Below are 143790 nucleotides of genomic sequence, written 5' to 3'. Positions count from 1 at the left end.
AGACATTGTAAATCTTCCTCCCTCTGGTGGTAATGAAAGGTAAATGATATCAATGTGCCCTCATATAAAAAGAATTAACACTAGGCCAAGGTACTACACTGCATTTTAAACAAGCCAAGTGGTGAAGAGTTTTGGAAGACATGTTGGAATGGTAAATACCTTCATGATTGACAGTTTGTTAGAGATGTAAGAGTCCTCTTTAATGAAATTTATGGTTGTTTGAGAAGTGACAATGCACAACAGCAGCTACCTTTTTCATGCTCTTCCTTAGCAGTTCTCTATAACCCAGCAGTAAATCTGGTCTTGTATTGCACTGGATGGCTCAAGTTGTCAGATATCACACAGTGACAACCCTTTTTACCATCATTGTCCTGACAGAAATATGATATGAGGAACTGCGGTGTCACATCACTTAGCGTGATTTACCCCACGTCGCCAGACGCCATTTTAATCAATCAAACGTGTCACTTTTTTACTGTAATGATCTTAAGGCAGAGGGAACCAGCGTTAAGTGGATGAAGAAAGGCTTATCTGCAACTTGATTTATGATGGTGCTCCCCAAATGTAGCCGAGGTTCCATCTTCTACCTAGAAACAGCAACTCTATCACACTGGCTAATAAGTAATGCAGGAAGTCCTTCAGGCCAGGGGGGAGGGGACACTTTTCTCCTTGAGTGATTAATCATCAAACCTATAGGCTTATATAAAACCTTACTGAAAATCACTTCAGTGGCAGATCCAGTTAGCACATACTCATACTCTTATTTATTTATTTATTTAGACATAAAAACCCTATTATATGTAGCTTTTACTTACTGTTCACTTTTACTTTGCCTTTGCTTTTTTGCCCGAGTTTAACTGATTTTCCTGCTTGTTGGGTTTTGTTTTGCACTACAAAAGTTATTGAGTCTATCATTATTACTGTAACTAAAACAGTAACTGGGGCCACAACCAGTAGACTAAAATTTCCCCTCAGCTCCACCATGCGCATGGCTTTTGCTGCTTCATGTCTTATTTACTTCTAAGTCTTCAGAGCCTCACAGTGCAAATGTATGTGGTTTATTTACACCGTCTTTACAGAGACAACAAACATGGTCATTTTTTGGTCACACATTAAACAGTATGCATATCTAACAACATTATCTCAGTACATTTATGTACAAGAAACAACGGAAGATATACTTGGGCACCAAATGTAGAAAGTTGAATACTCTTTTCTCTCTGACCTTTCTTTGAACATTTGAGGCCATTTTGAAACATTTAGACAGCAACTCATGCCAAATAATAGTTTTAAGTTTCAGTGTACATATTACAACTAAGTGTTAAATATAAATGGTAAATATAGAGTAAATGTTAAATATAAATGTAAATACTAAATATAACTATAAATGTAGACCTTAAATGTTTTGTTCATATGCTAATTCACCCTCGGAGTGTGCATCATGGAAAAACATAGCGCTGGTAGGGTTGCCAGGTTTACACCATATTGTGCTAGTTTTGGAACAAGGTTGAGGCTGTAAAAAGCATTTTGAGCCGATTTAAAACCAGACCATGGCCGCCAAGATCTTTTCGTGAAGCAGATAATCAGAATCAAATCAAACTAATTTCTACAAATATGTGGCAAAGGGAAAATTTTATATATAGACAGTGTAGATGTATCTACACTGTACAGAACCATTTATGTTTTCTACATTAATCCAGAAAGGGCATGAGTCTTTTTTTTTTTGCGATCCTAAGATGACCAAAGTTGTTTTCTCAAGATCACAACTTGTTTTTCTCATGATGTCAAAATGCACAATTAGACACATACGCTGTACAGCATGGATGAGTGTGTACATTTTTATTTTAATCAGCAATGAGACAGTGATGCTACTCACTATATGACCCAACCATACCACATGACCAAGCTTATTTACTACCACTCTACTAGAAGAAGGTAAAAGTAGCTAGTCTCCACTTCTGCATGTCTGTATTTTCATAGCAGTGACTAATATAATAATTTAATGTTTGGACTGATGACAGACACTCGGGGTCCCGTGTGGCCTAGCGGCTAAGCATCCCATGCTCTCACTGTCGTGGCCAGTTTGATTCCCAGGCAGGGAACCAATCCAGCCACTGGGAGTATACTCTCAGTGCTGGTCCCAAGCCTGGATAAAATGGGAGGGTTGCATCAGAAAGGGCATCCAGTGTAAAACCTGCACCAACTCAAACATGTGGACCAATGATCCAATGTGGTGACCCCTAACAGGAGCAGCCGAAAGAACAACAACTGACAACATCGTGATCCCAAACACTGACACCCACGAACTTACTTTTTCCACCTGCTACATTGTTCACTGGGGCAGTGGTTAAGGCTCTGGGTTACAGATCTGAAGGTTGGGGGTTCAAGCCCCAGTGCTGCCAAGCTACCACTGTTGGGCCCTTGAGCAAGGCCCTGTATATCTGCTCCAGGGGTGTTGTATCATAGCTGACCCTAACAAGCTGGGACATGTGAAGAAAAGAATTTCACTGCTGTAATGTATATGTGACAAATAAAGGCTGCTGCTGCTGCTTGTTCCTTATCTAGCACAGTGTGGTGTAAATCTGGCAACCCTACTGCCACCATGTTTTATCAGTGAAGCACACTCAGAGAGGCTGGGGTCAATTACCATATGAACAAAACAGTTTAATTCTACATTTATATTTACATTAACATTTATATTTTTACTTAACATTTATATTTACATTTAACATTTAGTTTTAATTTAGTTTTAAAAATTTAGATTTAAGATTACAATCTAGATCATGAAAACATAGATGTAAATCTTAAATAAATATCATAAATCTAAATATAAATCTTAAATATAAATGTAAATATTAAATAGAAGTCTTAAATGTAAATTTAAATGTAGATCTTAACTGTAGAACTTAAATATCAGCTAGGAAAATAGTACCCAAATATTCGTACCCATTTTGAAGCGAAATGTGTGTATTTAATTCAACAGTAAAGTAAGAATTTAATAAAATATACACATTTCCCTTCATAATTTGGTGAATAAATTATGAGTAAGAATCATAAATCATCATTTACAATGCATATGGTCAACCATGAACATAACTATGTACAAAAATATAAAAAATCTGTGTTCTGTGATGATAAAATGCAAACACAAAACATGAAAATAACCTTTTACTCACATGAATCAAACGTAGAGCAGACTTATGGAAAACCCAATACAAAGCCCAGATTCTCATAAAATACTTAATGAACTTTGTATTACATGAAAAGGTCACAGTATGTTTATGCCCCACTGGTCTTTGTATTCACAGCTTCATTTGTGGCTGGATAGAGTTATTATGCTTTTATCCCCATGGAGAGAGTATTGGAATTTTCTGAAAGAGCAAACCCATAGGTTACCTATTACAGAACTATACACAATCAATAGCTAATTTCTCTGCATTGATTACCACCTGGACATTTAACATGCACCCCCTGGCCTGCGTGTGTGTGTATGTGCATGGTCTGTGTGTGTGTGAGATGTTCCACATTGGCCCCTGTGAGGATTACATTCATTGATCTCACATAGAGGCCCAAAAACATCAAATTGTTCATTAATCTTCATAAAGACTGCTACTGACCACAGCTGGGTCTATCTCTCTTTCTCTCTTTAGCAAAGATGTAAGAACAAACATGGTTTATCAATATGTGTGTTTATGGTTCCAAGAGATTTAACACTACTATAAATTTGTCTTTAATAATGTGGGGCAATGTATTAATATTATGCGATGACTATCACATGGGCTACTTTTAATTTTAGCATTTTGCTACAGTACACATGGTTATTGTCACATCTTAAGATTTTAAGCCATACACAAAGACTCTGTTCAATGTTTACATAGGTCAATGAGTTCTAAATTGGCTACGCAAATTAAATACATACACTTTATCACAAGATAAATCTTGTAAATTGAAATAGCTAGTTTTCTGCAGTAATGTTAAATACTCAAAATTTAGTTTATATCCAGCATAATTAATTACACTAGTTAGGCTATGCTTAGCTTGATAGCAATCGTTAGCAGATAACAGCCAAAATAAGAATAGGAATTTAATAAGAATTTAGCTATTTCAGTAGAACAAAAACTTTAGATACACTTATCTCATTACGGTTCACATTTTCCATTTTGACTCCAAATTACATCACTTTACTTCAGTTCGCATCATTTACTGTCCCTGGTGGTCTAGCAGCTAAAGACCCCGTGCTCTCAATGACAACTCCCGGGCAGGGAACCAACCCAGCCACTGGGTGCACCAGTGACCAGTGTACTCTCAGTGCTGGTCCCAAGCCCAGATAAAATGAGAGGGTTGTGTCAAGAAGGGCATCCAACGTAAAACCTGTGCCAAATCAAACATGATATGACCTGCTGTGTCATCCCCTTTGTGGAGCCCTGGTATGAGATCAGAACAAATCAACAAGCTGGAACTGAGAGTGGTATAGCTGGCCCTCAAGTTCCACTTACCTGTTCAGAGACATTGCCATATGCAGGTCCATTCGGACAATATTTAGACAGTCAGACACATCCACCACTAGGAGTGCCTGCCCAGGGTTAGCTTCAATGAGAGAAACTCACCTACCAGTACTGCACAACGATGCAGCAGGAGACTGGCATCTGCACACAGAAGTGGTGTTCCGGATGTGGGAAAGGTTTAGCAAGGCGCAGGCGGACTCACTTTCCATATATAATAAAGTTGTACGTCATGGCCATTGTAGCCATCTGTTACCTGGACATCACCATGGCCCTTCAGGATTAACATCACCCCTCCCAGTGGCATGAGTGATGTGGTCATTTCCGTACACCTTTCCATTCAGCTCTAAGCTATGTCGATTCCTCAGGACATTGGTGCATATATTATCAAGGTGATTCTTACTGCCCCTGGTGGTTAGGATGGGTGAAATATGATGTTAGTTACATATATAACTATGTTAGTATGAACATCCTGTCATATGACATTCATAACCAGCACCAATTTCGTGGACACTCTGCAAGAAGGGAAACAGTGGCTGTATGACAATAGTATTTATATCAAATACTACATCCTATGGTCACTTAGTGACTTTGCTTGAAGGTCTCAACATGCATGTGGATGCATACAAGAAGGTGTCCATGGAATTATCCTGTGGTCATAGAACCACAATTACATGCATATCTAGCTCTATGTAGCCACTAGATGGAGACACTGTCCCAGCATCCAGTCCCACAACATCTGCAGCTTATCTTCTATAATGAACTTTTGAACTCACTGAAAACACACACCCGGTTTTCTGTCTGCTGTTTAGAAAGCATTTCTGTTTATCTGTGAAATGATGCAAACAGAAAGGAATATCAACCATGCTCAAATAAAGAGCAAGACCTGAACTGAGAACAGTCTAAACACATTGTGATACTTTCGAAAACCTCATAGCCCAGTGTCATGTATATTAATAATTATATTACTGAATATTCCAAATCCACAACTTACAGTATCAAACCAATGATCTCTGTAGTTGCCATTATCTGTTTGCTGCTAACATGCTGAAAAGTATATGTCAAAAAAATGTCAGCGATGGCTATAATCCACTATCACAACAAAGGAGCTTAACTTATTTAACACACCTAACCCTATACTGTATTAAACTCAAATTGCTGAGCTGAAAAACAGTTAAGCTGTAAACAGTCAGACCTATCAATACTTTCACACAACATCATTTCTTTCTGGATCAGTGGTGTTTGCAAATTATAGGTAACCCTGGTAGTTATCCAGTGTTCACAGAACAACAGTTACTTCCATAACTAACATTTCAGCCCTTCTAAGTGCCAGGAGGAGTGTGTGTAACACCAGAATACCCCTTGCTACAAGGTCATGAGAAATCAATTGACCAATGGCCAACTGGGAAGATGTTCAGAGATGAAGAGACGGCTATGGTCATGCCTTTATGTTGACCTTATAGAATCTGGAGAAGTTTCATGGTGACAAATTGCTGCCATGTATTTTAAATAGTACCATAAGACACATACTGGACACAGCAGGGAACATTATGCAGATTATCATTCGTAGTCACAAATTTGAGTGAAATAACCTTAGGTAATAACCTCGGGTTCAGTCATAAGGTCATCCTGGAATCATCCGGCCAGCAGCGCATGCAGGGCAAGTTTATCGCAAAGACATGCAGTTCTCCCACCCTTGCTGAGGTGATCCCCACCAAAAAGGCTGTCTTCAGTGACACTATTTCAGATCAGCATCCTGTATGGGTTGGTACAGGAAGGTCTTAAGGGACTCCACAATATTTAAAGACTCCAGCATTAATGATAGTTTCCTGGGCTGACACAAGACAGTCAGCAAGCTACCAACTGCTTTAAGGGGCCAAACCAACAGGCACAGACAGTCTGGCCAGGGGTACCACATAGCATCTGCTGCCTGTTTGTGAATACACTGGAAAAGATTTAGTGTAAGGCGAAGATCATTTTTCAAACTTGTGATTTATGTAACTGACCATCACTCCAAACTGTTCAAATGGATCAGTACGTGACAGTGTCTCAGAACAAGTAGGGACAACCTGAGGTACAGCCAGGCCACCCTCTAGCAAGTTAATATGTTTTGACCTTGCAATGCAGGTCCATACACCTCCCTGTTACTGTATGACACCACACTACACACTATGGTACTTCCATTTAGGAAAGTGTCTGTGGTGACCATCTCTCTCCAATGAGAAACTGCTCCTAGATGTACACCTTTAGTGAGAAAGGCTTTGCATCTCCAGAAGGACAGAGTCCTCTTTTGCTGAAAGATGCGTCTTTGTTGATTGGGCCTGGGGCTCAGCCCAATAGGCAGTAGGCACACAGCTGGTCCTTGAGATTCAAACAGTGGCTGCACAAGCGCAATTCCATGACAGTTCGGGCTGAACTGGAATGGTCCACTGGAATAGTTAGCTGCAGAGCCAAGGGCAGAGCTTGAGCTTTTTTTAGAGTTGCTAAGCCAAGAATTTGGCATGGTAAGATCGAAAAGAGGCATGCATACGCTTCTGACTCTGTGAATACCGACAACACCAGCTAATTACAGGCCCACTAGCCAGCAGGGGGCTGTGAAAATCTGCTGTCAACAAGTAAGCAATTTGGCTAGGGTGCAGTCTGCAGCGCCAAGGAGGGACACGCATGCTCTGGACATGTCTAACATTGATACTTCCAGAGGATGAGAGGCAGACAGAGGGACATTCTATCCTGTGATTCAGAGCAAGAGTAAGAGCAGAGTGTAAGTTAAAAAGCTAAGCTAGCAAGAAGAGAAACTAAGCTAGCAAGTGACAGACTCAGTGCTCCTACAGCTATTGAAATGGATGCACTCACTGCAGTGGAGAGAAAAAAAACAGTATAAAAACATGAATCTATCACAGCTTTAGAGGAGAGAAAAACTGTTGTTCTGACTATACGCATAAGCTGCACAGAATAGCGCCAAGACCTACACGTGGTCAGACAGCATGTGCACAATTGCTAGTAGAGAAAAGGGAAAAACGTGACATGGCATGAAGGTATTTATAGCTGAATACTATGTCACTAATACTAAGTTTGTCACTTTGTTAATGGGCGTGGTATGTGTGCATATGTACTGTACATGAGAGACTATCCAGATGTTATACACCACCCTGGCAGTTAGAAGGGATGAAATAGAATCACATTTACCTAGGAAGGTTTTAGACATCTTTAAACAAACTAAATAAAAACATTTCTACATAATTTTGGTGAAATACTGTATATTTATGCTTTCTTGAAGTTGAAGTGTCAAAGCATAACAACCAATTTTAGCCAAAACCAGATGTTTCATCTTTGTTTGGCTGTTTGCCAAAATTCAGCCACATTGATGAGTGGTCCCAGACTGCCAGATATAACTAGCTGCTAATGGGATATAACTGCTTTTCAATGGGATCAGCTCCTGTTTTCTAAATGTTTTTTACCTACAGTTTTGTTCTGTTTTACCTAGAAAGTAATTCTTGTACAAATAGCAATGTCAAAATATTTTGGACTTCCTTATGAGCAGATCCCAGGTGGTGAAAATCGGTGACTGGTGACTCCTCCACACAGGAGCTCCACAGGGATGCATTCTAAACCCCCTCCTGTCTACCCTGTTCACTCACGACTATGTCGCCAAACACAGCTCCAGTATCATTTTCAAGTTTTCTGATGACACTACCACCTTGGGCCTCATCACAGACGGACATGAGACAGCCTACAGAGATGAGGTCAGAGTGTTATCAGAGTGGGGCGAACAAAAGTAACCTCTGCCTCAACATCAGCACTAGATGATGATTGCGGACTCGGTGTGCACCTCTCCGACGACCTGACCTGGTCCCTTCACACAAATACAGTGGTGAAATCTGCTCATCAAGGATTCTACTTCCTGCGGAGGCTCAGGAAGTTTGGTCTCCACCCCAACTTCCTGATCAACGTCTACAAATGCACCACAGAGTGGGTGCATGACTGTCTGGTTTGGCAGCTGCTGCCTCCGTGACCGCAAGACCCTCCAGAGACTCGTGAGAACATCTGAATTCATCATCTTCCATACACAATGTCTGAAGAAGGCTCACAAAGTCACAACAGACCACAAACACCCAGCACACAGACTGTTTACCAGACTGCCATTAGGCAGAGGGTACTGTAGCATTCAATCCAGAACCAGCATGCTGAACAGTTTCTACCTGCAGGCCATCAGAATTCTGAATAAACTGTAATCCAGTCATTACTCCTTCTCCCATTGCCTCAACTGGCACCCACACCCTTACTCCCACACACTGGTCACCTCACATGGACACTCATGGACTGTCTCTTCACATGTTTGTGTTATTTTTGGGCAAGTTGCATTATTTCAAGGGGCACTATTACCACTTTACTGCCACTAAGGGGTCAGTCCAGGCTCCGTGCAATATGTTGATCATATTTATTACACGCTATTGTACATCTACTACATCTAATTTATTGTAAATTTTTTAATGCTACTTTGTGCGGCTGCATCATCTGCTTATTATACTCGTCTATGGCTATAGATGACTGCTCAGACACTACACACTGCAAACAGCTACTACTTATTTTACTACCTTTTGCACTCTTGTTCACATACAGTGACTGCACATATTCCAGTGTCTAAAGTTAGGATCTGCACTTTACCTACATACTTATTAGGCATGCCTGCATACCAGTTTTGCATATACGCTGCTCAAAAAAAAAAAAGGAACACTTTTTAATCAGAGTATAGCATCAAGTCAGTTAAACTCCTGGGATATTGATCTGGTCAGTTAAGTAGCAGAGGAGGGTGTTAATCAGTTTCAGCTGCTTTGGTGTTAATGAAATTAACAACAGATGCATTAGTTGGGCAACAATGAGACGACCCCCAAAACAGGAATGGTTTTACAGGTGGAGGCCACGGACATTTTTTTCCCTACTCATCATTTCTGACTGTTTTTCACTAGTTTTGCATTTGGCTAGGGTCAGTGTCACTACTGGTAGCATGAGGCGATACCTGGACCCTACAGAGGTTGCACAGGCAGTCCAACTCCTCCAGGATGGCACATCAATATGTGCCATTGCCAGAATGTTTGCTGTGTCTCCCAGCACAGTCTCAAGAGCATGGAGGAGATTCCAGGAGACAGGCAGTTAGTCTAGGAGAGCTGGACAGGGCCGTAGAAGGTCCTTAACCCATCAGCAGGACCGGTATCTGCTCCTTTGTGCAAGGAGGAACAGGATGAGCACTGCCAGAGCCCTACAAAATGACCTCCAGCAGGCCACTGGTGTGAATGTCTCTGACCAAACAATCAGAAACAGACTTCATGAGGGTGGCCTGAGGGCCCGATGTCCTCTAGTGGGCCCTGCGCTCACTGCCCGGCACCGTGGAGTTTCAAAGTGTTCCTTTAATTTTTTTGAGCAGTGTATATTGTATATACTTATCAGGCATACATACCAAATTTTGTATATATATTGTATTTGTACATAATCTTTTTCCTCCCTATTTCTTCTTCTCGTTTCCCCTTATCTTCTTATGTATATATTTTTATTGCTGTACCTGAGCCTCACAACAAGCATTTCGATATACTGTCCCTGGCATTTTATAAATGACAAATAAACCTGAAACCAGATAAACCTGTAACTTTTACTGTACCTGCTTGGTTGTTAGCAGGTTTGCTATAATAACTGACAATAACTGAGCTAACTTTGATGCTTGTTAGCATATTGTCATATGAAGACTTACAACCTTCATTGCTAACACTATTTGGGTAGCTAGCATGAGCTAGCCTGACAGGTTAGTGCTAATGTTCATAGTCCGCCATGTCCTAGCCAGCTGGCTAACCAGAGGTAACCTGAGGGAATTTATTTATTAAGTCATAATCATAAACCCTTACTAGGCAGCTCCCTAATATGAGCTTATAGAGCTGATTGCTGAGATTATTCGGATTAATGTTCATACAATGTTAACTATCACAATTTTATGAATCCTCTCATATTTAGTTAGCTGACTAGCATTAGAATTCCAATTAAGACTTGTGAATATATCCTAAAATATTGTTAATTTGTTAGTAGTATATATTTAAAAAGAGAGTAAATTAGTTTCTTGTGAATAAGGCTGGAGCAACTATTTCTTGGTTTGGTTGCACAGCACCAGGCTGTTTTGCCTGGTGAAGCCGCACTAAATGTGAATCATGGCTGCATGTATATGCAGGTCAGCTCTGATTTACAGCAGAAGAGATGACACTAGTTTATAAGTGTTAGCGCTACATAACACAACACAATCGCTGGGTTGTCATTGAAACATTCTTAATTCTTTCACTGAAATTTGATAACAACCCAACATTTGGTTCAGTTTTGCTTCTGCAGCATCACTGGATAGAACAATTCTCTGCTCACAGGGGAAAAACAAAGAGTAGAGAGAAAAGCACCTTATTTCACATTTTGTGCTTTGTGTGTGTGTGTGTGTTTTATGTATTTATTTAATGTGTGGCACAAGTTGGGCCAAATATGGAAAGCTAATGTTATGTGCAATGAAAATAATGTACCATCAGCTAATTAACATTAGTCAATCAGTCTGTTTTTTTGTTTTCTAATAGCAGTGTTTAGCTAGGCAGGTTAATTGTTTTCTGACTTTTTATAGCAATGAACATTGATTTCATGTTATTTTTTAAACTAACAATGTTAATTGATAATGTTAATTTACTTGAGTTTGGTATCTAATGTTAGCTAGCTGGCATCAAAATTTAGATCTTGTTTACCAAACTCCAAAGTTATTTGCCAAAAGATATTTAGCTATAACCTGATAAATACAAAAACAAAGCTAATTTTAGCAGCTAAAATAACAAAATTAAAACACAAGCTTGCTGAACTGATAGCCACAAGCTCAGTGCTAAGACTTCCAATACTTGTTTCCAATCAATATTATACACATGAGCCAATTCTGATTAAATTGTCAGTTTGGTGTGCTGGGCTAGATAAAAACATTTTTAAGTGTATTTAAGCATTTTTAAGTGTAGGATTTCATGTCAAAATTGGCGGGCAATTTGTACTCATATTTTATATGCTACATGTCAGCTGACACCTTCTAATTTTTGGCATAAAGGAGGCCTGACTACACAGTGACAGACAAAAGTCAGCAGCCAATCAGAAGAAAGAGTCTGATATTATACTGTAAGGAAAATGTATTCAGTACATTTTTCTTGCTAAACAGGTAAGAGATAGGTTTGTTATTTGTTTTTATTTGCTTAGTTATTTAAGTGTAATATATTTACTCTCACCGTCCGCTTTATTAATAACACCTGTACACTTGCACATTCACACAGTTATCTAATAAGCCGAATCAAGTGGCAGCAGCACAATGCAAAAAATCATGCAGATACAGGTCAAGAACTTCAGTTAATCTGAGGCTACCATGGGCACAGGCTCATCGAAACTAGACAGTTGAAGATTAGAACAAAAAAAATCATCTGGTCTTATTCCAGTCTTCAACTGTCCAGTTTGGGTGAGTCTGTGCCCATGATAGCCTCAGATTCTTGTTCTTGGCTGACAGGAGTGGAACCTGATGTTCCAAACCTCATGGTTTGATGTGTTATGTGTTATGAGATGCTCTTCTGCTCACCACGGTTGTAAAGTGTGTTTATTTGAGTTACCATAGATTTCCTGTCAGCTCAGACCAGTCCGGTAAGTCTTCTCTCATCAACAAGGTGTTTCAATCTGTAGACCCTCCACTCACAGGATTTTTTTTTTTTTTTTTTTTTTTTTTGCACCATTCTTTGTAAACTCTAGAGACTGTTGTATGTGAAAATCACAGAAGATCTGAAGTATCTGAAATACTCAAACCAGCCTATCTGGCAAAAACAACCATACTACAATCAATGATGTGAACATTACCTGAAGCTCTTGACCCGTATCTGAATGATTTTATGCTGCTGCCACATGATTGGCTAATTGGAAAACTGCATAAATGAGTGTACTAACACTATCTGGCTTATGTCCAACATGCTTGACAGGCTGGAGAACAAAACAGACAGATCAGAAGCAACCCGAGGTGAGTACAGTTCTCTACACTGCATTTAAGATACCTAGCCAGTTGGAGGGCTAACTTGTGTCTATCAACGTAGAAAATACTTGGAGCTTCAGATAAATTGGCTACAAAACAGTGGTGGCAGATTATATTCTTACAGTGACGAATAAGTGGGCTGCATTTTTACATAATATGGTAGTAGTTTGCCGTGCCATTTTACTGCCTGAGAGTGTGAAACAAAATCTTACATCTTGAAGGATTATTTTGTGTACTTAAGCAAGCAGGGCAATAAGAGGCAACTACTGAAAATGATAGATTGTTCTTTTAATAGAGCAGATGAGCAAGGCAACACAGGTGCTATACATAATTAAAATGGTAGCTACATAGTCTTTTCATTAAGTTAAAAAGTTATTAATTTTCAAAGTGATTGCATTTGAACCACAAAGTTTCTCAGAACTGTTAGAACTAAGTAACTAAAAAGTGCAAATGAAATCTTAAATGTGATATATCAGAATATATATTACTAAAAATTTTAAATTCTAATTTAAAAATATTATTTTTTTTATTATATTAATTTACATTAATTTTTAACTGTACAACACAAATGACAAACAGTTAATGTGTATAAAAACATAATCTAGAACATTTTAGAGATTCTGGTTATGGTGTTTATGGTGGCTCTGGCCTTCCTCATGGTAATGATAATTATGACAATGACTTTTACAGAGATGAAAATATCCATAGTTCAGTGGTGTCAAACTCAGTTTCTGCCTGGTCCACACTGGCATAATTGCGAGCTTCCGAAGGACCAAATCCAGATGCGTTTCTGATGAGTTTTTAGCAGATACACATCTATTTCCACAAGAGCTCTGTGAGACACACATAAACCACAAGCCCACACATCCTGTTGTGTTTGTTTCATGCTCATGCTTACGTCTATTAGTATACAAACTGCTTGACAATGATACTTACGGGTAATCAGAGTAAACACAAATATGTGGTTTATTCACAATCACACTGTCTTGTGTCTGATTTTTAAGTAAACTGGCTTATACATACAGCTGGCACAATGTCAGTCCCCATCCCTTATGTTTCATGGACACTGTTGGACACTGTCAGGCATTTCTCTCTTTATAAAAATCAAGTGTGCTGTTGTGCCGCTGGTATGGATGGAACGTGCAATGCAGATTGGATGGATGGTCACTATACACTTACATCATGTGTCCAGTGTGATTTAATATAGCTTCAGTGTGAAAATAGTGCTTCATTAAAATGACCAAAAATTAGTGTATACAATAAAAATGACAAACTATGACTCAAATTTGAAAGCAAGCAAAATGGATGCAGAAACATTATATTAGTGTTTTGCAGTTGACAACGTATTCTGCAGATTTGAACAAGATTGAAAACATGTGGTCCACATACAAAAGCTAAGAATATACAGGATATAGAATGTTCTGCATGGAGGACTGGTCCAAGATCCCTTTCTACCATTGTTAGTCTTTATTGAAAAAGGATTACTGCTGTTATTCTGGCCAGGGGAAACTTCAACAAATATGAACTGTGGGTGTGCTGTTATTGTTAAGTATTTTGCAGGAGAAAAAAAAAAACACTATTTAAAAAGTGACTTAATTAAAATTAACTTAATCTGTACAGTGTCCCATATATTTAAGTTCAAAATATGATGCACTGCATGTGATTTACATGGAGTGCCAATAATTATGGAGCTGAGATAGTGAGGATAAGTTACGACATTTTTTAGGGTTAGATAACATCAGACAACAAATTGGTATTTAAACTTAATTAATAATCTATGATGAAAAAATGAAGACTACTGTCAAGATAACTAATGGCCATTCTAAAATTTTCCTGAAAAGAAAGAGTTAGAACTACCATGAATATTAAACAATAGTTATCCTTTTGCTAAAATGTCCTGATCACAGTTTAAGTGAAGTGGAATAAAGGAGGAGGGGTGACTAGAAAGAACACTGCTGAGATTCTCTCTTTGGCCTCCACCATTTGCGGTATGTGCTGCTTCCTGACACACCATGGGCCTTAAACATGCTGTGAGAACACAACTTCAGGGAGCATTATAAGATGAACTTGTTGTAATAATGTGTATGTACATAAATTCACATTTCCCACATTATATCACTGAGACAGATCACAGAAATGAGATTTCAGGCAGATCTGTGTATCATATAATCACATATCATGGGATCAGAAAATGTTCTACACTTCTAACAAGCACTAAAAACAACTGCTATGTCCCAGATGTCAATGACCCACGTGTTGATGTATGAACAGGCGCAACAAGAATCCCCCACCCAAATTTTCATGACCTTTAGATTAATCACCTTCAGAAAGGACAGCAATTAATCAAATGCATTAAACCAAGTTTTGCTTTGAAGATAATATACAAATAATTATGAGACACTTAAAGCCTCAGGAGATAAATCGTTTATAAGATAGACAAACATGATGAGCTCAGAGAACACATCCAGGATGTGGAGATGGTGCAGCTGCACAGCAGATAAGTGGAGAAGAAATGGAAAGTTAGCTTTAGTCATGCTTTTTTGCTTTTTTCTATAAAACTCAAATCATTTAAGCTTACTGAACTCCAACTTTGCATAGACATTTCCAAGCTAACCTAAGCCTCGAGCAACTCTGTCTTGATTGAGTACAGATTGGACGGCTCTCTCAGGAATGAGACGGTTTTGGTGATTTTGAATGATGGCCAACAGTATCTGAACATCAGAGAACACACAATATGAGTCAACACTTAGTGGTATCTGCGCATTCAGCAGTAAGAGGCGATTGGAAAAAACTTTGTGAGTTAAGAAATAGAGCAGGTTAGCTCAGGTCACCTCATAAAAGGTTTGCTGTGAATAAAGCACAAATATGAAACCCTGTAAACAAACTAGAGATAAAACTCCAAAAATGAAATTCTCTACCTATATCACATCAGTACAGTGTAGTACCATGCAGTCCTCAAATGGACAAATGTTTCCACGAGATGGCAGGAATCCACTTCTCTCACACTTCCAGATACTCATTATTTAGTATCTATTCATAATTAATATCATTGTTGACTGCTTGATTACAGTAGCATGTTTCGATGTACAGCTGGATCTTTCTAACCCTTACCATACACAAAAAGGACACTGTATAGAAACAAAAACACCACCACAAAGTACAACTTGCAAGCAAGAGGGTACATTTGTATCTGCTGCTGCACTGCACACTTCTCGAAAATGCCTATAACTAGGAGCCATAGGAATCACCAGAGAGAAACTGGATATTACACCATGCACTATTCTGTTGACAAGTTGGCAGTTTCTTCATTAAGTAACAACCAGCGGTCCCTGGAGGGCTAGTGTTAGGCCACGGCACTTTCACCACCACGGCTCAGGTTCAATTTCTGCCCAGGAAGAATTAACGAGGAGTTGCTATGTGAGGAGTCACTGGGATTTATTTTTATAAGTGTTCCTGAATACCCAATTTAGCTGTTTTTACTGAATAATCAATGGAGAGAAATTTGCAGACATACAGAGTAGGCTACAGTCAAGTTTTTACTTTACTTTACTTTTTAGAAGTTACTCTACTAATTTAACTAATTAACGTTAGTTATCTACGTTTACATACACATCAATATTCTGATATTATTTGGAATTTGGCAATATTCTAATTAGTACTGCTTCATGTAAACGCGGCAATCTGATTGCCCGATTCAGATTAAGACAATATTCTGATTCCCCAAATTCTGATTCCCACCCCGGAATATGTCTGTTTTAATAAGAAATGTGTTGCACATAAACCCTTTTCAGAAAATCCACTGAAAGGAGATATATGCACACGCTCAGCCCACAAGGAATTGTGGGTGCTAACAGATGCCTAGCTGTATTTAGGAATGGCAACTCAGGCATACTTACAACAACCATGTATATGTAGCACACGCTATACAGTCTGAGTGTAAAACACTTTGCAGATGAAACTCACTGACGCCAATTACAAAGAAAATACACTTCTTACCACCTCGGATCAGATCAGAAGTCTATGTTCGCTCGTGAGCCGGTGCTGCAGCGAGACAAGGGAAATAATCACCAAGACAGGATTATAATTGAAAAGGTGAGTATATTTCTTATACACCTGAGATTCAGGTAAGTAAGTAAGTAAGTAAGTAAGTAAGGAAGGAAGGAAGGAAGGAAATAAATAAATAAATATGACAGCATCTATAATGACAATAACTCTCAGGTAAGATATCCAATGACACACCAAATCAATCTCAATCAACTGTCCTTGATGGAACTGACTGAATAAAACAGGAACTTAGCTCAGTTCAGTATCCACCGTACTCCTGTTGCGTTGCTCAGGCATAGAACGCAGATATGCGAATCAGATAGTGGAAAATGTAGTTCTTGTCCACAGTTGTGACAACATCCAAAAAAAAAAAAAAAAAAAAAAAAAAAAAAAAGAATAATTGTATATGTGTGGTCCTACCACTTCAATGGTTATGAGTTGTTGTCCAAGTTCAGGAAAACAAGGTTGGCTCACCAGTTTCCACTCTTCACTGACTGCAGAAACAGCTCTACACCACAACTTCAAGAAACCCCTCAGGCAGAACCAAGAAGGTCTCAAGGAACAGGAGCAACAAAATAGAAAAGAGGGGAAAAGGGGGGAAAGGGGAGAAGGGGGAAAAACCCAACCTTGCAAAGACTAGGTGAAATTCACAATTAATTACAATAAATTCCTATTTAACATCCTTAACATTTCAAATGATCATTTTCAACATAATAAAGCCTTTTTTCCCCCAAAAATACACCAATACACATTTACAAGCACTTATTTCCCTCTTTAACACATTTCCTTAACAGAAATATAACGAAAATAATGAAGAATAACTTCTTTAATTAACCCGCGTGCACTCGATTAGCATATAGCGCCTAGCACGAGACTGCACGTGAGCTACAATACACACATTACACTCACTAACTTACGAACATACAAACACTTTTAAACACTAACTCAACCCTTAATAGTGATGTTAACATAATGTTAATATTTCAAACCCATGACTTTCACTTATTAAACTGGTTTCTCTTACTCATTCTCTTACTTTAGGACTGTATTTGATGTACGTCACTGCTCCGGAAGCCATTTCCCTCTTTTCCCCGAGATGACGCTGCTCACCTCTACTAGCGCTTGTGATGACGCAACCCAATAAAGGCGGAGCTAATTCCAATTATTTAATTTAATTTTATTTTTTATTTTTATTTATTTTTTGTTACATCTACTGTCATTTCTTCAGCAATATTACATTTCTTGACCATTAAAATAAACAGTAAAATGTTTATATGTGTATATCTTAGTACTTATTTTCCTTTTACCACAGGTTCAATATGGGCATAGTAACCTAGGTTACATATGCAGGAGTATTCCCATGCCTGTATGCATATAAATATCATATTCAGAATATGGCTGCAACCTGAATATAGACCTTAACCGGAAATTGATGTGTATGTACACGTAGCCAATGCTAGTGCAGGAACTAGTGACCCTGTTAAACTCACTTCTACATGTCTTTTACAATCATTTAACCCACCATGTGAAACTGACAAAATCGCTGTTGCAAACTGTGCAATGAGCGAAACTGTCCTTATTTTTCACTGCTACTAGGCAGGGCTATATACTTTACTATAATCACAGGAGAAGCACATGTTGTATTTAGGGGGCCAAGCACCGAAGCTGCATTTGTACCCTATAGTGACTGTATGTTTTCTTCTTCTTCATATTATTATTGTTATTATTATTATTATTATTATTATTGTTGTTGTTGTTGTTGTTGTTGTTTTTATTATTATTATTATACTTCCACATGGGAGTCTATTGCAGCGGATAGAACATTTGTTTGCTTTTTATGAAATTTGGCACAGTGATAGAGAACCCTTTCAGCTACTTCCACAGATATAGAAACACAATTCCACTTTATTCTGATTCTTTGGGTCAAGATGAGAGACTCAAGAGAATTTTTTTTCTTCTTCTCCTACAAACTTTGTCCAATCATCACCAAATTTGAATCACAGCATCATGAGACCATATATAGATATTTGTGATGGTTCATCCATAACATGCAAATGAATGTGCCGGTGACAGCACCAAACAGGAAGTGAAGGCATATGTCAGCAAGGAAGTGACATATTGAAGGAAAATTGAAGGACTTTATCCTAAAGGACTCCAAAAACTGTGGTCTAAATTCACCTGTAGGTGGTTCTATTTGTTAAAAAAAAAAAGTGTAACTTTTGAACCACTCAACCTCAACTCGGCATGCAGCATGGTGAGACCAGACAGAAAAATAGTTGTTTCTCAGATTTTTGATTTGCGGGACAATTTGTCTGTAACACACAAACAAATCCACCAAACAGCAAGTAAGGGCATATCTCAGCAACCGTGTGACGTATTTTGACCAAAGTGAAGGTATAGATATAAGAAGATATAATTCACCTCTAGCTGATGCTACACTTTGCAAATTTTAGTGACATCAGTCAGTGGGCTGGTGATGTCCAAAAAAATTAGGTACAAACCTCCGATAATACCCAGCCATCTCCAGAAACTGCCTCACACCCTTTTTGGTCTTGGACAGGCTGCAGTCGCAGCTGTTGTATCAATTTGGGGAAGCACCTGCCCATGGCCCACGTGGAAGCTCAGATAATGTACATCCACTTGTCCAGGACAACTCTCAGATGTTCTAAATAAGCAGTGGCATATGCACTGTGCAGGCAGAGTATTCAGTCCATGAGGCAATGAAACATTGCTAGGGCTCTAACCAACCCAAATAGAAGGGTGACAAATTGGTGTAACCCTAATGGTGTGGAAAAGGCCATTTTTCTCAAGATATTGTAGTCAGGAGATTCTGCCAATACCCCTTGGTTAAGCCGCACCTAACTGATCAAGCAGTTCATCAATGTATGGCATTGGGTATGCATCAAATTTAGACATCGTGCTGACTTTCCTAAAGTCCACACAAAAATGGACCTTAGGCACCATCGGCCTTGGGCACCAAGACCACCAGACTGCTCCACTGAGGGACTCCTTCGATTACACCCAAGCCTTGCGTATAGCCGTGAGTTCTTCCTGAACCACATTTTTTGCTTTCAGGTAACTGAAGAAGACCCTAAAGTTGCTGCAAAAGTTACAGCACAACACAATACTGCTGGTAAGCATTTCCTCTTACTGAGGCATGACTGGTCTTGTGGAAACTGTGTGGACAAATGTCCTCTGTGCACCAGAAAAGTAAGCAATAGTCAAGCTTTGTACATTAAATCTGTTTTCACTGGAAAATGGCCTAGCTATTTCAGAAGCAGAAGAGCTAGCAAGCTACATGAGCACAATGTGATCACCATCAGAACCTTCAACTGCTATAATGTAAGTGTTTGGAAACTTACTGACACTGCACTGACACTGAGTCCTGACTCCTTCCGTAAATGTTAAATGAACTTCTCCTAACATAAAACTTCACCATGTCAATGCAATTCTTTATGATATAATGCCATGTTTTTTTAATCGGATTGTTTTAATCTGTCATACACATTCCTGTTAATGAGCTGTTATACTAATGTATTATATTAATATATTAGCGTATATGTAATGTTATTATTAATGTATAATATAGTAATATATTAGAACAGATGCATTAAGATAAACACCAGTATAAAACATCTTCCTGCATCCCTAAGGTAAAGGTAACACGAAGAAAGTCTTCGTCAAATGTGTTTACATAGATGGTGCAAGAAATAAAATGACATGAAAAATCAAATTCTTTGTTTTTGTTTGTTTTTTTATTCAGTTTTTATTCATTTATTCAGTTTTTCACAGGAAAGAGAAATTATGACTTAACTGATAGCAGGTTCTTATTCCAAAAGTAAAACAAGAAATATCTTGATCTAAGATTCCTGGAAAAGGGATCTGATGATAAAACTAGGTAACACTGAAATAAATATAAAAATTTTGGTAGAATATGTATTTTAACCTAATTTATATATGGCTAGGCGTTGATAGCAGGGGTAAAGCCCACCTAGAAAGGGTTAGGGATTGGTGTGATCCGAGATACTTGTAAAGTTGTAAAATTTAATAAGATATTAAAAAACTTGTAAAATTTAATAAGATATTTAGGGGAAAGAAGTGAAGTGACTTGTGGCCAAGTATGGTGACCCATACTCGGAATTTGTGTTCTGCATTTAACCCATCCAAGTGCACACACACACACACACACACACACACACAGTAGTGAATACACACCCGGAGCAGTGGGCAAGCGCATGCCCAGTCATGGTATTGAGGGTGGAAGAGAGCGCTGGTCATTCACTCCCCCCACCTACAATCCCTGCAGGACCCGACGCTCGAACCCACAACCTTCAGGTTCACCTTCGGGTTGCAAGTCCGACTCTCTATCCATTAGGCCACAACTTCCCCCTCTGACTTCTCTGTATGGCTTATCCTACACAGGGCCACGGGGAGCCAGGAGCCTATCCCAGGGGACTCGGGGCACAAGGCGAGGGACACCTTGGTTGGGGTGCCAACACATTGCAGGGCAAAATCGCACACACACTCACACACCATGGACAATTTGGAGATGCCAGTCAGCCTATAACGCATGTCTTTGGGAAAAAAAAATCTAGAAATAGGTTTAATAATCTTATATTTGGTATTTAATGCAATCTTATACGAAATATAAAATAAATTGGACTATTCAAGATATTTTCACATACTAAGATTTCATTTTTTGCAATGAGTACAGTTTATCAGCATTTCACTAATTGTAATTGTTATATACTGTTAAGCGTAATTAATGGTGCATGAAATGTGAATTGATTTGTAAATGCATGTCCCAGTCCAAAAAGGCTCACCACCGTAGGGTGTAATAATTGACCTGCTCTAGAAGAAGTGCTTAATAAATAGACATCAACAGAATTCTGGTCAGTGTGGAATCTGGCATGTTTTTGAAGAGTTAAGGTAGCCCATTTAAAAAAAAAAAGAATTACTGTAGCTCATTTTAACTAAAGAGTTACTCCTATTTATTTAACTAAAAGTTACTCTTGGTCGTTTTTATCTAAGTGTGCCTAAAATGTTCTTTGTGCAATTAGTTGTCACAGTGCTGACTATTTCATTTTTAGCACAAACAACCTTCACATATGATCTTCAGGATACAATTAAGAAGCTTAGAGGTGAAAATGCATACCTGCAACATCGACTGGAAAACCTCACCCAAGCACTGCGTGAGCTGAGAAAACTCCTGGATCACTCACAAGGTGAGCACCAGTTGTCCTTAAAATAATTTCATGCTACCATCATTGTACTCTTAGGCATACAAATGAAAATATTATAATGAAGTTTATTCTATGGTTGTCTGGGTGACTAACAAAATGATACTTATAAGAGGAAAAGTGATGGTGTCTTTCTGTTGCTGTTAATTTCAGATCATGAATTTTCCGAGATCAGTGTAGATCATAACAGTGACCAGTTGGATGCCTGGAATGAGTGGATTCATAATGGTAAAAAAAAAAGTTGTAAAAAAGTTGCTTTACTTGTTTTTGTTTGTTTTATTTGTTTTGTATTTCTCAGATATTACGAAACCCTAATGTGTACCTGAGCTTCCACAATGAAACACTTAACACTGGCTGAAACACATATTGCATTGCATCTTTGTGTATATCTTTTATATTGATCTCATTAAACCTCTGATAAAATCTTGCATGTTGTTTTTACAGGTATTAGTGCTGAGACACATCACCTGATTGAGCAAGCATTCTGTTCATCTGATCATGATTTGGCCAGCGCATTCCTTCCAGCAGATATCCTTATTCTTATGTCCTGTACCATCATGTGTAATTTCTTGTTGTTCTAGGCATTAAGAACATTCTGTTGATTTAAATAAAAATGTTTACTTCCAATTTACAATTAGGGTAACAGGGTTGCACTTACAAAGTCATCTTGTCAGTCAATATCATAATGCCCGTTAATATAAATTTGAAATAAAAGAATGAGAGAACTTACTTTTCTTCTTCCCATGAGCTTTAGGAAATTCGGATGATGCAACCTCCTGTTGTGGAATATTCCAAATATCTCATAGGGATGAATGTGTTCGGATAATAGGGTTGAGTGAATGTTGTGGGAGACTAAAATGTACATATTTAATAACCTTTAATGAATGACTCATGGAAAAGAATGTTTGCGAAAGTAATAGGATTTTTAAAGTATTTTAAAGATTATATTTCAAGTTAAAGTGTAGGTTGTGGCGAGGGACATTTATGTTTCAAATGATGTTTACCTTTACACACATGTAAATGTTGTATCAGTGGTACACAAAAGGGGACCCTAATTGTGAAATCATCCATGTAATTTGTGTAGTGCTTCTATAACACATCAGCAATTTAGCAAGACAACTGATCATGTTGAATCAGCATTTCGGTTTGCTCAGACTGTCTTGGAAATGAAGCAGAATAAACATGTCAGTATACTCAAACTGTAAGTAGGTTGCCAATAATCCGCATTTCACCTTTAAAAATTCCTGAGAAAATTAGTCTTCATGAATAAAGACATTACGTTGTTTTTTTTTGTGTGTGAACTTACTTACCTTAAAGTCCTTACTTTTCAGACTAAGCAAAATTTGTAGAGAAATGACTGCAGAACTATTTTGCTGCTTTCAACCACAAATATTATAACCACTTTAGTGCATGTATGTTTTCTGATTTGTGAATAAATAGTGTCATTTTTGTGATTTCTGCGTTCTCTCTTCATCCTGTGTCCACATGTGAAAAGGTGTGAGCATCTGACAGATAATTATTACAGCAACATAAAATGGCTCTGAATAATTTCTCTTTTGGTGAGTTTGTGTGTTTGATGTTCCACACTGCAAACATCACATTAGCTGGCAGAATTGGTCTTTGTTCAGTTAATTAAAATTGCAGTCTTGCATAGATTAGAAATCGGGCTATTTAATTTACATTTGATTGTGCTGAATTGGTAGGGCTAAAGAAGTCAATTTACATTTGCAAAGACTTCTACTGGCAGAATGAAAAAACAAGCATGGTGGCTGATCATGTTCTTGTTTTTTGAGTGTGATAAAAAATAAAGTGAGTGCAGACATGCAGTATTGTTTATTGTCTTTCAAATGCAACACCACACTTCTGGTGTAGAGCATTACCCTCTATAAGCTTTTATTATCTAATAAAAATGGCAGCATGTTTTGATTGAGTTAGAATGACATTTCTGTGAAATCAATGCTGGGAAACTGATTTTGCATTAAAGGGTACATGGGCTGGTTTTTACTGTGAAAGACATGGTCAGATGTGACTAGCATGGCTACAGGCTTTGGGCTGATAAGCAGAATGTGCAAAAGCTTTGGAAAAAGTCGAAACCTGTGCCTTTGATTATCCACATTTTCCCGCTCCCACTGTGTTCCTACCTCAGCCTGACTTTACTGAAGCAATGCTACTAGTCTGCCAATGCCACATCTATAGAACTAAATAGCTTAGTGACAAATACATCTTAGTTCTGAAATATGCACTATCCATATCCATAATTTCTTTCCTGATTTGCATATTAATTTTGACACCGTAATTGAAATATTCCTTCCTCTTTATTGTAAAAGTGGTGTGTTTAAGAAATGAGGCCCATCTTGAAAAGAATTTTAACTCAGGCTAACTTGAATGAATACTGCTATGAATTGTACCACTTGCATTCAGTCTGTGTTACTTGTAAGAGGAGTAAATGAGTGTTTCATTTGTGGACTTGCCATTTTGTGCAGCGTGGAAATCAGGCTTGAATACATGCATGAGTGCCGCTTTAGAGCTCTCATATTATTCCAAGCCTTTTGAGCGTCTCCATGCTGTGAGATGAACACATCTCCCTTGTGTTGTGTGCGTGTGTTTGTGTGTGAGTGTGTGTCTGTGTGTGCACCCGCCTGATGAGATCTAACCCTACGCACTCGTGAAGAGGAGAGTGAATGCAGAACAAGCTTGCTTGCAGAGATGCTGCACTGAAGCTGAACACCTTCTCATTTACAGGTAAGTACTCTTTATCTAATATTATATTCTCTTTATCTAATGCTATATGTCTAATACTATATGTAAATTTGCAGATCATTAAATTAGCATGATGAATTAAATATTGTTATTACACCATTGTGAAATAACATCATCGCTGTAGAGCGTTTTATGTGACTTTTGTGATGCATTACAATTTTTTAAAAATTGCTTGTCTAAATATCCAAAATCATTAGAAAAACCAAGTTTATAATTGTAGCACATTATGAAAAATGTCTGTTTTCAGTACTCATACACACATCCCATGTGTCAGGGGTATCATGTGTTAATCATTGTGTTTACTTATATCCAGTTATATCACCCCATAGCTCAGAACGAATGAACGAGTGAATGTATGAGTATATAAATAAATAGTAAAGTACAGCCTCTCTTTACTTATACACGTAGAACATTTTGCAGAATTTGACTGATTCAGATAAATTATCTTGACAACTATAGGCAGACACAACACACTTAAAACCAAGTTTGAAGGCCTTGAGTCTTGTCATGATCTGTACTAAGATAAAGAGATTTTACTAAGAGTTTTTTTTTTCATTAATTTTACTAAGAGCTGGCTTAGTGCTATTAAGGCACTAAGTTTGTTTCTTGCTGCAGCATTTGTGAAAGTGACCTTTGCTGTGCTAGCAATTTTGAACAAATGAAGTGTTAAAATTAGAAAAAAAAATTAGATAATGGCTCAATATTAAAAAGCTTTACATCACAGTGTGCATCCCCTGCAGATCAATGTGCATCTGGCTATTTGTAATTATGCACATACGCTGCACCACTCTACTACAAAGCAAATGCTAATATTACCATCTACAATTATCCAGATACTATAAATAGGAGACTGCAGATGGTGGCTATGAATCGGATCTGCTACCATTAGTAATATTAGCTTAATGTAGAGTTCTGGTAGCCATGGTAATAGTACTACTATTAAGCACTTATATTAAACATTGGCTCTGTTATTATTTAGGTCCATTTTGTTGCCATGGTTTGGATCAACTTGTCCTCTTAGAGAGAAGAATCACTGAAAATCATAACAAAGTTATTCACCAAATCTCAGTCCAGCTGAACACCTGTGGGAGATTTTGGATCGATGTGTTGAATCTATGCAATGGTGCATTGAAGCTGTTATGTTTTTGGGCTTTTCATAGCAGGTCAAAGATACTTTGGGCCAGATTTAAGTGGTTTGTGCCTGTTTTCAGGCGTAATTAAGCCCAAAAATGTTTGCTTGTTATGTATAAGACTGTCATATGAGCTTAACACAGTTTTGAAGCCTAAATACAATTGAAGCAACGTACACATTAACGACAGTCAGCCCATGATTTTGTTTGCCTCTCAAAACTAGGTGTAACTTAGCGCCATATGTTTTGGTCTGAGCTGTGTATGCAGTGTTGCCAGGTATGTGTGGTTTACCCTCAAACTGGGATGCTTTTAAAACGACAGTGCAGGGATTTTTTTTATGCATGTTTCCTTGTCATAGATATATATTTTAGATATTTTATATTTTATTTTATTCCTTCATGACTGCTGCTTCATGACTATTGCATTCATTTATCTGTTGGGGTGGTTCATCCTTTTGCACCATCTCCTCTAAGCATTCACGTCCCTCACCATCTAACTGACTAGCGGGCCTGTGCATACATGGGCTGGAGGTGGGTTCCATCCTTTTTCTCCTCAGGTCATGTCCTTACCAGCTCATAGTTTTGTTTTGTTTTTTTTTTTTACATTTCTTGGTACCTACCAACTGTCAGTAGTGTGGCTAAGGCTGCTAATGTGGTTTCCCTGGCTGTACCATGCACTGTTGGCTACGGAGTAACTGCTAACACAATGACACAGGGGTGGGAGTGGGTTTCCTTTATTTAGTCATTTTCTTCCTCTGCATTTTCTCCATACAGTGTTCTCTACATCTCCTGCTGTCTGCCCAACCAGCCTGTGGCTACATACTGCCAGCATATAACTCTTTAATCCTGAAACACTCATGATTGTGCTGTCTGACTATTCTGAAAGCTGAAAACAGGTTCCAACTATATGCTTACTGCCTCAGAATTGACTACCTGCGAGGCAGTGTTCAGCTCATACATCTACTTCCCTGACGACATGCCCAGCTGACCGATTTGGACCCTGATTCATTGACCCAAACTCCACAGCCTAAACAGTTTGCAATGGAATTCGCTATGGTACATGCATGCCCAAACTCAGTGGCACATGCTTAAGCTAGTAAGACGGTACATGATTATGTTGGTCTGGGTCACGTGCCTATCGTAACTATCTGCATCGCATCACTGGTGTTCTTACCAGACAAAGCTCTATGGCCAGATATCTTTAATCATTAGCCCATCACTGGAAAGATCTTTCAGTATCCCATGCACATACACTCAAGGATGAGTTTATTATTGTAGAACAGTTTCTTTAGTTGATGTAGTAGTATACAAAAGCCACTTCTAGTGCAATACTCCTAACAATTCTAACTGCTAAATTCAACTGTCAAAGTACTCAAACCCTACTGAATAGGCTATAATTGAACCTTTCCAGGATTGGTACCCTTTTCCTGAATGCTAAATTATATTTGTGAAGAGAGAACTTAATTATAACGTTAATGAACCGATGACAGCTTTCATTTAATGGGGTGTTGTGAGGCCAAAACAAACACACACACCCAGCTCTTGGCATTAAGTCCCATTAGCTCACCCACCCGCTGTCTCTGCTTCAGGCCAGATGAGTCATGGTTCTCAAGTACTCATTCATGACACTGCAGTCAACCATTACAGAGCTAAGCACTCACCACATACTGAGGGACTGCAAGACATTAATGAGTTTCCCATATAATAGTAATATAATCCCATAATGTAATGATAGAGTATAGTAAAGTAATAGTAATATAGTATAGTAATGGTGCGCCCACACACCTCAGACTTTAAATTCTTGGAAGAAAAATGTGTCGTTAGCTACATAATTTTTACAATGTGTTTGCTTCATTGACATATTGGACATTTGTGTACGATGGGAATATTCATCTTAAAGTGTTTTGTCCTCTAAATTTCATAAACTAAACTGTCATGGGAAATGCAAAAAAATGAATTAAAGCTAAAATGTAGCTTTAAATGGTCAGTACCAACTTAAAAATAAAGGTCCCAATGTACTGATGATCAAGGCCATTTTTTAAAATCTTATAGTCTTGCAAAAATTAATATCTAGCTTTACTCTACTTTAATCGATTAGTAGCATCTGGGATATGCAAAGCTATACAAATGTTTTAACCACTATACTTGTGCACTGTTTTTATCTTACTCTTATATAAACATGCTGAATGATGTTTCAAAGAAAAAGGCCTTGATGGATGAATGTATGGATAAATTGATATGTGAGTGGATGGACCAATGCATTATAATATGTAGATGTTAGAATGATTTAGCCAATCAACTTAATCAAACTGACACAAGAAGGATTGTAAAGTTTATTAGATATTAATAACAAGTGCATAGTACATATTTGGTCACTTCAGTGATTTTTTTTTTTTTTAAGTATGATGGGCACCTCTGCTCTAGGAATGGTCAAATTAGGTAATCATTAAGTGTGTGAGTACCTTACATGGACACACAGTTATGAAAGCCCACACGATCAGACAACAAGCGTTTCTTAACAGGCTCGCTAACTGATCCTCTGGGTACAAAGCAGGCCTGTTCTTTTCATGTCACAATCGGCGAGTGGAGGGGCTGCGGCTGCACGGCCTAAAGTGGCCAGTCCATTGAAGGCACTAAAGAGGCGTGTAGTGTACAAAGCATGGGTTGTGATAATGGTGCCTGTAACACACAACCAAAACAGGAATATTCAGTGAGCCAGAGAGGAGAGGCCAGCTGCTGGGAATATGTCATTCTGTGGAGGGATTTATCAGCCAAAAAGGCTGGAATCATGCAAAAGCTCCAGGATTCAATACAACATAGAAGTATATATGATTACATCTGGTTACCTATTAAATCTGTATAGGTAGATACAGTGGATATAAAAAGTCTACACACCATTGTTAAATTATCAGGTTTTTGTAAGTAAAAGAATCAAACTGATATAAATCATGTCAGATCTTTTTCCACCTTTAATGTGAAATTGCAAAGTATACAAATAAAGTGAAAAACAATCAGAAACTTTTTTAGGCAAAATAAGAAAAATAAAAAACTTAAATAACCTAGTTGCATAAGTGTGCACACCACAAAAAACTAATACTTTGTTTGACTTGGCGATATTTTCCCACACTTTCTTGCAAAAACATGCTAGATCCATCATTGATCGTAAGCGCATCTCTTGTGCACAGCTCACTTCAGGTCACCCCACAGATTTTTAGTTGGATTCAGGTCTGGGCTCTGGCTAGGTCATTCAAAACATTGATCTTCTTTTGGTTAAGCCGTTCCTTTGTTGATTTGGATGTATGCTTTGGGTCATTGTCATACTGAAATGTGAAATTCCTTTTCATCTTCAGCTTACTAGCAGACACCTGAAGGTTTTGCACTAAAAATGACTGGTATTTGTAGCTATTCATGATTCCTTCCACCTTGATAAAAGCCCCTGCTGAAGAAAAGCAGCCCTAAAGCATGATGCTGCCACCACCATGCTTCACTGTGGGTATGGTGTTCTTTTGGTGATGTGCTTTTTTTATTGCCAAACATACCTTTTGGAATTATGGAATTATTATAACTTTTGGAATTGGTCTCATCAGACCATAACATATTTTGCCACATGGTTTAGGGTGATTTAGTTGAGCTTGGATGTTTTTTTGATACAAAGGGTCTTAGCCTAGCCACTCTACCACCTACAGCCCAGACATGTGAAGAATACGAGAGATTGTTGTCACATGCAGAAAGTAATCAGTATTTGTCAGACATTCCTGCAGTTCTTTTACTGTTGCTGTTGGTCTCTTGGCAGCCTCCCTGGTAAGCTTTTGTCTTGTCCTCTTGTGATGTTGGTGATGTCACTGTTGTGCCCCATTTTCTCTATTTGTTGATGATGGCCTTCACAGTGTTCCATGGTACATCAAATGTTTTAGAAATTCTTTTATATCCTTCTCCTGATCGATATCTTTAAACAAGTGAGACACCATGTATGCTTTATAAACTCTTTGCAGACCATGGCTTCAGGAGTCAGATGAAACCAAGGAGATCCTACAGAAACAGCTGATCTTTATTTGGAGTTAATCAGAATCATTTCATTGATGACAGCTGTATGATAATTACTTTTGAACATGAGATTGAATGTGATTGGTTCATTCTGAACACAGCCACATCTCCAGTTATAAAGGGGTGTGCACACTCATACAACCAGGTTATTGTAACTTTTTATTTTTTCCTATTTTTCCCTAAAATGTTTCCGATTGTTTTTCACTTAATTTTTAAACGTTGTAATTTCACATCAAAGGTGGAAAAAGTTCGGACATCACAAAAACCTACCATTTTAACAGGGGTGTGTAGACTTTTTAGATCCATTGTATATGTTAACAAAATATTGCTTAAATGTTTTTTTTAAAAAAACTATAAAGTTAAAAAATAATTGTATCTTATTAAGGCTCAAAACTTTAAGGTTTAATGTCTTTGTCACATAATTGTAGGATAGATAGATAGACAAACACATACACACACACACACACACACACACACACACACAGAGTACCTACCCATAATACCTCAATTTAACAGATACCATAAGGGAAGTCGTATCATTATATAAAGTACAAGTAGTAAATAACTGCTAAATAAGTAATGAGAGAGATGCAATATTTTACATACAATAAATACAATCAGAGAAAGTAAATGAAATGTGGCTGTTGTGTTTTTTTGTTTTTTTTTTCAGAGCAGATACCACCATCCAGATGATGAGCTATGCTATGGATAAGTGTGTACAAGTGAAAGGCACAGAGGGAGAGGGCTAGCATGGTGTCTCCTCTCCACACTTCATCCCAGATGATCTGCCCAGTCTGGCTGCTTCTCTTCTCCTACTCTATCAGCATCACCCCGTCTCAATCTGAACTAGGTTTGTATGGTGAAAATAGCAAGAAACGCTATATTAAATACACTAACAAACTTATCCTGTCCAAATAAATATGGTGATCTGTTCAGTTTTGCAATACAGTTCTGACATGTAAGGTATCTAGTAATCAAATTCAGTGTGTTTGATTTTTAACAGATGCTCAATATGCCTCTTTGCACCTGTCTCTGGATTATGTCATTTTATTGTGAAAAAGAGAGGCACAAAATTTCAGATTGACAGAATCTAGAACTATAGAATCTGCATTTTATTAAGTAGTGGACACATTTGCACATCTGTCACTGTCATTTCTGAGAGTTTGATTTCATTTGTAATGATAAGGCCCTGCTAGCAGAATGTGTCGTATGCTAATTTCGCATTTGTTTGCCAAAACATGGTGTTGCTCTGACAGTAACCTAGCAACAGCAGACTTCAAACTACCTGTTTCTTCAGAGTGGGATGATGTGTTTTCACTGGGAGCTTTCACTTTAAGAATTACGTTTAATATTTATATTGAAAAAAGTATGAAAAATATACTTTTTAAATCATTTCTGAGCAATCACAGAATTAAAAAATGAAAAATCCTTTCTATGAGCCGGTATGTATTTATGTGTGTAGTGTATAGATAGTTTTTGGAATTTCTTATGCTTTATTACAGTTTAATTACTATTATTGTCACAGAACAAGCAAAATGATACCGAATAGCAATTCAGTAAGGAAACCTAAATCTAATCATATCCTAATGAGTGCTTTAAAAGCAGGTGGTCTTTGAGGATAAACATTAATAAAAGCTTATAGAGAAATCATACTACGTTCTAACCTTATTTGACTACCAGCAAGAATAAGGAGCCAACTGAACAAATGCAGCGGTAAAAACAGTCTCTCTAAATATATCTATATATTGCTAAGTGTGATTTCCTCAGACAGGGCCATATTGAGAGTTGATTTATATGTGCACAGTGAGGATTTAATACCAAAATTGTGCACATCGGTATTCAGACCTCTAACATAACTCTGGACTTCAGCTTAATATGTCACACAGAAATCTATGTTTTGTGCGGTAAACGCACTGGAGGTGTCAAAACTATGGAGTGGTATTTTATTACGTACACATATATGACACTATTAATTAATTAATAGTATTGTCTCTTTAATACAGATGAGAAGGGGTTTTCTTCATGTGGAAGACATCATCTCCTCATCAGAAACATTGCTTATCTCAAAGACCAGTTTTTTTGTATGGATAAATTTGTGAAATTAACTTAAAGTGGGCTGTAAGGGTACAACAGGAGAGCACATTGAATTAACCAAACATTATTTTACTCATTTGACACCTCAAAGTAGTCAATTAAAAGTGTGATAAAATAGATCCCTTTTGATCATTTAGTATACTGTCTTCATTAAGTTGTGTGCACAATATAGAACATAAATTAACAGAATGTGCTGCATCAAGTGCTATTTTATTAGCTGCCAAATAAAAGCGGAAGCCATATTGTTAAATTAAACCAGATTTTCAGTGATTGGTTATTATTAAACCCCCTCTCAGACATGTCTACTAAAACAAAATCTGGCAACCTCAGAGGCACGAACCAAGTGAATGTCATGTTTTGAGTTGGTTTTTGCATAGCTACATGCTATACATACCTTAGCGAAATGGACATAAACTTAATCAATTTTGTTTGTAATCAGATAACTGAATCTCAGACTAAACAGAGAGAAAATTGAGAAAACACTTGTTTATCTCAGTTTTAAAATATTTAAAATAAAAAATACTTAAATAGAATAAATAGAAATTCAACAGAACACAACTGACTGAATTAATCAGCAATGACAAGGCTCTTGTTTAAATGCCACAAGTCAGCGTGAGTCATTTCCAGCTGTGAATTAATAAATATTTAAAATTTGGCAGTAATATTGTTTTTCCATAAGTAGATTAGGTTATACATGTAGAGCTAGGCAGGGCATCTTTTAGTGGAAATGAAATGAAATGCAATTTTCTCTGTATTCACTTTTGAAAATTTTAAAATGCCAAAATTTCATTTCTGTTCAGGAAAACCTGTGGTTTTCAGGATTATATCCTAGAAAATGTCAGAATTTGACCATATGAAGGGGTTTTCCAGGCTGCCACACATATACAGTGTTTATAAAACCATGCACACTTAATCATAATAAATAAATCATATTAGGGTCATTCTACAGAAACGTCCACTTTTCTGTCCCCAGCGTTTACATAAAGCTTACACATAAAATGTACTGTATAGTAACAACTGAGTCACATATTTGAATTATAGAAAATGTTATTTGAACAGTTATACCATTGGAGCCATGAATTAGGTATTATTTATTTGTAAACAATTATATGCATTTCCAAGTACCATAAAAGTGCTTGTCCCCATGGTCATATCTGAAGGTTTATGGGCATATTTTGACTTTAAAAATGATTTTCTCCCTCATTTTAAATGCAATAATTTCTATGTTACTATCACATTTATGATGTGGATGATAGAAAAAACTAAATGCCAAGTAAATATTATAAATAATATTATGGAAATGGCTGTCCCCTCGAGTCCTGTCACTGGTGCAGAATAGATGCCTTTATTGTTGCCAAAAGTATAAGGTAACACCAGTGACAAAAAGATGGCATATACCTTCTTTAAATCAATGTACAAAAAAAAAAAAATCCAATGAGCTGCCATTTATGTGGTTTCCTAAAATCAAAGGGTTAACCAATATTGTAGCCTAAGTTTAAATGTTTAAAAATAAAATCAATTTTAAGACATATTGCTACTCCAAAAGTGGACATTTTTTTGTAGAATGACCCATTAATAAAACTCTAAAAATGGTAATTAATGTCTATTACCATTATGTAAATAATTTGTAATTATTTGTTAATGAAACAATTAATTAAATCATTTTCTACCTTTTAATATATGTGACTAATTTTTCCCTTTCCTTTAGTGTTGTCAATCCAACCGAAAGATGGTATTGGGGTTCTGAACAGGCCGCTGATGCTGCACTGTGCAGTGCATGACACAAGCCCACAGACAGCACTACCGGTGAAGTGGGAGAAAGAGAATGGAGGATTGGCAGCTGGAGTTCATCAGATGGCCAACGGCTCTCTATTCTTTTCTTCTCTTAAAGAGGAAGACCTAGGAGAATACATTTGCAGTGCTAGGAAGGGAAGCAAACAGATCAGAAGTGTTGCCACAGTCAGCAAAGCATGTATGTACCATCAACTAGCAATGCAGCCTGACTGGATTAATCTCTGGGGCTATACGGCTTGCACTAGAAAATATTGTTTATTTTCAGTTTGGTACAGTAAGTTGGGTCTGTAAAAACTCAGTTTTATCTGGCAGCCTTGTCAGTAACTTAAATGATGTTTTTCATATGTAGGAAGAAACTACATGGTACAATCTTCATCTATCAAATATGCTGTGTAACAAGTGTCAGTCTATACAATTGTGATGGTCTATGAAGTGTTTGGTCCCAGCTGAATTTTGGTTTTATGTCTCCTGCAGATCTGGAAAATGTGTTTTTCAGTCCTCAGTCTCAGAGTGTAATTAAGGGTCAGGACGTGTTTTTCCAGTGTGTGTCAGGGGACAGCTCTCCACCTGCCCACATCTCATGGCTGAAGAACAGCAGAGCTTTTATCAGAGGAACTCAAATACAGGTACTGCAAATTTCTCTGAACACACAGGGAGCCCGAATGATAGTCATTTGCAGGTTTCAGCATGTCTATAATTGCAATTCATTCCCAATCCATTAGATGTCACTATAAGATTTTATTACTTGGTCACAAAAAATACCATTAAAACTATGTAAATATGCTTATGATATGTGGATCACATTCTAATGTTATACAAAGTTGGATACATATATGTACTGGCTGGAGGTGAAATTTTTCTTTAAAGGGAATTAAGATTATGCACATTCTCCAACCTTTGTTATTGCCTCAAGAGGTAATCTTGAGATGGGCTGTAAAGCTGGGCTGTAAAGTCTGCATGGTTTATTTTATAGGGTCAGTATGGAGGGGGGAGTCAGAGAAAGACCTCAGGCACCCTGCACCTGCCCAACGCCACCAAGGCAGACCAAGGCCGTTATGTCTGTGTTACTCATAATCCTCTACTGAACATAAGCAAAGAGAGTGGCACAGCCACCCTAGTAGTTGGTGGTATGTGGTCATTTGTGCCTTCCAGTAAACTGGACAAAACCATTGCTTCCCTTTTTTGTAACAGTGATCTGTTGCGGGATTGTTGCTTAAGCATGTGTTTTGCTTTTTTTTACTTGCAGGGCATAGCATGAGTCTTGAGATCATGCAGGGTCCTGAGAATATCACAGTTGCTGTGGAAACGGAGACAGCCCTGCACTGTGTAGTCCATGGTTTCCCTACTCCTAAAGTGCAGTGGTTCAAAGATGACCAAATGTTACCCAATACGTCGAGGTGGGACCTGCATGATGATGGACAACTTCTTGTCTTTGAGTGAGATCATCACTTCCTTATTCATTAAACTTATACATCAGTTTAGAAGCCAGTGTATTTTATTACTTCGGTAGGTATATCCATTTGTTTAGTATAACATTATTTCTGATATAACTAAGCTAGAATGTAACTTCAAAAGTTTTCACTGAGAAACGTGGAACATTTGAGTGTGTAATGCTTGTATGAAAGTGACGAATGGAAAGATTCAGTTTCATTTGTCCCACAGGAGAGTTTTGCCAGAAGATGAAGGCTTCTATTACTGTGAGGCTGACAATGACAAGGAGAGACTCAGATCAGAGCCAGCCTACCTCCTTCCTGCAGGTACATCCATGTCTCCTTCTAAAGAATTTATGCGTGCATACAAACCATGTACACATAAATTAAGTACTCATTGTAGTATACAAGGGTGAATAGTATGCAGTACATAATCCTTAACTGGAGGTGACTGTTCGGGGTCAGGTTCTAGTGAACTGGATGTTTAAATATCATCCATGATGTTCCCGTTGACCAGCGGGACAACAGAAGCAGGTAAAAATAAGGTTTTCAATGCCCCAGAACCAGAAATGAAAAAATCAGTAGAAGTTGGCGAATCATAGAAATCTTGGGAGTTCTTTGACAGTTTTGGGCTGGGACCACTCCACTTTAATCTTGGTCTCATCCATACAAACTCCATAGGATGAAAGGATATACCCATCGAAAGGAGATGTCTGCTGTTAAATACAACTGATTTTCCTTCAGTCAGCTTAGCACATGACAAGCATGTTCCTAATCTATTCAAAATGATTAAATATTACAATAGATTAATCTACAATAGCTTGAAATGTCTTAAATGTAAGCAGTCACCCATTTATCTATTATCATGTCTTTTAAAGCCTTATTAATGTAGGCAGAAGTGCATTAGCTAGCCCATGTGGCATGACCTTGTATTCATATTGGAGCCAAGTAGTCACAAAAGCCATCTTTCACTATCTGATTATGACCAGTTTACAGTCAGGTCCATAAATATTGGGACATCGACACAATTCTAAAATTTTTGGCTCTATACACCACCACAATGGATTTCAAATGAAACAAACAAGATGTGCTTTAACTGCAGACTGTCAGCTTTAATTTGAGGGTATTTACATCCAAATCAGGTGAACGGTGTAGGAATTACAACAGTTTGCATATTTGCCTCCCACTTGTTAAGGGACCAAAAGTAATGGGACAGAATAATAATCATAAATCAAACTTTCACTTTTTAATACTTTGTTGCAAATCCTTTGCAGTCAATTACAGCCCGAAGTCTGGAACGCATAGACATCACCAGACGCTGGGTTTCATCCCTGGTGATGCTCTGCCAGGCCTCTACTGCAACTGTCTTCAGTTCCTGCTTGTTCTTGGGGCATTTTCCCTTCAGTTTTGTCTTCAGCAAGTGAAATGCATGCTCAATCGGATTCAGGTCAGGTGATTGACTTGGCCATTGCATAACAGTCCACTTCTTTCCCTTCAAAAACTCTTTGGTTGCTTTTGCAGTATGCTTTGGGTCATTGTCCATCTGCACTGTGAAGCGCCGTCCAATGAGTTCTGAAGCATTTGGCTGAATATGAGCAGATAATATTGCCCGAAACACTTCAGAATTCATCCTGCTGCTTTTGTCAGCAGTCACATAATCAATAAATACAAGAGAACCAGTTCCATTAGCAGCCATACATGCCCATGCCATGACACTACCACCACCATGCTTCTCTGATGAGGTGGTATGCTTAGGATCATGAGCAGTTCCGTTCCTTCTCCATACTCTTCTCTTCCCATCACTCTGGTACAAGTTGATCTTGGTCTCATCTGTCCATAGGATGTTGTTCCAGAATTGTGAAGGCTTTTTTAGATGTCGTTTGGCAAACTCTAATCTGGCCTTCCTGTTTTTGAGGCTCACCAATGGTTTACATCTTGTGGTGAACCCTCTGTATTCACTCTGGTGAAGTCTTCTCTTGATTGTTGCCTTTGACACACATACACCTACCTCCTGGAGAGTGTTCTTGATCTGGCCAACTGTTGTGAAGGGTGTTTTCTTCACCAGGGAAAGAATTCTTCGGTCATCGACCACAGTTGTTTTCCGTGGTCTTCCTGGTCTTTTGGTGTTGCTGAGCTCACCGGTGCGTTTCTTCTTTTTAAGAATGTTCCAAACAGTTGTTTTGGCCACGCCTAATGTTTTTGCTATCTCTCTGATGGGTTTGTTTTGTTTTTTCAGCCTAATGATGGCTTGCTTCACTGATAGTGACAGCTCTTTGGATCTCATCTTGAGAGTTGACAGCAACAGATTCCAAATGCAAATAGCACACTTGAAATTAACTCTGGACCTTTTATCTGCTCATTGTAATTGGGATAATGAGGGAATAACATACACCTGGCCATGGAACAGCTGAGAAGCCAATTGTCCCATCACTTTTGGTCCCTTAACAAGTGGGAGGCACATATGCAAACTGTTGTAATTCCTACACCGTTCACCTGATTTGGATGAAAAAACCCTCAAATTAAAGCTGACAGTCTGCAGTTAAAGCACATCTTGTTCGTTTCATTTGAAATCCATTGTGGTGGTGTATAGAGCCAAAAATGTTAGAATTGTGTCGATGTCCCAATATTTATGGACCTGACTGTATATGCACTATGCAAGGCAAGTTTGGTGAATATCTTAACTTCCCTTAACTGTTCTCTTTAACGTAGGCAGTAGCAGCAGGGATAATAGATAAGAATACTTTACTCTAAGTATAGTCAGGGCCTGAGACCACCCCAAATTTCTTTTGCATGAGGCAAAGTGAACTCCATTGCAATAGTTCTTCCCTTTTCCATGATGTAATAGGATCATTTGTCGACAGCTCTAGGATAATATTGTCCTTTATCACCTCATGATTGACTGAGACTGTTGGACTTGGCAGTTTGTTGATGAGTTCCTTTCTCATGACATTGTCCTCCCCCAGAGTCAGTCTGGGCTGAAACAGGAAAGGGGTCCTCAGTCCAGGAGATAAAAGAATGATTTTTATCTTGATTGCCAGAAGTAGTAATCCAGAGAGTGTCATCAAGCACAGGAGGAGTGTAGGTAGCCAGGATATCTGCAATACAAGCATATATTCTCTCTGATATGTCTTTTTTGTTCTTCTTCTGACAACCTTGTGTGATCAAGCTGCATCAGTTCTGGATGTGACATCTGCAGTAGTGACAGACAGCCACAGTCACAGTCATCTGCGTTCTCTGAGTGGGTTACTGAGAGAGACGGCTAACTGCATGTACTGGTTAGCATGAGAGTGGCCCAATGCTATTTCAGTCTGTAATTCTTGGATTAATCCCCTGCAATACATAGTAAATGCAGCTAGAGCCCAAAATTCAACAGCATATGATGAGGCAGAAGATATACTTTGATGAACATTGATCTCTGCAGGATCCATATCAAGGTGATATGGATAAGGTCTTCTGTAACATACAGGAAAGCAAGTTGGGTCGAGATGCAGAGTTTATTCAGGAAAATCAGTAGTAAAAGCCCAGGCAGAGATTCGGGAAAAAAACAATGAGCAGAAACAGAAGACAAAATCCAAAGGACATGACAAAACATTGAAAACCAGTAAACAGCCAAAGAATAAAACCAGGGAAGCAACGTAAATAAAGTATTCAACCAATCAGGAAGTGAACTAGTATTCAAGTGATTTGAAGTGCTATTGTCAGGTGAGCCTTTGACTCACCTAAGTACACATCCTAACGATTTTTGTTGTTATATTTTTCTACTGCATAGTCATGGACTGGAACTTTGTCCTCCAGCCTGGCAATAAAACAGTGAGGAAGGGCGACTCAGTGACTCTGTACTGCAGACCTCCACACAGCAGACCCCCTGCACAAGTGTCTTGGTTTAAAAACAACCGGCTTCTCCGGTCCAGGTCACACATCTCCATCCAGCCCACTGGAGACCTGCTCTTTCACAGGTGCTTGTGAACTTTGTTAAGGCTCAAAGTCTACATATGTTAAGTTTGTAGCTTTAATAATGTATGTCGTAAACCATTTCTCTTTAGCGTACAAGAGACAGACAGGGGATCTTATTTTTGTCGGGCTTCTAATTCCTTTCTACAAAGGGCTATAACCTCTAGAAAGATCTTCCTGGAAGTTCTAGGTATGGTATATTAAATAGTTTATGATCAATGTATTCATTGTATATTGTTGCATTACAATACAGTACATAAAAAGTTGCATACAGTTGAGTGCAAATGTTTGCAGTCCATTAAGATGAAATGAAGAATGCAAGTTTTATTTATAAAAGCAAAATATTTAGTGTGTTGACTTATTAACTCATGTTTTTTAGCTATTTCTGTCCTCAGAAGAACTTTTAGGGTTAACTTTTAGGCTTGCTTTTAGGATACATTGGAAAACATTTGTACATTTACTATATTACTACACCTACATTCTTTGTAGATAGATTTTAAAACAGAAGTATATTTAGCATTGGTCACCCATAAACTATGGAGGATGCAAAACTTTCCACTTTACTGTATTAACTATAAGCTTTTTGGCAGCATGTAATTATTTTTATTTCAGTGCAAGTCATTTGATTTCAAGCATGATTAATTTTTCTACTTTATTTCTCAACATGTATTATGCCAGCATTGTTTATAGTTCTTGTGATCCTTTGCTTTGACAGCTCCTCCATCCGTGACTATCTGGCCCCTGGCGGTGATTTCCACAGTGGGCGCAGAGGTGGTGATTCAGTGCCAGGTGTCAGGACACCCTGTTCCCTCTATTGAGTGGTTGAAACATGGCCAGTCTGTAAGAACAGGAGGCAAAATTACCAAGGGGTATACATTTGGATATTCCACGTAAATCAGTTGTTTTTTGTTACCATGGGGTATTTTTATATATAAAGTGTTACAAATCACTGTGATCATAGTGCTGCTTTATTCACAGGGTGAGAAATGCAACTCTTTACATCGCCTCAGTGAGAAACTATGATGAAGGTTTTTACACATGTGCAGCCTCCAATTCTGTTGGACAGGATGAGAAAACGACTAGTCTACGAATAGCTGGTAAATTACACCTAGTCAAAATATTCATATTGTACAGCCATGTAAGGTAATTCAGTGTGTTGAGAATTTGGTTCTTGATTGTGCTATATGTACCTTAAAATGCTTTTCAGCAAAGCCGGTCATTGTGTTATTTGCGGGATCAGTGAATGTGTCCAAGGGAGCCACTATCATTCTCCCGTGCCGAGCTGTTGGAAACCCACCACTGAAGTACAGTTGGCACAGAAGTGCTCTTCAGACACCTCTATCGCTTTCACCACGCATACGCATTGATGGCAAGAGATTCTAGAAATCTTTTTGTATTAACTATCTTCTTTTGAATGTGTTTTCATATTTCAAGAATGCTTTGCACTTTGAAGAGCTTTTTGCCCTGCAGATAATGAGACACTGCACATCTCTAATGCCCACCAGTCAGACGCAGGAGAGTATTACTGTACTGCTGAAAACAACATAGGTCAGGATAGAAGAAAGACCACCATAACAGTTTTCTCTGGTAAATGAACTTTGTTAGAGAAAATTTTGCACCAGCCATACACTTATAAATCGTTAAATAACTTGTATAGTGCTCTAATTGATTCAATCTTCTAACTTGAAGCTGATCCTGAAGAGGATTTATTATCTACAGTGAGTAGTATATGGAAGTCAGTCTTGTGATCTCATCCCATTGTAACCTCTTTGTTTGTCCTGTTCATATACTGTAAAAAGCACCACACACCATCATTAGGACATTTGGTGGTTCTGTGTACTCTACAATACTGAGGGATGAATTGTATTTCTGTTGAGTGAACACTCTAGGTTTGTTTTAATCACAAATATTTTAGATCCCAGAAATCAAGCCAGAAGAACCTACAAATCCTACCAACTACAAGAATTTAAAATCTTATAAAGGTAAAACGAATCCATTCAGCAGTCTATAACCACCACAGGTACTATGTGTCCAGTGTCTTTATTAAAGCGTGAGTTGTGAGTGAGTTTATTTTTTTTCCTTCTGTCTCACATCTATAGATACTTACCTGAAGAACTCACCAACACATTCTATCAGTGTTCCTACCCCATTTGCTTCCTATACTTCTTTCACTGATCATCACAGTATGGACACAGGAGAAAAACAGAAATACAAAGACCTCCTAAGAACACCAGGACCACAGTCTATCTTCCCTTCCTCCAAATCCCTAGAAACACGTACGCAAAAAAGACATGCACATGTTAAACCAACTAATCTAATCACCCAGCATGCAGATCAGCCAATGTTGCACCCAAGCTACATACAACCTGAGTCATTGTCTGTACACAACCAGACCTTCAAGCAAATTTCCCTTCGAGGACTTTCCAAACAGCACACAAGCTCACAGCAAGACCGCTCCTCTTCCAGCTCAGTGGCTCAGGCCCTTGAACTAACCCAGACCCCTGGGTTCACATCGTATAATATGAACAGTATCACCAGTACAACTCCTGTGGAGGTTCACCAGTACTGGAGTCAGCCTGCTGATCAGCTTACAGCCACCAAGGCATCACAGGCAAATAATACTGAATTTGTTGAAATGTTGAATAAAAACACCTCAAAGGCCCCAATGAGGACCACAGACAATAATGCCAGGTAGGACTTTATGTGGTATTCTGGGGTTTTTTGTTTGGTTTTTCTTTTCATTTTGAGGATTTTCCACAATCTGTTATCAGGGAGAAGAGGAAGTCACAGGGTTGGCTGCCTGTGCTTGAAAAACATGACATTCCAATTGTGGTAGGGGTGGGAGTTTCCTTGGCATTTATTTTCATCACCATGGCTTTCTATTCTTTATTTCGGAAAAATGACCCTGCAGCTATAACTACAGGACGAGCAGGTAAGACACCTTTGTAAAACATTATTAATATTTGAACAGACATTCTAAATTTTCTTTCTTATCTAATCTAAAATCAGTGTCCTACCAGTAACATTAAGTCGTTAATAAATTAAAATAGTACAAACCAAATCATGACACTCTTTTCCTGAAGCTCTCAGAGGCCTTGGCGGGCCCTGCAGGCACGGTGAACGTCTTGCAATTGAAAGGACATATGATAATAAGTGAGTTTGGTTAATACTATAATGCCAGTCTCAAGTCATCCTAAGCCACCTATCTGAAATTGTGTTTAAACAGCATTTTCTATACTGGTGTTTGCTGCAGAGCTTTTGAGGATGACAACATGGTTGCTGTTATTGAGCAAAGCCCAAACACATCTGAGATGAGAGCCCATCCCCCGGCTTCCAGTCCATCCACCTTGCTAATGGAACCGTGTTATGATGACACAAAAGAGGAAGTCCAGCCAAGCCAAGATATGCCGGTTATAGTGGAAACACACCCACAGCCCTCTGAGGAGGAGCAGGTCAGTGATGTTTCAGTTTATGATTACATGAGAAGGCAGTTGTACTTGTCCAAAATCACAGCTTAGATTTTTTATTTCAGGATTCAGCAAATGTTGGAAGTGTATCAGATGAATAATGCTATAACTTCTGTACCTCAGTTAGAGACCTCATTTGAGGAAGACAAAGTCACGCCCTCTCTCCCATCTGACATCCAGCTTCAGTGTATGGAGGATTGGAGGAGCCAGGATTTGGGACAGTGCCAAAGGGAGGCCCCTTCACCACCCCCTTCCAACCTTTTGGGCACTCAGGAAGAGGGACTCCGCTCTTCTCTGACCCTGCAGACCAGCGATTCCTCTTCCACCCCAGTACACCACAGCATCAGCCTCTCCCATGCCTCCTGTCCCCTCATGCTGTCCCACTGTGTCACCCTGGGCATGACCTCTGTGGCTGTTGATGTGCACTTCTACCCTTCCACTACTGCGCAATATGGGCCTCTAAGACCTCAGAGCAATTCCCGGCATGAGCACGATCAAAACGCTCTGTCTACTCACCATGGCAAATGAATAATGGGAAATAACATTCTGGCAGGGCTTATACCTACTTGAATGTTCATTAAAGATAAACAAAGACATGCCCTGCTCTGTTTCAGAGGGAACGATGTTATTAAGGTTTTTGTCTGATTTATAAGGTGCTGTCATTTTGCTTATTTTTTTTCTGCTTTTATAATTCTCCTGTTCTTCTTTCCTGGTTATAGTATAAGCATATAATTAATTCTTTTAAGAAAACAAACATAAAATAAATTACATCTATCAAATGCCAAGATTATGTTATTACTTAAAAAAATAAAGGCTGTGTATATGTAAGTGTGCTTTAGAAATGACAACAAATTATATGAATTAATAATGATTAATCAAATTATTGCAGCACTTTTACTTGATATTAGGATAGTAACAGATATCTCTTAGAGAATGAAACTAGCCATAAAACTAGCTGCATTGATTTGCAGTTAAACTGTTATAAATGAAAGGTGCATGAATGAATGATTTAGCTTTAGATGTAGATTTTTCTAGTGCAAATCAACATGACTGTTACATTTACATCACCAAAGGTTGTGCTACCTGACCACTGAACAAATCTGTTTTATGTTAATATCAGTATTACAGTTAAAATATTATAAAAATTCATGTTATATTGTGTTTTCATTTTGAATAGTTAAGACAACATTTAATAAAACTCTATGTTGATGTCATATTTGTTCATTTATTGGTTGCCAATTATAAACAGGCTTCTGAATGAAATTTCGAAGGTGGCAACTCCCAGAGGAAATAATTTTCACAAAGAAGTCTAAGTTATTCAAGAAAGATACATTTTATTAATAGAATTACCTATCAGTCTATCCATTTATTTCAGGAAAAGCCTTTCATTCTAAAAAAAAAAAAACACAATTGGGTACATGAGAAATAAGAATAGCAAACAAAAACAACAAATAAACAAACAAAAATCCAGAAACAAGTTATGCTGTCATAACCTGTTGATTTTCAATTCATATTCTCATTTTCAGTCCAATGATCACAAGTAGATCCTTATTCTTTATTCACAACTGCAGCAGTTAAAAATGATGAGTTTCTACAAATTATTATCTCTTATTAATTAATCTTAAACCAGTGCTTCAGAAAGATCATTTACTGTAATAAACATCCCACATCAAACAACACCTTTCAATATCCCACACCTTAGTACATTGACTGGGTGCTTTAGTGCATGACTGGGCAGAACACTGATTGCAAGTTACAGGACTCATTGATACAAATTCCGATAATAACGACATTATTTGCCAATACTGGGCATGAATCCAAAATTCCCCTTGTTAACATTCAAGACTGAGAACTGCTTGTTTTTTCTCTTTTCTCACACCCAGACAGTCTTCTGCTGTTGTAGCCTGTGTATATCTGCATGATTTTATGCATTGCTGCCACATGATTGAATAACTACATGTATGAGCAAGGGGTATGCCTATTAATGTGGCTGGTGAGTGTGTGACACAACTGACCACCACTACAAAGGAGTATAGATGATATTCTGCTGCTTCAGGGTAATATTCGCACCTTACAAAGATTGTATTGTGCTAGAGCATTAAGGATGCTGGTCCCAAGGTCATGTTCTTTTATGCCCAAGTGTCATTACGATACATTACATTGTGTCAGATATGTAAACATTTATCACTGTTCTGTTTTCTTTTGTGTAGTTACGCTGTGAGACATTCATTAATGTCCCAGGGAGTACAAAGAACGATATTTTAACATTTAGCTGTTGCTGACTAGCTGACTTTCTCTCACTCGGTTGCTCGGAGTCTATAAATATATAGTTTTGTCAGAGGAACAAGCAACATCAACCTTGTGATTGGTGATATTATAACTCATACTACTTATTTGTGCCCTTATTACCAACATTAACCTAATTACAATGCACGTTTAAGTTCCCTGGGGCTTTAAGAACATATAAAACACAGCCTTATTCAATGAGGTTGCTGCAAGTAAAGAGATACGCCTAATTCATATCATGATATTCAGCCCAGTGCACTAATTATAGCAGATATCAATACAGTAGTTAAATATAATTATGTCATTAATGTATTAAGTCAGCCGACTGTGTAAACACATATTTGGTGCAGCATTCCAGACAGTCTGGTTCTAGCCTCTCTAATTCTATCACATCTTTATTTTAGCTACAACTCAGCATGAGAGTCAACTGATTTTTTCTGCTGATAACCTGGTGGGGGAACATGGAAGGATACATATGGACACCACTTAGTATTCAGACAAACCAGTCTTTGCAGAGTAGCAGAGTTGACAATATCAAAGCCAGTTTGACCTCCAAACGTGCTGGGCTTCCAGTACTCGGGTGAACATATGGGGTTTCCCATAAGACCTTTTAAGGAAAATGGAGCCCCCATTTCTACCATGCTCTGTCCAAATATGGCACCAGGCCGTGTCTTCTCTAGCAACAAAGCCGGATAAAACTCCATAGCGTCAATGTCTCCATAGAGCTCTTCCAACTCGCGGGCGATCTCCTTATCAGCTAAAAAAGGAAGATAAAATGACTTGCCAACGCAAAGTAAAAATGGAGTGTAAGAGTGTAAAACTATCATGATTTGATATGATCCACACTGATATGGATATGATCCACATTTAAGGTATTTAGCAATTCAGCAAACTGAGATCTGGCTGATATCTCAATCTGAAATGCCATGTTCGGTAGTTACTTAGTTGCTTACTTACATCATTACTACTATATGGTTGTGCATTTATAAAAACAATATAACTGAATTTTAGCATGGAAATTTATGCTTTTATGTAGTATGCAACAAGGCAATTTCTTGTAAAAATGCAACAAACTGTGTCTTGTTTTTAAAAATCTGGCTAATATGCTTCATGGAGAATAGATTAAAAGAATTAAAAGGAAGTCACACCATCCACCTCTACCAAAAAATGAAGTATGTTGTGCTAGCTGGGACACCATAACAAAAGAATAGAACAATGGAAATGTCTGGCCTGCACTCACCTGAGCTCCTCAGATTACCTGAGGCATCTTTTTTCACAGCAGATACGTATTAAGTGAAACCATGTGGCAATATCAGTTATAGCATTAGAAATATTAAATGTTATTCTTCTGATATGAATTATAAGCACATGGGTGTATGCAAATACCTGCAAATTCGAAGAATGATTTGTATGGTTTCAGGTTAAATCTTTTGCGGTACTCATTAAATGGCTGGAGCCGAAGTTGCCTAGATTCTTTAATGACTCCTTCAGCTACTCCGGCCACTACGTGTGCTATATTACGTCCACCTCCAACCTGGGAAAACACACACACATATACACACACACATACACTTGTCAGTAACGAGTGTCACCTTTGCAATGTCAGAAACTACATGTCAGTAAGTGATAAGTCAACAGTTCTCTAACTTTGGTAAACAAATATCTCTTCCACAGGCTAAGCTTTGAATATATAAAACTATTTTCCCCAATGTTGTCTCTTGCCAGTTAGTAATAGCTCATTCAACTACAGTTACTTTTGACGACACAACCCGTTTGGCTACAAAGAATAGTCTGAGTTTAATAGGGGGAAGAAGACAAGCAAGTAGCACTTTGGGTTCACACACATTTCAAAAAGGCAAAAGACAACACTTCCTGTTCCACACCACCCAACATTGCACCAGGCACACTGAAACCAACCACAGTGCTGACACTAATCTACAGACTATGCTGTAGATAAAAGAATGGTAAATTCACTGTTAAAGATAAAACAACTTGTGACTAGATCATAACTGCTGTGTTAAAAGCGTATGTCTGTTCTAGTACAAAACCGACTGCTGACATAATTTTCATTTTTTTGTACAAAGTTGTCCATATAACTGAAACTCAGTCAACCTTCCTAAAATAAACAATAAATGTCACTCGTTCCTAAAATGTCACTCGTCTCACTGGCTGAGTTGAGAAAGCCTGTACCAATTTTCTTTACTCCCCAAGGTGGAGATATAATATCAAGGTGAAATATTGTGCTTATTGTGCTTATTGATATTGGTGCTGGCATTAATATCACACCTCACTTGGGACAATACTGTGCAAAAATATTCAAATTTGTGACGCTCGAGTGGTGTTCTCGTTATTGAACTGCATATTTGAATCCCGAGGATGCCATAGCCATCCGTGGCCAGGAGCCAAGGGAGCAAAACTGGCCATGCTCTCTGGGTAGGAGGGATGGCATGGTCTCTATCCCCTGTCAATCACAGCAACACTAGCCAATTGTGAGCCCAAGAATAAAGAAGAGGGGAGATAGCACTCCTGTTACACTGAAGGAAGCTTGTGATAGTCTTCATCCACCCCAGTTGGTAGTTATCGTATGATAGGGGAGAGCTGGCTGGGTGGGAATTAGCAGGTGACTAAACTGGGGAGAAACAAAACTATGAATCTATCAGGCTGTGTATCCTCAGTGTTCTCTCTTGCCAATTAGTAACAGCATATTAAACTATGATTACTTTTGACTACATAACCAGTTTGGCTGAAAAACTTTCTACTTTGGTTTATTTGATGATTTGAATTATTATTATAGCTGTATAGTGTAACAGTGGCTACTTTAAGCTGCTTATCACTGTTAGACCTATGTTAAAGCTGTTGTAATCCAGTTTTTAAGAATCCTTACACAAAACTGTGTTTACATTTTCATAGCTATTACTGTAATAGATGTTCAGTAATAAACTGGTCAGTCCTGGTAATCAGTAAATAAAAAATTCCACACATGTCAATCAAGAAATTTCTTTGCAAATACAATTAATAATATTCAGTTATTGCATACAGGAATGTTTGCAATATATATAACCATGCGCTTTAAATGTTTTGATGTAAAATATAAATAGTGATTTTAATATACTTGCAAATGAGTTTATATTTATTACTATATAGTTTCCCCACAAATACTTTTTATTACTGAACAATTCAATATACGTTATTTCCTAGTTTTGATGTCTTCACAATTATTTTAAAATGTTAAGAGTTGTTTAAACTTCCATAAATAGGTTTGCTCAAATGTTTGCCTAGCATTATGTGAAATTCTCTATAATTTCATGAGCAGCATGATTTCCCACGATCACTGAACAGGAAGATGGTGGTTATAAGATGAACAGCTGAATCTACAGTTTAGGAATGACATTACACGTAGCACTTTGATAAATAATAACACATTTCAAAAGACAGCACTTCCTTTTCCAGACCACCCAACATTACATAAGTTCCACTGAAACCACTCACGATGCTGATCATAATCCAGTGCATTCTTTTATCAGATAAAAGTATGGCTAAACCAATGCTTCAAAACATGACTCAGTCAAAAAACAAACACAGTCAGCCTTCCTAGAATGAAAAAAATAATGATGAAAGATTTGTTTCTTCGGGGTCAAAAGAGATGCAAATGTCACCTGTCCTGCTGGCTGAGTTGAGAAAGCCTGCACCAGTTTCTCCACTCCATAGTGAGTGAGCGTGGAGGTGTTGAACATGAAGTCAGAGTAGGAGATCTCGGTTCCGTCAATGAAGAAGCTGTTGGGCATGAGTGGATGCCAATGGTAAAGCTGATTAAACTCCACGGCAATGCGGTTCTGGTACTGGAACCGGGAACTGAAGAGCAGGGACGGGTCGAACTTCAGCTTTAGCTGGTAGCCACTTAGGTGCTGTACATAATCTTCGATCACTATCCGGATAGTCTCACCTAGAAAGCAAATTAAATGGACCAAATAAAGTATTGATATTATCTCTGGGCCTCTGAGGTTATGTGGTATTTCTGTGTGCAGCTCTCTCATCAGAAGGTTTCTGAGTAGTATTTAGACTGCCACATTTATATCAAGCACTTGTGGCTAAGCCCAAAAATACAGTGGGACAGAAAATGTGAACCGATAAATCAGATTGCTGTTTTACTGCAAGTTGCAGTACAATGTAACATAAAAGCAGTAAAAATCAACAGTGGCTCATGACCATAGATTTTGGGGCAGCAGGACAATATTAACAATGACATAACTATAATTAATTTGAGAGGCTATGATATACAGTCATCCTGCGTGCAATCTAACAGCTCGTTTTGAGCCGTTTTAGACATAGCTTTGTTCAACTGTGTTTGAGTATGTTTGAGTCAGGTGTGTTTACCATCACACACAGAGGAGCTAATATCATTAACCAGGACTGTCAGGTTTCAGCAAAATTTCCAGCCAAACTACATTTCAAAAACCACACAAAAGACCTGAAACTAGACCAAAAATCTGGGCACTGGAAAAGTAGAGACAAAGTTTTCTTTTTTTTGTTTTTTTGTTTTCTAAGCCTTTTGTGGGAACCAAAGGTCACCACAGAGCACATGGATTCTGACTTACGGACATTATCCACTTCATAATCCCCCTTTCCCTTAACCAATCTTTGCAATATGTCTTACAAGACAAATGGATCTGTACATCATAGACACACTGTCTGCCCTTACATTTTGTCTTTGTTTGCAGAAATGTTTAGATTTAATTCAGACTCTAACACAAGATCTTTGTGGCCATTGAGTATTTTTAACTAGTGCAATTTGGTGTAAATAATGTGACCCTGGCAACCCTGTCATTAGCTGTCCTGTCCGCTGCTCCTCCTTCACTTAAACTATTCATAAACCGACCACGGGTTGTGATTCCTTCCCCAATGGACCTCTATTAGCACTTGTTGCCATTCCTGTTTTTGAATACTAGAAGCACTAATAACTCCATGGAGCTAATGAGGGCAATGAACAGGTGGTGCCACTATTGAGCAACATCTAGAAAACCAAGCAAATCAGTGGAACATTGGCTTATATCTGTCACATAGCAACACTGATTTTTTTTTTTTTTTAAATCGGTTGTCACTCAAAGGATGTAATTAGTAATTTAATTGAATTTAAAATGTATCGAGTTGTGAATGAGGATTTTATGAGGATTAATAAATGGACACTGATCAAAAGAATACAGTTTAGACTAACAGGATAATATACAAATAAGAAGAATTTAAATATTTAATAGTAGATTCATATATTGTAAATATATTAAGGCTGATTAATCCTAGTCATGATTAATTTTCAATCATGGATAATTTGCCTAAATTTAACACGCACAGTAATTATTCCCAAGGTCCCAATAAGATTTATTTTATTTATTTACTTCTGTTTTTTTTTTTTTTTATTTTATTTTTTTTATTATTACTAACTGTGTGCATAATTTAATGTGACCAAGATACTAAATCATGGTCATGAAATTGAGGTAATGTCTCAGATGGTGTCTGCTCAGAGCCCCTGCATTAATTCCACAGTGTTCTATGAGTATTTACAGCCCAATCCTGATATCACAGTGAAATACTGCCGTTATTGTCACAGTGAAATACTGCGGTCTTAATATTGCTCCTCACCTGGGACAATATTGTTCAAGAAAACTTGATTTAATTTCAAAATCAATATTGTGCATAACTGAGACATGTCTGTGTTTTGGTCAAACTCTGCCCCATATGTGCAAATAGCGTGAAACTGCCTGAGCAGTGCTTACATCCGTGATTTGAGATCTAGATACTGAAATATGCAATTTCAATACTTACTCCACACTACATGCGCTTAACGCGTCTCTGACTATGACACTAACTTTGTAATTGCTATTTTCACAAAACATTACTATTCCATACTTTGAAAGCACTATAGCTTTTTACTTGTCATAGAAATCACTTTCTGGTTCTTGTTTGCTTCCAGTAGTACACATACCAAGTGCTGCTTAACAGAAAAACAGAAAAATTGTGGTGCAACTTCACCTATAATGATAAGTCTGGTGGTCTGAAAGAGTTGCTCATCTCCCCAGGTGGGATGCTCTTTCTTTAAGATGTCACATACACGGTTGTGTTCACGGAGCCACAGGGTGGCATACATGCTTAACCCTGGCAACAGGCCAAACACCTCATGGCCAATAGCCATTTGCTTTTCTGGTGGAACTAACGCAGGGTAGTGCATGTTCACGTTGGTCTCTGCCACTGTAGGTGGGTACATGTCTCCATTTATCATCTGTAAACACACAGGACATTAATAGTGAAAAAGCAGTGAAAATGCACCAATGAACTGATAACATAGCCGATTTTCCTTTTCTGCAAAGAGTGCTAGAATTTCAAGCAACCTTTTAAACATAATTCCTCCATTTTCCTCTGATACATGTATACAAACATACTAAACCTGGAAATGAACCTTTCCTAACTAGAGGAGGAAAAGGAAAGCATTAGACCGGTATAATAACCTTCCTTCATCCTTCTTATCTTTTGATTTGTTTGTGTGAGGTTATGCAACTTTAATCTCTAGACCTCAGAAGGAAGCATAACCATGCCTTCTGGCTCAACCAGCTGAAAGTGGGGCACAGCCCTGGAAAAAACCACTCTCTTGACGATAATTTCTACAAGATGTGGCTATATCAACTAAGCGTAGATGATAGACTAATAAGGAGCTGGAGTATAACAACAACAAATAATATATATAAAGCAGATTTAACAACATGCCAGACATTTCACAACGGTAGCGGTACCTGGTACTTCAGCTTCCCATCTTTGTGAAGTCTAAGACTCAGCTGCCGTGCAAGGTTATCTCCATAGATATGTCCAGCATCCACCTATTTATAAAATCACACATCAGAATGAGTTTTATAATCATTTTCAGTATAATTATGTGGGCAAGCCATTAGACTGTAAGGCAGTGTTTTTCCCAAAAATGGTATCCACATAAACTGATTATTAATGTTTTATAACCTGACCTAATATTCTCCCCGGACCTTTTGTAAGAACTCACCCCATGGCCTAGGCCTTTGGTAAAGCCAAGCCCCATCCGATTGTGTGTTTTGAAGAACTGGTGAGTGAAGTGCTGAGCGAAAAAACCAAACATTAAATTTGTACCCTGGGGGTCTGGCCTGAATTCCCGCCTCAATAAGAACTTCTCCACCAACAGCTTGGGATCAGGAAGCTCCACTTTTCCTGCAGATGGAAGAAACATTAGCTAGAACAGCTGGGGGAAAGAATTAAACTTGGACAGTACAGATTAAAGGTTTTAAAGTTACTTGGTCTTTTGGACTACCCTACCTTTGGTACCCATAGGTGTTGGACAGTCCAGTGGCACTGGAGGCAGGATTCGGGTGTAATAAGTGGTATTGGAATATGACTCCCAGTTTAGGTAGCCATACTTTGAGTTATAGGTAGGAGGGCTGGGAATCAGGTCTGATCGCACTGTGATAGGAGACAGATTATAACAATGAGAATGAGAATACAAACAATTAGAATACTGTCTAAAAAAGTCACAAATCTCTAACAATTTTCTGACTTATCTGAATTTTATTTACAAACCTCCTACTATATTTCAGCTGTATGATGCAATTGTTCTCTTGTTTTAATTAACCTTGGAGGGTTGAAGACTGTGTTTGCAGTGTATTTTGGATCTTGCCTTTAACAGATGTACAAGTTTCTTTCTTCGGGTTTTGCAATAAAACACTAGCAACAGTATCAACATAATGAACTATGGGTTTGTCTCATTTAATTTCTTGGACATTTCTTTTTATTTCTTCACACCTTACTTTTCATGCAGTAAGTCAGGCTCAGACATTTTGATTGGTGTAAGTTTTCAAAGTTTTTTGTGCATGTGTGTGTGATTTTGTGAGCAGACTCAAGACAGATGTGTACAGGCACTCACAGATGTAATCACTCACTTACTTTAATGACTTTTTTCACTGGGCTGGGTTGACATTACATATCTTCTGTGTACAGCTGTGAAAGGTTAGTGGAGGGTGAATGCATAAAGGCTTAAGTGCCAGAAACCCTTGGCAACAGCAGAGAGATGTGAGGAATTTGAAGACTTTCTGTGAATTACCATAGCAGCCGGGGCTCGAAAGACACTGGACTACAAAAGATCATTAAAGTATCAAGTAAAACATTCCATATTTTAAGCTTAACTCCAATACAAATTGCCATGCCATAGCATAAGAGACTGTGAAAATATTAATTCTCACACCATAACTGCATGTAAGCAGAAAAATGGTGCCACTCTTATTGGAGGGGAATTATTACAGGAAGTGATAAAGCAAGTTTTATTCTCAGACAGGGGCTGAGTAAATATTAGCAGGATGTTCTGTCTGTGGAGATTTTCTCAACAGATCTGTAGCACAGAACAAAGAATGAGTACTCTACTACCTAAATTCAAAGTAGCAAAAAAGAGAAAACTAAAGTAAACTGAGAAAACATAGCAGACATTTCATGCATACCGGCTTCCTGTGTAAACACAGGCCCCTCCATTATTGATGTTCAGTTATTCATCTCCTGAAAGTGAATTTGTGTGGTCTTTTACTTCACACTGTTCAGGCTGGGGAGCACTGATCATAGCTTCTAGACAGTTCTTCCTTTTTACACCCCCCAAATAATTTAAACTTACAGTGTCAGTGTCAGAGCACAAAATAAATGCTGCTTAATGCACAAATGGATTATCACAAAAAGCTGAAGCCGCATTTCTCAGTGTTAGTTTTTGGTTTCAGGTTTAGATTGCGTTAGATTGTGAACACAACTGTAAGTAGCTGCACACATGAGAAGTCACCACCCTTCAGTTATCTCAGCTCTTTTACACTTCAGTTATCTCAGCTCCTCCTCTTTTCGTGGTATGATTTTGTGGGCAATCATCACCTTGGTAAAATGTTTCCAAACAGTCTCAGCAAAAGATACTCAAATACAGTGATAAAGTGATTGTATTTCACTAAGCAAACCAGAAGGGATCTATACTCTATGGTCTTCTCAAGTATATATATCCACATTAATAAATGAAGCAAACAAGATTCTGAGTTACACAAATGAATCAGTAAGGAAGGATATGATTAAGCTCTGACTTTTGCAAATATTTATCTTGGGTCTTGCACTGAAGGCAGGACACGGAATGCTGCGACGCATCTGTCTACTGTAACTCAAATACCCTATAATCAGGATTTTTCTTATCAGTTATACATATTGATCTCGAAAAGGTTAAATAGCCTTCATCAAATTGGTTTTCACGTTAAATATGTTTGAGTATCTTCCTTTAATGACATCAGAATATCCTTGTACACCAGGAGTTGTAATCCATCTAAAAGAGTATACTGATTATTTCTTACAGAAGGAAAGAGAAGGAGGTCAATGGTTTTATGTTTTGGACAACTGACCTGTGAGGACCTTATACATGAGCCAGTCCCTCAGGAAGGTTTTATTGATAAGGCTCCATATCCAGTGAAAATGGGTCAGGATGTAGTGGATAACATCAGGACTTGGCTTCATGAGCTCACAGACTCTGGACCAGAACTCAGCTATAAGGATGACAAGAGAACAAAATAACACATCTGTTGAGATACACACAGGCTTGTAGTTTGGCAGTTAGTCTAGTACATAAGTAGTTGTATGTACTGTATTTTGTTTCAAATTGACTGTTGTTTTCAGAGCTATGAACTTTCATGTGAAAGCCTGAGATCTGAGTCCAGCTATGCCACAGCAGGAACATGTAAATAGAAGCTGGTGTTGCAAGTCATGTCTATGGGAAAAAGACTGAATAGTGTATACTATCATAGTAATGATCCTGTAATAATAACCCTCACAGCACAGTTGCCAATAAAATAGTAAAACTGCACAATGAAATACCAGTAATTTATTGTAACCATTATAGTATTATACAGTATTATAGTGGTACACAGTATTACAGTATCATACAATATGCTCAGTAAATAAATTACTGTACATAAACTCACTGGAATTTATAGTAAAATCTACATTGAAGTTTAATTTACAGTAAAATATATAGATGAAATGTACCACATTTGTCATTCCATTTCCATCACTGTTGATTACTTACATTATATACATATAAATTTTAATGTCAAGGCTTATTCTAATATTTTCCCTTATGTTAAAATTTCAACAGCTAAACATCCCAGCTAAAAATCAGATAAGGGCCAGCAGCTTCAAGTAATGTTTACATCAACCATTAGAAGGAGGAAAAAATGTGACCTCAGTGATTTTGACCGTGGCATGATTGTTGTTGCCAGAGGGGCTGGTTTAATAATTTCTATAACTGCTGAGCTCCAGGGATTTTCACACACAACAGTCTCTAGAGTTTACTCAGAATGGTGCAATAAAGAAAAACCATCCAGTGTGCGGCAGTTCTGAGGACGGAAACGCCTTGTTGATGAGAGAGGTCAATGAAGAATGGCCAGATTGGTTGGAGCTGACAGAAAGGCTACAGTAACTCAGATAACCACGCTGTAGAATTGTGTTGAGCAGAAAAGTATCTCAGAATGCACAACATGAAACTTGTTACAGTGGGCACAGGCTCACCAAAACCACAGCCTAGTCTGATGAATCTCAGTTTTTGCTGAGGCACACAGATGGTAAGGACGGAATGTGGCATCAACAGCATTGCCTTGTGTCAGCAGTCCAGGTTGGTGGAGGTGGTGTAATGGTGTGGTTTTCTTGGCACACTTTGGGCCCGTTAATACCAATCATCGTTTGAATGCCACAGCCTATGAGAGAATGTGCATCCCTTCATGGCCACAATTTACCCATCTTCTAACGGCTAATTTCAGCATGATAATGCATCATGTCACAAAGCAAAATTCATCTCAAACTGGTTATATGAACATGACTATGAGTTCAGTGTTCTTCAGTGGCCTTCTTAGTCACTGAAGTCAGATCTGAATCCTATAAAACACCTTTGGGATGTCGTAGAACAGGAGATTTGCAGCACTTGAAAAATGTGCAGGGATTGTGTGATGCAATCATGTTAACACAGACCAGAATCTCAAAGGAATGTTTCCAATATCTTGTGGAATCCATGCCATGAAGAATTGAGGCTGTTTTGAAAGCAAAGGGAGGGCCTACCCAGTATTAGTATAGTGTTCCTAATAAAGTGCTCAGTGAGTATATTTTGCATAGTGTTAAACACTGCAATATTAAAGAAACAAAACAGCAATTTATTGTTAAATATACCGGGGAAATTCAGTTAAAAAATGCATCCAGTCTGTGCTGTTTGCTCTTAATTTGAACAAATTATACTATAAAATTGAAATTTATATACTAGAAATTACTATAAAAGATGCACAATTTTATTTTCCTTATTTAACATTGATGTTTTTTCACTTATGAAGTATGTATATATAAGCTTTTACTTTTTCTGACCAAAAAACAGGAATATACTGATGAGTGCTGGCCTAAAATGGATCAGCATAGAATTGGACTTGACATATTTTTCGCTCAAGTCCACTGACATTTGATATGATGCATATTATGTCATGGGAATATATTTAATCATCATATTTAGCCTAAAAACCACTAAGTATTACCTTGCGTTCATTTTCATGCAAACACATAGCTGAGGGTGAAGACTGAAGAGTGCTATTTGAACTCAGCAAAGAAACAGGCACAGGGCACTTGTCACAAAGAAAACTATCCTGACAGTGCGCCACTTATTCACAGAATCACGAATGGCTACAGCAAGTGACCTTCTGTTATACTGATTGACACAGATATTACCTAACACTAACACCTAACACTAACACCTAACACTAACCCAAGCCCCAGGCCCCAAGCCTATAGGGATCATACTGCATGTAATAATAATGTAATAATGGATGTTTCACATAAATAACTTAAAACATTAATAAAAGCCTACAGTACTTAGAAAACATATTTTTTTTGTCCCAGCCCATTATAACTACACTTTACCTTGAAAGAAAATCATTAAAATACTTTATATTAAAAATTTGTTGTTTTTTTAATTATTGTATGAATCCATTTCCATGAACATCTCATGTTTGAAACATGGTTTTCCATTATGGGCTATGAAAAATGTACATTTACTGTCCTACAACATTTACTCCACCCTGAGTGAACGCGTTCACCCATATGAAATATTTGGAATATTCCCCAGGTCATATGTTCAACAGAAAGTTGCATCATATGAACTTCCTGAAGATCATGGGAAGAAGAAATATAAATTTTCTCATTCTTCTTTCATTATTAGGGCCCAAGCACTTCAAGTTCAGCACACATGTCAGAGTCGTCGGCCCTTAGGCCCGGGCAAAGGGTAGCACATGGGTGTTGGAGGGGGGGCTCTGCAGCGCCCCCTTTTACACGGTACATAAACTTGGTGCATATATCGTACACACTTGTACATATATGTACGAAACTCAGTAGGCACACTGTTCTCATCGACCCAGACAACTTTTGCACTGACCATCATTAGCTTCACCCGACAGGAAGCCGGCTATTTTGGATTTTGTGCATGTGGTGAACTTTTAAATACTCCTCCAAGGGGATTCATGTGATTGTCACCAAACTTGGTCAGCATTATGCCAAGACATTAAGGATGCTAGATTTCGAAGGGATTTTTGATATCTCGAGCAGTTTCCCCATGGCGGGGCAATAAATTAATGGTGAAAAAAGGGAAACAGGAAGTGTCTCATATCTTCTGAGTGCATTGAGTGATTTAGATGAAACTTAGGCTGCATGTGTGGTACTGGGGGCTGAGCACATGGACTACTGACTATTTTGACTCACAGTCATAGCGCCACCACCTGGCCGCAGGCAGTGTGTGACTTACAACAGGCTTTTAAATAGTCTTCTTATATTTACCCGAATCGCCTCAAACTTGGTCAGAATAATGTCAAGACATGGCTGTTGTAAAATTGTGAAAGGATTCTTGAGATCTTAAATAGTGTTGCCATGGTAACACATCAAACTTTAATACTCTTTTCAGGTGTTTTTCAGGCTCGTAGCATGCTTAAAATTTCATGAGTCAGCACACACGTCAGAGATGTAGGCCATAAGGCGCAGGCAAAACCTAAGACATGGGTATGGAGGGGGCTCTGTAGCGCCCCCTTTTGATGAAAGTGGTGGGGTCAGTTTTACCTACATTCACCAGATTCGGAACATATATTGCTCTCCTCAAGCCAGACAACTTTCAACCTGACCTTCATTAGCTCCGCCCAAAAGGAAGCAGGTCATTTTGGATTTAATGTGATTTTTTGGAAATTGCAGGCTCTGAAATTTTAAATACTTTTCCAAGAGGATTCATGTGATTGTCACCAAACTTTGTCAACATTATGCCAAGACACTGAAGATGGTAAATTGCAAGCGGATTTTTGATATCTTGAACGGTGTGGCCATGGCGAGGGATTAAATTAATGACAAAAAAGGAAAACAGGATGAGTCTCATATCTTCTAAGTGCATTGTGTGATTTCGATCAAATTGGTGTTGTATGATTGGTCATGGGGGCTATGTTGCACCCCCTTAAATGCATGTGCACACTACACATTACTTCACTACAGTCAATTAATATTTTTAAATTATACTGCAGTATTGACTGATGAGATCACAAATTGTAGATTAAAAGTACATTTTTAATTTAAAAAATAAATTGTGAGTAAATTTTTAGAATGTCCTTAATGTCTTCATGCCATTATATATGTATATGTATATATGTATATTGTATTTGCTAATTCTATACTAGAAAAAACTGCTGCTATGAAAGGGATCTCCGCATTAGGTGTACTGCACTGCCTTACCTTATACTTTTTTGAGTGAAAAACCTCCCCAGTTTTAACCTTTCTGGTATTGCCATTGCACTCTCGTTGCCATTATAGTTCAAGAGGAGCAATCTGCTATTGTTTTCTGGTTCATGATATGTGACAGTCACACAGCAAAGAGAAAAACCACACAGTCAGCCTTACCACTATTTAGTTACAACATTCAGTCACGACATTTTCTACCAATGTCTCTTCTATCTTGTTCTCTGTCTTTTGAACTAAGTGAAATTTCTTTTGCAACAAGAAGCAGCAAAGTAGCAAAGGTAATGTCATAGAACTGTATTTCTTAAGAAGCTTGAATCACTGAATCAAATCACTGTTAGTGTATTAAATTAAAACAAATTATTAGTAACTTACAAAACTCATTTTTTTTATTTAATCGTTTAATTTAATGGTTGGCTCTCAACCCCACAAATCACACCCCTCCTCCAGTGTAAGTAAAATCATGACTGTCTGAACCTAAACAACATCATCAGATTTTATTCCAATATTACATACATATACATATATATATATATATATATATATATATATATATATATATATATATATATATATACATATATTTATTTATTTATTTATTTATATATTGTCTATGGGCCCAGACTGCCAGACTGATACTGTTACCACTGTTCACTTATTGACCTGCACAGCCACAGCTGCTAGCTGCTATCTAGATCTTATCTCTTACGTACCTAGTCTGGAAATCTCACTCTGTGCACACTGTCTCACAAGAATTACAACTCATAACAAAAATGCTTAAAAATCCATTACCCAGCTTCTGAGCATGAACATACTGATCACTTAAAATGCATGTAACAGTAAAAAAGGAGAACAAAAATGCAGAGGGACTATGTAGCTAGTAGGTACTTTACACCATTGTCTTGACAATCTCTTTCAGAGGAAATATTTAGTATTTAAAAAACATTACAGACTTATCAACTGCTAGATAATAACTGCTGGAAGGTTTAGCATTCTAAAACAGTAAAAATGTTCAGTGCTCATTCATGAAACAAGAGCTGACTCAGTGTTGTACCCTGACAGGTCATCTAAGTGTACTCTATAGCCATTTCACATGCAGTTGTTCACATGCATTATGATTTTGTTTGCTACAGACACTGCCGTAACACCTAAAATAATCTATGTATTATGGGCCTAATATCTGTTCTTAATATTAAATATAATAAAGTATTTAAGGTGATATTAATGCTACCATATATTTTGAAAAGTAAGCACGTTGATTTCATACTATATAAAACTACACACAATACAGTAACTATTCAGCATTTTTGTTGAATGTTTTGTTTTTGAACACATGCAAATATTCTATGAGTTAATGCACCAAAAACAAGATCCAAAAAAGGCCAAAAACAGGAACAGAGTATACAGGAAATCAAAGGTTTACTTACGGGTAGTGCAATTTTCCCCATAGTACCCAGTTCTGGTGCAGTCACACTGGTAGCGGTCTAGTCCATATCTCATACAAATTCCCCGGTTCTGACAGGGGTAGTAGCAACAAGGATTCACTGTGAACAATAGAAATATAATTTTTTTTACAGTTTCTAACGGCAACCAGTATCCAAGGAGTCACATTTTAATTCAGGATTTAAAATATAAAAATGTATATAATGGACAGCTTCGTGGATTCAGTGTATTAAAAAAACATATACTACTGTCTCGGCATTGCCAGTTTAACATCTTGAAAATGGTAATATAAGCATAACTGAACCTGATAAAGTTATATGACCCACATGGATCACTCTCTTGTCACTGTTTTATGACTTCCTCTCTCTGCTTTAATGATTGGCATAACCCTAAAATAGCTTAAACTCTAAATGAAGTGTGGTTATATGCGTTACATAGGAGATAACCAGACTCTCCCTCAGTTCATCTAAGTAGTTCCTCTCACACATTGCCAGGATCTCCTCTTGCCAAATTATTCACAGGAACTCTGCTCTAGACATGTTCTTGGTGATAAGTGCTGCTAATTATTGCACAAAGTCTAGCACCTAGCCTTGTGAATGAATTAAGAAGAAGCAGTGGCGAATGTTTGGAAAAAAGCATGCATTAATATGACAAATGACTTAACAAACCTATAACACCTTTGTTACCTCTTTCCAACCTTAAACTGTTTGTGGCTTGGCTTGTGTGCACTGTGATCAATCTCCCTACTGGAATTTTTTTGGCCATTTGATTAATGTGCACAAAGCAGTAAGGTGTAGCACAGCCCAGGTTAGCACATGTTCTTCTGCAAGTCGCTTGCAGTATCACTTTTCTACCAGATTGGGCAAAATTCAAAAATCTTACATCCTGCAGCTTTAAAGCATATTACACATTAACAACTACAAATCACTTGCAAGTAGTTAGGAAAGTGAGGCTGGACGCTGGACCTGCTGACCCTCAAGACTTACGGGAGCCTCACATCAATTGATAGAAAGGTTGATAACCACTTTTACACAATTAGAACTTTCAAGCAGAAAGGTTTCCAAACTAGAACATTTTTAGGAAGCTAAGAACCCTTAACTATACAAAGAACCCCTTGAAGAAGCTTTTTTAAGTGTACAGGCATTCGTTCAACCCTGCAGGGGGTTTCCTGGGTGATCTGATATAGTAGAAGAAAGTAAGGAGACTAGACAGACACTGATCAGCTGAACCGGCCCACTCAAGACCAGACATGTTCTTTATGTCATGCATACCAGCAGAGGGTTAAGAATGAATTAGCTGTTGTTGTTTTTTTTTTTTGCTTTAAGACTGCACATGAGAGTTTCAGCCTTATAAGCACACAATAACATTTTCTGGACTGAATTAAAGCCTACATTGCTCTAATAAATAACTAGTAATAATGCTGTATAAGTGTTTTCCCAGTGCTAGGGATTTTTCTGTTTATGTGATTGTGCTTTTTTTTTTTCCTTCACTGAGTCCACTGTGAAATAGCCGTTTGAAAGATTAGATTAGACCACTGATGCAAACATGCTGTCCAGGTATATACAGTAGATTTGGAGGTATCTTGCCCTCGCACCGCTTACCACTTTTTGTTGGTGACGAGTTTTGTTCCTCAGCAGTGCATACTGACCATTCCTGCACCAGAGTGCACGACCACAGGACGAGAAGACTGCTCACTGCTGCGGACCAAACACACCGAGGTTATTACATAAAAACCATACACACAAAACCGGGCCAAATGCTCAGCACTTACCTTTCATTGTAGAGGAACAGGAGTAACAGTTTAAAAAATCCAACACCTGAAATTTTGCTCAGAAGTAGTGCAGTGGATGGAAGTCAAGTGGTGCGTAAGTACGCATGCGTTTGTTCTCAGCTGCGCGCTTTCACTGCACTTTTGCTGATAGTGAGATGCTCAACCGAGGGAAAGCACTGAACAAACCAGCTGCCAAAAGCCAAAGCTTCTTTACGAGCAGAGATAACGGAACTTCCTCCCGAGGGTGAGAACCGCAGTGCGCACAGCTCACGTTCATACTTACGCTGAACGCATCGCCAACTATTAAAGCGCCTGAGATGAGTGTCGGATTACAGGGGAGGCTCGAAATGAGAGCATTTTCAGCGCCACCATGCGCAGGGTCTTTGCCATTCCTTGCCCATGTTTTGTCCATGCATTACCTTCAGTCATTACTGCAAAAAAAAAAAAAAATGTGCAGTTAAACTTTGTGATGTGAGTCAGTCAATATTTCTTATCACTTATTGCTGCAAGCCCAATGCAGTCATTAACACATTAACCTGTTTAACATGTAAGCTAGATTTATGTTCCTTTTGGAATGTATGGTGAAGTTATAATACCACCATAAAAATTGTGTAGAATAAGCACAATCTATGTGTTATTTGTGGTACTGTGGTTACTATGTAACAGTTTTTGTTCTTGGGTATTATTATTTATTTTTTGGGTGTTATTTTCTAATTGCTTACACAGGAAAATAGCTGTTTCTGCTTTATTTTGAGTGCACAGAGTAAAATGTGTCAGTAGAGTGGGAGCACAACTGCAGAGTAACTGTGACTCCTCCCCTAACTGTCCTCCTTCCAAAGTTCCTTTTATCCGCCATTACTGTTAATCACGCCATCGACCGCTGCTGCTTTGGGTTTAGAAGAGAACGTGCGCTTCTGCTGGATGGTAAAGTAAGTAAAGTTGCAAAGTCAGTATTCATTTTCATAATATTCACCTCTGTTTTTAGCTCAGATCATTTTGCCACGTTTTTTGCATATTACAGGGATCGCTTTCTCATGTTAATTTGAGCACTAAGTTAGGCCAGGTTAGAACTACGTTAGACTAAATTATCTTTAAAGCAAATAGCTAACATATAAATTACAAACGTTAATTGACATCAGTCAGTAGTCTAGCAGCCTATTAAATGTTTGTCCACAAAAGTATTGTAACGAGCGGCTCCAGTTGTGCACCACATGTACCTGACTCGGTATAGAGTTAAGTTAACGTTAGCTGTAATTGGATTGCTGGAGGCCATTTTGGTGTGCATTATGCCTATTCGGAGGGTAATTGTGGGAACGTAAGGTATTTTCAGCATTTACAAGGGCTAGTCAGTGATTTTTTATTATTATTTTTTTTTTAATCTAGAATGTCGGTGCTTCAATTCAAAATTCACTGTTTGACTCCTTTTTGACCCCTGCGGAACACCGTACAATAACGTGTTTCTCCCCTAACTGTTCTCCTTCCAAAGTTTCTTTTATCCGCCATTACTGTTAATCACGCCATCGACCGCTGCTGCTTTGGGTTTAGAAGAGAACGTGCGCTTCTGCTGGATGGTAAAGTAAGTAAAGTTTCAAAGTCTTAGTATTCATTTTCATAATATTCACCTCTGTTTTTAGCTCAGATCATTTTGCCACGTTTTTTTTTGTATATTAGAGAGCGATTAGAGATCGCTTTCTCATGTTGACGTGATAACTAAGTTATCTTGAAAGCAAATAACGTTAGCTAGCATATAGATTACAAACGTTAATTGACACAAGTGAAACTAGCTAGCTGCTTATCAAATGTTTGTCCACAAAAGTATTGTGACGAGCGGCTCCAGTTGTGCACCACATGTACCTGACTCGGTATAGAGTTAAGTTAACGTTAGCTGTAATTGGATTGCTGGAGGCCATTTTGATGTGCATTATGCCTATTCGAGGGTAATTGTTTCTGATAGGAATGTAAGGTATTTTCATCATTTAACATTACTGGGGCTAGTCGGAGATTTTATTGCCCTCTAAATCTATAATGTTGGTGTTTCAACATTCACTGTTTGAATCCTTTTTGACCACTGCGGAACACAACTGTTGCTTCACTGTATTTGCATGCATTTGTAATATGTACACTTTTATTACTGAAATGCTGGGAAGTATTTACAAGAACAATATTTCATCACCGCTCCACCTCAGTGAAAGGAGAAAGAGGGAAATAAACAGGTAAACATTAGAATTGGGCCGTTAAAGCAATACAATGTTAATATAATTTAGCCTACAATTGGACTATATACATAAAAAAATATAAACCAAGCAACTTTATGTTTACCTTATGTAAATAAGAGGCTGCATTCTAACTTATTTCCACTAATTTTCATATTTTAAAAATGACATCCATCATTTTGAGTTAAAAAGAAATTCATTTCAATTGCGTGTCTATCTTCCTAGTTTTTAACAGATGTAAATAATCACTTAATAAATAGGATATTCATTTCCTATTAAATTAAATCTTATTAAATTAAAAATGAATTTATTTGTATTATTCCAAGAATAGCCTATTACATTATTACACGTGAGCAGTGCGTTCCCTGGTTCGTAGGATCATAGAACTCACTCCTCCTCCGTGAATAAATCACCATCTGAATGCATGAGATTCATCACTGAGTGTTATTGCTAGGGGTGTAACGATTCATTCATTTTCTCGATGCATCGATTGCAGATCCTGCCGATGCATATGCATCGATCTTGAAACATGGATTTTTGAATCGTGAATCGATTGTTTCTCTCAATAATCGATTTAAAATGAAATAATCGATTGAATCGCAATTATATAACGATTCACAATATTAAAAATAATTTTAAACCATAAATTAGTTGAGTCCGCGTAGTCACGTGCGCCCTCACTACAGTGGCGCGGTGGATTACATCACTACTCTCCAATTCATGCCCGTTTATTGTCATTTACACACACGCTGTACTATGGAGGGCAACGAAGGAGAAATTGTCAAGGCACCAGCCAATTTGAAGTCAAAGGTTTGGGAAAACTTTGGTTTTTACAAAAAAAATGGGAAGATTGACAAGTCCGTTGCAGTTTGCAGACATTGTAAATGTGAGTTAAAGTACTGCGGAAACACAACAAACCTTAGCAACCACCTCCGCAGACGCCATGCTATTAAGGTTGAAAAACCTTCCGAAGCTAGTATCTCAAGTTCAGGTTTGAGAACTCCTAACCTATTTGATGAGAGTCTTTCCGCGAACTCTCATCGTGCTAAAGCCATAACTGCATCTATCGCAAGATTTATGTGCAAAGATATGCGCCCCTATAGCATGGTGGAAAACACTGGTTTCTGAGAAATGATAAAAACTTTCGAACCAAGATACAAAATACCCAGCCGTCAGTTTTTCAGTGAAAAATATATCCCGGAGTTATATCAGTCTACGAAAGAGGAGCTGCAGCTCAAGCTTTCTCCGTCTGCCCATGTCGCCCTCACCACTGATTCTTGGACGTCCTGTTCGACAGAATCTTACGTGACAATCACCGCACATCTTATTTCCGTGAACTGGCAAATGCAGTGCTTCGTTCTTCAAATAAGGATTCTAAACGAAGCCCACACAGGCAAAAACATTGGAGAATTGCTGTATGATGCCTGCTCTGAGTGGACAATTGCAAACAAAAGCCCTGCTCTTGTTACAGACAACGCCCGCAATATGATTGCTGCAGGTAAAGCTGCTGGATTTACCCCCCACATCACTTGCTTTGCACACACGCTTAACTTGGTGTCTCAAAAGGCCGTGAAAGTGAACAATGCAGAGCGATTGTTGGGCAAAGTTAGACAGATTGTCTCTTATTTCCACCGAAGTTCCACTGCTACATGCACTTTAAAAGAGAAACAACAACTTCTCGGCTTACCGTTACACTAAACTTAAACAGGACGTTTGCACTAGGTGGAACAGTTCTGTGGAAATGCTTAAGCGTTTCTTAGAACAACAAACCGCAATCTTGGCAACGCTTATGTCAAAGAATTTGCGGAGGGGAACGGAAGTCCACACGCTCTCTGAAACGGACATCAGTAATGCTGAGGACATTGTGAAAGTGATGACACCCATTAAGATTGCTTCTACTATGATGTGTGAAGAAGAACAACCAACAGTGTCGGTGATTGCGCCTCTCCAGGCTAAACTACTGAAACATCTCGAGCCTTGCGAGGACGATACAGGCATGACTCGAGAAATGGAATCCGTGATGGCAGCAGACTTTTCGTATCGGTACACGAACTGCCGCGACGTTCTGCTTAAAGGTACGACATCTTTCTAACTGTCAATAGCAAATGCACTACAATCTTTGGATTTTTTCATCATTTTGAATTTTCTTCATTGTTGCTTATGTTAAAACTTTTAATAGCACAACATTGTTCATAGTTTTCATGTTTACTTGGTAACAACAACTAATAGTATTTCCTTTTTTTTTTCCTTCTTTTTTCCCCCCTAGCATCTGCTTTGGACCCCCGCTTCAAAGGGCTACCCTTCCTAGAAAACGAGGAGAAAAAATTGATCTTCATTAAACTTACTGTTGAGGCCTCAAACAGTGTATGTTTGCAACTTTGCAACCCTCATTTTCATGAACCAAATGCTGACTAATTAACTGTATTTTATTAAGGATTATAAGATTGTAATGTGATGATGGTACTAAATTGTACTTGGCTTGTTTTAGTGAAATTATAGCCCTGCTGTGTGCTAGTAAGACCTGACTGGTGGTAGTATTTTTATTTGATTTTATTACAGATTCACGTGGAACAGCAGGAGGATTCAGTTGAAGAGAAACCACCAGACCCAACTGAAGAAGGTATTTATTTTAATTTGTTAATAAAGACTAATCTGTTTAATTTAAAGGGTACGTATTCTGTAGTATAAAAGTTTAGGATCCATTTATGTATTTCAAAATGTATTTAAGGACAAGGAATGACATGTAAACAAACACAAACTTTATCATCATGCATTTCCATCTGTCTACTTAATTTTTCTTTTTCAGATGAGATACATCCTGCAAAAAAACTGAAAGCCATGGATTTGCTCTTCGGCAACAGCTTTCAGCAGATGCCAGAGACCTGTCCTCTATCCAGGTCTGCTAGTGAGGTCAGCAGAGAAGAGGTACTCAAATACAGATCCATGGCTCCTCTGCCACTGACTGAAAGTCCACTGGACTGGTGGAAGTCCCATGAGACAGAACTACCAATCCTTGCAAATCTGGCAAGAAGTTATCTTTGCATTCCTGCCACCAGTGTGGCCTCAGAAAGAGTTTTCAGCACTGCAGGAGACATAGTGTCTTCTCAGAGAAGTAGTTTACGGCCAGATTGTGTCAATCAGTTAATATTTTTGAAAAAAAATCTGAAGTAGATAGTGTTGAAAAAAGCATGTCATAGCCATTTGTTTGTTCCCCTCTCTCTTACTACACTAACTACCATGTTTTAATTGCACTATGTCTGGTATTACTGCCAGTTGCACTGGCACTTTTTTGTATTTCTGCACTTTGCATTTTCTAAATGTTCAACAAAAAGTATGCAATGTTTACAATAAAAAAAAACATGTATGGTGCATTGAATATATAGCAGTAGTAGTATTTTTCTTGCTTAAAATACATTAAGACAAAATTAAACTACTGAACTAAAGATCTGGATCAAGTTGCTGCAAATGTATTGAACTGAATGGTCATGAATTTCCCAAAAACTCAACTTATTTGCTCAAATGCAGATGCCTAAAATATACAGAATCGAATCGTTATAATCGAATCGAATCAAATTTCATTGTGAATCGAATCGAATTGAATCGTTCTGAATTTGCCAAAATCGTTTTTGAATCGAATCGAAAACCTGTGAATCATGAATCGAATTGATTCGCTGTCTACCCAAAGATTCACAGCCCTAGTTTTAATTCTTTCACAGACCGGTACCAGTATCCAAGGGCACTTGGATAGCATTGGAGAGAGCCTCCAGCCGTATCTACTTGCTGTTGGGCCGAAGAGAAGTAGGGTCCATTCTTGGTTTATTGTAATTGACCAACATGCTCTACCCTGTAAGGCTTCTAATTCACTGGCCTGTGTTGATGAGCTTTTCAAAGCTCACTTTGTCTTTGGCACCTCATACTGTCAGGAATTGACCAATGTGTATAGCTTTCTGCAAACCACTGTCTATGATATAGATGTTGAAACCACCAAGGTGAATCCCAGAGTGGCCGAGCTGAGAGCTAGAATCCTCCAGTGAGCAGATGATTTGTTTCATTTGTGAAAAGGGGCATGCTAATGCCAATGCCCTTATAAGGCACTTCAAGTTAGTTCATGACTTTTGTTGAGGAAAAAGTCTCAAGTTAAAATGTGCTCAAAGAGGTTGTTCACATGTTTACCATAGTTTTTCTGGATTACGAAAGCATCTCAGCAAGTGTTGTGCAATTGACCGTTCACACCTCGATTCTGGTGAAAGCTCATCCACCGCCAACTCCATTTCATTAGATAATGTAAGAGTTTTACCAAACCAAAATCCACCTTGTGAGTCTGCACTCCTGAAAACAAATATAGTAAACAGTTGTGCAACAGTGGTAGCTGAACTTAAAGTTGCTGGTGTCGCAGAGACAACTATTAACTATGTTGTTGGTGCTCTAGAAGAAGTGATTGGAGACATTCATAGTGAAACTCAAAAGAATCAGTGAAAAACAGCCTAACATTAGAGGAGCCCATAAAAAGTGTTGTTGAGTCTCAAATTGATCAGTGTTTTGAAAAAATGCAAAATCCTTTTGTGGCATTAAACACTGAGAGCAAGAGAATGCGGTACTTTTCAGACAAATGGGGAAAAATAGATCCTGTTGAATATGTTCTCGGAACAAGATTTGCGACACGGCCTAACAGAACAACTGGAACTTTTGCCCAAACTATTGTTAAGGATAAATTTGTATATATACCAATTCTTGAGACATTACAGTCCATTTATAAGCACCCTAACATTACAGATATGATGGCGAGAGATTCACAACAAAGACCAAATTGTCTTTATGACATACACGATGGAGAATTCTTTAAGAATCATGCACTCTTCTCAAAACAAAGACATGCCGTTCAGATCCAGCTTTTTTTTGATGAATTTGAATGCTGAAACCCCCTTGGATCAAAACGAGGAATACATAAGGTAGGAGCTATCTATTTTACCCTTAGAAATATTTCCCCTAAATACAACTCGAGTTTACTAAATATACATTTAGTCACTTTATTTCATGCACAAGATATCAAAACATATGGGTTTGATAAAATACTAGAGCATTTGTTTCCTGATAAGAACTTGTTGCCAAAGCATCATTTAATGGTGCATTACCCCAGTTGTATGCAGAAAATTGGACCACTGATACATTGTTGGTGTATGCGTTACGAAGCGAAGCATAACGTTTTTAAAAAGCAGCTGAAAAGCTGAAAACATTAGCAAAGAAACACCAGTGCCAAATGGCTTACATTTGGCAAACATTTGATCCAAATGCCATGAAATTTGTTCCTGGGAAAATGGTCTGATTGAATGAAATGGAGGTTGGCGCTGAGATGGCTGGGAAACTTAATGTGCCTATGTGGACTAAGGTCCTAAATGTGAAATGGGTCAAGCGCTGTGGAAACACTTATCGCTCAGGGTTGGCGGTTTGTGTTCAAGTTCAAAATGACATGCCTGTATTTCATGTAATCCAGAATATTGTTATTAAAGATGAGCACATCCTTTTAATAACAACTGCACTGAAAACGTTATGTTTAGATGAACATATCCACGCTTACAAAGTTGCACATACCATAGAAGCACCTCATGTTTTGGAGATTAAGGATATTTTGCACCACAAGTTGCTGGTGATTCTGATTTGTTTATTGTACCATATAGTTTCATGTAATTCTTTTTCATCTCCTCCATTGTATTATCGCTAATTTTTATTTTAGTACTGTTTTCATTTCATTTTTTTTTCTTTTTTCACAATCACAACATGATGACACATTCACGATGACAAGTGAATTAAGTGTAAGTGTAATGTTGTTTGAAGAGGAGCTTGAAAAATAAAATTGTGAGACATGAGTATACAGTTTGTTGTTGGTTTTATTTTAATACTGAAAAGCAAGTTCTTCATTTAAGGGCTTTTTGAGGGTAAAATATGAATGGTGTAATTCAGAGGAATAACTCTGGATAGAGTTAGTTATTCTTTGTAGTTCACTCATAATTGATGATAAACAACTCTGGAGGGGAAGTAAATTGTGGTAGAGCAAATTTGAAGTTCCTCTGAACAGAGTTAAAAAGCAGAGTCAATTTCGTGTAGCTCTGAACTGAGTAAAATAGTACAAGAGTTAATTTAAAAAAACACTAAATAGAGTCAAATATAACAGGAAAGAGTAAAATATTAACACTAAATTGAGCATAATTAACTCTGGAAAAACAACTCTGTCAAAAGAGTAACTTTTACTCTTTTCAGAGAGGGACCAAATGTTACCTGGGAGTAAAATTTTCTTCAATTTGAGTAAATTTTACTCAGGCAAATTTACTGTATATGTCTCAAAAGTGTAGAAAATGACTATTAATCCCCTCAGACTTTGCTTTTGTGACCAGGACATTGGTCTTTTGAAATGTACCTAATTTCATTCAGAAAACAGGCAAATTTGGGCCTTTTTGGTTCACATAAGGTCAGAAAAAAAAAACTGTTTTTTCAACTGCTTTGTGATGACAACCTGTATCCCAGGAAACAGGTTGTCATCATAAAGCAGAGCACACCATTTTCCTACCACCTCTGAACTTTTCCACTGAATGTTTGTTAGTGAAGAGTGTGTGGATTTCAACACAGATAATGACCACATCCATAGCTGAATTGACTCTTACTGAATAAACACTTACTTGATTAATATCCACAGTGCTGAACAAACTCTTTCAACTTTCATTTGCAGCTTTCAGGTAGTTTTCTATCAGGGCAACATGGTGGCGCAGAAGGTAGTGTTGGTGCGTCACTGCTCCAGGGTCAGGGGTTCTATCCTAAGCACTTTACTGTTTACTGTCTGCATGGAGTTTCACATGTTCTCAGCTTGTCCATATGGGTTTCCTCTAGGTATTCTGTTTGCCTTCTACTTCAGCAAAAGATGCTGCTAAATGGATTGTCTAATCTTAATTGACCCTAGGTGTGAATGAGTGTGTCAGTTCCCTGTGATGGACTGGCATCTTGTCCAAGATGTATTCCTGCCTTTGTGCTCAGTGTTCCTGGGATATTCTCTGGGACCCGTTGTCATTTCCTCTGACAGCCGAGATGGATGCCCCTACTTTGACCTCAGCTAACTGCAGAGGATTTTGTTGTGTTTTGGTTTGGCTGGTGCATAAATAATTACTTTTGACGTCTGTCGGTTAAGAGCATGAGACAGTTGATTACAGTTCTGCCATAATTAGGGCTGTTAATGAGGAATGGCTGGGATCTCAATATTAGTGGTCTGGTGAATATAGCAGGAGGTCTAGACAGCAGACACGCAGTAGGGGCCAGTCTGTTCTGCACGCAAATACTGTGTTTAAATTGGATACATTTCATCTTGTTCTGTCAGAAAGAAGTTAAACTGTGGCTTCTTTCTGCTACAATTAGACTGAACAGTGGTCTTTTCTAATTACAATTGCACTATTTCTCTGGGGTGCAGCTCATTCAAAGCAAATCCGAAGCCTTAACAAAGTTGTCTTTGAACACAACCAACTAAATGGGTTTTATATTTAAGATATCATTTCATTAAAAATGTAAAAACAATCTGTGATGTCAAAGTAGTATTACATGTGTTTACATTTTTTTTTATTATGCATAAACTAAAAAGAATTGTTTTCTGTGGACCAGGGACTGACAGATGATATTTCCTCAGGTCCAGCAGCATTATCACTGGTTATTGAGGGTTACTAACGGTTACTAACTGCTACTAACTAACTGCTAACTGCATTCTACATTTTCAGGAGGCTTGGCTCCATGTGCTGAAGGAGTGTACAGCAAAGGTCTGTACATGGCAATAGCACTTTGAAAAATACAAGGCCTAGAACATTGTCGAACACTAGGATTAACAGGACTGTAGCATGTACGGGGCTAATATGTGAAGTGAATGAAGTAACTACGACATGAACAAATGGAAACCTTTGTATCTTTGCCTTAGTATTCAGTGAGCAAAATACATAAATGTAAGATAATGAGAGATAATTACTGTAGTAAACACAAACTTTTATCATTATTTGTCATTTAACAGTAGTGCTTTTGCTAATACTGCTACATCAATATTATGATGTAATAAGTACAAGAAGTAGTGCTACTTTTTTCATTTATAAACCTTTCTCTGAATGTTCGGTCTGTGAAACAAATATGCGTACACACATGGGATTTGTTTCAATTTTCCAATACAAGCACAAAAAAGCTGGAAAATAAAGACCAGCCCAACAATCAGTAAAGAAAGACATTTCAAACTGTTCTTACTTTATATGATTAAAAACAAGAACAAAGAAAGATATAGAAGATAAAAAAAACACTTTGAAATTAATGAAGTAGTTTAATTTAAAGCTACAGTGAACAGGAATTTTTTTACAAAAAAGAGAAAGCAAAAGCATTACTGAATCAGGGGAGAAAAATATATTTTAAAACATGATGATCCTGAGCTGATGTGCATCACCCTGGCTATCTGGGGATATATTGCCATTTCAGAATTATTTACAGAGCTGTCAGGTATGAATTGGCTGGGAATTTTGAATGTAAACATCATATGCCAGCTCATATACACTATATGGCCAAAGGTTTGTGGACAGCTGACTATTATTTCCATATGTGGGCATTCCCCAAACTGTTGCCATAAAGTTAGAAGCACATAATTGTATAGAATGCCTTTTTATGCTGTAGGATTACAGTTTCTCTTCACTGGAACTAAGGGGCCCAAACCTGTTCTAGCATGACAATACCCCTGTGCACAAAGCAAGCTCCTTAAAGACATGGTTTGAGTGGAAGAACTTGAGTGGCCCGCAGAGAGCCCTGACCTTAACCACACTGAACACCTTTGGGATGAATTGGAATGCTGACTGCACAACTCAAAAGGGCTCTTTATGATTACTTTCGCTTTCCAGCACTTTTATCTTACTGTGCACACATACACACACACATGGCTCCATGCTGCTCAGCTCTCTCTCCCGTGGTGCTCGTCTCTCCCCACTTTATCCTTTCTGCTGCTCACTGAGACACAGAACATTCATTAGCCAAATTCCACACAGGTGTGTGATCCTTAACACTCACTTTCTCTGGCTCTGCCCTCTATTCACAAACCGGCGCTCGACCACGCGCCCGCTTCCACATACCCCCACCATCCAACACAAGCTAGGGAGCCGTCTGGCCGGCTGCTGACAACATGGCCCCCAACCCTCTGTCCAACACGTCCGTCTGCAAAACAAAGTGGAGCAAGATGTCAGGAGAATGGAAGAGTTGTCTGCCACAGAGTGTAGCTTTTACCTGAATAAAAGCCTGCTGGCACGGCTTCGTCCACTGGACAGAATCTAGCGCTCCCTTTTTAGTGAGATCAGTCAGCGGGCTGGTGATGTGGGTAATAATACAAGCACTTTATCTCCCTGTGAAAATTCCCGTACCTGAGTACCCCTGTTACACAGTTGGGACTGTCGTTCTTGGGTCTGATGCAATTGTGATTCAAGGTGTGGAGTTTTTTGCTTGTAGGACCTCTCGAACTGCAAATAACAGAGGCTTGAACCACTCATCCTAATTCTGAGCATCATCGTGAACAAACTTACGAATCACACTCTGAAGTGTTTGATTAAACTGTTCGACCAGCCCATCCATCTACATTGGTGCAAATCAGTTTAATCCCCAGAAATTCGTACAGTTTGCGAAGAGTGCATGACGTAAAGGCTGTGCCCTGGTCAGTCAAGATCTCTTTCGGGATCTCTTTCTTCAGGTAACGCTGAAGAGTGCCTCCACAACACTGCATGCTGAGATGAGGCACTGCTTCCAGGTATCGCATTGCGTAGTTACACTAAAAGTAACACAACGCAATGTCCTTGTGCAGTCTGTTCTAATGTTCCTACCGGTATACGGTACGTCCCAGCTCATTCGGGGACGGCCTCAGTCGCATTGGTTCTGGAAATGCCCAGGCTCAGCGCAATGCCAGCACACTGGCCCAGGCCTTACTTACACACCTGCAGCCCTGGAAAGAAAAGACAGACATGGGGAGAGGGAGGGGGAAGGAAAGCAGGGGTTTGGGGGAATGGTTCCAGGGGAAATGGCCCCCTTTTCCATGGTGCAGGGCTGGGGGGGAGGGGAGCTGATTAGATAACGGCATGAATGTGCAGTTGTACAGGTGTTCCTAATAAAGTGGAAGGTGAGTGTATATTATTTGCATCTCACAGCCCATGTTATGAAATGTTCTCCTGCAAGAAGCTTATAATAGCATTTTTCAAACCAGTACTAACAATACATTCTCAGTTTGAACTGAATTAAATCTGTAGAAATCATACAGCATAGTATATGCTCTTTAGTAACCCTCAGTTTGGTTTTGTTTATCTTTCACATAATCATAATATCAGAAGCTGAACATGAGGTAGCATTGTTGCCTCACAAGTCCAGGGTCTGGTCTCCGGTTTCCTCACACCGCCCAAAAACCTGCCAGTAGGTGGACTGGCTAAGTTAAATTGCTCTGTATTAAGGTAAATACCTGATGCTCAAGCTCCTTTTTTGTTACGTCCTGCAGGATCCAATTCCCAATGCACACACCTAGTGTTAACATGAAACTTCCTGGCAAGCTTTAAAAAAAAAAAAAAAAAAGAAAAAAAAAGTGCACCTACTGTTCATATCTGTTTTCACTGTATTCATCTACAACACATTATCTGTTTATCTGAATATTTATGTACAGTTACATCCCTAACTGGTACATTGTACATTGCAGAGTTAGGATTTTTTTTTACTGAAGGATTACTGAAACCTTCTCAAAGCACACACATCCTTTACTCATGAGCAGCTCCGTGTTTTGCAGGAATCTTACAAATATCAAGTTGCTGATATGATATTTGCTCTATTGGGTCATTTTCCCCTAATTAAATGCTATCCGTTGCTATTCTGATGCAGATACAGTCCACCTAAGACCATATCCCTGATGTCCAGGCTCTGCAAAGACATGACTGAACTGAACCATACACATAGAAATAAATTAATACCAACTTAATCATAACATGTATGCACATGTAAATGGGCCAGTCAAGGTAAGACTTTAAATGTCTAATGAAGTAGTTTTAAATTGCAAATCTGATTAATGTAACACTTTAATAGGCCAAGCCTATTAAGCAAGCATGCTGTAACGGACCAGACTTAGTCGAAGAGGATCCATGTGCAGAGGTTATTAAAACACAATCCTAGATCTTACAATGTTGTAATAGCAGTTTGGATCATACTTGCATAGGAATCACAATCATGAAATATTTCAGTCAGGATTTAGGTCTAATCACAGTAGAGACAGCACTGGTTAAAGTGGTAAATGACCTACTACTGACCTTTGATCAGGGAGTGTCTCTGTGCTTGTGTTTCTTGACCTTAGTGCAGCTTTTAATACCATATATCATAATATTCTTCTAGATAGACTAGAAAACGTTGTTGGATTTAGGAGAACAGCTCTTTCCTGGCTCAGGACTTATTTGTCTGATCTTTATAAATTTGTATATGTAAATGATGACTATGAATAGAAAAGTAAAGTTCGGTGTTCCACAAGGCTCTGTTCTAGGTCCACTGCTCTTTTGTCTATATATTCTACCTCTGGGTTTAATTATTTGTAAATATAGTTTTGGCTTCCACTACAATGCCAATGAATCCCAGCTATATGATTTAGCAAACCTAGATGTCAGACACTAGTTTAATAAGGCTGAGGAATATGTTAAAGACATTAGACACTGGATGTTGAGTAGCTTCCTCCTGCTTAATTCTGACAAGACAGAAATACTTCTACTAGGAACACAGTCAGGAAAGTAGAAGCTTTCTGATTGTGTAGCAACTCTGAAGCAATTATGTAGCAATAATCACTACTTGATGCAGAAAAGCTATTTCCTGCTTTTGTTACCTCTAGGTTGAATTATTGTAATGCCTTGCTGTCTGCATGTTCCAGCAGGTGCATAAACATTTGACTAAATACTCTTATGTGTGCAAACAAATCATACAGCAGCTTCTGACTTCTGGGGTGAAGGCAATAGAAAACAATATGTGTGGTCTGTGTGCTACAGAAACTCATACTGTATCTCCTCTTGATTCCCACCCAGTGCATTTAGTGTAATGCCACCAGTTCTTAGTTTTTTTGTTAGAAGAAAATAAAATAGTATTCTTCTAATAAAATAGTTTATTTTGAGATATGTTGTTGTGTATTTTGAACATGGAATGAACTGATGTGCCAAGTTGGAGAAAGAAGTGGAGAAAGAAGTATGTGGAGAAAGTATGAAGAGGTTTTTGTGTGTGAATTTGGTAGCGAATAATTTATGTTAGTATTTAAAAAAGCCTATACTACCCATTATTATCTAGTTCACAAATGATTTCCACACATGCCCTGATGCCTTACTGTGTCCTCAAGGTAAAACATGATTTCTGCATATAATTGGTAGTCTGCCAAACTGTTAGAAATTGTAACAAACTCCATATCTCAGCATGCCAAGCCAATAGCCTCTCCTGTCTCCTGGGTGTGGCAGTAAGCACACAGTACAAAGACCTGCTTCTTTCTCAATCAGTTAAAGATCCTATAAAACTCAAGTCCATTCTCAGTCTTCATGCTTGATTGTACCATCCCTGTGATCTTGTGCTGCTCATTCAAATTCCAAGTTGATATTTAGAATTTTTTGTTTATTTTCTGTTGGTATAATAAAGTTATCTTTGCCTGTTTCTCTGTCAGTTTTCTGAGTTAGTGTCAGTTAGTTATCGCTAGTCTCTCGACTGTGTGGTAGTATTTCTGTTTTCTTGGTTCACGTTTGAATGTCTGTGATTAGAATTATCATCCTACCTTTATATTATCGCTATTTTTATTATCATTTTTAAATAAAATCTTGCTCTAGTGTGTAACCCTGATCTAAGTCTTCTTTTGTTATATGAATATAAAAGAAATTACGATGTTACAACCTTTTGAGTTAGATAACTCTATTTTATTATTAACTCTATCTAATTTATTAGATAAAGCTAATAAATTAATTACAACTCTTTATCACACTCAGGTCTTGTGCATTGCACATGGAGAAAGTCAATTTAATCTATTTGCAGTGCATCAACAATATTAATGAAAAATGTGGGGAAAGAAGGTAAAAGTATCTGAATATGTTTGGATGCACTTTTATGTTGTAACCATTTGATCTTTAACTCATGAGCAGAAAATCATTAAGACATGGCCATGAGATTCTATGTTGTGCAACATTTTACTATTTTAAGGAAAGGTGAAAATGTCCTATTTCCATGAATTATGTATTTTAAGGGAATATCACCCATGCCTATTAGCTATAACATTATCAATAAATACTGATATCAGAAGGTGGCTACATTACGATATTAGGTTCAATATCTTTAAAATGTGTTCCTTGAGATACTAAGTTGTCCAAACAAGGTCTTCTGGTCAGGTCATGAATTTTACTATGTCTCCTGTTTCATACACATGGTGTCTCTTTCTGAAAAATTCCATCTGAAAAATTAGATGTTTCATTATTTTATCAGTTTAGATGTCATATAATGTGTCTTGAGGGCTAAGGTGTGTATGTAACAATTTTAACATGACACCACTCAAAGAACACAGCATGAGTGACTTACTTCCATTTCTAGTATTTTCCCCAATATGTCTTAAACCACATTTCTTTTGTCTTTAGGTAAGCAATATAGTTGGCTGCACATAACCACACCCACAACCACAGTGTGTGTGCAGGTCCAAGATGTACTTAACTTAATTTTTACTGGGTGTTGGACCTTCCTCCCAGTTTCGTTAATTATGTCCATAATAGAGTTTCTAACCACAAACTTAAAAATCATATATTTGAGCATTGCATTAAAGCACTCCTCTAATCCATCAATTTGGGGGAGGTAAACTCTGATTGAGATTGTTTTAATTCCAAGAAACTTACAGTCTCCATGGTATAAAGGATGTGCTCTTATCAATAAGGCTCTCTTATCTGCAGCACTACTGCCTTGGGATACCGTGTCCCATATTCATGAGAACTAAGACAAAGCAATACCCCCTACCCCCATGCTGACTGGTACAATGGTGCATTAGGGGTGGCTGATGGCGTCCAGTTATGGGATTATAATGAGCCACACTGAAAAGCATTTCCCTGTGGCTTTTTGGGACCATCAGTTGGGTTGCAGTTTTTTTGAGTGTTTAGACTCTCAGATAATGTACAGCTTGTCATTAATAATTGAAAAGAGAGAAAAGGTTAGCAAACCAACTTAAACATTTTGACAGTCAAGCAAAATATTGAGGGGTGCAAGAAGAAAGTGAGGGAATGCATCTGCCAAAGGTGGAGGTCCCATTGCCCAGCCCAGTAATGTAACATACCAGGATATCTATCTGGTGCCAAGGCTGCACACGCCGCACAGTGTCCTACTCTGCAGGGCAACCTAGTCCTAAGTCCACTGTTAACTAAACAAACCCTGGCCAAACCATTCCCAACATTATTGGGTGGGAAATGTGGGGACTAACTGCCACCTTTGTTTAATGTTTTTGGTCAATAAGATATCACACCAAAAGATATCTGTGCACACAGCCATGTATATACCACACCTTCATCTCCCAGCATCATTCCAGTTTATCTTCAATCAGGCTTTGGTGGATCAGGGTCTGTGTCCAGCCTAAATCTACCATGGAGACTTGATCCACCCCTCCACTTGGGGTCAGTTAGTAGGAATGGGGAGTGATTTGGGTTGGGCAGTGTGCAGCATATGTGGTCTCAGTACACCAAGGTTCCTTACAGGTCTCATATTCACTTCTCTTGTTGAGCAGCACTGCAGCGGCAAGGGTGTTGGTCAACAGAATGCCTTAGGTTGTGGCAGCTTCTTGTTGCTCAGTGCTGGGAAAAATAGATTTCTGAGGATGAGAGAACTATATGCAGGTTCCCTGGATCTGCAAATGCATACAGTATATGTGGACCTTGAGCAGCTCAATACCAATACTTAAACCAGAGTGTCGATTTGGTGACATTGGACCCTCTCCAAGGTACCACTCCAGCCCCAATCTCTAGCTGCTTTGGCATCAATTTGAATGGCCCTTCAACATCAATGGGTAAATTGCTGGCATTGCCCTTGGAATGGTAGTCAGACAATAGCACAAAACTTTGTTACAAAACAAATGACATTGCAGGTTTCTAGTTTGCTTGCTACATTCTGCTTGGCATTGGTTTTGTTCTGCTCATGGCCACATTCACATATGCTCAGCTCAATGCTCAGGGAAAAAGGAATAACAGATATACATGGGAAAACAGTTCTCAGGTGTGAAATGTTATTACCCTCTAGTTCTTCCCATAACGCCAGTGTAGACCCATGCTAAACCATGCCTGACCTGCTACAGTGAAACAAGAGAGACAAAAGTAGATAAAATGGTAGTTATCTTAGAAAACATTTTAAGACCAATACAAAATAATGCAAATCAGAATACACTGTACCATTTGTACATACAACTGCAATCACATTTAATGGCATTTCATATGACAACTTATTCTTACATCAACAGTTATTATCACTAATGTAACAGTTAAGTGGTGATAATTATACAATTATAGTAATGAAATAAATTGCACAATTATGGTGTTATAGGACAATTTAACTCTAACACATTTTTTTTTAAAATTTCCCATGTAGTCATGTTGCCTGCATTTTTCTTTCTGATTTCAGAGAAATAAAAGTACTAATTTTGCATCAATTATTCATTCATCTTCAGTAACCACTTTATTCGGGTCATGGGTTGTGGTGAATCTGGAGCCTATCCCAGGAACACTGGGCGCAAAGTGGGAACACACCCCAGCTGGGATTGCCAGTTCATTGAGGGCACCACGCACACACATTCACACCTAGGGGTAATTTAGAGTAGCCAATCCATGTACTGACATGTTAACATAGACATGGGGAGAATGTGAAACTCCACAGAGACAATACCCCGAGCTCAGGATCAAACCAGGGACCCAGGAGCTGTCCGGCGGCAATGCTGTGCCATGGTGCACCACCATGTGGCCATTTATGAATCAGATTATTTTATATAATGAGGTTAAAAAAAGGTTAGTTATTTCATCTTATAAAGATCACATTAAACAATGTGATCTTTATAAGATGAAATAACTAACCTTTTTATTGAAAAAAAAAACCCTTATTGGATTTTTTATGTTATATTATTTTATTTTTTGAAAAACAAGACTTGTCACTCCCCTTGTGAATTTCTACTGACATCTTTTACCATTAGTTTCTTGAAATTACACAAATATACAATTATTACACATAAAAACATTTATCCCTTAAAGTTTGGAGCCTACAGGCTTTTTTGACATATGATTAATGTGTATTTTTAAAAAAAAACACTGACAGGCTTATATGTTTGGAAGCATACTGAATTCGTAACCCCTTATTGGACCATGAGGCAGGTCTCAACACATCTACACAGGGCAACAAACAGTGTTATCCGTGTTGTCTGAATGATTGACGTGTTACGATGTTGTAAACAATTCTACCTGCCTGTACATATAATTGCTGTATACGAATAGACCATTTTGAGAGACTGCTAATGACTGAAAATTTCTTTGTGCAATTGAATCCTTGTGTTGTAAACATTTTTAAAACAATTCTTTGGTTCAGTTAGTTATATATAAATGAAAAGTGTGTTTATCTACTCCTTGTAGTATCCAGCTACTTCTGGCTGATTGAAAGGTTTTTATTTATCCATTAAATAATTTAATAGGTATTACACTATCAGTCTTTAACTAATGGTGTAAGTAAGTGGATCTCTGTGTTTCCAAGCAAGCAAAGTAACAGGAAAGCACACAACTAATTACATTTATTCTTTCACACTGATTTATTCATTCACTCCTATATACTTTGGTAATATAGTGTATATATATATATATATATATATATATATATATATATATATATATATATATATATATATATATATATATATATATACACACACACACACACACACACATATATATATATATATATATATATATATATATACATACATTTATTTAACATATTTCACACACAAGCAAATTCAAAGTGCTTTACAATTTGTTCATTATAATAATTTAAAGATAAAACAATTTAAATATAAAAGTTAATGTAAAATAGGCATAAAGTAGATCAAAGTGCAGTTTAAATGAGTAATAAATAAATAATAATATATTATTTAAGAAAGTTAAAAAAAAACAAGATAAATGATACAAAGGCAATGAAAAAAAAGTGCCACACTGTCCCTAAGCTTTATTTTAAATTGCTGTATTTATTCTCTCACAGCTCATCCTTTGGCAGACCTAACAGACAAATGTGTAAATTCAGACACAAGATTAATGCTGACAATAACAGGAACTCAGAAAGTCTTATTAAGCCCTCTTTGGGTTCTTAAGACCATATATACAGTATTTATATAACATATACTCAGACCATATATATACATAATATATACTCAGACTAGTGTATTGGTAACCAGTTGAACCTGCAGGGAAATATACACATTGTGACTTTTTGAGAAGCAGATTTATGATACACTTTTATTGTTTGTAGATTCTAAAATGTATGGTGTGTTATGTTATATTATTAGTATGATGTGTTACACTAAATCTCTCTAACCAGTTGGACTGTTGTTCCCCTACAGATGATGCTATGGCACAAGTATTGGATCATTCCTTACTTTCAACCAGGATTTAATTCCTCATTATTTTGCATTAGATAAAGTATCATAATACCATAAAATGGAATAATTCTCAACCTAACTTTTTTGTCAGCCTTTTTTCAGGGTCATTCATCATTGTCATGAATGGAGGCTGGAGACGGATGCAAGTGCAGTAAAAGTCTTTACTGAAGGCAGGCAGACAAATCCAGAAACAAAGAGCAAACACATAGGCAAAAACAGGGTCAGGCGATCAGCAAACAGGCATAACTAGGCATAGACGAGAATCACGAAACACGAGAACGAGAACAGGATCAAAACCAAGCAGCATGACCACTAAACAAAATGCTCAGTTTTGTGTCAAAACACTGATACAATACTTTGTGATATTACAGTGAAACATGAGGGTGTAAATAGACAAATTAATCAAGGGCAAATCAGGAACAGGTGATAATGATGACACCTTAGGAACACAACCAGTAACAAAACAATGGAGGAGACAAGACAGAAAACAAAAAAAAAAAACAAAAAAACAAAGCGTGTAAACAAAGCCACATGAACCCAGAAGTGCGATGTCACGCTACAGGTAGCCTGAGCAGGAAATCCCAGACAATCATTTTCAGCTCACTTGCTTGCAGTGACAGCTGGTCATGATAGGAGGTGTGAGGGCTGAAAGCTATCAACAGCTCGACAATAAAACTTTTAGAGTCAAGCAATGCATTGTATCATGAGGTTTCATCAATGGCATAATAAGAATGATGTGGGGCAAACATCAAAGACAGATATGCAACTGGATTCATGCCATGTTTCATCTGAATACCAAAAATAGAAGCCAGAAAAATTTTTGTTCAAACCATGAAAAACAAAACTTACAGTTCTTGATGTCTGTCCTTTGTACTTTGATTGGACATGTGTGCTTAGTACTAATAATCTGATGTGGAAACCTTATATTGATGTCTTTTTGATTTGGAAGCCTTGCTGGCACACCATGTACACCAGCCACCTCAGTGAGTAAAATAGATTAATCTATTTTACTTATCTAACTATTTTACTTATCTATTACTTATCTATTTTGCAGTGTTTATTCCCACCAGATTATATGAATCTCCTTGTTCACAGTACATTATATTTCAAGCTCCTTTATTGTCTTAGGTTTGTTCAAGTTGATTTGCCTCTTCAATTCAAACCACAGGATTTCAGTAGGGTTAAAATCTGAAAAGATGACTAATGCATCTTAGTTTTGGAACCATTCCTGTGTTGATTTGGATACATGTTTGTTGTTTATTATCTTCTTGAAAGATTGATCTATTTCCAGGTCTGAACCTCTGGAAAGAGGCAACCGGGTTTTGAGCTGATTTCAAACATCAGTACTCTACTGGTATATTTTTACAGTGGGTATCATGTCCTTTTCCTTGTATGAAGAGCCAATATTGTGCACAATATTTATACACATTTTTATACAAATATTGTGTTATTATCTGTTACCTGACACAATTCCAATTGAATTCTCATGAGACCTTCTCCTGGCAAATTCTTTCGATATTTTTGTTTCCTTCATGATACATACCTCATAAACACCGATCAGGTCCAATCATCACCGTCTGGTCTGATCCCACAGAAGAGCTACTGTAGCACAAATTGCAAAGGTTAATGCTGGCTATGATAGAAAGGTGTCAGAACACCAGTGTATCACAGCTTGCTAAGTATGAGGCTGCATAGCTGCAGACCGGTCAGAGTGCCCATACTGACCCCTGTCCACTGACGAAAGTGCCTACAATGGCCATGTGAGCATCAGAACTAGACTATGGAGCAATGGAAGAAGGTGGCCTGGTCTGACAAATCTCGTTTTCTTTTACATCCCAGCCGGGTGCATGTGCATCACTTACCTGGGGAAGAGATGGCACTAGGATGCACTATGGGAAGAAAGCATGCTGGTGGAGGCAGTGTGAAGCTCTGGGCAATGTTCTGCTGGGAAACCTTGGGTCCTGGCATTCATGTGGATGTTGACACGTACCACCTACCTAAACACTGTTGCAGACCAAGTACACCCCTTCATGGCAACAGTATTCCCTAATGGAAGTTGCCTCTTTCGGCAGGATAATGTGCCCTGCCACACTGCAAACATTGTTCAGGAATGGTTTGAGGAACATAACAAAGAATTCAAGGTGTTGACTTGGCCTCCAAATTCCCCAGTTTTGATCGAGCATCTGTGGGATGTGCTGGACAAACAAGTCCTATCCATGGAGGCCCCACCTCACAACTTACAGGACTTAAAGGATTTGCTGCTAACGTCTTAGTGCCAGATACCACAGCACACCTTCAGAGGTCTTGTGGAGTCCATGCCTTGATGGGTCAGAGCTGTTTTGGCAGCACAAGGAGGACCTGCACAATATTAAGCAGGTGGTTTTATTTTAAAGTTATGGCTATTGGTGTGTGTGTGTATATATATGTATATCAGAGAAGGAAGGAACATAAAGACTAAGCCATTTTTATTTAATTTTATTTTTAGGGGAGTCAGTAAATCTTGACAAATGTCAGAGAGCATTCTATCAGGGAAAAAAAATCATTGTGTGTAATATTTATTTCATACAATTAGTTTGCTCCATTTTTTTGATATGTGCCAATAATTCTGGCATGGAATTGATATAATCATTACTAATGAATGTTACCAGTTGAGTGTGCTATACTTTTTTTCACCCACATGATGGTGCTAACCCAATGTGCTGCAAATCTGCTGCTTACAGGGAGGAATGCAAGAAAGGAAAACAAGCCATTGTCACTACCTTCTGTCTTATACAAAAATATTTACAAAATAAAATCAGTTCCAGGCGCTTCACTCTATTTGATATTTGATATCTCTATTTGATATCATTCATTCAGCTTTAGCCTACTTATACATACTCTCCTGTCTGTGACTAAAGAGAAGTGTTACAGAGTCATATGCAGCATAATAGAGGATGGATTCAATTATCCAGACATCAATATGTTAGGTGGCCATTTTCTCAGGAGTTTTGCCTTTCTGTCCTTGGGGCATGCCTATTGTTCCAGCTTTGTCCTAGTTGGTGCCCCTTCCAGGGCCAACAGTTCTGTGGTTTCAGGTTCAAGTACGCTCTCTCAGTGGTGTCAATTTGTCTATAACTGGACTATTTCACCTAGGAGAACTAAGACGAAACTAACAGTGTGTTAAACAGGTTATGCAAGGCTGTCTAAATGGGGTTTCTGTAATTATAGTACATACGAAACTGACCAGACATTTAGTGTATGTAGACTCTGTAGTGATTACAGAGCAGAGATCTTTAGTTTCAGTTCTTTGGTGCCTTTGAGCAAAAACGAACAAATATCCATGATAGATATGTGTAGGTTGTTTGTATTATTTTATTTAGCATTGTGGCTTTTCAGATTTCAGAGAAGATTAAATGATCAATTTTGCTTGTGATTCCTTCTTAGTTCTTGAAGAACATAACAGAAACAGTTGTTCCTGTATGTTCACCAATTCTACATCAGTTGCTCCTTTCCAGTGCAGGTAATTTCATTCATGCATTCATTTAAGAGTTCTAGTCACTTAGTGATTTTCCTCTAATAAAACAAGCTTGCAGTTCATGTGCTTAAACTGTTTATTTGTTGTTGGAACATCTGTCATTGTTTTGGACTCAATTAGGGCATTGACAAGGGATGAACAATTGTTTTCTATAAATAATAAGATGTTTTGGAGTTTGCTCTAGTGTTCCAGTAACTGCAGTTAGACATTTTCCAAAAACTACAACTAGCATGCAAGCTGTGTTCTAATCTGATTGGCTAGCCACAGTGCATGCTAGCCAATCAGAATCCAGGAAGAGCTCTAGGACAAATGTCCTGCCTCACCTGAGCAACCAGAGTCATATAAACGACACCTGAACCAAGAGGATCTAAATCAAACACAGATTGTGTCCACAATTGGGAAAGCCTCGGTGTAAGTACAATACCTCATTCAATTTTCCTTTTTTTACAATTTGAACCCACTTTTATAGTTATAAACCTGCAATGTATAGTTCATTTATGTGAATTCTTATGTGTATGCAAAAGTGTTTACTTTTATCAAGGCAATACTAACAAAGGGTGCAGCATGCAAGCTATGGAGTAACTTGCATGGTGTATTTTAAAGATTTTTATTGCAGTATAGGTTTAATATGTGTCATGTATGTAGCTCCTAACTGTGCCATATTCATTTTTTCCAGTTACCTGACATACTGTGATACAGCCACCTTCTTTTGTCCATCACTGCCATCATGACCTCCAGCATCTCAGTGCATACATACTCTGCAGCCCGCCAGCCCTCTTTCTCAAGCTCTTCTTTGCGAGACGGAGGCATTCGGAGCCGCTCTAAAGCCCCTGTGCTCTCTTCAGCGAGCACACTCTCACTCTCCCGTTCCATGTCTGTGGGCAATGGCCTCAACAACCTGAGCAACCTATCTCTGAATGGGACCAGTGAGAAAGAGACGATGCAGGGTCTCAATGATCGACTGGCCAGCTATCTCAGCAAGGTGCGGACACTGGAGAAGTCCAATGCTGACCTGGAGCTGAAGATCAAGAAGCTCATGCTGGAGAGGATGCCTAAAGGTCATGACATAGAAGGCATGATCGCTCAAGCTCATGCTATTGGACAGGAGGTCTGGCCAGGTTTTCTTTTACTCCAAATTCCTGCTGTGTCTTTTAAAATGCATAGAGTAATGGTGGAGATTTATTAGTGTTTAGATTATGATCGTATATCAGTATGCACAAACGTTGCTTCTGTGCTGTTTAGGTAAGGAAAAAGACACTGGAGAATGCTCGCATTATGCTGGAAATTGACAACGCCAAGCTGGCTGCAGACGACTTCCGGATTAAGTAAGTTCTGCATAACTGAGTATAGAGACACTTAGGAAAAGTTCCTTATTAATGTTCATGTGCACGTGTGTAAAATTTGTTCTTCTGTATTTCCATTCATGTAGATGGGAGTCAGAGGCTGCTCTGTGTCAATCGGTGGAGAGGGACTGTGTTGCTCTGCGCAGGGCTAAACAAGAGCATGACCAGATCATCACAACGCTCCGAGGAGACCTGGAGAGTCTAAAAGAGGAGCTGTATTTCCTGAAGAAGAACCATGAAGAGGTGATTTTTCATATTATTAAATGATTGGATGGATGCTTACAATAATATTAGAAAATGAAAATGAGCCATAGTCATAAAAAGTCCACAAAGTTTACACACCTGCAGTGTGAAATAAACACAAGTCTATTATTTATTTTTGTATTAATTCCTAGATTGGTCAGTGTTATACCATTGTGAGTAGTTTGTGTGTAATGCATGTGCATGTGACAGCACGGGAGCTGTTGATGTCTATTGTAAATGGAAACACCCAATGTAACCATTGCTGCTAGAGTGACAAATACACACCCACATACACACACATATCCACAGTGAGATGAAACTCTGGACCTAAAGGGTGAGTGTGTTTAGACAGGTGGGTGTGGTGCCCTGCCAACTGCACACTTCATCCTGATTACAAACACGTAATATCAAAGGCAGCATTTAACACAACACATAATTATTTTTATTTTACACCATTATTTTATTTGTCTTGTATTTTAGTTTTTTTCTAGTCTATCTATCATTCCATCCATCCATTCTAATCTACTTTTTTCTCTATAGCACACCAGGAAGTTTGCTATTACAGTTATGGAATTATACAGTAATCAAGAAAAGTATTTTAAAAAATCAAAACTATTTAACCAGTATTCCTGATGAGGTTTTGCACCTTGGCATTTTCTCAACCAGCTTTATGAGGGAGCTTCTCTCATGAAGCTTTTCTTAAAGTTCCCAAATAGGTTGCTTCTCCTAAGTTCTAAATGAAGTTCTAAGTAAAAGCAACTGATTATAAAGACATTTTGATTCAGAAATAAATGTATCCAGTACCTAGGTATTAACTTCACTGTTTACCTTTGTATTAGAAACAAATTGAAATCCATAAGCTTTTATCAAAATATATTTAAGACTTGTGTTATAGTTTATCTATCTATCTACATTATCTACCTTTTCTCAGTTTACATTCTCACAGATATTAGGTAGTAAGTAGCTTGCAGGTATGTCTGTTGCAGGTTCTAGTAGTTAAAAACCACTCCCGTTCACATAATATTGACTGAGTACTATTGTTCTTAATCTTTAGTTTTGCACATTGATCTTGTCTGATATGGTTGTATGGTCTGTATGGTTGCGTTTTGTCTTGTATTTTGCACCTTGGTCCTAGAAGCACATAATCTTATTTCACTATATTGTGTATACGAATAGGGTGATAATAAAATTGGAGTTGACTAGTAAAGTACACCACTGTACAGAAGTAAAGACACTAAAATCCTCTTGACTTTCTGGACTCTGTGTAGGACGTGAGCACACTGAAGGCCCGTTTGGCCAACGAGCAGGTGAATGTGGAGGTGGACGCAGCACAGGGACCAGACTTAGGAGCTGTCATGGCTGAACTGAGGGCCCAGTATGAGGGCATTGCTAGCAAAAACAAGGAGGATGCTGAAATGTGGTACCTAAAGAAGGTTAGTAGGAATGAATAAACATTATTTTGGTCATCTAAACCTAAAGGTTACAGACATAAACCTCTCCTTCTTTCATGTTATTCAATCACAGTTTTGTTTGTATTTCAGCTGGAGACAGTGCAGTCGGAGGTGAAGGAGAGTAATGAAGCTCTAAGATGTGCTCAGAATGAGCTCAATGAGAGACGCCGCTTCCTGCAGGGGCTTGAGGTGGAGCTGGACAGCCTGCGCAAACAGGTGATTACCTCTACTGTAGAAACAGAACTGGTGATACATAAAAATCTAGGTCCAAAAAATGTTGCAGCTCTGGGCATTTGACTCACAAAATATCCAACTGTTATCTGAGTCCTTTTTTTCAGGGTTGTCAATCAGTCACACAATATGTCAAGACTATGTCTACACTTTATTTAGGGGCTCAGGAAGCAAGAGACTACTGCATCTGCTGTTTGCCTTGATGTGTACACAGAATGTAATTAACTGTGTTTACCACCACATGATGTATTACTAAACAAAGAATGATAGTGAATGATACTCACAGGTACTGACAGCTCATCTGATAGAAAAGCCTGATGGTTTGGTCATGTAGTGTATTATTCTTTGTCCATTTCCTTTAGTTAAATGAAACTTCAACTTCATTTTATGGAAGTAGCTTAAGCTTTAATAACTCCCATCACCATATTCATTTAATATCACACCTCCATTTAAATATGTCATATCTTACGGTCCTTTACAGGTTAGCGTTCTGGAGGGGAACCTTGGAGAGACAAGTCATAAATACACCCTCGAGATGGAGCACATGCAGGGAACACTGACGCAACTAGAGGAGGAACTCTCACAACTACGTCTCGACATGCAGCGCACCAAAACCGACTATGAACAGCTACTGCGGGTCAAGCAGAACCTGGAGCTGGAGATCGCCACCTACAGGAGACTGCTGGAGGGAGAGGAGGTGTAAGTACAGAAAAACAGATATTATTAGATTAATCTGAGGACAAATGGAGGTTACGCCAGGAGATGTTGGCAGCTGGAAAGGACTCACATTTGTTTTTGTGCATGTGTTTTAGGGTAAAAGAGACTCCAGCACCTAAAAGTAAGTCATCAAGCATTGGCATTTCTTAGAACACTGCAAAGAATTTAAATCAAGTTAGCTTTATTCATGTTCTTATGCCAGATTACATAAATAACACCAGCTTTTCTGTTCTTTTGAAGAAGAACCTGAGGTAAAGACACGCAAGATTGTAAAGGTAGTCACCCAGACTATGGTCAATGGCAAAGTGGTGGATGAATCAAGTGAGGTGGAGCAGTTCGAGGAGCGCAAGAAGTGAATCCTGCTTCTGCAGGGTTCACCATCATTACTGCTCCATCGTAATAGTGAGTCATCCCCCAAACACATTTGCATGGCAAAAAACACTGCATGGGAAAAAAAAATACTTGGCATATTAATCATTCCTAGCAAATGTTTCTGAAGATGATTTTAACATTTGAATTGGTAACACTATCTCTGGTCTTCTAAACACATGAGCTGAAGTGTGAAGTACAGTGGAACAGTGGATATTCGAGATACTGTGGCTAAATGTGGTCCAGGCTGATATCTGTGTAGTAAATAAAGTAAATAAATAAATACATGTGGAATTGTTGTCGTGTGTCCTTTGTCTCATTTTAAATATGAACTTTCCTGAAGAGTGAGATTTTTGTCTTGTCTGCAAAAATATAACCCATGGCAAGAGATATATTAAAAGTATCAGTTATGTTTTACAGTTTTAGTTACAATATATAGCCAAAAGTATGTGGATGCCTGACCATCACACCCATATGTGGTTCTTCCACAAACTTTTGCCACAAAGTAGGAAGCACATGGCTGTGTTAGTGTATGGTGTAGCATTACAATTTCCCTTCCTCAGAACTAAGAGGCCCAAACCTGTTCCAGCATGACAATGTCCCTGTGCACAAAGCGAGGTCCCTGAAGACATGATTTGCCAAGATTGGGGTGGAAGAATTCAAGTGGCCTGCACAAAGCCCTGAACTCAACTCACTGAACACCTTTGGGATGAACTGGAATACGACTGCACCCCAGACCTCCTCACCCAACATCAGTGCCTGACCTCACTAATGATCTTATGTCTGATTGAGCACAAATCCCCAAGCAACACTGCCAAATCTAGAGGAAGAAGAGTGGATGCTGTTATAGCAGCAAAGGGGAGGCCAACTTTGGAATGGGATGTTCAACAAGCACATATGAGTTTCAGCTGTCCTCATACTTTTAGCGATGTAAGTGTGCTTTTAATCTTTTCACAGATTCAATCCAAAATACAGTGAGTCAAACAAACAGCAGAAAGGCACAGGATTAAGTTTTCAGGATAAAACAATTAGATGACCTGTGCCATGTGGTTTTAAATTGCACTACTGTGTTGTGTTAGATTGAAAAACAGGCCCAGAAACCAGTCTGGTAAGAGACGGTAATGTATAGAAGTACCAGCAGAGAGATAACAAACCCCGGCAGCTCTGTGGGACCTCAGGGGAAGAACCAGCCTCACCACAAAAACAGAGTGGTTTCAAATGTCATTTCTTTGTTATGGTTTGTGTGTGAAATGCTCTCCCTTTCCTATTTCTGCAAAAGCTGTACTGCAAAAGCTTTTTACCTTACTATACAATAGTAATTTTTCTAATTTAGACTTCTACTGCTAGCTCTGATTCTTATTCCCAGCCTTCCCTGAAGAGGAAATAAAATAAAGGGAGATGTTAATGGCATGAATATTCCTGTGTGTTTCTGGGTCACCATGTTATTATGATTAAGATCATGTATCACACAGGGACCAGTACTTGACTGATTGTGTGTTAACAAAAGATCAGTTCTTTAAATCCTGCTAAGAGCCAGTAAGAGTAGTTTTTCCTCTTTTTTAGCTTCAGCACAGTGTATCAACATATAAGTGCTCCAAATATAAGCACGATAAGTGGTTACAGTATATAGAGAAAATTATATTTCGCTTGTGTATTATCTTGGCAAACTATTTTATGCTGAGATACAGTGGTTTGTCAATGCTTTAGAATTCTCTACATTCTTGCAGAACTTTGGCAAAATGTGACTATATGATCAGATATTTACCTATTCATCATAAATTAGAGAGGTCAGAGGAAAATATCCAGATTGGTTTGAGCTGCCAGAAAGTCTATAGTAACTCAAATAATCACTCTTTACAACCGTGGTGAGCAGAAAAGCATCTCAGCATGCACAAAATATTAAAGCTTGAGGTGGATGGGCTACAACAGCAGAAGTCCACATTGGGTTCCACTCCTGGCATCCAAGAACAGGAATCTGACTCTATAATGGGCACAGACTCACCCAAACTGGACAGTTGAAGATTAGAAAAAAATCACCTGGTCATTTTCCAGTCTTCAGCTTCAAGAGGTTCACAAACAATGTTGCATCAGTTTATGCATTGCGTACACCTGAATAACACTGAATAGTCTTGAGTATCCGAGTGAAGATGTTAAAACCAAAAAGTGAGCTAACTTAATTAGAAGTAATCAACAGCCTACTTCTGAGAGAGCCTCATAATTTACAAATTCAGTTGCTGAAATAACGCATTTCTGTTGAAGTGTCGCAGCTGGGTTTGGAGTGATGAATATGACGAATGCACATGAAGCAATTTCTGTCAGTCAATCTCAGTCTAATAGAAACTGATGGAGCAATATGCATGGTTAGCTGTACTGGATGCTACATTAGCTTTTCATAGTGTTACAATTGTACATGTGGTGAAACACAGCACTGCAAAATTTAGACAACCTTCAAGTTCAGAGCCAGGCAAAAAAAGGCCTACAATATTCATAAAGTTTTATTCTTTTATTTGTGTTTATTTATTTCATTTTATTTATTATTCTTATTCATATTCAGCAGGGCAACAAGTGAAGTTGGAAGATTCATGAACTTATAAATAGTTAACTTAGTAACTTAGTAACAATAAATAGATTGATATCATTTCAGTCATTATACTGTAAGGTGGTTTACAGGTGTGACATTCCACCACTGGAGAACCATTAAGGCATCAATGGTCTTCAAAAATGGGCTTGTCATTTTAGAGTTTTCTATTATGTGGCCAAAGAAAGGAGATGTTAAACCTTTATTTTCCCAAACTGGACTTGCCCAGCTCACACTGAAAAGGTATTTTATTTGTGCAATGTTTTATGTTGTGTGCTCTACTTGGTGCCATCGTCTTACCGGTATTAAGGGAACCCAGTGAGTTTCATTTAATTTGTTGTTTTAATTAAATTGATTATTACTGAGAGAGCAAAAGACCCATGTACATAAAATTCACATAAAGTTCTGATTTATTTTCTGTTTTTTTGTTTTGTTTATTTATTGATTGATTTGTTTGTTTGTTTGTTTAATGTTTTTTATTAAATCCTAGCTGTTTTCTGACATTTTGTATGTAATAATCCAATTAATCAAACTGGCATGGTGTTAAAAATAGACTGAATATGTTTGAGTGAAAGTGTTGTAGATTATTTTCATTAAAATTGTTAAGTGACAGGGTTGAAAGTAAGGTAAGAGGGAAGACTATATACATGATTTTGTTTGTCATCTTTACAATTTAGCCCTAACAATTATGATATACTGTAAATGTAACAAATCAATGCCAAGCACAATGACTTGCATTCAGTTTCTTTAGTAATATTAACTGTTCCTCTGTAATAATGGCAGGAATTATCCTCAAATACCTAAAAACATAACAGATTTGGCAATGTTAGGAGGGAAATCTAGCAAAGCCCAATAAAACTATAAAATGATGCAACAGAATCAAAAAGACAGTTTAGGTCCAACTCTCATGATGTTCCCAGCAGCTGCTACCTTTAATTTTCACAGATGGGAAATGACTGTACAATTACATCATTACTGTTATTATACATTAATATGAATTTGAATTATCAGTAATTTTATACTTATGACTTTCAACTTTTATTCACTACATTTCCTACATTTCTAATTTGACAATGCTGTGTAAAATTACAGAAAGCAAAGCTGGATGATGCCATGAAGTTATTATCACTTCTAAGGAACTATCACACTTATAAGTATTTAGTGATGCAGTGTAAATCCTAGATTTCAAAAATGTATAGATTTTTTTTGTCTTTTGAGCCTCTTGTTAAGCATGAAACTAGAAATGCAGTTAGATATATATATATTTTACCATGCTTTTGGTTCTGTGGACTTAGTACATCTAATAGTTTTACGTATATACACCAAAACATCGAAACCTGGCATTAAATTTATATTTATGGTTTATATTGAGCAAGTGTATTTTAGTCTTTTAGTCAAGTCTATTTTTGTATTAGGCAAATAGATAAAACAAACAATTTCTAATTCTAAAATAATTACTAATAATGCATATACATATACATATATGTACTGTATATAAAACCCATCACTTATTTTACATAGGGTTATTTCTGATTTTGCCATGTTTTTTTAACTTTGTGTTTAAATTTATAAATGTATTATTTTCACATTTCATTTAATGCTTTTGTCTCAACTGATTCTTTCTTTTTCTTTAATCTGTTATTACGCTATAAAACGTAAACTGTTTGTTTGTTCATACAGTATGTTTTTCTACACAATTTGCTTATACTGCTAATATCTGAGATGGCAATATGGTATTTGATGGTATTTGACAAATCTGTTTAGCATTTTTTATCAGCAGTAACTATTTTAGCTGATCTGCTCCTCACCACATCATTGGTCTTCGTGTGGTTCACTCAAGACTCCAGTTCCCCAGTGTTTTCCTGCTGACTGTCCCTGCGCTGCTGCTGCTGTGTCCTGGCCGTGTCACTCCCTGATCTCCCCGAGCAGCTAAATTTTTTTTTATGTCACAGGCTTTGCCAGCTATGACACTCTCAGGACAGCTGGTGGTAAACAATGATGATAACTGATTTAATCCCTAATAATTTGTACAGTTCGCAAAAAGAGTGTGAGATAAAAGTTGTGCTCTGGTCAGTCAGGATCTCTTTTGGGATCCTGATTTGGGAGATAACTCGGAAGAGTGCCTCCGCAACACTTCGTGCTGAGATGTTGTGAAGAGCCATGGCTTCCGGGTAGCCCGTTGCGTAGTCCACTAAAACTAGCACAAAGCATTGCCCTTGTGCAGTTTGTTCTAATGGCCGATAAGATCCATGCCAATTCTTTAGAAGGGGACCTTCATGAAATGGGGTGCAATGGCACTTTTGGGGTGGCCAGCAGATTCACCAGCTGACATTTGTGACATGCTGCACACCATGGCAACTTTGCCGTGAATGCCTGGCCAACAGAATGAGATAGTTTAGTGTTTTATCCTGCCCCAAATGACCAGCTATGGGATTATGATGTGCCGCATGGAATTTCCCTATGGCTGTTCATTACCAACAATTGGGTTGTCTCTTCCTTGTGTTGAGTGTCATGCGTCACTTAATATAACCCTTAATAACTGAAACGTATGGGCAAGATAGCACAACATTTGGCTGAGTTTGCTGACCCTCAAACACTCTCACTTAGTCAAAGGTGTGCCTCAAGGTCTTGTCACATGACTGCTCCAAGGGGGAAATATCCAGTTGAAATCCCCGCAAAGGATGGAGGAGCAGAGCCCTCCCCACCCTGAGTGTCCCCCGATGCTGAGCTGACGTTGGTGGCCCTGGCACCATCTCCCCAGCCAACACTGCACACATTCCACCCCATGCTTTACTACTTTAGGACCGATCCACAAACATTTCTCGTACTAATGCCCAAAACCCTGGCTCAATTTGTCCCAAGAATTAGTGGATGAGTGAGGCGAGGACTAACCGCAACCTCTACTTTTTTCTTTTGCCCATGGAATTTAATCATGGCACCAGTGGATACTTGTGAACATCCCAATGCATGCACCTCACCTTCACCAATTGTGCATTTCCCAATGCCCCGTATTGAATCACATGTGTACTTCTTTGTATACTCACTGACGTGGTACATTCCTGCTCGATAGGAGGAGGCCTGTGGCACGTAGGGGAGCCGAATCAGTGTTCCCACTTCCATGAGGGAATGCTGTCCTGGAAATGCCTGGCTTCCCCGCCATACCAGCAAATCTGCCTGGGCTTTGCCCCTGTCTTGGAGGGTGTGGAAGTTTCTACCTGTGTGGAGAGAGAGGGAGTTGGGGGGGGGGGGGGACATCAGAGAAGAAGGAAAAGGAGGGGAGAAAAAGCAGGGCAGAAACCAGGTTCAGGGGTACGGTTTCGGTGTCCTGGTACATAGGTCAGAGGGAGCTGGAACTGGAGGGGAGGAGAGAATCAGGAGGGGGAGAGACAAGAAAAGGAAAGAAAAAGGAGAGAAAAAAGGAGAGCCACCTGCCACCACAGACACCACCAGGTGATCCACCGCTAGCTGGATGGCTTTGTCCAGGGACAGTGGTCAGTAGCCCTGGATCCACTCCGGTGTTCCTGCCGGGAGCCGTGCGATGACCTGCTCCTGCACCACCAGATCAAGAATTCCCTCAGCATCCTGCTCCTCAGCCAGCATCCATTGCTGACAGGAGTCCTTGAGCTGCTGCGCAAAGACAAACAGGCAGTCGAACTCCGGGAGCTCCAGGACCCGGAAGCATTGTCGATGTTCCACTGGGGTCTGGCAGACCTGTTGCAGCACCTTCTTCTTCAAACTCTGGTATGCCAGCTGCACACGTGACAGCAGTTGGGACAGTAACTTCCCCCGACAGCAAGGGGAGGAAGCGCAGGGCCTACTCTTCCTCTGTCCATCCCCATGCAGCTGCCGAGCATTCAAGCTGCCATGCATTCAAAAGCTAGTTCACGCTCTGCAGGTGTGTGTGTGTCACAGGCTCCGCCAGCTACACCACTCTCTCTCTGGTATGAAAAGCGTATTGTGGTGATATTGCTAAACACTGCAATTGTAATGTGTTTTCCATTCAAAAACCCTATAAGGCTCTTAGCTTGGTATTGTAGTTTGTCACTTGAAGCAATGGTAGAGTATGTGTTTGATTGTAAATTTTGGTTATGGAAATCAAGTAAACAATACTGACTGTTTTGGGGAAGTAAACAATCTGATATGCTGATAGCTATTTCATTCATTCATCTTCAATAACCACTTTATCCCAGTCAGGGTTGTGGAGGATCAAGAGCCAATCCCGATAACAATGGGCATAAGACGGGACATTTCACCCTTGATGCTGGCAATTTAACATAGCCAATCTGCTTACCTGCATGTTTTTGGACAGTGTGAGGAAACCAGAGTACAGGGAGGAAACATGGGGAGAACATTGAAAACTCCACACAGATAGTAACCTGATCTCAGGATTGAACTCAGGAACCTGGAGCTATGCAAGAGAGCAGTGATACCTGCCCCTGTTACTAGTTAGCCTTTCAGTTAATAATATTCAGGAAAGCACTCTTCATTCAATCAAATATCTAAAAAGAACAGTACATAACATAATAATGTATATCAACAACATACCATATCTACCTCAGGGGAAGTCTGGGGTAAAAGGAACTGAGTGATATCACTTTGCTCTTTAGCCACTCAGGCATGATTTTCACTTGCCGTATACTCCATGTACACACAAACTGTACAGTTTGAGTTGTATTTAATGTAAGGGAGAGGACCGTATCCCATCAAACATTTAGACCTGCCTCTTGTGTTTCACGGGTGAGCTTCTCTGATATTTCTTTTGAAAATGGTCTGATTTTATTCACCATTATGTTTTTCTCACCAATGTTAAGACTTAACTTATGCATATGCTGTTAGTGAAGTCTTCTGTGTTGTTAAATAGCCTACTTTTAGCTGAACAGTGTGACTGCTGTGAAAGAAAAAAAATGCTGGGGCAGGGCCAGACTAATTCATCGCCTCCTAGACTGTGTTTTAATTGGACTAAATACCTGTCACTCACATGTATTTTTTCCAATAATGTCCCATTGTTGGGCCAATGTGGGTAAAATAAGTATTGGCCCAGTGTGGACTAGCTCACAATGGTCTCACTTTGGATTCATGTGTGCATGCCAAAGTGTGGGCTGCCCACAGAAAACCTGTACTGAGCCAATGTGGGATTTGTATGGGTTAGCTCTGGCCCACACTCCCCACAACTTTCCTGGAAAGGGCAATGTGGGCATGTTTGCTAAGAAATTGTCTGAGCTTCTGACCAATTAAAAAACAGAAGACATGGGACTTTCAGTAAGTAGCAGTCTAGTATAGTAACATTTAACAATATGCATAAATAAAGAACTATGCAAAGCAAGAATAATGTGTTGTAAATCCAGTCCAAACTATTTTTAAACAGAAAATGGGAAAAGTCAACCATAAGAAAGTAGCTTTTTCGTTTTTTTGAAAACCATGCAATAATCAGTTAAATACGCTGGAACAGATCAAATAAAATACAGGGTGTCTCAAAGGTCTCCATACATAGGGGACATATGTAACTTTATTTACAAAAATGTAACTTTATTTACAACACATCCTCTACATGATTGCCATGCATTGTAATAAAGCAAACAATAATTTACATAGTACCCATGATCTCCCATGGCTGCCTCATTAATATGATGTTTAATGTTTTTGTTTTTATTAGCATACCTATTTTAATGAAGTCTAATGGTTGTGGTGTTTGTGTTATTTGTGTTCATCATTCTGATCACGATTCTTCACTGACCCAGTTTTGTGGCTAATCACCAAGGCTATTCTTGCTTTGTAAGTTTGCCTATAAAAGACCAAGTGTATTGTTTTTACAGTGCACCTTGGTCAATCATTTTCCTCACTGATGCCACAGTATCATTAGAATAAAATATATACCCTACATATTTATTCTCTAAATCTTTACATTTTAAAACCTTACAATTTAATTGGCTAATTATAATTAACATACAATGCACCCTCAAACGATAGTGGCCCAACAGTAGGGGTTGTAAAAGCATGCATTAAACCCCATGTAGCCTGCAGTTAGATGTATGAATGAAGCAGTGTCTGCAGATTATTTTAAAATACAATTAATGTTGGCTGACTATTAAGACATGGACCAACTCCCAATCACCTTTTCTCCCCCCATAAAAACATTAATGACATTAATGCTATATGCTTACATAAATTTATCAAGCTTTTGTGTATATAGCGACATAAAAAAAAATCCCTTCAATCATGCTTGATTTTGCCAGAAACCAGGGACCCTGGTGCTGTGAAGTGGCAATGCTGCCCATTTGCTAGTGGCATGGTGGTGTTTTCCTCTGGGTTCCTCCCCGAATCATGATGGATTGGTGATTCTAAATTGCCCCTAGGTGTGTGTGTGTGTGTGTGTGTGTGCATGGTTTTCTGCAATGGACTGGCTTCCCATCCAGTGTTTACCTGGGATATGTTCCTGGCACTTACTTAAGATGAATGATTGTTGTAATGAAAGAATATAACTGTGAAATGTATCAATTCTTACTTAAAAGCTCCTATTCAGTTATTCATGTAAAATAAAAGGAATTTGTAATGGAGACAGTAATTTCTTTATCTTTATAGTTGGATATAGCCTGTGGCTCCACCTGGCTGAAATGATTCAATTATCCGATACCGCCCCCTGGTGCAAAATATGTGTAAGCTGAAAAAAAAATCAGTATTAATTATTTTTCTATATTATAGGCAAATATAATATTAATCTTATTATTTAGTAACATACTTTATTAATATAAAAGTTTACTATACTATTATTATTTTATTTTTAAGAGTGGAAATTATTTAAAGTTTTTTTTTTTACACCTCGCTTAAAATAAAAAAAAAAAAGACTAAAAAATTGAAACGCTTCCGCCTCCTAGCCCCGCCCACTTCCTTCGTCACGTGACTGCGCCAGTGGGTACTTCCTAAACTGCGTACTACGATACTGAATAGTATGTCAAAAAAGGACGCGACCCGTAGGTGGCGTATTTCCATTAACCGCACTATTTAGTATGTTAGTATGCGGTTTTGGACATAGCTGTTGTCTCAGGTATTAATCCGCCCATAACGGTTAGCTTGTTTTACTTTATTTCTCTGATATCGTGTCATCTCATATTGTTGTGTTTTTGTAGCTAGTTTCAGCGTTCTCTTGTAGCTTAGATGTGCACTTCCAGTGTTTATTTATCTGTGCAGGCTTTTATAAAACAGAGATAAAAGAGAGGCTCCTAGCTAGCTGACTGGCTAACAGTTAGCTAATGTAGCTACAGTATTGCGGAATGTTTTCTTGTTTTGTAGCTGATAAAGTGCTGTGGTTGGCTCCAGTAATGCTTTAGCGACACATTGGCGTAAACACATGTATTGTCGCTAGTTTGTTTCTTATCAGCTGCACAGTTTTAGGTTGTATTTGACTCGTATTTGGTTTTTAATCTCTGCTGTTTATCAGTATAGTTGTTAACCAACAGTGGAAATGTGATGTGAACGGCGTTTGTTGTGAAAATGGTCTCTCCACAATTACCTTAACACAGAGATTAACTGGATCTTGTAAAAGTTTATATATGGTGTAAATATATGGGCGGTTTTGAACTTTAAAATTATTGTTGTTCATATATCGTTTTTCCTACAAACACTTGTATGAGATGACAAAGAAGCACGTTGTCATTACTAATTTTCTGTAAAATGAAGTATTTCGACGCAAACAGTAGCATTCAAATGAGACAGTAGCCATATTTATGTGTTTTATGTAGATGGTGGAAAAAAATGGAGTGAAGTTAGTCTGTGAAAATGAAGCAGTCATTTAGAATAACCTGTGTTCATTTGGTTGAAGTATTACATTGCCTCAAACAAGTAGTAATGCTTGTGTTGCTTATCTTAGAGGACAAATACAATAAAGTCTTTTAACAAAGTAAGTGAATTGTAAATGAACTGATTATTTTGCTAACAGACATGCTGTTTTTTTAGGTAGCGCAGACAGCCATGGCACAGGACGGTGTTATTTTGCAATTCAGTTTCGCCACTTTTGGTGACTCCATGCTCCAGAAGATGGACGTGCTTCGAAAGGACAGACGTTTCTGCGATGTCATTGTGCACATCAATGACGTCGAGATTCCTGGTCATAAGGTTGTGTTTGCTGCTGGCTCTCCTTTCCTCAGAGACCAGTTTTTCCTTCAGGACTCACATGAAGTTGAGATATCGACACTGCAGGACGCAGAAGTTGGACGGAGACTTCTTCTCTCTTGCTACACAGGGACACTCGAGTTCCCGGAGCTGGAACTGGTCCACTATCTGACTGTAGCCAGTTTCTTACAGATGGGCCACATTGTGGAGCAATGCACAAAAGCCCTGAATAAGTTTATTAAGCCTCAGAAAGTTGAGGATTCCCATCGTTCTCATCAGACTTCCAACATTAACACACAGCAACGAGAGCCACCACATATTCAAACAGTGTTTGATGATGATGAAGAGGTGGACAATGTGATCGAGGACGATAATGACGATGATGTAATCATTGAACCAAGATCGCCTCCGATATTTCAGAGGAAATGCCAAGGAGAGGAGAGCCCCATCAATATCATTAAGGTGGAATCAGTGGACGATCGAATGCAGATGTCTCAAAATTTACAGAATGGTCCTGCTCGGTCCCCTGCGCTGTGCTCCCCAGAGCCCCAGCACTCACTCATTAACTCAACCGTAGAGACGCGGCCTGCTGAGGTGACCCCTAATGCCACTCTTGACTATGCGCTCTCCTCTCCCGGTCCCAGTGGCTTGGGGAAGGAGAATGTGTGGAGCTGCTCTCGGAATACTGACAAAGGCATGCAATGGTACCACCAGTGCCCAAAATGCGCCCGTGTCTTCCGCCAGTTGGAGAACTACGCCAACCACTTGAAGATGCACAAGCTGTTTATGTGCCTCCTCTGTGGCAAGACATTCACACAGAAAGGCAACCTGCACCGGCATATGCGCGTCCATGCCGGAATCAAGCCATTCCAGTGCAAAATTTGTGGCAAGACATTCACGCAAAAGTGCTCGCTGCTTGACCACTTGAACCTGCACAGCGGCGACAAACCGCACCGCTGCAACTACTGTGAAATGGTGTTCGCTCACAAACCTGTCCTGCGCAAACATCTGAAGCAGATCCACGGCAAGAACAGTTTTGACAATGCCAATGAAGGTAGCATGCTTGAAGGGTTTTAAATTTACTATGGCTTTCTACTATGGCTACTAAAGACTTGTGTAAAGATCTTTATGGATTTTAAAACCGAAATCATCCTGTATATATGGCAATGCCCTGTATGCACACTAATGGTTAATATGTACCCATCATATGAACTCCATTACTTATATGATTGTGTAGTTGGTCATTGTACTGTATTCAACAGCTGCTGTTTTGTAATCATTTTAAATGAATGGTTGGCCAAGTTCAAATCATGGTTACACTAAGTTGGGCCCTTAACCCTCAGCTGCTCAGTTGTAGCCTTTCTCAACTCGCTTTAATTAAAAGCGTCAGCTTTTCTGTCCTGGATAGATCCCAGCTATCCTTAACAAAGTGTTTTTAGTGGGACCGCTGCAAAATACGCATGAAACCTCAGTCATGATTTGTGTTGTTTCCTCGACTGTCCAAAAGTGTATATTCATACAGAAATAGAATGATTTTCTAATTCTACCTGTGAGGTTACTGGCAAACTTGTGATTCATTAAATATAGTGTCATAAATCAGTTTATTCATTTTAATTTTGATTATTTGGAAGAAAAGGATATTAGAATTGTGAAATATGCTGTCCTTTGCAGACTTAAAGGAAAAAAGTATCCTTTATCACCTAATCCTAATGAAATACAGTCTAATGCATCATTGTGTATGGGAGACCAGAGAAACACAAGAGTCAGAAATGTATGAACTTACCATTTACCCAAGACCTTTGTAGTTTTTTGTTTTTTTTTTTTCCATTTTTATTTACAACTACTAATCAGATTTGTTATGGTGATGTGGCTCTATCGTGGACACATAGCATGACGGCCTCCGTCTACTGGGAGATTCACACCTGTAATAAAGGTAGCAGCATCTGAGGCCAGGAAGGCAATTGCCTGAGCCACTTCCTCCACCTCACCAGGTCGGCCAAGGGCATGCGTGACTTTACACTTCTCAAGGAACTACAGCAACAGGAAGGGAAAAACAACACGCATACAAGAATAGTTAATTATTCAGGTCAGCAGGTTTGAAATAAGCCATAGAAAGGTAAGATATTATGAAGAGACCCTGTAAAGATCCACATCAGGCTTTACCTGTTTATACTGTTCTTCATCTAGACCTGCACGCTTGTGAACCTCTGTTATGATCACACCTGGCCTGTAAGAGAAAGATGTCAACATTGCAACAGTGAACAAGATTACAGCATTACAAGTCATGTAGCCTCACTACAACTCAAGCAACAGGACCAACGAACTTACCCAACAGAGTTGACTCGTACTTGCTTTGGTGCCAGCTCTGGAATATAATTTGAGAATAAAAATCACAATTGCATGTGCTACATCATAATTTAAACACAGAAAACTTCTAGGAAGATGAACAGGAATGACTTCCTTACCAAGAGCAACACAGCGTGTAAACTGGTCAATGGCAGACTTGGACATGCAGTATGCGAGCACTCCAGGAAACTGCAGGATGAGAAGAATCACTGTGTAAAATTGCTCACTGTAGAAGAAATTACAGAAACCAAAACATCTACTGCAACACATTTACAATTCTATACACAGTTCAGTAAAACACAATTCAATTTCTGCAAGAAAACAAACTCACTGATCGTTGGCCATTTACGCTGGACACATTTACAATGCAGCCTTTAGTTTGAATCAAGTGTGGCACACACAAGTGTGTAAGGTGATAAACTGATCTGAAACCCAAACACACACAGGCTTTTAAGGTTTTGGCCAACAAAATTTTCCTCATAATTGTTTGCCAAGCAGGTGGTCAGTGTCAAAGGCAGCAGAATGAAACCTAATCCAAAACTCTTACCTGACGTTAACATTCATCACTTTATCATACTGTGCCAAGTCGGTGGTCTCTATGGTGCCCATGGCGAGGATTCCTGCACTGTTAATGAGAACGTCCAGGCGCCCAAAGTGAGCAACAGTTTCTTCAACGGTTTTCTTCACTGTCCCCTCATCAGTCAAGTCTCCTGGCACCAAGAGTGGCTGACAGAATACCACACAAACATATATATAGGCTGCATATTTTATAATTAACAGATGACTTTTTACTTTTTACATTTGTATCGCAATATATAGACCTTTTTTCCAAGATTAACCTGCAAATATCTTTTAAAAAAAAAAAAAAAAAAAAAAAAGCAGCTACTTAGAATCACAATTTATTCTCAGCTTATTGCTGAAAATCACTCCACTTTTATATCAAAAGTTGCTTTCATACTCATTTCTGTTCATAAACAGCATACCGCTTGGACCCCGAAATAAAATAAGCTGGTTTTTTTTTTTTTTTTATACATATAGCTACCTTTCACCAGCATCACTGTTTATTTCATCAGGCAAAAATACCATATCAGATGCACTTGGTAGGTATACTATTACTGGTTGCAATTCAACTGATAAGTTACCCTCTACCCATTGACAAAAATGGCCCTGCAGTTAAAAATGGTCTTGTCTGAGGTTCTCTCTTGGTGGTCCCTTTCCGGTGATAGCCAGGCCGATGTGTGAGGACAAGTGGCAAATCAAGATCTACCCAGAATTTTATTTCATTTGCCTCAGTATTTACTGAAACATTGAACTTGTGACCCCATTAACTATGCTAATAGTACTATACTATAGTAAAAAAGTGCGCTATTTTGGACATTTTGTAAATAATATCTGCAATAGGATAGTGTCCAAGCGATGGAGCACAGGGGATTCTCGGCACTCGTAGTACATTTTGTAGGGAAGAGGGAGTAGAATGCAGTTTTGGACACACTGTTATTTTCACTCCATCTAAATCAGGATAGCTTCTTGGCTCTGCAGAAAAAGCCAGCTTGCTGTCCCATCCAGGTGTTCCCAGGAACAGGGACATGGGAAGGTGTGTCACTTTGGAGCTGCTGGAAGTTTAAGCTACACACGTGATGTGTACTGTCTACACTCACAAAGCATATTAGGAACACCGATACACCTACTCATTAATGAAATTATCTAATCACCAATCGTGTGTGCAGTGTAATGCATAAAATCATGCAGATAGGGGCCAGCAGCTTTGGGTAATGTTCACATAAACCATCAGAAGGAGGATAAATATGTGATCTCAGTGATTTTGACCGTGGCATGAGTGTTGGTGTCAGACGGGCTGGTCTGAGTATTTCTATAACTGCTGATCTTCTGTGGTTTCATGCACAACAGTCTCTAGAGTTTACTCAGAATGGTGCAATAAAGAAGAATCATCCAGTGAGCGGCAGTTCTGTGGATGGAAACGCCTTCTTGATGAGAGAGGTCAACAGAGAATGGCCATACTGGTTCAGGCCTAAGGCTACAGTAACTCAGATAACCACTCTGTACAATTGCAGTGAGAAGAAAAGAATCTCAGTATGCACAACACATTGAACCTTCAGGCGGATGGGCGACAAGAAGAAGAGCATGTTGCGTTCCACTTCTGTCAGCCAAGAACAGAAAGCTGAGGCTGCAGTGGGCACAGGCTCACCAAAACTGGACAGGTGAAGACTGGAAAAACATAGCCTGGTCTGGTGACTCTGTGCCAAGGCACACAGGCACACAGATGGTGGGGTCAGCATTTGGTGCCAACAGCATGAATCCATGGACCCAACTTGCCTTGTGTCAACAGTCCAGGCTGGTGGAGGTGGTGTAATGGTGTGGGGATGGTTTTCATGGCACACTTTGAGCGCTTTAATACCAATCAATCATCACTTGAATGCCACAGCCAATGAGAGTATTGTTGCTGACCATGTGCATCCCTTCATCCCTAATAGCTACTTCCAGCATGATAATGCACCATGTCACAATGCAATAGTCATCTTGAACTGGTTTCATGAACATGGCAATGAGTTCAGTGCTCTTCAGTGGCCTTCCCCGTCACTGGATCTGAATCCAATGAGCACCTTTGGGATGTGGTAGAACGGGAGAGTCGCAGCATGAAAGTGCACCTGAAAAATCTGCAGGAATTGTCTGATGCAATCATGTCAACATGGACCAGAGGACCAGACTCTAAATGGAATCCATGCCATGAAGAATTGAGGCTGTTATGAAAGCAAAGAAAGGCCCTACATAATATTAGTATAGTGTTCCTAATAAAGTGCTCAGTGAGTGTATTATTCTAACAGTAGGCAGCTGAAAGTCAGGAGTATATCACCCTACTATAGCACCCTCAGCACCGCTACTTCTTACGTACTTACCTGGGATAGACGCCAGATCCACCTTCTGCCACGCTGCCCAGGATAAAGCTGTCACTGAAGATGAATGAATGAACACAGCAGGAAGCCAATTCTAGAATTAGACAAGTAAAAAGGTAACCAGGAAATAACGGCTGGCAGAGAGAGAGTCTACCAGTTCAACCAGCCTGGTGTGTTTTGGTAGCTGGTCAGACAAGGCTGGATTTTTCAGCAGGGAAAGCCATAGTGCGGTGGTGATGATAGCAGTAGTGCTTCTGTAAGTCTAAATTTCCTTCTATAAGTGTTAAATAAGACATAATGGCGAATGAACAGTGTTTTTACCTTTTTGCCCCCGCACTCTTCACACTTTTTGGCGACTTTGCTGAGGTTGTCCATGTCACGGCCATTGAGTGCGAGTTGAGCTCCGAGTTTGGCGAAGAGCAGCGCCGTTGCAGCTCCGATACCTGAACTCGCTCCGGTGATTAACGCCACTTTATCCTTCAGCGAGCAAACCTGACCACACACAAACCCGATCAAACACAAACCTGACCACACACAAACCCGATCAAACACAAACCTGACCACACACAAACCCGATCAAACACAAACCTGACCACACACAAACCCGATCAAACACAAACCTGACCACACACAAACCCGATCAAACACAAACCCGACCACACACAAACCTGACCACACACAAACCCGATCAAACACAAACCCGATCAAACACAAACCTGACCACACACAAACCCGATCAAACACAAACCTGACCACACACAAACCCGATCAAACACAAACCTGACCACACACAAACCCGATCAAACACAAACCCGACCACACACAAACCTGACCACACACAAACCCGATCAAACACAAACCCGATCAAACACAAACCCGATCAAACACAAACCCGACCACACACAAACCCGATCAAACACAAACCCGATCAAACACAAACCTGACCACACACAAACCTGATCAAACACAAACCCGAACAAACACAAACCTGACCACACACAAACCCGATCAAACACAAACCCGACCACACACAAACCCGAACAAACACAAACCCGATCAAACACAAACCCGAACAAACACAAACCTGACCACACACAAACCTGAACAAACACAAACCCGATCAAACACAAACCTGAACAAACACAAACCCGATCAAACACAAACCCGAACAAACACAAACCCGAACAAACACAAACCTGAGCAGCACAGCGGCGGTACAGTGCTCTTTACATTCACCCGCACTGTAGCCGGAGCTCACTTGTACAATTCATGCATCTGAACTTAAACTACCTGTAATAAATCATGCACGTGAAGGAACTAAACTTACTTTAACAGCTTCCGAAGTTGCCATCGCTGATCTGCACGTTCACGTTCTTCTCACGCGCACAAACTCCAGCTCAGGTACTCAGGGACGTGACGTATGGAGTGGGCGTGGCCACACATACACCACACAGCCTCCTTACCACGAAATATACCAGCCAAAAAAGGCACAAAATATCACATTAAAATGAAAACTATGACAATTTCGCGCATATACAAATATCCACTGAAACCAAATTAAAGAAAAGTTGGACATTGTATGTGTTCCGGGTCGAAATAACCTAGGAAATATCAACAATAAAAGTCCCCAAAGCTGTTGACTTTATCGCAATGTGTTAAGCAATGCTAATATAAAATTAACTTAGCGAAGAAACTCTAAGTTTAACTCGAACTCTAAAAATATATATAAGAAGAACTTTACCTTGGAGTTTCTTTGCTAAGTTCATTTTGTGTTAGCATATATTATAACATTGTATATATATATATATATATATATATATATATATATATATAAAAGTATGTCATGTAGAATATTATCCCTTGTGTTTTGTTTGCTAATTAGCAGTAGCTGAACTGTTCACGGGTCACACTGACTTTGGGCAGCTGAGACAGAAAATAATATATGAAATATGTGAAATATTATAAAATTATAGTATATATTATATAACATTATATAAAATATTAAATAATATCTTAAATACATCTGTGTTTTGTGTCACATCAAGTATGAGTGCAAAAAGGCATGGAGGTAATGTAATATAGAAAGAATTTGCTTTTTTATGTTTTTATTTTTGTAAAAAGCAGTTGGTTCATGACCCAAACATATCAGTTTAATAGAAAGGGGAAAGAGGGGAGAGCAGAGGTACCAGAAAGTAAAACTGTCCTTCTTACATAGAGAAAATAAGCCAAGCACATATTCTCAAGTTTAAAAAATTAAAATAAAATAAAAAATAGTATGGCAAAACTCTACACAATCTCTGTCCTTGGTTTTATTTTATTTTATTTTTTTAATTTTAATTATGTTTTGTTTTTTAAAATGATACATGATTACAATTCCTGTTTGAAAACAAAGAACATAAACAGAAGGTGAAAATACACATAAAAATACACAATTTATCACAAAGTTTTAAAAAGTTCCAAAGTTTTCTGTACAAACATCAAACCCCATCAATATTAAACGACTGTCCACAGAGTGTTAACCAGCAAATGGGTTTGCGTGAATAGTCACATCCTTAATGTGGACTTCATTCAAAGGCCGAAATGTCTTTTCATGAACGGGGAGTTTCTCCAGCTCATCCAGAGTTTCCAAACCATCTATTATTCTAAGGAAGCAAAGCAAAGTTGATTAGTGATCTGTCCACTATGGTGTATTGGATTTAACAAACAGACAATGACATACTTTCCAAACACTGTGTATTTCATGTCCAGGTGAGGCTGTTTGGCATAGGTGAAATAGAATTGCGATGCGTTGGTATTAGGTCCGTTATTCGCCATCGCCACCACCCCCCTGACGTTGTGCTGCTCAAAAACAAAAACAAGGCACTTTAAACAAATGACTTTTTTTAGACAGATGCAATTTTTTTTGTTTGTCAACATACTTTTAAATGTTCACTAAATTCATCTTCAAATTTTCTTCCCCAAATACTTGTTCCTCCTTTTCCTGTACCTGCATTAAGATGGAGACAAAAACAAGAGCATGTCAGAAATAGTTTCTCAGTATCAGGAATATGAACTCAGTTATAGTTCAGGTAAAAAATAAAATTGTAAAAATCTGAGAATAGGGTCAGAATTCTATTTTAAGCTTAAACAATTTCCAGTCTGAATGACAATATTTATAATTAATATGACAATGTGATCTTCAACTGTGCAAAAGCTTCATTTTATGATTCAATTCTGAGCAGACCTTTTGGGTTTAAACTTCATCAACAAATTGGTCTATTTTGTACCTTGTTTCCTAGATCACCCACAATGCATTGCAACTGTACACTGATTGTGGTGAAGGCTCTAATTCAGCTCTACCTAAAGAAGCAGCAGTGCCCAGCTCTCTCACCTCATCTGTACACACTGCTCACACCGATCAGCTTCCAAAGCTTCATCTTTCATGCTAATATCGTCACCAGCACTAACATTTCATAGAGCGCTAACCAGCACAGCAGAGTCTTTGCTGTAACTCAGCACAACCGTGTCGTATAGCTGCACTGCATTCTGGAACTTTGAGTCCAACGTTTCCTGTCTCCATTGCTTTTACACTGGATTTCATATTAATATGACATTCAACCTTGTTGGGAAAAGGTGTGAGAGAAAAGAAGCTCTTGCTCTTTAGGTGCTAGTAGCAAAATCTGACTGATGTCCCTTATGTGTCAGATTGATGATTTTTTTTCTCCTATTAAACACCATTGTAACTGCACTAGTGATGGGATGGCAGTGCGGCGCATTGTGCTAGTTTTCTAACTTCTTACAGGAATAATGAAAATACAGCATCAATCAACAAACTAGCACAATAATCTCTAAGCACATCATAAATATTTCAATATGAATATATTTCATGTTTTTCAGGGTGAACTTTTCCTTTAAAATGAGGTATTTTAAAATGATGTGATATTTACCTGTAGGGTCTCCTGTCTGGACCATAAACCCTTTTATGTTTCGATGAAAGATGCACCCGTTGTAGAAACCACTGGCACACAAGGCTAGAAAATTCTGTAAAATGATCAATTCAGTGTATTGAGTTTTACACAGTACAGGTAAGGATAGGAGTAAACAGTGAAGTACACAGTTAGAGGTGCATTAGGTAAGATTAGTGTTTTTTCCCCCCAAGATAAAGATTTAAGATTTTTAAACACCTTGAGCCCATTCCCACCCATGTTCACAGTGCTTGGCCCCCAGAATCTGCAGTGTCTATAAAATGACTGACAGGAGACTCATCCAAACACAAACAAGCATTCCGGACCGGAAGTCAGTTTTTCCAATTGGGCTTTCTCAGCGACTTAATACACTGTTTCTAAGGCCATGGTTTAATCTTGGTTGTTGTTGTTGCTGCTGTTTTTATCATGTTCTATGTATCTTCCAGGTTATTTGTACAAGTTAGGAATAAAACAATTCGACTAGTGCACCTTTAAGGTTATGAGTAAACCTGTCATGGACAGTGTGTGAAATGACTGTGTCTCACCTCACAGCTTTTTGGAGTCCGCTCACAGAACAGCTCGATTTTGATGTCCCCGAGGTCTGTATGCAAAGTGACAGACTGAAAAATGGAGCATCAGTATTTAGTTAAGGTTAAATACTTACTATCTTATTGACTGTAAAAGTATAGTGAAGTAAGCAGGCATTAGACTGACAGATAGCACACAGTAACGCTACAGCAGTGTAAATAAAGAAACTCGGGGCTAACCGGCTTGTGATTAAACTATAAATCTAACATGAATGTTATGTGTGTTTAAAAGAATTATTCTGGATAATAAAAGACAATACCGAAAACTATTCCTACCATTGTAAACCGACTTGAGTTAAAGTTTCACTCCACTTGGTTGAATGTCCCGGTGTAGGTGCCTCACTAAAAACATTCCGGAAGAAAATGAATAATAAACTATAGTTCCTCTTCTTTTCCGTGACCGCGTCTGTTTGCTGCCACCTAGTGGGAGCGCATGTCATAAACACACACTGGGAATTAAATGTTAATAGGAGGCATACAGCTAACTAACATTTACAGCATGCACGGTTCCCAGACAGCAGACACAGTGGAAGACTCTTTTATACTTCACTGTGCTCTCATTATTTACTGCATTTAGCAGACTCCCTCATCCAGAATGACTTACAGAAGTGCTTTGTATAGTTTCTATGCAAGTACAAATATAGCAGGGTCTAAGAACACTGTTAAACAATGAGGAGCTATTATAGCAAGAAAAACACAAACCTTTTTTTTTTTTAACTTCTCATTTAAGTGTTTGATGAAAAGATGAGAAGGTGGGTTTCCAGTCTTCATCTGAAGACTCAGCTGTTTGCACAGTCAGGAAGGAGTTCATTCCACCACTTGAGGCCAAGACAGCGAAGAGTCTTGATGATGTATGACTTCCTTGTACTTTGTAGGATCGTGGCTCAGGTCGAGCCAGGCTAAAGTTCTGAAGGCAACATGATGGTTTGATAAGTGTCTTCAGACAGTTAGGGGTCTGTTTTTGGTTTAGTAGGCAAGCTTCAGTGTTTAAAATCTGATGCAGGCAACTACAGGAAGTCAATGGAGGGAGTGAGTGATGTTGGATAACTAGGTGTGCAGTTGCATTCTGGATCATTTGCAGTGGTCTGATGGCACAAGCCAGGATGATATGACGTATGATTTGACTACATTTATACACCGATCATCCATAACATTAAAACTACTGACAGGTGACATGAATAACATTGATTATCTCGTTACAGTGGCACCTATCAAGGAGTGGGATATATTAGGCAGCAAGTGAACAGTCAGTTCTCGAAGCTGATGTGTTGGAAGCAGGAAAAATGGTGAAGCCTAAGGATCTGAGTGATTTTAGACGACTGGGTCAGAGCATCTCCAAAACGGCAGACGACTGGGTCAGAGCATCTCCAAAACGGCAGGTCTTGTGGGGTGTTCCTGGTATGCGGTGGTTAGTGCCTACCAAAAGTGGTCCAAGGAAGAATAACTGGTGAACTGGCGACAGGGTCATGGGCACCCAAGGCCCATTGATGCATGTAGGGAGTGAAGGCTAGCCTGTCCAGTCCCACAGAAGAGCTACTGTAGTACAAATTGCTGAAAAGGTTAATGCTGGCTATAATAGAAAGGTGTCAGAACACACAGTGCATCGCAGATTGCTGCATATGGGACTGTGTAGCTGCAGACTGGTCAAAATGCCCATGCTGGCATGTGAGCACCAGAACAATCCATCAGGAGCAATGGAAGAAGAATGACCTGGTCTGATAAATTACGCTATCTTTTACATCATATAGGCGTCGTTTACCTGGGGAAGAGATGGCACGAGAATGCACTATGGGAAGAAAGCAAGAAGAAGCAAGCTGGCAGAGGCAGTGTGATGCTCTGGGTGATGTTCTGCTGGGAAACCTTGGGTTCTGGCATTCATGTGGATGTTACTTTGACATGTAGCACCTAACTAAACATTGTTGCAGACCAAGAACACCCCTTCATGGCAACGGTGTTCCCTCATGTCAGTGGCCTCTTTCAGCAGGATAATGTGCCCTTGCACACTGCAGAAAATTGTTCAGGAATGGTTTGAGGATCATGACAAAGACTTCAAGGTGTTGACTTGGCCTCCAAATTCCCCAGATCTCAATCCGATCAAGCATCTGTGGGGTGTGCTGGACAAACAACTCAGATCCATGGAAGCCCCACCTCGCAACTTACAGGACTTAAAGGATCTGCTGCTAACATCTTAGTGCCAGATACCACAGAACACCTTCAGAGGTCTTGTGGAGTCCATGGCTTGATAGGTCAGAGCTGACACAAGGTTGTTTTAATGTTATGGCTGATCAGTGTACACTAGTTATCAGTAGCATTTAATAATTTCTAAAAGAACAATGATATGAAACAATGAAATTCATTACATCTGAGTTTATTAAATTTCAATCTATGGGAAGGACAAATTTACCACGTAATGACAAGTAAATCAGTAATTAAACAGTTTAGGATGTAAAGGTCCACACACTAATGCCAGATAAATAAAACTTACATCTAACATGATATCTAATATTGTTACAACAGTAGTTGGTGCTGTTTTGGCAAATCAAGCATGTTTTCATATTTGTGCCAACCGACAAGGACCTGTGTCAAAATGGAAGAACAAAAAATACTCAGCGTTAAAGAACATTGTACAAGAAATCATATTGCTTTTAGTCAGATAGAGAAATTGGCTAGACTGGAAGTGTAGAATTTTACACATTCAAATGCCAAGAGCAGTCTTTGTAGTTACAGATTATTTTAAGACGATACAGAAAGATTTCAATGGACTTGATTCAGCTATTTTGGAGCTAGCACTCTATATGCCTTTATGCACTTTACTATAACCATTAACATCACCAGAGAAAGATGATTATAGGTGTCGGCATAGTTACATGATATGAAACTAGTAGGTAATGGTAGTTTAAGACAACACTGAGCAAAATAATCCATTAAAAAAAGAAAACACTGTATATGAAAAAACATAAATAGAAATGAACAAGTAGTCAAATATTCTGTATTAGAAATGACATTGCATGAATATCCTTTACTTAATCACTTAGAGGAAAAAACAGATTCATGAACCAGTCAGTATGAAGCTGAGTGGAATATACCTGAGTAACACTTTAAACTGTTAAACTCTGGGAAAACTCTGTAGGGAACTGTGTATTGTACTAATACAAATTCAACACTGAGGTAACATAATACATGAGTGACAAAAGTTCTGGAACAGGTATCAAAGAAACAGCTTAACTTGCTACGCAGAAAGTCAGTGCTACATAATCTACAACATTCATTCTAATAAAGTGGGCTATAATAAGTTTAAATAAAATGAACAAAAGCCAGCAGAGCGCATGGCACTTCACAAAATGTTTCTGATTGTCTCATCAGCAGTGCATTTTTCTTCATTACGAAACAAAAATGATACGTTGTGAATTACATTGATGTTAAGTGCAACATTAAATGTGAAACACTGAACATGAACACACAGTAACAGAGCCTCTGGTTGACAAATTGCCCTTTACATTGTACAATAATGCACAGATGAAAGCATCATTTTGACACTGAAAAACAAAATGTTATAAAAGAAAAAACCTTACACTTTCTTCTATGAAAAATTATATTCACCCACATAGGGTAATATATAGTATAAATGTGTGTACATGAACGCTCATGAGTATGAGTTTCAGCATTTTTGTCATATTTGCATTGTTAAATTGAGTGTTGTAAACATGCAAACACTCCAGTAACACTTACAGTACACCGAATACTGACCCGAGTCTCACATACTATAGCAGAGAAATAAAACACAAAAGAACGTATGTAGAACAAAGTGGCACATTCTACATCACAAATACGGACAGTGTACGAACTGGTGGCTCGAATGCTGCTTTTTAATGAATGGAGGTTACACTGCAGAAATGATAATTAAGTGCACTGAATAAACATGTTTAACCCTGTGGTACAAACCCCTTCCACATAACAGAACGTCTGACATTTATAATCTAACTGTTCAAAATGGCTGTATAGCCAATTACAGTGCTAAGATAGTCAGGTTATATTAAGTGTACAAACAAACAAACACACACACTCACACACACACCACATGTATCCACAACCAATTAGTTCTTGCATGCATTTAGACTGAGTAACATAATGAACTGATAATATTTCCTATTAGCAAAGTTTATCATATGTTTGTAAGTTGCAAATAAGATTGCAAATCTGACAAAAACTCCTACTTGGCTCAAAAGTCCCTCCATTTTATTTTACAGACTTCTGTTTTACGTTTTAAGCAGTCCTGTAAAGGTAATAAAATCCTATTTAAGTGTGATCATTGTTCACAATCAAGACCATAAAGTGCTCATGACAGATTAATTCACCAAAGGTGTAACTGTGCACTCATTCTGAATAGTATATCACCAGTATGGAGAATAAAGATGAGCTCTACTTCTCACTTTTTTCTGTCTCTATTAATTCTGAATCCAGACACCCAAAAGCACAGAGAGCTCAATGCTTCCAGCTTTACTTCACACAAGTCTACTTAATGCAACACATTATTTCCTTCAAGCTATTAACCAGGGGTGGAAAGTAACAAACTACATGTATTCTCATTACAGTACTTGAGTACATGGTTCACTGTAACAGTATTAATTTTGAGTATAATTAAGTCATAGTATTTTTACTTGAGTTTTTTTTTAAATTAAAATATTCAACTTTGCTGCATTATTTTTGAATCCATATTGTAAAATAATAATAATAATTAATTTAACTCTAGAAGACTGTAAGCCAATGAAATGACAGTAGGTGCAAATTTTACATAATTAAATTTTGAGACCAAATCAAAATAAAGCAGTTTTCTGCCAAAATGTCTACACTACAAATAAAAAGTGCTTTATTCAGCAGCAGCAATGTCTGGAACAGTAGGAACAGTAGAGACAGACGAGCATCCCTGGCCCAATTTATCAGCTAGCTTCAGTTTTAAATGCTTCCAAAAAAACAGTGTGATTATGATCTGTAAAGGATGAGCCAAAACCTGTGGCGATGTCGGCATTCACAGTTCAACAACCAAACAGCAGAAACATGTACAGATAAGCCATTTGCTAGCTGAGCTAGGCTAGCTAGCCAGATGTTTTGATGTTTTACAGTAAGAAAATCTTAAGATGTCATTTCAATGTTCGGTAGCGATTTCTCGTTGTGTTAAATATATCTAAGTGCTGCTATGGGGTATAGCACTTGGCAAACACAAGGCCCATGGGCCGAACGCAGCATGCTGGCTCGTTTCATTCTGCCAGTGTGACCTTACAAAAAATATAATACTGAAACAGCCTGTAGTACACGACTAATTAATATTTCCGCTATACCTAGAATTCACACCAGACCCATAACATAGTGACCGCCTGTATTCGGCACGCTACACTGTACGGTGTGTGTATGGGTTCACATCTCACAGCACTGAAACTGTGGTTAAAATCAACACTTATCTGCTGAGTTTGATGAAAGTCAGACCAAGATTTAAAAAAAAATGTGTCAGGCGATTCGATAAGTGACTCCTAATCCTGAAATGTATCACCCAGTGTAGAGACTTACACGTATGCTGGAAACAATAAAAAAGAAGTTGATGGAGCACAAAGACAAAAGAGATGCTAGACTAAAGACATGTTCTTAGCAGAAATAAGGCTGTGTGAGTTATTATTAAATATCATTCTTAATGTAACATATTTTCCACATTTGGAAAATAGTTTAGAAATATGTAAAAAAAAAAATCAATAGCCATACATTATGGTGCTTCAAGGACTCACAAAATGCTGATGTGGCCCAGGCAGAATTTGAGTGTGAAACCCCTGGTCTATAGGTAACACTCAGGAAAATGTGTAAGGGGCATCTTTAACATTACCTAGCTAGGTAATGAACCTAGCCAGCTCAGCATTTCACTGCTAACATTACCTTTCTTTATATACTATTAATAATCGAAGTGTGTTCACTTCAGCATCGCTCACTTGGTTAGTTAACATAAGAACAGAATAGAAAAGAAAACATTTTTGAGTAATTTTCTTGATGACTAGTTTTACTCAAGCAAATTATTACTAGAGTGGCAGTACTTTTATTCAAGTCAGTGTGTTTTATACTCTTTTCACCACTGGTTATTAATAACTGTTGCTTCAGATCTTGTCCTGAACGTTGAAACCCTGCTCTATGAGGCCATATGCTCTTTTGCTCCGTACAGCTCTGGATTCTAATACAACAGTGTGTTTCATAAGCGTGCTGCTCTCACACTGCCTCTTTTTCAGCCCTCCAGAGCTGCTCTTTGACCTCAGTGGGAAGGGTATTGAAAATAGCCTCCTCGACAATCAGGCCGCTGCGCTTCAACATTTTACACTCTCCCAGCTCCACAGGCAGACACTCGAGCCCATTCCCTCTGAGCTCCAACTGCGTCAGATTGATCAGCTCACCAAAACGAGATGGCAAAGACTGCAAGTAGTTATTCCCCAGGTTCAGTGTGCGCAGCTTCTTACACTGGAACAGCTCAGGAGGAAGCTTCTCAATCTGCGTGGAAGGCAAAAGGGAGAGGAAATGAATTAACAGTATACATATAGAATACATGTACAGAATAAGACAAGGAATAAATTAACTTCAGTGTAATAACTGTGGAGAATGCACCTGTATTTAAAATGACGTGTCTTTATTTTCAATAAAATTGCTAATATGAATAAATATCATCAATCATTTCGCTCTTAGTTCTACGTTGTCTCAAAGCCATTTTAAAGGGAAAATGACATAATGGCCAGAAAGGTCAAAACTGTCATTCAGAATAAATATACAAATCTCTGCTTATCTTTACTATTTCACAATTACTATTTTAATCTTTCATGCTGTTTTGTGAGAAGATACATAACGATCATTTAAGAACATTCAGAACCAATGAAGGTACAAGTTTCATAATATTTTAAAAATTGAAAAAAAATGAAATATTTATTTTTTGGAGAGCCCCACAGAGATATGCAGCTCTGTGCACAGCGTGCAATCTGGGTGAGCTCTGTGGAGCAGTAGCTCAAAATACGAAAGTATATATCTTTTGTTTGTAAGAAATATGGTAGAAATGTGTTTTTATTTTGGAGTTCAGTAAGGCAGTGTTTGGATCAGGTTAAAACTGACAGTTTTAACACTAAACACTAAAACAGTGTTCTCCCATTCATATGAATCGTACTTGATCTTTATTCTGTGACCATTTTCATGCACAACTCTAGAGTTTGCAGAGAATGGTGCAAAAAACAAAAATATCAGCTGTCTACCACAGTATACTGGAGTTGGAATTAAATAGTCAAAGACTTTCAGCTTTAATTTGAGGGTATATACATCCAAATCGGGTGAACTCTCTATGGATTACAGCACTTTTTATATATAGTCCCCCCTTTTTACTGTACCAAAGTCAATGGACAATTGGCTGCTCAGCTGTTCCATGGTCAGGTGCGTGTTATTTCCTCATTATTTCTCTTACAAGAAGATAAAAGGTCTAGAGCTGATTTCAAGTGTGGCATTTGCTTTTGGAATCTGTTGCTGTTAACTTTCAATATGAAGTCAAAACAGCTGTCACTCCAGTGAAGTAAGCCATCATTAGGCTGAAAATTTAAAAAACATCCATCAGGCAGGTAGTGAAAACATAAGGTATGGCCAACTCAACTATTTGGTACATTCATAAAAAGAAAGAAAGCATTGGTGAGCTCAGCAACACCAAAAGGCCCGGAAGACCACTGAAAACAAATGTGGCAAATGTGGTAGATGACTGAATAATTCTTTCCCTGGTGAAGAAAAACCTCTGCACACAGATAAAGGACACCCTCTAGGAGGTAGGTGTATCTGTTTCAAAGTTAACAATCAAGTTGACTTCACCAGAGTGTATATACAGAGTTGACTACAGAGAATACAGAGGATTTTCTGCAAGATGTAAACCATCGGTAAGACTCAAAAACAGGAAGACCAGATTAAAAGTTTTTTTTTTTTTAATTTTTTTTTTTTTTAGACGTTTCTAAACCATAGATAAGCCTCAAAAACAGGAAAACCAGATTAGAGTTTGCCAAAAACATCTAAAGAAAGAAAGAAAGAAAGAAAGAAAGCCTGAACAGTTCTGGAACAACATCCAGTGGACAGGTGAGACAAAGATCAACTTGTATCAGAAAGATGGGAAGAGAAGAGTATTGAGAAAGGAAGGAACTGCTCATACTGAAGCATACCACCTCATGTTATGGCGTGGGCATGTACGGCTGCCAATGGAACTGGCTCCATTGTATTTATTGATGATGTGACTGCTGACAAAAACAGCCGGATGAATTCTGAACTGTATAGTGCTATATTATCTGGTCAGATTCAGCCAAATGCTTCAAAACTCATTTACATGGTGCTTCATAGTGCAGATGGACAATGACCCCAGCATACTTCGAAAGCAACCCAAGACTTTTTTAAGGCACAGAGGTGGAATGTTCTTCAATGGCCAAGTCAACTGAGCTGTGATTTTCACCACTGCAAAAAATGTAAAAATTGTGGACCCCTGGCTGTGCTTTATGGTGCCCACCGCTCTAGGAGATTGATCTGAAAATAAAACTGAAGTATTCTGACTCACCCTATTGGCAGTTACAGCAAAATACTGCAGATTCTGAAGGCTTCCGATGTCAGCTGGGATGTTTGATAGATTGTTGTAACTTAAATCAAGATATCTCAGCTTACGACAGAAAAACAGCTGACTTGGGATTTTCTCAATCTTGTTCCGGTTCAGGTAGAGGCGCTCAAGGTTGGTCAGAGTGCCTATTTGGATGGGGATGTAGGCAATCTTGTTGTACCACAGTTTCAGGCATACGAGTCGATGAAGATGCTGAAAGCTGATGATCTCCTCGATGGTCTTCAGGTTGTTGTCCTTCAGATCGATCTCCTGCAGGTTGTGGAGGCTGAAGATGGAATGAGGGATGCGCTCTAAGTCACAGCGAATGAGCTCTAGCTCTGTCAGGTTCACCATCTTCTTCAAGCTATTAAGAACCATCAGTTTGGTGCCCTCGTTGTTGATGGAGAGCTTTTGCAGGTGCATTCCAACGTCGGTGACAACCTGTGGCAGTTTGGTCAGGTTGCTCTTCAGTCTAAGAACCTTGAGACCTTTTAGTTCTCGCAGTCCGTCAATCACAATGTAGCGATTGTTCTCAGCACTGAGGTTCCCTGTAAGCTGCAGCTCTGTCAGGTTCTTCAAACTGTAGATCCAAAGAGGTATTTCCTTGATGTCAGTGAACTTTATGTGCAAGGATTTCAGGTTTTCTCTCAAAAATGCAAGGGCTGGTGCTTCTATTTTAGCCGGGGTGTGATACAACCACATCTCTCTCAGATTTATGAGCTGGGCAATAATAGGGGGGATGGTGACATCAGGGATAAGCTCTAACTTAAGAACCTCCAGCTCCAGCAAGTCGAAGACTGTATCCGGGATTCCACTAAGCATAAACAGATGCAGCTCTAACTTGTCTTGAGAATTCTTAGTGATTCTTTGTCGAAGCTTGTCCAGGGTCCACTCGTTGTTGAGGTTAAGCTGGCGAAGTTTGTTTTCACTGACCTCTGAGAGGAAGACAGCAAAACGCTTTGAGTAGAGGGGATCATACTGGTCAATCATGTGTAACATGAAGGCAAAGTCATTCTTCACATCTGGAATGTCACTGTAGCTGCTTTCTTCTCTGATAGACTCAAAGGAGTATTTCTTGAGGGAACGTCGGAGCATCCAGCTGAGTGTGTACATGCAGATCATCCCATACACAACAACAAGACTTATGTAAAAACATGCCAAGATTTTGAAAAGTGTGGCAAGTGGATGGGCGCAATTAAACATCTGATAACCAGTAAGATTCTCAATGTCCACACTACAATCAACGCTGAACTGAATATTGTGGACGTAGTAGCCAGTGTAACAGATGATAAGGATGAATTTAACAACTTTGATAATCGTTTGTCGGATGTAAAGCCTGTAGACGATATCTCCTTCTTCGACATGAAGCCTAAATTTCTTAACCTTTTCAAACAGTGCCTTAGCCTGTTCACCCTCTTTTTTGTCCAGGACACCGTTTTCAGAGTGGTCGACAATCCCCTGCTCAAAACGAGACTTGGTGGTGGACAGCATGGAAACACTGGCCTCCACATCTTCACTCACACACGATGCCTTTTTGTCAATTGAACCGTTCATTTTCCCTAGAGCTTTAGGATCACTTTCCTCGACCACTGTCTCAGACAATGCTCGTGTGGTCCATGGAGAATCAAAACACTTCAAAAGAATGGAGACAAAATGTTCCAGTTTGGAACTAGTCCAGGGGAACTTGAACCAAAAGTTGCTGCAAGCCAGGAAGATCAGTGTGTGCAGCAGCACCAAATATGGGAAATACTTAGCGAACCAGTGAAGCTTGTTTTCATAGCACACAGCATCGACGTAGTTGTACTGGTGTCTGTCAAGGTCGTATCGGATTCCCTGTGGCTCAAAGGCAGCCTCGAAATACTTTCGACAGGTTTCATTTACCACCCATTTGCAAGGCAGGCAGATCATCTTGTCCTGGGTGACTTGCAAGGTTCCTCCAAACACTGCGATCATTAGCATCACGACAGACAGATAGTCTGTGAATACGTCCCACCATGGCTTCAAAATGCGGTATGCAGGCTGGGTATCCACAAAGTACCGCAGCTCAGTGATGGGAATCATTGTTTATCTGAAATTAAAAAAATAAAATAAATAAATAAATAATGACAGGACCTCAAGAAATTTTTCTTCTGCATCTTGTGATATAATTTGAATAAAAGATAAAGCAGCTTTACCAGGGAATGGTGACGCTCTGTTCTGGCTTCATCTGTAAGAACAAGGCTCCACCAAGAGAACAATTTGGCTTTCTTGTCAGCTATTATTAACCGCTTCCGCTAATAACACTCAAGAATTGTCTCTTCTCGCTATGGAAAGGGAGTCCATGACCCCAAAGTTCAGATCCTGTTTGTCTTTGGGAGGGGCAGAGGCTCAGCAGTGGCTCCTCTGTGCGCCGTTATGTTACCTAACAGCGCACATGGTCAGTCAGGAATCTGCACTCATCACAGGCCGACGTGTCAGGATGAGGCACAGATTTCCTGTCGAGATAAAGGCACACCAACGTCAACACCCCCAGCACAGCTCCTTTTACTGAAAGAAGATTTCATATATAAGATATAATATATATATATTATATACACACACACACACACACACACACACACATACATACATACATACATACATTATACAGTACTGTGCAAAAGTCTTAGGCACCCTATTTTTTTTTAGTACAAACTTTGTTATAGATTTTTAATTTATGACTTCTACATTACTGATTCAGTACAAAAACTTTTTAGATTTCCAAACATTAGTTTTCCAGCACAACATTAAATGTTACAGAAAAATGTTTGTATGTGAGTAAAGAAAGCAGCATATTACATAAGAGACACTTTTCAGACAAAAAAAAAATAATGAAGTGGCTGCTTCTGCAAGATGCTCAGTAACACTTACAGCTAATTTCTTTATAAAACAGCACTAATTGTACCTGAAACTACTATTTTTTTTAAAGCGAAGGATCGTTACACCAAATATTGACTTTGTTTGATTTATTACTGTTTACTGCTCTTTATAGTATTTTTTTTAATGTAGAAACATTTAATTTCACCGTTTTTGAAGGCATCTTTGCTCTACAGCATTTCTTTGCATGTGCCTGAGACTTTTGCACTGTACTGTGTGGTGTTTTTATATATATATATATATATATATACATATATATATATATATATATATATATATATATATATATATATATATATATATATATACACACACTAATTTTTTGTTTATTTGTCAGTTTTTATTTGTGTGTGAGAAGAAATGTGGGCAGTTTGTGGAAAACCCTTCCCTTAAACCTGGCCCTTGATACTAAATACTTAATAATGTAAATTCTTTAGACCTGTTGAAAGGTACAAATAAACCTTAGATTATGTTTATATTACAAGTACCCTTAAATACATTTTTTTAAAAATATAAATTCACATACAGCTAGCATTATCACTATTAGCCAGGTCATTGAGACTAGATGATTTAGCAACATGTAGCTACAGGATGCTATCTCGCTAACCAACAACCGCTAGTCAACAAGTACCAACCCACCCTGCCCTTTAATATCGACCTTCAGGTGAAATTAATCACTTTATAATTATAAACAGCATCATGAAACACCAGTTAATCTATTAATCAGGTCAGCGTGTAGGACAGAAGAACCTGTCCGGGACAGTTATTTGAACAGAAATGGTTTTCTACATGAACACAGTGCTGGATAGTATGATAAACCCTACAGGACTAGTTGACTTGGTGTTAATAGGTTAGTGTGTGGTTTGGGACAGAGCCATCCTCGGTTAGCCGGCTCGCCTGCTAGCACCTTCACTCCGGCAAGCTGTTATTACTGTCACTTTGTTCTCCATCAAAACCATCTAAACATGCTGAAGAAAACCTGACAACACCGGTTCATAGTAGTGGCAAGGACTTACCAGGATTTGTCTTTTTGATTATCATATTTGGTCAAATTTGATCATCATAGATCATTTTTCCAGTCAGATTATTTGTCCCTTTAAAAAAAGAAAAGGCACCGCTGGAGACGGGAATAAACTGGAAACAGCCGCTCGTCTTTCTGCTCAGTGTAGTTTCACCACCAGGACGCTAGGGGGCAGCAGTGTGCTAAAACTTAATGTGTGCGGAATGCGCCTCTAACCATAATAGAACACTACTGCCCCCGTGTGGCCAGACAGAGAAATAACAACACGCACACCACCCTCCTAAAAGAGCAACAAATAAAAGTGAAACTGATTTAACATGGTCTGAAGAGAGGGATTATATCAATGTACTGGTATACTGGTGTATAATTTGACAAATTTTTAGATAGGTTTACTTTAAAAAAATAAAAAAAATCCCAGGGAAACCCTATTACAGGGATACAAATAAAATTTAATATTTCTATTAATGTTTGTTTGTTTGTTTAGTCATTTATTCAGTCCTTCTTTTTCAGTGACCACTCTATTCTGCTCTGGGTCAAAGCAAGTTAAAGCACCTGACATCCACTGTAAAATACTGTATGGTGAGGCATCATTTTGGGACTGTTTCACAGCTAGTGGTCCATGGGCTTTTGTGAAGTTTAACGGCATCATTCATTTTGATGCGTACCTGGATATCTAACCAAAATCCTGGTTGCTTCTTGGAAGAAGTACAGACTTGGATATAGATGGAGCCTTCAACAAGTTAATACCCCAAACATACCTCCAAATCAACACAGAATTTAGCAGAAGCAGTCACATATACATTACAGCACAGTGAAATTCTTTTCTTCGCGTATCAGAGCTTGTTAGGAAGCTGGGGTCAGAGCACAGGGTCAGCCATGATCCAGCGCCCCTGGAGCAGAGAGGGTTAAGGGCCTTGCTCAAGGGCCCAACAGTAGCAGCTTGGCAGTGCTGGGGCTTGAAAGCCCAACCTTCTGCTCAGTAACTCAGAGCCTTACTACACAACACAAAATTTGTGTTTTGCCATGACCAGCTCTATCTCTGGATTGAAACCCTAATGAGAACCTCATACATGAAGTCCATAAACATAAACCTAAGAATATAAAGTTGTTCTGTATGTATATATTATTTTGTGGGAGGTCAGTAATTTAGAAAAATAATTGTTTTGCAGAAAAGTTACACAACTTCAGTTACACAACTTGTATGTGTTAACCGTTTCATACGCTATATTAAATTTCTGCTGATTTTCATGAAGGATGTCAATAATTTAGAAACTGTATGTATCAAATGTATACTATCAGAAAGAAATTGTTTTAAAAAAAAAGGCAAGTATGCCTCACTTGCATCAGTGGAATTGCAAGTAATTACATCTCAAAGCTCTTCAGGAAATTTCATACATGCTGGTATATATCATGCCGTGGTAATGGGATTCCAAAAAACATTAGCACAAAATCTCTGTGCTTTATCAACCTATACGCTTGGTAGCACTAATTATCCGACAATGTATAGTTCTGTACACTATGTTTACATTAATTTGCTTGCCTGGTGAAAAATAGAAATGTTTCTGTACTGTATGAATGGCTCCCTTTTGCTTTTTTTTTTTTTTTTTTTTTTTAGATCCATCCAATTCTAAACCTGAGTCATGCTTGGAGAAACAAAATGGTGTAGCATTTGCCAGCATCTCTATCAGGAGGACGTGCCAAGCTCAGCCAGACTCCCATGTTTAACTTTAACGTTTACATTTCTCACAACAGGAGGCTTAAACAAGGGCTGTTTCATGCAGGAAGCCTGAAGGTTATGTTAACATAACCCCTTACTCCACTTGGCCAAGCTCTGCCCTAACACCATCCTTTAAACAATGCCTAATACAACGATGTAAATGATAGCTTACATATTGTATACAATATTTATTTTTCAACTTTGCCTTGGGTGAGAAGACCATTAAGATGGTCTTATGCGTCTTAATGCCTCATAATGCTAAGGCCTAAATGTGGGAACCTCTAAATCAATAGCTAAGGACAATGTGTCTCTATATTTCCTGTCCAGACAGTGTTATTTCCTGTGCAGACTTTTACCCTGACTACAGTAAAGATACAGAAGTTCACGATTCGCATGAAGCACATACAGGTTCTCTCATACATGCACACATGTGCACTTTTAAAGAAGCTTCTAAGTATATGGATAATTTCATGCAGATTGTTGGTAACAGGAATCTTTCTAAAGACTCTCATTTTGTTTGTGCTGGTTTTGTTTTTTTGTCTTTTTTTAGAAACATTAGTGTAAGCCAAAGGCTACAGTGAATTGAAGATTGAATTGAACAATGACATTCACGAAAATGAAACAGACATTAATTATTTTTGTACAGGTCAAATGAATGACTGTAATTCAGTTAGAATTTGTTCTGGTTTTGAGCTGAGTAGGGTGTAATGCCCTGTGATGTCACCATCACCACTGACTAACATTGTATAATATCCATTATAATATCTCAGAACCAATCTAGTACAAACAGTAACATTTTCTGGCATAAATCAGCACAAAAAAGTTGCATTCTATTTCTTTTTCAGTGGGGTTCCAGATTAATAGAAAATATAAAGTTTCCCCATAAGTGAGGAAAAAATTTGCATTTGTATTTCTAATGTAGTTCCAAGTTAAAATTAATCTTAGAACCATGTGGGATGTTAGTTTCCTTGTCATCCTTCACTGCTCATTCAATAGGCAGTATTATTTGCACCAATCCACCCCCAAAAAAGTGATTGTCATTTATGCTAAACACCTCTCTGCTTTCCCAAGGCATTCTCACAATAGGTCTTTGCCCTGAATGGACTTCCAATTCCCAAGAAACCAAGGAGCAAAGACTCAGGGAAGTTTAGAAAGGAGCATTAGATGTTTAAAAATGCACTTTGGGTAATGGTCTATACTGAATAGAGCTTAAAATGCTTGGTGTGGAGGCCTGTACAAGAAAAAAGTAGAAAATTCTTCATATCGAGTGCTCTATTCACAAGCATGCTTTTGACTGCTGAGGCCTGTTCAGTGAACAATAACCATTCAGGCAGAGTAAGTGCATTTGAAATGCATTTCATACAGTCTGGCCTACACCATGGTCTGAGGTGCACCACTGCGCTTTAGTTTCAGAACAAAATATTGGGATTAGCTGAGGACAGAGCACGTTAATAACGTTATGTTGTTTTGAAAATCTTATGAACACATAACCTATGAATGTTAAGTCCAACAGAATATTTGTTTTGCAATATAAGTCATAATTAAATGCAATAAGTATTTTTTAATAAGTGTTATGTTACACTTTAGTAAGTAGGGTGCAGTTTGCAATTGTGAAATGTTTTTTTTTTCTTACAGCGAAATTTCTTACAAAATCCATAATGGTCGTGATAACAGCCCTTTGATGTCATATGAAAAACAAATAGTTGCTCAATGTACTTTAATCATTTGCCTTTTGAGTTAGATGATGCATGTGCATGTTGAAAGCTTAAGACATACCATGAATGAACAGAGAAGGGGGTCACATTCCTTTGTCGGGGCTTACTCAACTCAGCTCAGTGGATGCGTTCAACAGGCAGTGTGTGTGTGGAGGGGGGGGGGTGAAGTCTGATGGCCAGCCTCACAGCTAATTAGTTCAGCTCTTGACAAAGGTGGGCCAGCCACAGAAGAGGAGCTGTAGTGAGAGCTTAACAGGGCTCCACACACGGCTCTCAAGCCTGCAGCAGAGAGGAGGAGAAGGGTTCCCCTCACACTTTCCCAATCAGAGCTGGGGTTTGTAGAGAACCGTTGTTCCTTACCCCAGAGCATATGAGAGGGCTCACAGGCATAGCAAGAGTTACTGCTGGACATTTGGGACATGAGAGATGACTTCCACACCAGATTCAGATGATGACAGAGCCTTTAAAGACTGTGAGTATAATTGGTTAATCCAGAGCTGCATCCGTACCATTTAATAACAGTTTTGAGTTTTATAATGTCACCTGCCTCAAAGATGGATAATTATCTGATTGAACTTTGCATTATTAATATGAATTAAGTGATTAAATTAAACTGTTAAAACTTTAATATTTGATTTTTTCACATTATTAAAGGAAAGGTTAAACAAATTTTTAAATAATACTGAATTGAGCTTAAACTTTAGTACAAGCAATTCACGTTTTCTCACATGTTGGTGCACATATTAATTCAGATGTTTCAAGAAAAGTGTATTATTGAGACAAACTGGGTTTTTGAATAAATAAATAAATAAATAAAGATTGAGAATGAAATATGCCCAGATTTCCTAATCTGTATTTGTTTCTAATAGACGTGTGTTTGTGTGGGTTTTAAATGTCTGATAAAATATATTGATTTTACAACAGACTGCCATATTCAGCATTTCCCTCCTTGGTGCTAGACTATAGCATTTCAAAAATATGGGTGGTGCTGTCTGTGGCTAGTTTCATTCAAATAAACAAAAAGGTAGACAGTGCTCCATTATAAAACAACTCTCTGTTGTTACAAATATAATCCCCTTAACACAGTATCCAGCGTGTTGGGGTTTTTCATCATAATATTTTTGCTGACCCTCTGCGTGGGATGGATTTGATTAAGGCACACTGCTCAAACCTTTACTTGGGGTTATGAAACACATTGAAGCCATCACACAGATATTGCTATCACTCCCGCTTTTGACGCTCGTCTGCACCACACATTCAGAGCCAGAACACCTGCTTAATTGGATAAATAAATGTTCCCTTGTGTTGATGTTGGACAGCTCTCACACTGCTGTTGAGATAAGTGACAGGCCTAAGCTGGAGGTAAATCTTTTCTGTTTGAGCCATGACATCAGCTCTCTGTGGCACATCTCAAGTGGAGAGATTTACCAGAGGTCTGAAACCACATAATAAAAAAGGTAAAAACACACTGGAAAAAATTTTGGAAAATAATATTTATCCTAGAGTACTTCTCTCTACAGCTGTGCTTAATATATGTGATATACAAGGTGCATATTGAATACGATGACAGTAATGTATTATAAGACATGCAGAAACTTTTGAGGGATTTGTGCAAACAACCTACACAATGAAGACAGAAAGTGTGAGAGAACATACAGCAAAACGTGAGAATTCCTTTAGCACACACTCAAGTTTCTTCCCTGATGACATTTCAGCAGTAAAGCTGGCTTTAGTACAAAAATCTAAACTGGATCTAACCCTGTAAATTTCACACCGAGGGCTTGGCCCAATGTTGACAGAAGCTGGCCCCCAAACTGATATAAGATCAATTTGTTGTATGTCTCATGACATTGAAAATTAGGTTTTAGGAAAGAATATCTGGTCCTAGATCAGAATAAAACTCTCCACGAGGTTTGGCATGTTTTTCACTTGATGCCTTTTGATGAATAGCTCTGATATTAGAAGGTGAATACTTTGGCAAGCAGCACAAGTTCAATAAACACCCGAGTACAAATACTTGGCTGTAGATATATACTCATTTCTGGTACTGATTGTGTTATAAGCACGACGTTATAAGCCCTTAAACTTAAACAGCTCTTATCAGTGTTTGACACGCACCTCAGAGATTGCTAACATTAGTGGACAGGCTTTAGTATAGGAGTCTGCTGCAGGAAGAAAAAGTAAATGAATAATTTGGGAAGATAGGGAACTACTTGCAACCTTGGACTATTCAGTTTTCATGGCTAAGCATGTCTCTCAATAACTTCTCACTAAGAACAAAAATTTCAAAATCTAATCAAAGACAAATAAGTAAAGATGTAGTGATTAAAAACTTGTTTATTGTTTTTTTTTTTATGTGTTTCCAGTGAATGTTGTTGGAATGCTGCATCAGTTCTGGGAGCAAAAACAGGTGAACGATGGCACAATCGAGACAGAGAACCTAGTAGTTTATGAATCCGTTCCCTCACCAGGACCTCCATTTATCTGCTATGTCACCTTACCAGGAGGGAGCTGCTTTGGCAACTACAAGGTAAGTGAATTGAATTTGACCACATAGTGTGCAGGAAGACTGCCAGGGCAGATGATCTATTTCAATGTCAGTGTGCAGAATATCTGTGGGAAATTAACCTCCAGTTGACCATTTGGCGACAATTCTGGCCTTGTCAGGTGGTAATGGTGTACAGGGCATGTCTCAGTGTGGTCCTGTGGCTCTATTCAATCAGTCCCATCAACACTATCCCTCCAACCCAGGAAAAGAGAGTCTTGTGTGAAAACCAGGGTTAACAGGTGGTTCTTATTAGCCCAATTACTTCAACCCACCACACAAAAAGATTTCTTTCAGCTGAAGAGGAATGCTTGAGGGAACAGAATCTAGAAAAAACAACTAATGGTTTTGGTTTGTTTATTCATTTTTTTTTACATAATGTTAGGTGATGTTACTTTTTTTTTTTTTTCATTTTATTTTTGGTGTAGCCATGGATTACCCAAATAAACAAGACAAATGTTCATATGAATATAAAAAACAAACACTCAAATGTCATGGTAAACACTTTAAGTCTTTGAGAGCAATCACTTAGTCTGAAGTGTGACACATTTCATAGTCGAGTGCTGTCAGCTAATCCAGAAACCCTTGCCATGGTGTTCAGTAACCATAGCTCCAGCTTGAGACGTCTGCTATTTGAGGAGCACTGAGGGCCAGCTGCTGCCCTTTAGAGGAACTGAGGAACACCAGGGAGTTAAAGCCAATGTGCTGAGCTGCCTGTTTGAATAGCTTTCGGCTCCTTTGATCAGCCTGTGGGCACCGGAGGCTTCCACGCCGCCTGCCCTGCGAGCGTTTCCTTTCTATGGCCTCGTTTCACGTCCGGAACGCAACAGACTAACGCCATAGAGAGGCTTTCTTTAGCCTTTCCCTTCAGATCAAAGAGATCACACTACAGCTAGCCTTGATAATTCCTTACTTCTCCTGCTGTTTTGGTTGTCTCCTTTTTTTTCTATCTCTTTGTACACACACTTCATTCAGCTTTATGAATAGGAACGGTGTGGCTCACAGTTTGTGTTTTTGGCATCACTAGTGAGTGATCTCAGCTCAGTCTGCCTCCAAACTCACTATGATCTCTCCAGAGTTATAAACTGATTCACATTTCTATGATAGTGTTGGCATGTGGCTTGTTTGAGACAGGCTTCTTAAATGAAATGGGCCTTTGAGCATAGGAAAATCTCACATATGATGGAGACTGGTATTCTATGAATTTTTTTAATAATTTACATGATCATATTTTAAAATGTGATGATTTCAGTTTGAATATTTCATCTCTTTCCTGTCTGTCTGTTCTTATCAGTATTGCTACACAAAGGCAGAAGCCAGACGTGACGCAGCTCGTATTGCTCTGATGAACTCAACATTCAATGATTTGCCCTGTCGTCGTATCACTCCAGAATTCATAACCCGCAGCATAGAGGAGGCTGTCGCCACTACCAGTGTAAGAAAACCTGACTCTTCATGTCCACTGCATGGTTTAAGGAAAATAAAATAGATTTTTATTTATGTAACCAAAAAGAATACATTATTTGGTTTCAAAAATTAATGTGTTCTAAACAGATACAAATAGAGATGCACTGTAGTTTTTTATTTTATTTTAAGGGCTCTGTGGGGGGATGCAGCAAACAAAAGTCACACAAGCAGGAGGTTCTTAATTTCATGCAGGCAATCAATCAGATATAAAGCGTGTGGGTGCAAGGGAGCAGTCAGATATGAAGCTTAGGGGAAAAACACATTCATTAACGTGAACGTGAGTCAGTGCACTATGCATTTACAAGGTTCATTCATTCTTCCTTAGTAACTGCCTGATCAGGGTTGAGGTGGTTTAAATTAGGCTACAAGTTGCTTTATATTTTCGAAAATATGACCAACTAAATATGTTAGAAAATTACAAAAAAATTATTAATTTTGCTCAGTCCTGCTCCTGTCTCTAGTTCATAAGACCAGTTATGAGAGGTTTAGGAAATGTCACAGCCAGAACACAAAGACCAAAAACACTTCTGGTTTAGACTACATCCTCTTCGTTTTAAATCTGAATACAGATGCAGACACAAATATTTGGAGCACTAAACAGATACAGATTGCGATAGTGGCATTGCCATAGAATGGAGTTTGTAGGGCCTATGCACTTCCTGAGGAAAACATACTGTATAATCATTCACTGCATTGACTGAGCATTCACACACTGTCTATACTTAAGGAGGAGCATTCATCTAGTCTAAATTAGCAAGTAGACATACGAATGATTCCAAAACCTACAAAAACCCACCACAAAAATTTTTGTCTCTTACACTCTTAATGGACTTTCCAGCTTCCCCCGAAACTTGCCAAGCTTTACAATCTGTGTGTGTGTATGTGTGTGTGTGGTCCCTCCTCATTCTCCTGCCCTTTCTCATGTTTGGTCTGAGCCTTTTGTTCCCCAGCAACAATTACAACTTGCTTTGATGACAAAGCAAAAGACGAGTTGCAGGGTCTAGCCCTCCCACTGCATTTGGGAGGGCTATTGAGTGATTATTGGGCAAGAAGTCACTGTGATTCACTGTTTTCAGGGTAACATGGAGGATGCCTCAGACCCGAGCACCAGTTTAGGAGCTTATTATCTCATGCTGAAATCCAACACAGGAAAAACCATGCTGGAATTTCAGGTGTGAAAAAAGTCTCATTATCTTTAAAAGGTATTATTTTGGAAAAATACCTTTGCTATAGTCAAAGGAGATAATTCTTTGTAGTGATTCTAATGCAGTTAGATGGCCAGTGATGTTTCCTATTGGCTGTAATGAACTTGGTTGTAATGATCTACAATACGAGAGACGTTGAGGCTATTCTGTGTCGATAGCAGCCCCTCCTCTCAGTAGTGTACATCTTTATTAAAATTTCACCTTAAGCTAGTCAAGGCTTTGGAGGACAATATTTTCTCAACTTCAAATACAATGCATGGATGCTATCCAAAACATACATTCCATTTGCTACCCCAAATGATGCATGTAATGACCCTAAGAGATATGTTACATGCACAGTTAACTTGTTGAAAAATAACTCACGTATTTTGAAATTCTTATGGTGTCTGCATTAGTCTTAGTTATGAAAACACAATGCTAGATCAATGTAACTTTAAATGTTGATGTTACAACAGGGGGGCATGGTGGCTTAGTGGCTAGCACTTTTGCCTTGCACATCTGGGATTGGGGGTTTAAATCCCACCTCCTCCCTGTGTGTATAGAGCTTGAATGTTCTCCTCATGCTTTGGGGGTTTCCTTCCCCCAGTCCTAAGACATGCATTGGAGGCAGATTGGCATTTCCAAATTGTTGGCATCCAGGGTGTTCCCTGGGATAGGCTCCTGTGACCCTGTGTAAGATAAGTAGTACAGAAGATGGATGGATGTTACAATATGCTAAGTTCTAGAGACGAGTTACAAAGTTTGCACATCTGTGTTGAATTAGAGTCATTAGTGTGATAAATAGTCATGAGCAAGATGTGAAAATAATGAAAATTAAGTTACTAAAAAAATCAAATGTTCGCTTTTTTTTAAGGAATTAATGACAGTGTTTCAGCTGTTGCACTGGAACGGGACACTGAAGGCTTTTAGGGAGAGGAGATGTAGTCGTCAGGTATGTCCAACTCTACAACTACCTGAAAATAGGACATCTTTTTTGTACAGCACCTTTAATTGATCTTTTTTATTGCATTGAGAGAGTAAAGTATGTAGAAGCCTTATGTTCTGTTCACCACTTGTCTTGACATCACCACAACTAAATTTATATCAACTCAAATGTACAGTGTATTTTAAAGTATCCAGTATATCTAATCTTTATAACACTACCAATCTGAAATACAATATGTATGGAAACAGACATGCAAAACACTTCTCCCATGCTTCATGATAAATAAATAAAATATTAAGTTTAGGTTTTGATTCATATTTACAAACATCATTTTTAAATACTTTCAGTTAACCTCATTACCTGACCTGGAAGTGATCTGTGTAATGTTAAATATCATTTGGTTATATTTTCATGTTCATTGGAAAAACTGAGCCAAGTAGAACTTTTTAAAGCATTTTAAGAACAATGTTAAAATTACTCTTGCTATTTTAGTATCACTGCCTGTTAAATTCTTGATACTGATATTTAACAAAAATGTATAATCATTGATATGGTGAATTCTTCTATAAGGAGACATTTATTTAACATTTATGGAAGGAGTCTCCAGTGTCAGCACTTTGTAACAGGCAGAGATAAAGATAAAGCAGTAACTAGGTTTTTTGACACGGGAAAGTCTCCAGGATAAAATATGTTGTAATTTGGTGTTTCACAGTAACAAGCTGCTTATTAACATCAAGTTACAAAACAATTGCTTATAGCTGTTTATAATGAAAGTCACAGGTTCCCAACCCTGCTTGTGCAATACTCCCTGTTCTGTATATTTTAATGTTTTCCCTGCTCTAACACATGCAGGGCTGTAAATTAGCTGATTAATTGAATCAGGTATTTTGGGAGCAGGGAAAATACTGAAACTTGTGATAAGAGATCACAGAAACTAACTTACCTTGTGGAATTTCCACAAGATTAAATGTATCTATAAATTGATAAGATGTATGACATGTTGTTCTCATATAAATAAAAAAAAGTGTTAATGTTGGAAAATTGCTGTGGCATAAGAGGAATAAATTTATTCAAGATGTCCTGTTATAGGAAAATAATCCACTTCAAGGTGGTAACAGTATTTCTGATCTGTGTCTGGTCGCATTACGGCACCTTGTCATTGTTTTCCTATAACAGCATGCCCCATCCTGTTTTATTCCTTACTTGTCACTTATCACTGACAAAGCAAAATTCTTCAAAAAGACCTACTTGACAATATCACTTAAATGAATACAAACCTTTACAGAAATTTTACTCTTTGTTGTACTTTCAGTAAAAATTGAAAATAGTTCAGTTTGTCCCAAACAAGACATAACTGCACAAAAACCCATACATATCACCTCAACAACAGATGGGTAAGTTCAGGTGGGGGCACTTGACATATTCCATTCTCACCTTGCTCTGCGTGTGTGTGTGTGTGTAACAGGAGGTGATCAGCTACTACTCTGAGAAACGGCTGGATGAGTGTATGCGTAGTCACATGGCTCTGGACTGGCTGCAGAGGGAGAGGAAGAGGCCAGGGCTGCTCTCACGGGAGCTGCAGCTGTCTCTCAGAGAGTTGGCCCATGCTCGGCAGGCTGGCCGTGAGCTCCGCTTCTACAAGGAAAAGAAGGAGATCCTCAGCCTGGCGCTCAGTCAGGCCTCCACTGAGGAACTGCAGGCCTACTGTGCGGAGGAAGAAAAAGAGTGCTGGAGGAAAGAAGAAGCTGCATTGGAGTATCTCACGTGTGGGGGCCACTGTGTGGAGGGTAGCATGGTGGACTCGTTAGAACATTGTGAGTTTTATTACCTGGAGAGTGAGAGTGACAAAGAGTCACTGGGCTGAAGTGTGTGTGTGTTTGTGTGTGTGGGGTGAGTTTTGGGTGAAGGGAAGGTCCTTAGATTCACATTGAAGAAAAGAGCCTGTATGTTGTATATTTTCTACTCCTATGTAGAGTTCTTTTTCAGTGTACTGTAATGTGTCTGCAGCTAAATGAGCTCCTGTGTAAATCGGATTTATTTAGTAGTAAATGTGTTAGTAGTACATGTAGGATTTGAACTTCTGGAGAGCAGCTCCAGCTCTCTTATTGTTTGGACTGAGAATTTGGCTTGCATTGAGCAAAAATCATTTTGTATTGCCTTGGGATTTAGAAGGGAATGTAAATAAAGGCTGATACTTTTTGCTTCGGCCACAGGGTGCCGCCATATCCTGTGAATGGCTGGTCCCCAGAACTAGGGTATAAGATGTTTCTTCCCCAGATCTGTACAGGCCATTTTCCCAATAAACTGAATGGGAAAAAAAACAGTAATAATCATGAAAGTTTTAAGTTAAACTCCTCTCTTTAATAGTGTTTTAACTGTATTCTGTCACTGTGTACTCTTAGATCTTTTGATAGTTAAGATTTCTTAGATTAATAAAGTGGTTCTACTTGAACCCTTTTCAGTAGGTATACAGTCATTTGTATGGTTCTTCCTAGATCTTTTAAGGGTTCTCTCAGAGGGACAAACCATTATACACATATACACTCTTTTTGTTTAAATAGTGAAATTCATGACACCATTTTATAGCTGAAAAGAGTTTTATGTCTAATTTAGATCTAATGTATATAATTTTAAACTATAATTTATATATTTTCAAACTAACAAGAAAACACAGTTTACTAACTTATAATTGGGAGCAATCTGCATATAAGATTTAATCATATAGAGTATTACTGTTGCTTAGTTTCTAGCAGTTTCTAATTTTCTGTAAAACATAAGACACCTGGTGTACTTGTTAACAAGAGTTCTATGGTATTAATGATTTCATCAGTTGATTGAATGATAAGAGACAAGTGCAAGTGAGTGCAATAGCCCTAGTTCAGAAAAAGACAGGAAATCATTAGTGTAAAATTCTCCAGTTCAATCCTTGAGCAACTGCGAAAAAGTAGGCCATATGAGATCGCTTTTTTTTCCTCAACTTTTTTCCTCGCAGTGGTTGCTAGGAGACTGTTGAACCTACAGCAAGAAATCATGAGCTACAGCCACGATGGGCATGTGTCCTCCACTGTGCTCTAGGTGGGAACTGATATTGTTATATAAGAGACTAATTTACCCTTTTCTACTTCACTTTCTGCTTTAACTTTAAAATTGAGTTCTTGGTAGAGGTGGCCTAACTGACCTCCACACTCTATCTGCTTACCACATCATTTAGGATGATCAAATATCCTTCATATCTGTGGACTGCCAACACTCACAGTCTATAACAGCCTCATTATTCTTCACCGCTGAATCATTTATGCATAATGCATGATTTTTGCATAAATTAATCAATTTACACTACAAGCCGCCTTCAGTTTTGGTCAATTTGCTCTTCACAAACAGCCAGTTGGGACCCAGTTGGTGCCCAGTTGGTGCTTATTTTGTTATTTTCTAGGAGAAATTCTGTGCCAAATTGAATAGTTATAGAGGTATAGACAGGAAAAACGGCGAGATAATAGCATATTTAGCTCTATTTTCAAGGGTACATGTCTTCCCCTCTCCAGGGAGGGAGAGTAATTTTCCACAGCTAATGCTTGTCACAAGCCTGATGGACCAGACTTTGTGACGTGACTAGCTTTCTCCAATTTACGGGGTTAAAACCCATTTGAAATCAAATAGCATGACATTCCATTCTTTCTTGTGCTCAGCTCAGGGCAATGAAATGTAAATTGCAAAGTCGTGTTCTAATACTGATTGTGAGGAAGAAGAGACTACGAATTTCAGAATGAGTTAGCAGCTGATGAAATGGGAGTGAAATATTCCCATTACAGATAGTAAATGAATAGACAGAAAAAAATACATTTTACAGAGTACAGTGGAAAATCTCAGTGCTGATAAATACATTATGTCCCTCAGGTATCTAACCCTTCATGGTTCAGATGAAAAAGTATCCTAGATGACAACAAATATTAACAATCTCTCTTGTTAGTTCTAAACATGACTTTCATACTGCTGCTTCATTCTTCCCATGTATCCACTCTAGACTGATTGAATGATAAGAGACAAGGTCATTAAATAATATCAGTTTAGTTTCCATCAGAACTAAGTGAGCATAGGACATCATTTTTATTCTTAATCACAATCCCATTCTATTAGCCATCGCTCTCAAACTGTCAAGCTCAGCTCTCTTGGCTGTGATTGGCAGCGAATGATACAGATCTTTTTATTTTAGAAATAATAATAATAATAATAATAAAGGGTGACACAGTGCCACAAGGGGTAGCATTGCTGCCTCACAGCTCTAGGGTCCCCGGTTTGATCCTGAGGTCAGGCTTCTGCCTGGGCTGAGGTTCTGTGCATGTTCTTGTGTCTGGCTGGGTTTTCTTTGGGTTCCTCCTACCTACTAAAAAGAAGCTGGTAGGTGGACTGACTACTCAAAATTGCCCCTAGGTGTGAATTGTACGTGTGTATTGTCCAGTGCGATGGATCCTATCCAGGTTGTATTCCCGCCTCTGCCACAGCATTCCTGGGATAGCCTCCAGATTCTCTGTGACCCTGAACAGGATAAAGTGGTTACTGAATAATAATAATAACTATTATTATTATTATTATTATTATTATACAGATATATTAAATTTATACAGCATCTTTCTCAAATGGCAAGGTTGTTTTTCAGAGTAAAAAGGCAGTGTGTTGATCCGCTCGATTAAAAAAAAAGTGAGAGCTCAGGGTCCACGGTTATAATTTTGCATCTTGTTAACCTTGTGTAAGCCCTCCTGTCAAGACGTCCTTGTGGCAGTGTGTGCTGGGCCCAGCTTCAGGGCCATGTGGCTGCACTTCCTCCAACACTCTCTCCCACCTCTCATGCTTGTTCTCACACATGAAGGACATCTCACTCTTCATTTCTCCTCCTCCTTTCTTTTTATTCACACTGTTTTCTGATTAAGCCAACAGCATGACTAGCCCATGTGCTGCCTTTGATGAGGTGGACTTCATTTACTAACTAAATGAAACTAAATCTGCTCATCTTGATATGATATCTATCTATCTATCTATCTATATATCTGAAATTGTGTAACACTTTTAGAAGAGGGACAGGACACTGAGAGACCAATTTCATATAAATAATGTCTGACAAGTGAAAAGATGCAGTGAAAAAATGTGTGTGGGTTTTTTTTTTTTTTTTTTTTTTGAAAAATCTGAGGCAGATGGAACTGTCAGATTGTCCTCTCTGCATAGCTGAGCTTCTGAATCCTCACCCACTTTTTATTGCTGAAGCCTTGCTCAACATAAACACTCCGTCTTCACTGACACGGTGCCATCAATTCCACATAACTAACAGAAGAACAGCGCTGAAATAGAAACTCAGCATGAGTCTCAGTCACACTGTTATTTACTGCTCCTAACTGTCAGCCATGCAAAGAAAACTGCCTCAAAGAAACACCACAGATAGAGATTAAATTTTAATTTTTGGCTAAAGACATGCTTTCATAATAGGGTGAACTGTGCAAATGAGGTCTTTAATCAGGTTTTTTAGCAGAATAGCTCACTTGATTTCCCACTTGGCTTATCACAAATTCCATGCTGTATTCCCAGTCGCCAATGTGTTTCAGCAGGAATAAATTGGTAAACGTCCATCCTGCCTGGTGTGTTCTCTCCTCCTCTGTTTACAGTGAATTAAACTTGTGCTTGCATGCCTCTGAGTTCAGTGGCCTGAGAAGCATGTAGTATTTAGTAAGCAATTACAAATGGCTGCATCTTGCTGCATTAGAGCATAACTTCAATGAAATCAGAATGTTCAAACTTTCATGTGAAAGACTTTGAAAGTCTGGTATAATGGTGCAAACATGCAAGATTCTATCTATATAACTAAAAAAGTTGTTTAAGTTTGACATAAAAATGAAGGCCATTATCATCTCTTAATATAAGAACAAATATTCTGTTTGTGATTGCAAAATAATTTGAGGTTCAATCCTGAGCTTGGGTTACTGTGTGCTCCCAAAAACATGTCAGTAGGTGGATTGGTAACTCTAAATTCCAGCTAGGTGTGTACGTGTGTGTGCATGGTACCCTGCAGGGTGTATTCCCACCTTGCACCCAGTGTTCCCAGGATACACTCCAAATCCACGGCGACCATGATAAGGATAAACCAGTTCCTGAAAATTAATGAATGAAAAATATTAATGTCACTCATATATCAGTCACTGGTCTTAGATCTAAATAGCTAGGACTACTCAACATACCCAGATAATCATATCTATAAACCAGCAGTGGTTTGTGATGATACATTTTGGTGTGGCAGAGCAACCTTAATAATGACAGAGCCTTAAACAAAATTTAGTCAGTAGGCTACCACACTATCTAATGAATAGGCCCATAATAGGCCATTGAACGACAGCAATATACAGCCATCCAGCATACAGTCTAGCAGCTCATTTTCAGCGTACCGTTTTAGACATACACACGTTCAACTGTGTACCTTTGTTCAACCTTTGCTCGACTTCCCGTTGCCAACAAGTCACCTACAGTATATCATTAAACAAGATGGCCAGGTTTCAGCAAATTTTCCAGCCCGATCTCAAAAACCACATAAAAAGCTGTAGACTGCACTTACTGCACAAAAAAAATGTAGACCGCACTTACACTTTTTTGTGGAATTAATTTTATTTGATTTAATTCTGATTATTTGCTATAAAATAAGATGTTGGCAGCCACTTAGTATTTTTAAGTAGCCCAATCTGGCAACCACATTAACTGTCCTGTCCAATGATCCTCCTTTTCTGAGAATGTTCATAGAACGAGCAAGGGGCAGTGGGTTTCCTGCCCCAATTGATCTCCGGTCATGCTTGTTGTAGTTCCCATTTTTGACCATGAGGTGCAACAATAGCTCTGATGATCTGTAAAAAATTGGCTGTAAATTTTAGTAATTTACTGGCATCAGAGTTGTCAGTAAAGTTCTGTAAAAGTGTACAGTAAACAACTGTAAAACATATTTACAGTAAAGTACTGTAATGTCTTACACAGTATAAAATAACACATAATTCAGTACACCTGCTCATTAGGCTGATGATTTTGAAAAATAAGACATATGTTTGATGCAGCAGACAATGGAGCTGGAGGTTAAGGATGTTATTCAACACCCCAACCACAGTAGTTCAGTGCTGCTGGGATCTGTCAAACTGTAACGCAAAGCCCTAACCACTGAACCACAACAACAAGCACCAATAGCAAGCACTGATTCAACCACTTATACTGCTGAATCAACATACACTAAAAGATTGCTTTGAATCAATGCAAGCTGGTTCAGCTAGTTGAGGTGGCTAAGTTATTAAGGCTTTGAGTTTCCAATCAGGAGAGGGTTCAAATCCTGTCACTGCCAAACTGCCATGGTTGGATCCTTGAGGAAGACCCTTAATCTTCAGCTCAGTTATATCCTGCCTTAGCCAAATGAGTAAATGTACTAGATTATGTGTTATACTATGTAAGCTATTACGGTACTTTACTGTAAATTTTTACAGAACTTAAATTTACAGTCTTTTTTTTTTTTTTTTTTACAGTTTATGGAAGCCAAGTGGGGGCAGTGAGCATGCTGTCCCATGATTAGATTAGATTTAACTTTATTGTCATTTTGCAGAGTATAAATACAGAGCCAATGAAATGCAGTGTTTCACATATCCATGATACGGCACCCCGGAGCAGATGTGGTTAAGGGCCTTGCCGGGGTTCCCAAGAGCAGCAGCTTGAGAGTGCTGGGGCTTGAACCCCTCCAACCTTCTGAGCAGTAACCCAGAGCCTTAACTGTTCAGCCAAAACTGCCCACTGCACTGCTTTTGCAGCATTTAAAAGTTGTAGACAAGTTGCCACTTCTATAAAGGTAGGTTGTAGGTAACTTTTCTTGCTAGTCAAGTTTAGCAATTGTATGTTTTTAGTTGTGGAAAATAATCATAAAATACATTTTATATTTTCATATCACCTATTTTATGTTGCATATAATCCATCTTTATGTAACTCGGGAAGAGACGCTGAACTGTGGCCTACATTGGAAGGGCAACTTGATATGAGAAAAACCAGTTCATTGTTATCAAATGGCCTTAATTCCTAGGACTTAAAGCAGAGCGTGCATATATAACACTATCAGAAGAAGATGGAACGAATACATTCTATTGCCTAGGCAGGCACCAGTAAGTTTGCCTAATAAATTTAGACTGCTTAATATGAGGAGAAGTAAAGGTTTTGTGGTTTACACCAATATACCTTTACTGGTTAATAATTTACAGTGATAACTAGATAATGTTATATTTTTTAATGCTAAGTTTAAAATTATATTTTGCCTCAGATTTTTAAATACCCTCCTGAAGTGGCAAACAGCCACGGGTAGCTAAAGGTTACATTAATTATCAACCATGTTACACAAATTTGCTGGAGGCTGACTCACTTCTCATGTCTAAAGACTGAGTAACATTAATATTTAATCCAAGTTAGAATAATTCGATAGGCCCAAATGACAGCCTAGTGTGGCTTACTATGACTGGCATCCCATCAAGGCTATATTCCTGCCTCATGTCCAGTGTTCCTAGGACTCATGTCCATTGGAAAGTTTAAAAAAAAAAAGGTGAAACTTTCTAACCAATTATCTCATGTTAATAAGGTAATTTTTATTTTGAGAAGTCCTCCACTTTTTCCAACAAAATTCACAATGTTCCATTTTTAATTTTCATATTATGTATCATCTGTAAATACTTGAAAGTACATTGTAAATGTAATGTAAATATAATGTAAACACTGTCTTACAACACCGTCAGTTATGCTAGTGTTCACTAAATGTAGAGTGAGTCATGTACTTTATGTGCTCAACCCCAGCTCAAGTTTGCTGTCAAAATCTTCTCTTCCTAAAATAGCCAATTGATTGGTTGGGTCTATTGGGACTCTGTGAGACTGATAGCTCAGTCTGTCATACACAGCCTTGCTGTGCCACAGAGCCACACTGTGAGACATCACTGTATTCTCAGTGGGAGCTTGACACTAATGCCAAAGGATAAAAGAGGAATTACTTCTCTGGAAGCTGCATCTGTTGCCGCTCTGTCTTTTCTTCCTGTCAGAGTTAGGGCACAAGCTGGTGGTAAGTGAAAAGATGCTTCAGTGGCATGAGAATTCATCACCAAATTACAATTTCCAAAGTGGGGAATGTAGGACAAACAGATAAGTAATATCACATCTGACAATCAGGATCTACATATAGACACTGAACCAAGCCCAATTATTGTTCCACACGTTGATATAGTTTCATATTTTGTGTATTGGCTACAAATGAAAATTAATTTGGAAAACACATAAAATATAAAATAGGATTTACAGAACAAGCAGGCAATAATATACTGTACATCAAAACCCATATAATTTCAACAACAACAAGCAGACACTATACCATATGAATAAAAACAGATCTTTTAATGCCTCCTTTACCTCTTCTCCCTGTTTACCTCGAAGATGAATAGTATGTCCAATGCTTTGAGGCTCTGTTTTGAGGCCTGGCTATATCTGGTCTGTGTATTGACTTTTGGAACTATCTTTATCCTGCACAGTGTGCTGTATTGATTGGTGAGAGAAGCCCACATAACTGAAGACCTTGAGGTTAAGAACGTTGGAGGATTCACAAGGCTTATAGCTGTAAACCATGCCTGATAACATTATAAAAATGCAAAGGTATGAAATATGTATATATTTTTTTAAAAAATACACAGGAACAGCCTAGGGTTAGAGTGATATAATCCTCTTGATTTGTTTTCTTGAATGAGTTAAAAGAAAAGAGAATGTGGAAAAATAAAAGGATTCAAGGAATTTACATGCACATTTACATCTATCTATCTATCTATCTATCTATCTGTCTGTCTGTCTGTCTGTCTGTCTGTCGTGATCATGGGTTGCCTTATAAAATTTGCCCCCAAAAAATAAAGCTTTAAAAAAAAAACTGATATAGGCTTTTTAAACATTAATTCTCAAGAGTGCACTAGTGTGCACCAAGACCTACCACCACCGACTTTGCACTTCATAAGCTGATGAAAGCGGAAAACGTTTTGCATAATTTATCTACATTCACACTTATGCCAAGACTCAAACCTTTGTGATTAATAACGTTCTTAAAGACTCCTATGCCTACAAGGTTTTGTATTTTGCATTCCACCTGCGACAAATCACAATATTAAGAAGACCAATGAAACAAACATTTTGTGTGCCCTCTGAACAGCTGGTAATTGTTTTCCAATATGTAATTAAAGCCCAGCAATTCATCACTGTGAACCATTAATGGCTACGTGAATATAATTCATCTAGATTTGTTAATCTAGTTCCTTTGTGACTTGACAGAGAGAGCAATTTGAACAAAACAAAACAAACCAACAAACACATTTTATGATTTAAGTTTTATTAAATGATTTAAATTAATCAGATTAATCAACTAATCTGCACTCATGTTAGGCTTTGAAGACACTGGTTATGGTAAAATATCAAAATATTTCATAAGGACACCTTGTTGCATTGTGCTGTTGTGTGTAGTGTTTGCAAGGTTCTTGTGCCACAAGGGTGCTTATGCAATATTCAGAAATACATCAAGCATGGTGTATTGCTGCTGTATGGACACCAAAAGCATAAACAGGAGCTACATAGTAACACTGCAATTATAAACAGCCTTGTTTGGGACATGGAAGCTTGTTGAGATTTAGTCTCCTTATAGCATTTGCATTCAGTTCAAGGGACCTCATTATCGCTATTCCTGTAGTGACTGTGATTTGTAAATCAGAGTAGGAGTCCAATTGCCAGTGGAATAAGACTCTCTTCACTGTCAGATCTCTTGTTCTACTTTTGTTGTCTGTACTATTGAAGCCTGACTTGTAATGGCTTTAAAGCCTTTAAAATTCATCTTCTTGTGACTAAGTAATGTCTTCATTCCTGATCCTGAAATAGGCTCTGCAAAAACCACGAGAAGACCACAAGCCTGGGATTCTGGTGTTAATTAATGGATGAGTGGGATCCTTGTGAAAGTAGAACATCCCACACTGCACAGACATGCAGCATATAAATGAGAAACATTCATCATTACTCATTTCATTTGCATGTTTTTAGTTTTTCACTGGTTCAAGTTTTGCACCTTTTACCAGGATAATAGGACAGCAGTTGGCTTTGTCTGTGTGGTCTAATGCAGGTTTTGATAAAACAGAGACTTCGGAGGTAAACATACATCAATGAATATTAGATAAAAGAAAGCATCAACTAATTTGGTTCAGCTGTAGATGACACTGAAACAGAATAAAACAGGAAGGGCTTTCATGTTGATAAGCTAACAGGGCTTTAGAGTGAACAAGTCATGTCACTCTAGCAGTATTATAGTCAGGCCATAGTACATTGTTCATTCAGTCACAAGAGCATTAATGAGAGCAAGGATGCAAGGAGGCCTGGGGTGCAGTTGGTGATCCAATTCATCCCAGAGGTGTTCAGTGGGGATGATGTCAGGGATCTGCGCAGGCCACTTGGAGATCTTCCACTCCAACCTTGGCAAACCGTGTCTTTATGGACCTCGCTTTGTGCACAGAGGTACTGTAATGCTGGAACATGTTTGGGCCCTTAGTTCCACTTAAGGGCAAT

At 38.4% G+C, this 143790-nt stretch overlaps 10 protein-coding genes across 17 annotated transcripts; 6 read left to right on the top strand and 4 right to left on the bottom strand.

Annotated features, from left to right (window-relative positions):
* Positions 1–24444: 24444 nt before the first annotated feature.
* LOC113537041 (roundabout homolog 3) lies at positions 24445–40436 on the top strand. The gene is made up of 12 exons (XM_034299045.2): positions 24445–24587; positions 30450–30629; positions 33582–33845; positions 34142–34293; positions 34641–34794; positions 34914–35103; positions 35330–35424; positions 38867–39053; positions 39141–39238; positions 39764–39917; positions 40027–40145; positions 40256–40436. Exons 2-12 carry the CDS (start codon positions 30530–30532, stop codon positions 40429–40431), a joined length of 1689 nt encoding a protein of 562 aa, XP_034154936.1. The 5' UTR covers positions 24445–24587; positions 30450–30529; the 3' UTR covers positions 40432–40436.
* A 486-nt stretch (positions 40437–40922) lies between these two features.
* Positions 40923–43717, top strand: LOC113537042 (uncharacterized). Its single transcript, XM_034299048.2, has 6 exons — positions 40923–41030; positions 41148–41739; positions 41820–41980; positions 42132–42201; positions 42302–42500; positions 42639–43717. The coding sequence occupies exons 2-6, from the start codon at positions 41234–41236 to the stop codon at positions 43041–43043; spliced, it is 1341 nt and encodes a 446-aa protein (XP_034154939.2). The 5' UTR covers positions 40923–41030; positions 41148–41233; the 3' UTR covers positions 43044–43717.
* Positions 43718–43846: 129 nt separating this feature from the next.
* ptgs1 (prostaglandin-endoperoxide synthase 1) lies at positions 43847–62100 on the bottom strand. Of its 2 annotated transcripts, none has more exons than XM_026931328.3 (11): positions 61828–62100; positions 61658–61750; positions 60041–60157; positions 54221–54361; positions 52128–52271; positions 51841–52022; positions 51581–51664; positions 50826–51072; positions 48458–48744; positions 46188–46335; positions 43847–45558 (listed from the first exon to the last, which is right to left on the bottom strand). In XM_026931328.3, exons 1-11 carry the CDS (start codon positions 61832–61834, stop codon positions 45206–45208), a joined length of 1803 nt encoding a protein of 600 aa, XP_026787129.2. In that variant the 5' UTR covers positions 61835–62100; the 3' UTR covers positions 43847–45205. The 2 variants fall into 2 exon arrangements, with proteins under 2 accessions (XP_026787129.2, XP_026787128.2); XM_026931327.3 differs by having other exon boundaries at positions 61658–61753; positions 61828–62099.
* A 129-nt stretch (positions 62101–62229) lies between these two features.
* On the top strand, positions 62230–69904 carry LOC113542264 (E3 SUMO-protein ligase ZBED1). Its single transcript, XM_053229087.1, has 5 exons — positions 62230–62756; positions 63314–66115; positions 66307–66404; positions 66600–66660; positions 66847–69904. The coding sequence occupies exons 2-5, from the start codon at positions 65782–65784 to the stop codon at positions 67209–67211; spliced, it is 858 nt and encodes a 285-aa protein (XP_053085062.1). The 5' UTR covers positions 62230–62756; positions 63314–65781; the 3' UTR covers positions 67212–69904.
* Positions 69905–85504: 15600 nt separating this feature from the next.
* krt1-c5 (keratin, type 1, gene c5) lies at positions 85505–89879 on the top strand. Of its 2 annotated transcripts, none has more exons than XM_026939987.3 (9): positions 85505–85642; positions 85908–86339; positions 86474–86556; positions 86661–86817; positions 88086–88250; positions 88359–88484; positions 88981–89198; positions 89312–89337; positions 89460–89879. In XM_026939987.3, exons 2-9 carry the CDS (start codon positions 85959–85961, stop codon positions 89570–89572), a joined length of 1269 nt encoding a protein of 422 aa, XP_026795788.3. In that variant the 5' UTR covers positions 85505–85642; positions 85908–85958; the 3' UTR covers positions 89573–89879. The 2 variants fall into 2 exon arrangements, with proteins under 2 accessions (XP_026795788.3, XP_026795787.3); XM_026939986.3 differs by having other exon boundaries at positions 89457–89879.
* Positions 89880–99102: 9223 nt separating this feature from the next.
* zbtb26 (zinc finger and BTB domain containing 26) lies at positions 99103–101868 on the top strand. Of its 3 annotated transcripts, none has more exons than XM_026940252.3 (2): positions 99103–99205; positions 100114–101868. In XM_026940252.3, the coding sequence occupies exon 2, from the start codon at positions 100129–100131 to the stop codon at positions 101344–101346; it is 1218 nt and encodes a 405-aa protein (XP_026796053.2). In that variant the 5' UTR covers positions 99103–99205; positions 100114–100128; the 3' UTR covers positions 101347–101868. The 3 variants fall into 3 exon arrangements, with proteins under 3 accessions (XP_026796053.2, XP_026796050.2, XP_026796052.2); XM_026940249.3 differs by having other exon boundaries at positions 99114–99225; XM_026940251.3 differs by having other exon boundaries at positions 99195–99552.
* A 173-nt stretch (positions 101869–102041) lies between these two features.
* On the bottom strand, positions 102042–106998 carry zgc:101858 (uncharacterized protein LOC449555 homolog). The gene is made up of 8 exons (XM_034299319.2): positions 106855–106998; positions 105849–106019; positions 103163–103341; positions 102947–103040; positions 102735–102804; positions 102598–102634; positions 102433–102496; positions 102042–102300 (listed from the first exon to the last, which is right to left on the bottom strand). Exons 1-8 carry the CDS (start codon positions 106876–106878, stop codon positions 102142–102144), a joined length of 798 nt encoding a protein of 265 aa, XP_034155210.1. The 5' UTR covers positions 106879–106998; the 3' UTR covers positions 102042–102141.
* Positions 106999–107606: 608 nt separating this feature from the next.
* On the bottom strand, positions 107607–110473 carry ppil3 (peptidylprolyl isomerase (cyclophilin)-like 3). The gene is made up of 6 exons (XM_026940087.3): positions 110335–110473; positions 110017–110091; positions 109454–109547; positions 108446–108513; positions 108247–108365; positions 107607–108169 (listed from the first exon to the last, which is right to left on the bottom strand). The coding sequence occupies exons 1-6, from the start codon at positions 110335–110337 to the stop codon at positions 108043–108045; spliced, it is 486 nt and encodes a 161-aa protein (XP_026795888.1). The 5' UTR covers positions 110338–110473; the 3' UTR covers positions 107607–108042.
* A 1937-nt stretch (positions 110474–112410) lies between these two features.
* lrrc8ab (leucine rich repeat containing 8 VRAC subunit Ab) lies at positions 112411–122768 on the bottom strand. Of its 2 annotated transcripts, none has more exons than XM_026939950.3 (4): positions 122596–122768; positions 120859–121210; positions 118649–120752; positions 112411–116577 (listed from the first exon to the last, which is right to left on the bottom strand). In XM_026939950.3, the coding sequence occupies exons 3-4, from the start codon at positions 120743–120745 to the stop codon at positions 116302–116304; spliced, it is 2373 nt and encodes a 790-aa protein (XP_026795751.2). In that variant the 5' UTR covers positions 120746–120752; positions 120859–121210; positions 122596–122768; the 3' UTR covers positions 112411–116301. The 2 variants fall into 2 exon arrangements, with proteins under 2 accessions (XP_026795751.2, XP_026795749.2); XM_026939948.3 differs by having other exon boundaries at positions 120859–121158.
* A 3449-nt stretch (positions 122769–126217) lies between these two features.
* Positions 126218–134642, top strand: lix1 (limb and CNS expressed 1). Of its 3 annotated transcripts, XM_026939687.3 has the most exons (7): positions 126223–126504; positions 127352–127489; positions 128399–128562; positions 129872–130012; positions 131121–131216; positions 132103–132180; positions 133640–134642. In XM_026939687.3, the coding sequence occupies exons 2-7, from the start codon at positions 127417–127419 to the stop codon at positions 134036–134038; spliced, it is 951 nt and encodes a 316-aa protein (XP_026795488.1). In that variant the 5' UTR covers positions 126223–126504; positions 127352–127416; the 3' UTR covers positions 134039–134642. The 3 variants fall into 3 exon arrangements, with proteins under 3 accessions (XP_034154797.1, XP_026795488.1, XP_026795489.1); XM_026939688.3 differs by lacking the exon at positions 127352–127489 and having other exon boundaries at positions 126227–126504; XM_034298906.2 differs by lacking the exons at positions 131121–131216; positions 132103–132180 and having other exon boundaries at positions 126218–126504.
* Positions 134643–143790: the final 9148 nt, after the last annotated feature.

This window comes from Pangasianodon hypophthalmus, chromosome 24 (assembly GCF_027358585.1).
Source record: "Pangasianodon hypophthalmus isolate fPanHyp1 chromosome 24, fPanHyp1.pri, whole genome shotgun sequence".
Taxonomy (NCBI): Eukaryota; Metazoa; Chordata; class Actinopteri; order Siluriformes; family Pangasiidae; genus Pangasianodon; species Pangasianodon hypophthalmus.
Note: the sequence above shows the minus strand (reverse complement) of the source record. Positions and strands in the feature narration are given on the sequence as shown.

Coding starts and splice junctions, on each gene's coding strand:
- LOC113542264 (XM_053229087.1), top strand. CDS start 65,782: ATGCTTAAGCGTTTCTTAGAACAACAAACCGCAATCTTGGCAACGCTT. Junction 66,405..66,599: donor CTGTTGAGGCCTCAAACAGT/GTATGTTTGCAA, acceptor ATTTTATTACAG/ATTCACGTGGAACAGCAGGA. Junction 66,661..66,846: donor ACCAGACCCAACTGAAGAAG/GTATTTATTTTA, acceptor TTTCTTTTTCAG/ATGAGATACATCCTGCAAAA.
- zgc:101858 (XM_034299319.2), bottom strand. CDS start 106,878: ATGGCAACTTCGGAAGCTGTTAAA. Junction 106,020..106,854: donor CAACTTCGGAAGCTGTTAAA/GTAAGTTTAGTT, acceptor GTGTGTGGTCAG/GTTTGCTCGCTGAAGGATAA. Junction 102,301..102,432: donor ATGAAGAACAGTATAAACAG/GTAAAGCCTGAT, acceptor CTGTTGCTGTAG/TTCCTTGAGAAGTGTAAAGT.
- krt1-c5 (XM_026939986.3), top strand. CDS start 85,959: ATGACCTCCAGCATCTCAGTGCATACATACTCTGCAGCCCGCCAGCCC. Junction 86,340..86,473: donor CTCATGCTATTGGACAGGAG/GTCTGGCCAGGT, acceptor TGTGCTGTTTAG/GTAAGGAAAAAGACACTGGA. Junction 89,199..89,311: donor CTGCTGGAGGGAGAGGAGGT/GTAAGTACAGAA, acceptor CATGTGTTTTAG/GGTAAAAGAGACTCCAGCAC.
- lix1 (XM_026939687.3), top strand. CDS start 127,417: ATGACATCAGCTCTCTGTGGCACATCTCAAGTGGAGAGATTTACCAGA. Junction 128,563..129,871: donor GCTGCTTTGGCAACTACAAG/GTAAGTGAATTG, acceptor TGTTCTTATCAG/TATTGCTACACAAAGGCAGA. Junction 131,217..132,102: donor AAACCATGCTGGAATTTCAG/GTGTGAAAAAAG, acceptor CTTTTTTTTAAG/GAATTAATGACAGTGTTTCA.
- LOC113537042 (XM_034299048.2), top strand. CDS start 41,234: ATGGACACAGGAGAAAAACAGAAATACAAAGACCTCCTAAGAACACCA. Junction 41,981..42,131: donor TATAACTACAGGACGAGCAG/GTAAGACACCTT, acceptor CTTTTCCTGAAG/CTCTCAGAGGCCTTGGCGGG. Junction 42,202..42,301: donor GAAAGGACATATGATAATAA/GTGAGTTTGGTT, acceptor TGTTTGCTGCAG/AGCTTTTGAGGATGACAACA.
- lrrc8ab (XM_026939950.3), bottom strand. CDS start 120,745: ATGATTCCCATCACTGAGCTGCGGTACTTTGTGGATACCCAGCCTGCA. Junction 116,578..118,648: donor TTGCTGTAACTGCCAATAGG/GTGAGTCAGAAT, acceptor CCTTCCACGCAG/ATTGAGAAGCTTCCTCCTGA.
- ppil3 (XM_026940087.3), bottom strand. Junction 109,548..110,016: donor GGACTCCAAAAAGCTGTGAG/GTGAGACACAGT, acceptor ATCATTTTACAG/AATTTTCTAGCCTTGTGTGC. Junction 108,514..109,453: donor CCAGACAGGAGACCCTACAG/GTAAATATCACA, acceptor ATCTTAATGCAG/GTACAGGAAAAGGAGGAACA.
- zbtb26 (XM_026940252.3), top strand. CDS start 100,129: ATGGCACAGGACGGTGTTATTTTGCAATTCAGTTTCGCCACTTTTGGT.
- LOC113537041 (XM_034299045.2), top strand. CDS start 30,530: ATGGTGTCTCCTCTCCACACTTCATCCCAGATGATCTGCCCAGTCTGG. Junction 35,425..38,866: donor AGCCTACCTCCTTCCTGCAG/GTACATCCATGT, acceptor TCTACTGCATAG/TCATGGACTGGAACTTTGTC. Junction 39,239..39,763: donor GATCTTCCTGGAAGTTCTAG/GTATGGTATATT, acceptor TTGCTTTGACAG/CTCCTCCATCCGTGACTATC.
- ptgs1 (XM_026931327.3), bottom strand. Junction 52,272..54,220: donor CATGTATAAGGTCCTCACAG/GTCAGTTGTCCA, acceptor CTCCTATCACAG/TGCGATCAGACCTGATTCCC. Junction 45,559..46,187: donor ATCATTCTTCGAATTTGCAG/GTATTTGCATAC, acceptor TTCCTTTTTTAG/CTGATAAGGAGATCGCCCGC.